This window comes from Erythrolamprus reginae, chromosome 3 (assembly GCF_031021105.1).
Source record: "Erythrolamprus reginae isolate rEryReg1 chromosome 3, rEryReg1.hap1, whole genome shotgun sequence".
NCBI classification, from domain to species: domain Eukaryota; kingdom Metazoa; phylum Chordata; class Lepidosauria; order Squamata; family Dipsadidae; genus Erythrolamprus; species Erythrolamprus reginae.
In genome coordinates this window covers 205,862,971-206,007,149 of record NC_091952.1, presented here as the reverse complement: position 1 = coordinate 206,007,149, position 144,179 = coordinate 205,862,971, and positions in this window count along the sequence as shown.

Here is a 144,179-nt window from a genome sequence, read left to right as displayed (position 1 = left end):
TTTGAGGGGCAGGCATGTGATCTTTCCTTAAATCTGGATGATTTCCTTAGGATATCTTATAAGGTGAGAGCAGCAAGTGCCTTTAAATGGTGCAAATGGATCTAATGATTGCTTCTCCTGGGTATGTTCTTTCTGGAGAGCTTAAATAACCTTTCTGCTGAAGAGTTTCACTTTATTAACAAGAGTTGGCTGCTAATAGTTATTGCATTTTAACTATTTTAATTCCTCAAGGTGCTATGGCACCCTGCCTAATTTGTAACACCAGTTTGCAGATATTTCTAAACTAAAGATTGGTATTTAGGCAGCTTTTTGCAAGCAAAGAAGCTTTTTGTATTTTTGTACTGGTAATCCTTGACTTAAAACAGTTCATTTAGTGACCATTCAAATTTAAACTCTTCAACACCATGGACAACACAGCTATTCTCCAAAAAGACTTTGACTTTGTCTCAGATTGGTCTAACACCTGGCAACTTCAAACATCAACCAACAAATGCTCTGTCGTCCACATCAACAAAAAGAATCTGAACCTCATATATAAACTGAACAAACAAAATCTCACAGACAACCCCCACTCAGTAAAAGACCTTGGAATACTAATATCAAATGACTTAAGTACCAAACCATCCATCCTTCACCACAATGTGGAATAGGCGAAAAAACTGTCGCAGACAATACCATGACCGCCAAAAATTCCTATTTGGCCCCTCTAAGGGTGACCCCAGTAGCACACTGAAAGATAGGGAGGGAGGGTGTTCGCCTACTCGTCGTTGGGGCGAAAAGGAGGCCCCGAGCCTGCACAGCCCCTTTTATATGGCTGGCAGGCTCTGCCCCCCTGACGATGTCATCGGGCCAGGCTGATGACCAGCAGGGCCAGGATCTCGTGAAATCTCATGAGATCCCAGCCTTCAAAATGGCGGCTGTGCCGGGAGCCGCGTCTCCCTGGCCCTGCCGCAAATCCGGGGCGGGGAGGTGAGTCACCGGCCGGGCATTCTTTAAAACTGCCCAGTTTTTCCACTATTTCTTATAGTATATTAAAACATTAAAGCTTATGAACATCACCAATAAATAGGATCAAGGGAGGACAGGCAGTATTTCATATGCAGCTGTATCTAAATAATCTAAATTGTCCAATGTCGTACTGTACAGAAAACTACACAAAATGGAAATGAGATATTTGCTATTTTTGTTGGTTGATCCTGCTGATTATCTTTGCAGTTGGCACAGTTGAAAGGGGAGAGCACATGAGGGAAATCATGTTGCTCTAGGATCAAGTCAGAGAAAAGATACAATTAAAAAGACAAGCATGTGGCAGCCAGAATAATTCAGAGTGTGGAAAATTAAATGCCTGTTAACAGTTCCCTGACAGGCATTAACAATAAGCATGAATTAAATAATTACAGATTTGCTATTAAAATTATTCACAGAAAATATATTATGACATCCCTAAAGTAATTTATGTTTAGGCAAATTTTCTTCTTTCCAGTTAATATTTTGTGATTCACTTTGTCATAAACACATTTCTGATTATGAGAGAGACGATGTTTACTGTTTGTCACTTTGAGTTCAGTAAGATTGCTTTTTGAAAGGTAGGCTTATAATTTCTCTCTAAGAGATATTTGTTCATGTTTGTAATTTATTCACATAGAGATGTTTTCCCCAATTCACCAAATAATCGAGTTAACACTCCATATTAAACACGGAATGGAGGCAGTAATTGATTAAGCACTGCTGTTAAATAACTAAATTGCCATAAAATATCCCTAAGTATCTCCTGCACTGAAATTAAGATTTATATTATTGTCTTTTAATCACTTGAAGGTTAATTTTAAACTTATTGTCAATGATAAACATTTCTTATTGGTAAACATTGGATAGCAAAAGATAGCTTGCTGTAACCTGCTACCTTTAATAAAAAAGCTCACTGTGTTCTCTACAACATGCTTATGAGGTTTTTTTTAACACAGACTCATTGAATATGTAAAGCACTTAACAATAATTTTCTCATTTCTTCTCACAATGTGAGAAGAATGTGGCAAAAAATAGCCCTTTTTTCATGTACGCTAGACTAAATTCCATTAACATGGAAAAAAAGTGTGTTAATACAATGGCTGTATGCACGCAGTGGCATTGCTCTCTATTCCCATGACTTTTCCATCTTGAATGAAAAAGACAATAGACATTTTTGGATAGGTATCCCTACCGGATAGAAAACACATTGGAAAAAGAAGTTCCTTTAATTCTGATTCAAAATATGGTAATAATTAACAGATAAAGCACAACATTTAGAAAATGAATGTGCAATGTCATAAAGGCCAGAAGTGTTCATTGATCATGATTAACTTACAAGTTCTTCTTTGGCCAGGGATTTCTGACATCACATTTGTCATTTGTTCTAATTTTAGAATTTTAATTAGCAGATCACCAGACTCATTAAATCCGCTTCAGCAAAAATATTATTTTTAAAAAAATAGTAGCTAGGTTAACATAATCAACACTGCCTATTTCTTAAACTGCCAAGAAGAAAACATTATACTAAACAAAGAGGAGGAAGAAAAAAAGCAGAAAAACAAGATTTGACACAATGGCAGCTTTTTATATTCTTAGAACTGTCATTTGCATTTCATTCCTTTGAATATATTTCTTTCACCAACTACATATTTAGAAACATAGAAACATAGAAGTCTGACGACAGAAAAAGACCTCATGGTCCATCTAGTCTGCCCTTATACTATTTTCTGTATTTTATCTTAGGATGGATATATGTTTATCCCAGGCATGTTTAAATTCAGTTACTGTGGATTTATCTACCACATCTGCTGGAAGTTTGTTCCAAGGATCTACTACTCTTTCAGTAAAATAATATTTTCTCATGTTGCTTTTGATCTTTCCCCCAACTAACTTCAGATTGTGTCCCCTTGTTCTTGTGTTCACTTTCCTATTAAAAACACTTCCCTCCTGGACCTTATTTAACCCTTTAATATATTTAAATGTTTCGATCATGTCCCCCCTTTTCCTTCTGTCCTCCAGACTATACAGATTGAGTTCATTAAGTCTTTCCTGATACGTTTTATGCTTAAGACCTTCCACCATTCTTGTAGCCCGTCTTTGGACCCGTTCAATTTTGTCAATATCTTTTTGTAGGTGAGGTCTCCAGAACTGAACACAGTATTCCAAATGTGGTCTCACCATCATTCTATATAGTGGGATCATAATCTCCCTCTTCCTGCTTGTTATACCTCTAGCTATGCAGCCAAGCATCCTACTTGCTTTCCCTACCGCCTGACTGCACTGTTCACCCATTTTGAGACTGTCAGAAATCACTACCCCTAAATCCTTTTCTTTTGAAGTATTTGCCAACACTGAACTGCCAATACAATACTCAGATTGAGGATTCCTTTTCCCCAAGTGCATTATTTTACATTTGGAAACATTAAACTGCAGTTTCCATTGCTTAGACCATTTATCTAGTAAAGCTAAATCATTTACCATATTACAGACGCCTCCAGGAATATCAACCCTATTGCACACTTTAGAGTCATCGGCAAATAGGCAAACCTTCCCTACCAAACCTTCCCCTATGTCACTCACAAATATATTAAAAAGAATAGGACCCAGAACAGATCCTTGTGGCACACCGCTTGTAACCTGACTCTGCTCAGAATACTCGCCATTAACAATAACTCTCTGATGTCTACGCTTCAGCCAGCTGCAAATCCATTGAACTATCCAGGGATTAAGTCCAATCTTCACTAATTTATCTATCAGCTCTTTATGTGGAACCGTATCAAAGGCTTTGCTGAAGTCCAGGTAGGCAATATCCACGGCACCACCTTCATCCAACACCTTTGTGACATAGTCAAAGAAATCAATGAGATTAGTCTGACATGATTTGCCTTCAGTAAAGCCATGCTGATTTGGGTCTAATAAGTTATTGTTTTTTAGGTGCTGATTTATCCTCTTTTTGAGTAGAGTCTCCATCATTTTAACTACAACTGATGTCAAGCTAACTGGCCTGTAGTTACCAGCTTCTTCTCTACTGCCCTTCTTGTGAATAGGCACAACACTGGCCATTCTCCAATCCTCAGGAACTTCTCCTGTTAACAAGGATTGGTTAAACAAATCAGTCAGGGGGGTAGCAATGACAGATCTGAGTTCTTTAAGAACTCTGGGGTGGATGCCATCTGGACCCATTGCCTTATTTATCTTTAATCGTTCAAGTTCTTCTAAGACATCGGCTTCTAAGATCACTGGAGCTAAATCCGTACAGCTGGAAGCAATGCTATATCCCTCTATAGTATTATTTTGTAACGTGTCTTTTGAGAAAACTGAACAGAAGTAGCTATTGAAATGGTCAGCGATCTCCTTATTCCCATTAATGCATGTATTATTCCCGGTACTAAGCTTCGTGATGCCGCAGTTTTTCTTCTTCTTATCATTAATATATCTGAAGAAGGTTTTATCCCCCTTCTTTACAGATTTGGCAATTTCTTCCTCTTTTGAGGCTTTAGCAGCATATATTATCTGTTTCGCCTCCTTCTGTCTCATTTTATATACCTCCCTATCAGCTATACTTCCAGACTCTTTATACCTCCTATAGGCAGCCTTTTTTTCATTGACTATAGCCCTTACATCATTGCTAAACCATAGCGGTTTCTTCTTCCTTTTACCTTTAGTTATTTGTCTTACATACAGTCCAGTGGCTTTTAAGATGGCCTTTTTTAATACAGTCCACTGGATGCTCGCTCCTGCCATTTTATCCCTCCCCTTTAATTCATTATCTAAATATTCTCCCATTGCATTAAAATTTGTTTTTCTGAAATCCAATACTTTGGTTGCATTATAGGATTGCTCACAATGAGTTTTTACATCAAACCACAAACATAGATGGTCACTGCAACCTAAATTTTCTCCCACCTTGACATCTGAAACCCAATTCCCATTCGTAAAAACTAAATCTAGAATATTCTCCCCTCTAGTTGGTGTCTTAACCAGCTGTGCCAGAGCTGCTCCTGTAAAGGCCTCTACTATATTCTTACTTTTGCATGTAAGGGCACTGGGGATATTCCAGTCAACATCAGGCATGTTGAAATCACCCATAACCACAATATCTCCCTTTACTGCCATTTGGGTAATTTCATCCACCATCTTGTTGTCATATTCCTCGGATTGCCCTGGAGGCCTATAGATCACCCCAATTCTAATGACAGAACCTTCTTTATTTTGCATGCAAATCCAGAGAGTCTCTAGATCTTGACACGTATTTTGAATTAGTGTTGTTTTTAGACTTTCTTTAATATAAATGGCTACTCCACCTCCCCTTCTCTCTATTCTATCCTTCCTATACAGTGTATATCCTGGTATGGATATTTCCCATTCATTAGAATCCTTAAACCATGTCTCAGTTATGGCAACCAGGTCCAAATTATCTCTAGATATTATGGCCATTAATTCACAGAGCTTGTTGCTCAAGCTTCGAGCATTTGTGCACATTACCCGAAGAACATTATTTTCGTTATTAGTTTGCCCCTTATCATCAACAACTACATCTATATTATTTGCAGCTCCCTTTTCATAAGCTTCCAAAAACTGCTTTATCCTCATTGGTCGGGGACAGAAATCACCCACATCAGTTACATCTCTGTCCCCTTTACCTAGTTTAAATGCCTGTCCAAAAAAGTTCTGAATTCCTCACCGAGCACCTGGGTACCTCTGTATGATGGATGCAAACCATCCCTCTTAAACAACTCCCTATTAGACCACCTACTGACATCATGACTTACATAGCCAAAACCTTCAGCTTTACACCACTGCCTTAACCACACATTAAACTCTCTGATACACGTTGTTTTATCCTCTTGGCCACAAACCGGTAACACCTCTGAGAAAGTCACTGAATCAGTTATTTTACCCAGCTCCACACTTAGACATTGAAAATCTCTTTTTACTACATTAACATTTCTCTGGGACAAATCATTTGTGCCAAGATGCACCACCACATCAACGTTATTACCTTTACTCACAGTCTTAACAATGTTTGTAATCCGCCTCCTGTCCCTGCTGGCAGTGGCCCCTGGGAGACACCTCAGCACCTTAACCACATCCTTGCTCTGTCCCAAATCAACACCTCTAACGGTCGAATCACCCACAAGAAAATGTGTCCTCTTTTTATTTCTACTAACTGTACTTGATGGTTTGGTGACATTTACGACAACTTCCCCTTTGAACATCCCCTCATTCTCTGCCTGAGGGACCTTGCTAATATCTCCAACATCCTTACTATTTAAATCCGCAAGAACACTATAGGAATTCGATACAGAGAGACCAAAATTGCTATGTTTTTGCTCAACTGCACGCAATCTTCCTGAACCGACAGTTGTCCACACAGCCCTCCTCCTCGGGGGGCGCTGTGGAAGTGGAGGCTGGACACATGGCTGCATTACAGCACGTGGCTGGGACAATCTTTCCACTTCTGACTGCAAGCTACAAACTAAGGACTGCAATCTAGAGATCTCGCCATCTAACCTAGATGTCCTTATGCAAAGAGGGCAGTACCCCAAGTTCCACAAGGTACTACGGAAGACAACAGCCAAACAAATGTTACACTGCACCAAGCCAGTCATCTTAACAATGTATTGAAATACAAGTACTTAGCAGGAAAATCAACAATCCCTATTGCTACCAAACTTTGCTGATTTTGGTTTATAGTTATATGATTCGCGTGCCGTTAGGCGCGCGGGCCACTACCTTCTTCTCCTTCTCTGTGATCTGAAGTGCAAATTAAAATGGCTTTTTCCTGCCTTTTATACTTCCCAGTCTAATCCTGCCCCAGCCTAATCTGATTGGTCTGTGTTTGAAAACAAACTGCTAATAAAATTGTCTGTAACAGCCAGTTATAAATGCCCCTTCTCCTTGAATTCAAAAAATGCAAATGCAAAAAGTAAACAGCACTACCTTCTTCTCCTTCTCTGTGATCTGAAGTGCAAATTAAAATGGCTTTTTCCTGCCTTTTATACTTCCCAGTCTAATCCTGCCCCAGCCTAATCTGATTGGTCTGTGTTTGAAAACAAACTGCTAATAAAATTGTCTGTAACAGCCAGTTATAAATGCCCCTTCTCCTTGAATTCAAAAAATGCAAATGCAAAAAGTAAACAGCACTACCTTCTTCTCCTTCTCTGTGATCTGAAGTGCAAATTAAAATGGCTTTTTCCTGCCTTTTATACTTCCCAGTCTAATCCTGCCCCAGCCTAATCTGATTGGTCTGTGTTTGAAAACAAACTGCTAATAAAATTGTCTGTAACAGCCAGTTATAAATGCCCCTTCTCCTTGAATTCAAAAAATGCAAATGCAAAAAGTAAACAGCACTACCTTCTTCTCCTCCTCTGTGATCTGAAGTGCAAATTAAAATGGCTTTTTCCTGCCTTTTATACTTCCCAGTCTAATCCTGCCCCAGCCTAATCTGATTGGTCTGTGTTTGAAAACAAACTGCTAATAAAATTGTCTGTAACAGCCAGTTATAAATGCCCCTTCTCCTTGAATTCAAAAAATGCAAATGCAAAAAGTAAACAGCACTACCTTCTTCTCCTTCTCTGTGATCTGAAGTGCCAACCTTTTGAAGACAACCTTTTCACTTTTATAATTCATATTAAAAGTGGTTTCTCACTGACTTTGAAAAACTGCTTATTATGATGTGATTATTATTACACTTTTTCCTTTTCTTTTTTTAACACTAATGTTAGATATTGGTATGTTTACAGAGATTTTAGACAGCAGGGATAGTTAGATTTTTAAAATAAAACAGAAAACGTCAAACCGTTAGGTAAAGCATTCAAAATGTAGTAATATTCACATTTTTGATCCATGAACTATGTCACATTAAGAAATTAATAGGAATCCACTCATTGACAAACCAGTGAAGCAAATCTTGGACAGATGGTTTCTTGTGAATGTGAAGCATTTAATTCACTGCTCATATCTTAAAAGAGATTTTCTAGCAGCCATGATGGATGAAAGTAGCTCTAGTATTATATTGTTCTGAAACTGGATAATTATCTTCATAATATATCTGCTAGAATCTTCCCCACATTCTTTGTAATGTTTAAAAGAATTTTTACTTTCAACCTACCTTTGCTCTAAAATATGGTGACAAATGAAAATATGCCCTAATTATGTCTCTATGAAAGTAAAATAATGAAATGGCCAAAATTTGTTCCTATGATAGTGCCAGTGTTGTTGCCTATTATAATTGCTTTGAACCAAAAGGGTTGAATATAAAGGTATTCATATCATGCAGAGAATCTAAATAATTTACATTAGAGTTTTTAATACATTTCAAGCCCCGTTGTCAGTTCTTGATGGAACATTTCAGACATAATAAAGCCTTGCCCGTTTTATATACCCTAATTGTATATTTGACAATTAGTGTGCCAAAAGCTCAAGACACGTTCTAAGAAGGTCAGGATTTTGACATGGAAACCGCCTTGTTGAAAAGGTCAACTGATTATTTTTGAATTTAATGGTGTGTATTGTTCGGCAGTGGAATGTACCTAGGTACCAGTGATCTAATTAAAACTAATACCAGCTTTGTAGGATCAGTTCATTTGCAAATATAGAGCTACTTTTATCCTTATGCAACTCTTTGACTTGCAGAAAAAGAAAACAAAGATGAAGAAGAGAGAAAGTGGAACAAACAAACAAACAAATATAGTTGTTTATGCTAATTTATGCAAAATATTTGAATAAATTATGCAAATTTATGTTAATAAAAATGACCCAATTTAAATCCAGCTCTGGTGTCCGTGTCGTTACTCCGTCTCTCCAGCAAGGGCAGCGCCGGACTTACCCGGCTGGCAGGCTTTGCTGGAGGGACCGGGAGACACGGTCCCTCATGGCGGCCGCCATCTTGGATCCCGGGCGAAGTCTCGCGTTGCGAGACTTCGCTCGGGAGATCAGGGCCTGATTGGCTAGGCTCCTGATTGGTCCGGGCGGGGCCTGCTTGCCCTATATAAGGGCGAGCAGGCCCGGGGCTCTCCCTTTTCGCCCGGACTGCAGAGAAGAGCAGACACCTGCCCGCCCTCCACTATTTTGCAGTGTGCTTAGGGGTCGCCCTTAGGGGGCCGAATGGGAATTTTTTGCAGTTCTGCCTCTTAGCTGAGCTGTTTTTTCGCCCATTCCACACTGAGGTGATGGATGTGCGGTTAGGGGGTGCTTGCATTAATTAGGTTAATTGGCTTACCTTTGGTCATTGGGTAGGCAGGTTAGGGGCAGAAAACTGGGGTGGTTTAGCAACCGCGCGTTCTCCCTTGGGCATCTTTGGGGATGATTGACAGGTTCTCCGCAAGCTCATGGAGGGAGTTTCTGCTTGAGCAGCTGGGGGGAACCTGTCTTTGGGTCCTGCACCTTTAATTCCCCGATTCGGGTTAGCCGGTGGGACCCCCCTCATGCACAGCATGGCAGTAAAAGGTCGCAGGTGACGGCCTGGCCCTCACCTGGACCTTGCATCGAGATACGCCCATGAGTTGCCCAGGAATGTTTGTTGGCATAACGTCATTTCCGCCCCGGAAGTAGTTGTTTGACCCTGCAGGTCCATTTCCGAGTCATAGTTGTTTATGCTAATTTATGCAAAATATTTGAATAAATTATGCAAATTTATGTTAATAAAAATGACCCAATTTAAATCCAGCTCTGGTGTCCGTGTCGTTACTCCGTCTCTCCAGCAAAGCATCAGCCAGGAACTTATCATCTCATCACTAGGAAAGCACAATAGATGACAAAATGAGTTTGGATGAAAAAATATCAATTGCTGTAATAAGACAGAAGTATTTTAATTGCTAAAACCACTCAGTGATTAGGCTAAGTGCACCACATCTTTCATCTAGCTCCATAAAACATAATTTGAAAATGATTGTTTGAACCTTCTTTTCAGCAGTGAGCGATTTAAAAAAACCCAAAAACCACCATAATTCTTGTGCTTTTAAATTATGCACATGTCAGTGAATCCAAAACAGATTCTTTTTTCAGTTATTGTGTGCTTGTGTGATCTATTTGACAAGTCAGGAATGGATTTTGCCACTTCTACAGTGACACTTGAAATAAAACCCAGCTATGCTACCTTGGCTTCATCAACTTGTTTTCCTCCTTCCAAAACACTTTGTAGAAAAAAGGCAGACAATGCAAACAGACAAATAGACCTTTTCTCTTCTTTTCCTGCTATGAAATATTGATTCATTTACTGCTCACAGTTCTTTTTTGGTTTGTTTGTTTGCTGGCCTTTTAAAAATTAATACTAGAATCAAGAGTAGACCCTGGCATGTGATCACACCTGGGATCAGACCTTTGGTCATTATAATTGCAACTTGAAGCACCCACCTGAATAGATTTTTTTGTGCTAGCCATTAAGCAAATCTATGTGGTCATTGTAGTGCAGTCAGTTGTAGTTTAAACCCATTCTTCCAAATGGACATATTTTTGTCCCCCCAAAAATTGCAAATTATGTTCATGTGACCATGGGGTAACATGCGATAAATGTGAGTTGGTTGTCTAATGCCTCAAATGCAATCATATAACCACATAGAGAGGGAAAATTACATTTTATAATTGCCAAAAATGCTTTGCATTTCATGAAGTACCCATTCTAGCCACATAATTCCAAATGGTCATTAAGCAGCTGTTCATAAGTCGAGGACCACTTATAATTTTATTTGTTTGTTTGTTTGTTTGTTTGTTTGTTTGTTTGTTTGTTCATTCATTCATTTATTTATTTATTTATTTATTTATTTATTTGGTCCAATACACAATGAAGGTTGAAGGGAATAAACATAGAGAAGGGTATAAATGAAGGGAATAAATATATATCAAAGAAAGGATAGAAGAAAAAATAGAAGAATAAAATATGTCAATGGAGAATAGAGGAAAAGATATATGAATGGAAGGAAAGATATAGGAGAGACAATTGGACAGGGGACGGAAGGCACACTAGTGCACTTATTCACACCCCTTACTGACCTCTTAGTAATCTGGAGAGATCAATTGTGGATAGTCTAAGGGAAAAATGTTGGGGATTAAGGGTTGACCACGCTTCAACAATTTGATTGCTAAAGTCATATTTTGGAGTCAAGTTTGGAGCGGTTAATATTACGTTTTAATCTGTTGTGTGCTCTTGTGTTGTTGTGGTTGAAGCTGAAGTAGTCGTTGACAGGCAGGATATTGCAGCATATGATCTTGTGGGCAATACTTAGATCATGTTTAAGGTGTCGTAGTTTTAAGCTTTCTAGACCCAGGATTGTAAGTCTAGTTTTGTAGGGTATTCTGTTTCGAGTGGAGGAGTGAAGGGCTCTTCTGGTGAAGTATCTTTGGACATTTTCGAGGGTGTTGATGTCCGAGATGTGATATGGGTTCCAAACAGATGAGCTGTATTCCAGGATGAGTCTGGCGAAAGTTTTGTAAGCTCTGGTAAGTAGTGTGAGATTGCCAGAGCAGAAACTATGTAGGATTAGATGAGCAACTCTTGAAGCTTTCTTGGTGATGTTGTTGCAGTGGGCTTTGGCACTTAGGTCTTTTGTTATTAGTACACCAAGGTCCTTAACGGAGTGGAGGTTATCTGTGATAATTTGTTTATTCACTTTGTATTTGGAGTTCAGATTCTTTTTGCCAATGTGGAGGACAGAGCATTTGCTGGTTGAGCTTTGGAGTTACCATGTGTTAGACCAATCAGAAACAGAGTCTAGATCTTTTTGGAGAGTAGTTGTGTTATAAGTGGTGTTGAAGTGTTTTACATCATCTGCGAAGAGAACACAGTTGCTTGTGATAGGATCGCAAAGGTTCATTGATATAGAGAATGAAAAACGTTGTGCTTCCTATTTTAACCACTTGTTGTCTGTTTGGAATCCAGGTGTTGGAAATCTCAGCCAAAATGGTCAGCATTGAGAAATGGATGCAGTTTTAATTCAATATTTTTGGGATAACTACTGTATTTCTGAAACAGGCGATTGTCTTATGACAGCACTTTAAACATAAAATTGGTTTCTGTAATTAAGCAAATGAACAAATCAATATATAAAGGTAATATGGATTACACTACTGAATACACTCATTCATTTTCTTTTAATTCTATTCATGATCTAGATACCCCAGGATTTCTTATCAATATCATTTTATTTTTAGTTTGTTTTAAATGAATGTTTTAATTAGCACTTTTGTTTTAATAGATTGGTATTTTATATGTCCATAATAAATACTCTTTACATACTGCTTGACCTTGTTTATGGCCAGGAATTTCTTTGTAATGTATAAATTTTTATCTTTTTCAAATTGCATTAATATTTTTGTTGTTTTGATTAATAGCAATTCTTTTTTAAATCCCTTTCTTTGCTAGAAATAGCATAATTTTTCATTAGGCTTATTTAAGTAGGACATTCAAGATTCTTGCTTTTTTATTTTATTAAAAAACAAATTACATAAAAATATATTTTTATGTCATTGTCAAGCATTTATTTCTGCCGGCTTTAAAGTATTATGCTATGAAATGGAAATTAAGTTAAAACATGAAGATGGCATGGCTTTAATTGCTTTATTGTAAGAAATGTTATGTTTTATATTTTTGCACAATAAATCCAACAAATGAAAATCCTCTTCTCTTAGACTATTATTTACATTAAAACTGAGCATGGTTAAAAATACCTGTTTGTGTATATCAGGGAGACCAGCCATAACAAGGTACTAGGGAACTAATTATAAGACTTTCATTGACACTCTTTTCAATCAAAACAAGAAACTCTGTAGATCTATGAGGATCGTTGGCTTCTTCTCTATGCCAGAAAGTTTTTGCATGGAATATAAACAACAGATCTTTTGCACTGTAATGGTATGTTCAGGAATGACCTTATGGGAAGAAAGAAAGAAATTCTGCCTAGGAACCAAACACTCAAACAAGAGAGAGAAAGTCACAGAAAAAAACTTAGAAATGGCTTGTCTTAATTGATTGGAAAGTTAAAACTGAGAAGATTCTTTTAATGTAGCTTATAATAAAGTAGAATTAATTAATCTAATTATGTTTCATGTCTCACTTACCTTGGATGTTTGTCATGTACTGGCCTATGAAAAAACTAGGTAAGCAGAAAAGAAGGGGGGAAAACCCCCAAATTAATTAGAATTAAAAAAACCTATATTTATAGAACCATTAAGCTTGTTGAGTTTTGCCGGTTGAGTTTGGTATAGTTTCTGGAGAAATTGAGTTGAACAAGCTACTACAGAAACAAATAAGTAATAAGCAAGCCGGTTGGTGTAATTAAAGAAACCAAAACTTTCAATTTTATTTTATCTTCTGTAATATGAAAATGCTGCTATGGAGTAATACATTTGGAAGGCTAGCTTGGGAATTTATTGGAGAACACATTAATCAACCCTCCCCAACACAAATTTTGTGGGACAGTGGCCACATCTAGAATTTGGTAGCATATAATTGATTGTCTCCAAAAATAGCTATGATATTGGGTGCAGTCAATCATAAGGAAGTTTATCAGCAATCAAATTGGTATAAACTTCTACCACCCTAGCCACAAGTTGACCTTGTCGTTGGTGATGGTGAGAGACTTGACTACCCAGGAATAAAGTGCTCATAGTTACTCCATTTTTTAAAATTAATATTTATGGGTTGCACGTAGAGAGAAATAGTATTCTTGGAAATAAAGATGTTCCTGAAAGTATGCACATGGATGGCCATAAGTATCATACTCAGGATACCAGCATGAATTTAGTGATAGAAAAACAAAACGATCTCCTAATGTGGCTAACTTTCATTGGTGAATGCTGGAAAACTCAGCATGATTCTCTAATAGAACAATTGTTACAACCTTCTGATAGAAAATAAAAAAGATCTCCCACAATCTTGAATGCTACCATTACAAAGTATCAATGCTGAATGAAACCTCCTGTCAAGCGATAAACAAGAACTTACGTTTTTTCCCCTCTCTGCAGCAACCTAGGAAACTCAACTGTATTTGAGAAGTTATTATATAAGATTAGTAAGTAGGCTTGGGATGATTTTATTTTTAAGGGTAAGTGGAGGCAGGGGTCTTAAAATTGTATAACTAACTAGCTAGTTAGCTAACTGACTAACTAACTAATAAATCAATGAATAAATGTTTCCATTTCATATATTTCATGAGAGAAATGAAATGTTGGTTACACTATGGCACATGCATGCACACTGATATGTATATGGGCTGCTGTAGGTTACAGGTATTGCAATCCATGTCTGTATCACCACCCTTCCACCCCCTGGAACTGCCAATTCTTTGGTAGGGTTTTCATATGTAACATTTCTAATTTTTATGCATTATTTATGTCAAATATAAAACAAAAATATATTTTCCAAATAGAAAACAAAGTGGCACGTTTTATAGTTAATTTAGTATATTGATTAGCACATAGGCCATATAAAAAAAAAGAGTTCCAAACACAAATTATTACTATTATTTCATAATATATTAGGTGCTCATTCAAATTGATTATCGGGGCATTGCTGTCAGTGTAAAAATCAAACATGTGAAAAACACCTATCTGAGTTTGCATATTGTTTTAAATATGCAGGATATCGTTTGCATTTTTAGACTATTCTTCCATGAAGTAGGATCCCAGATGTGTTGGATTAGAAATTATGAAAGAACATTAGGCTGGAAAAAGCTGCTTTGGACTGAAAAAGAATAGACAATAAACTATGTATGGTGTTACAGTTTGTGGCTATTAGTTAATTCATAGAGATCATCCAAGGACATGGAGTGAGTTGTCATCAGTATGCTGATGACACCCAGTTGTACATCTCCACCCCATGTTCACTTGGTGAAGCAGTGGAAGTGATGTGCCGGTGCCTGGAGGCTGTTGGGGTCTAGATGGGTGCCAACAGACTCAAACTTAACCCTGACATGATGGAGTGCCTGTGGGTTTAGCCTCCCAAGGACAATCCCATCTGTACGTCCATCACCCTGGGGGGGACTTATTGACCCGCCCAGAGAGAGTCCGCAACTTGGGTGTCCTCCTTGACCCACAGCTGACATTAGAACACCATCTTTTGGCTGTGGTGAGGGAGGCATTTGCCCAGGTTTGCCAGGTGCACCAGTTGCGGCCCTATTTGGACAGGGTGTCTCTGCTCACAGTCATTCATGCCCTTCTCACCTCGAGGTTCAACTCCTGAATGCTCTCTACATGGGGCTACCTCTGAAGAGTGTTTGGAAACTTGAAATCGTGCAGAATGCAGCTGCGTGAGCGGTCATGAGTCTTCCCAGATACACCGATGTCTCTTCAACACTCCATGGACTACCCTGGTTGCCGATTGGTTTCCGGACAAAATTCAATGTGTTGGTGATGACCTATAAAGCCCTACATGGCATCGGACCAGATTACTTATGTGACCACCTTCTGCCGCATGAATCCCAATGATCGGTTAGATTCCACAGAGTTGGCCTTCTCTGTGTCCTGTCGGCTAGACACTGTCATGTGGCAGGGCCCAGGGAAAGAACCTTCTCTGTGGCAGCCCCGGCCCTCTGGAATCAACTCTCTCCAGAGATTTGCACTGCCCCCACCCTCCTCGCCTTTCACAAGAGCCTCAAAACTCATTTATGTTGCCAGGCATGGGGCAATTAGAACAAGTCCCCTTCCTATGTTTATGAGATGTAATGTGTGGTTGTGAATGAATTGGCTGACTGATTTTATTATGTATGAGATTTTAGTAGTAATTTTTAATTAATTAGATTTGTTGTTGTGTTGCTTTTGCATGCTGTGAGCTGCCCTGAGTCTTCGGAGAAGGTCGGCATACAAATCTAATTAATAATAATAATAATAATAATAATAATAATAATAATAATAATTAACAACAATAATAAATAATAATAATAATAATAGTGATAATAATAATAATAACAACAACAACAACAACAACAACAAGTTTAGAATCTTTGCAAATAAGAAAATAGATAATACAGAATGCATATAAGAAAAGCGGTTGAACCCAGCTGCAATCAAATTCATACTCAGTTGGAAACATACAGTCAAGACCATAGGCCTGGTGTCAGGCTGAAGCCATCATTTGGAGTTATAGACTTTGGCCTGCCACAGTAGAATAGTATCATGGGTATTGGGAAGAGGTAGTTGCATAAGAGGGAAAGTTACTAGCCTCAACAAAATCCTTTCTTGAAGTCCAAGGTCATCCTTTCTTCTGCACCAGCGGATGTAAAGGAGGAGGTTATTGGAATCTCTGCAACCAGACTAATATTCGTGATGAACTTGTGGGTGTGGGGATGAGGAATGAACCTTAGCCTGGGTGGGGTACTGGTAGGAAGTTAGTATCTGGATGGCAACAGTGTAACCAATATGGCTCTGTTAACAAATTGAACCTTGGATGAGAGATTTGGACTGGAATCTGATTTATTTCTTAGATGCTATTTGGGATGCTGACACCTGGTTTGTAAATCTGTAAATAGTTCAAAGCAACCATGTTCAGTTTTCCTGGAGACAGAGCAGAAAGTGGGAAGGCAAACAGATTGTACTATAACTTGGGGTTTTGTTCTATTTACTTTGTGTATTTGTCTTCTGTTCAAAATTATTTTGACTGATTGATTGCACTTGTATTCTGTCTCACTAGAAAATGAATCTCTTATACAGCAATTGACAATCATTTAAACTTATTGAACTAAAATAATAATTAAAACATACTAGGCAAATGCTCCAAGTGCATTTAAATGTATTTATGCCATGTCTTTATTAGTTTGATAAATAACTCAAAGTGGCAAATACACACAATATTCCTTTCTCTTCATACTTTCTCCATAGCAACAGCCCTGTGATATAGTGATACGCTGAAAGTTACCCAGCTACTTTCTTGTGTAAGGCAGAACTACAATTCACAGTCTTGTGGCTTCTTACCTGCTGCCTTAACTACAATGCTGAAGTTGCTCTCCAACATTTAAAATTGCAACTTTAAAAATTTCTGTAAATTTAAACTATGACTATATCAATATATATATCAATCAATTATATATATATATATATATATATATATATATATATATATATATATATATATATATATATATATATATATTTGTAGATTTTCACGGGTACAGGTATGACGGTCTTGGCATATTTGGGTTTCTTCCCATGTAGCATTTGGAAATTTCTGGCCACGTTTTGACGAGGTCTCACTCGTCATCTTCAGGCTGGTGTTTCTGTCCTTGTTCTAGGATGAACACAAAATATGAACAAGCGGGATGATACCTCCCACCTACCAGACATCTAGAAACCAACCCTCATTAACAAATGTATCCCAGCCATAGAAACTGAAACCAGACTCAGAACACACATTGCAAAACAATCAAGTAGCCTGCCAGCTCCAACTACTCAGGATATCATGCCTAATCCACAATCATTAACTAATCAGCATACCTCAGCTACATCAATGACCCCAGGTGTTACCCCACTGACTCCCCAGGAAGTTTCTACACAGCCGGCAATTGCTGAGCCATCAAACCACACCCAGCCACCAGAATTTATAGAAGGAAGGCAGCTGAGGTCTCACTGTGTTCGCCCTAGAACAAGGACAGAAACACCAGCCTGAAGATGACGAGTGGGACCTCGTCGAAACGTCGCCAGAAATTTCCAAATGCTACCGTCATATATATATATATATATATATATATATATATATATATATATATATATATATATATGTAGATTGTTCTGAGTTCGGGTTTTGCCCTGTGTAATCTTTTGCATGTTTATGCGACGTTTCGGTGAAATCACATTCACCATCATCAGGCTGAAGTTTCCAAGCTTCGTGCTGTTGTAAAATGGAATGTTTGCAACTGTCATTTCTTCCTAGTATATAGTGTGGGGGTGGAGATTTGGTTTGAATGTAGCAAATAGATTGGATGATTATGTTTCAGTGATCTGATTGGTTGGTGTAATCATAATTATTAGAAGGATTGACATGGTGATTTTTATGAAGTGTTTTTTGTTTAAGGCTGGTTTCCAAATTTCAAAATTTTCCTTACCATGTGGCCAAATTACAAAGGTATCATCAACATATCCCAGCCAAAGTTTAGGTTTGTATTTGGATTGCTCTAATGCATTATTTTCGAAATATTCCATATAGAGGTTGGCGATGACCGGTGATGGAATATTTCGAAAATAATGCATTAGAGCAATCCAAATACAAACCTAAACTTTGGCTGAGATATGTTGATGATACCTTTGTAATTTGGCCACATGGTAAGGAAAAACTAGACAATTTCCTCACACATCTTAACAGCCTACACCCCAAAATACAGTTTACTATGGAAACAGAAATCAATGATCAACTTCCCTTTCTAGATGTACTGGTCTATAGTCTCTGTATAGGCTCCCCTCTACAAAATCTTGCCAAATTTTTAGCCAAATATCTTCAACCCTATACAGAGACTATCACCTCATATGTACAAAATTCATTCCACTTTATACAAATAATTAAGAAGCAAAACCTACAACCTGGTGACCTACTTGTAAGTTTTGATGTCGTGTCCCTTTTCACACAAATACCTATTAAAGAAGCCTTAACAGCTATCCAAAACAAACACAAGCCCCCCAAATATATCCTAGATCTAACCAACCACTGTCTGATTAATACATATTTCATCTATAATGAACAAAGATATAAACAGATAGAGGGAGCCCCCATGGGATCACCCCTCTCACCTGTCATCGCCAACCTCTATATGGAATATTTTGAAAATAATGCATTAGAGCAATCTAAACACAAACCTAAACTTTGGCTGAGATATGTTGATGATACTTTTGTAATTTGGCCACATGGAAGGGAAAAACTAGACAATTTCCTCACACATCTCAACAGCCTACACCCCAAAATACAATTTACTATGGAAACAGAAGTCAATGATCAACTTCCCTTTCTAGATGTACTAATCTATATAAAACCCAATGGCACCCTAGGACACACCATCTACCAAAAGAAAACCCATACCAACCGTTATCTAAATGCACACTCCCACCACCACCCCGCACAAATCACCTCAGTGGCCAAAACTCTCATCACCAGAACCAAACGCCTAGCTGACCAGGAGCACTTAAAAACTGAATTGAACAAACTCAAAGATGTATTAATTTCTAATGGATTCTAAAGGAAAACAATCACAAACCTAATCAAAAAAGAGACACCCCCAAAAAATCAAGATCAAGAACAGGACAATGGTACCACCCTTCTCCCTTATATCAAGGGCACCACTGACAAAATTAGTAAAATCCTGCACAAACATAATATTAAAACTTCATTTGCCACTAACCAAAAAATATCAAACATCCTAAGGAACCCAAAAGATAAAATCTGACTAGAACACCAAGGAATCTATGAAATCCCTTGCAAAACATGTGCAGCTACATACATTGGACAAACCAATCGAAGAGTGAGCCAACGCATTGCAGAACATGAGAATGCAGTTAAAAAAGAAGAAAAGACTTCCTCCCTTGTCCAGCACATTAAAAAAACAGGGCACGAAATTGACTTTGAAAAAACTAAATTACTTTCCAAAACAGAAAATTTATACAGAAGAATTACTAGAGAAGCTATAGAGATTGAGAAACGCCCCCTATGCATGAATAAAAGAGATGATACGTCCCGCCTACCAGAGATTTGGAAACTAGCCTTAAACAAAAAAACATATCAGAATAATCACCATATCAATCTTTCAAGTAAGTGTGATTCCACCAACCAATCAAATCACTAAAACATAGTCACCCAATCTATTTGCTACATTCAAACCAAAGCTCCACTCCCAACACTATATATAAGGAAGAAATGGCAGTTACAAACATTCCATATTTACAGCAACACGAAGCTTAAAACTTCAGCCTGATGATGGTGAATGTGATTTCACCGAAACGTCGCATAGACACTCAAAATATTACACGGGGCAAAACCCGAACTCAGAACAATCTCCATACATATACCCGTGAAAATCTACGAATATATATATATATATATATATATATATATGTATATGTATATGTATATGTATATGTATATGTATATGTATATGTATATGTATATGTATATGTATATGTATATGTATATGTATATGTATATGTATATGTATATGTATATGTATATGTATATGTATATGTATATGTATATGTATATGTATATGTATATGTATATGTATATGTATATGTATATGTATATGTATATGTATATGTATATGTATATGTATGTATATATGTATATAATTAATCTCTCTAATCTCTCTAGATAGATAGTTAGATAGATAGATAGATAGATAGATAGATAGATAGATAGATAGATAGATAGAGAGGGGCAGCATACAAATCTAATAAATTATTATTATTATTAAATTATTATTACAGTATCTATCTATCCATCTATCCATCCATCCATCCATCCATCCATCCATCCATCCATCCATCCATCCTTCGACTAAATAACTAGCCTAGCACCAGAAAGAGAAAGTATGTGCCTGGCATATAACATGGGAAGGCAATTCCGAGATGTGGGTAAATAGATATGAAGAGACTGTCACTCTATGTCAGTTTGGGAAGAAATACAGAAAAAGTTCTCTGCAAGCAACTTTAGGTACAGGTAGAAATGTGCCCGGCAAAGCAGATTTTACTGGTTGAAACAAAGGAGAACAAAGAACCTTGCCTTTTGCTTACATCTATGTGCAAAACATAAGCAATAGTAATAGAATCTCATTTTACCCACTGCCACCACACTTCAAAAATTCACCTGAATATGGCAAGATGTCATGGCAGCTCAGAAGAGGTCAGACACATACAGTGCTATTAATTCCACTGCCTGAGGCAACTACTGTTCTGCACTTTCTCTAATAGCAGGAGTGGCCCTTTCAGAAGTAGTTAGTTTCCTGAAAAATATAGACTAGAAAATCACTACACCAACTTTTGGCCATTTAAATTAAGTGGTCCATCGACTCCCCCCTTTCTCACTTTTCCTTTCTTTTTCTGTGTGAACAATCTTTCCAGCATTATTACTTCTGGGAAGACTGTGTATATTTCTTCACACATTTTTGCCAGGGAGCTAACCCATCTTACCAGCTCATTAAAATTGTTTAAGCTATTCCTTCCTTCTACTTAATGCGCTCTGTGCAGTAGAATAATGAAAAGAATAGCATATAATGGGAATAAACAAGCTTATTTGGATGTCTGGAGTATAAGTAGTGATGACCTGACATATAAAAGATAGAAACAATCAGCTTCATTTGTATTAGAATTTTCTATTTTTGTATGAATCAAAGATGGAACTTTTATCAAAAATAGCTGGATGAATCTGTTTTGGAGTTTTTAGTCATAGACCTGAAAATTGTTTGTTATAAATATTTTTAAAGACTATAATAGATTATAAATGTACTTGTAAAGAAAAAGGGCAAAACTAATTAAGACATAACAATTTGAATGTTTGTTAAATGCTTTGGGTAGGATATTTTTAATAGCAAATTTACAAGCATCTTTCCAACTTTTTATACTGCATTTGATAAGCATGTTAGCAGACTCATTCATCCCAAGCATAACTAGTAATTAGGTTGTCACTGTGATGTAGACCACAGGTGTCTACCAACTGGAAAGAGGGGGAAAAAGCATTAATTTTGATATGAGCTCACTAAATTCAAACTTGCTGAATGTTCATATAAGTAAAATGTTTTAATATTATAGTGTATAATACTAAATATTATAGTCACATTTTTATAAATGGTACAATGCAATTTACATTTAAAAATGCTTATACTATAAAAATATACCATATTATGCAAATGATGACAAATTATGGAAAAATGCTTGTGAAAATATATTCACATTTTAGGGGTATATACAGAGCCATAAAATTAATTAAATAAATAAATACACATTTTATCTCTCTGTCTTAGAAAAATTCCCCAGACCAAGAGAATAAAAGCCAAAAGTCTTTATTAACAACATAATATAAAACATAGAAAGATATAGAAAACATAGAACATATTTGACCGGCATGATCATACAGGGACCTGGAGAGGTTACAGGAAGGGTACCTGTGTGCCTCTGAAGGTAAAGTACCCAACTACAAGGATCATCTTATATAGGTTTTTTATGTCTTGTTTACACCCCTCCTTCCTGTCCATTATTTGTCCATATATGGGGTTGTCTTGCTTCCTATTTCATCATAGTTCCTTGGAACTCTCTAGCGTAATCCATCAAGTTGTTTTTCCCTTTTCCATGAATGTTTCTTGGCCTGGAAAATAGGATTTCCTAATACAGGATGTAAACATGTTTTTCTCATCTTTTACAATTCCTTCCTGGCAAGGCCCATTGTCTAAAGTTCAGAAGCTCAGTATGCTAATAAGAGGGAATGTTATATCTAGGCCTTATATGCCTAGATCAGTGTTTCCCAACCGGTGTGCCGCGGCACACTGGTGTGCCGCGAGACATGGTCAGGTGTGCCGCGAAGAAATAAGCTCAGCTTCTGGTCTCGCAACTTTTTGCGAAGAGAAAAAAGTTGTGAGACCGGAAGCTGAGCTTGCTTCTTTGCGCCTTCCAAGTTTTCCAGCAGCTGCGGTGCCCCCGCCCAGCTGGAGCTTCCCTGTCAGCAGGTGAGCTTTGGGGCTTGGTGGGAGGGCAGCGGCAGCGGGAGGGCGGCACGCAGTGGGAGGGTGATGGCGGCGGCAGCGGCAGTGGGCAGGAGCCATGCCATGGGGCGGTGGCAGGGTGGTCCCTCTCTCTCTCCCCCTCTCTTGCTTTCTCTTTCTCTCCCCCCTCTCCCTCTCTCTTTCTCCCAGTAGCCGTGGGGCGACATCAGGGTGATCAGCTGTGAGGTGGAGCTACGGAACAGAGGAACAGAGGCACCGACGGCGGTGGCTGGAAATGCTGGAATTGCGTGGCTGGCACTTGCCTGCTGGCTGGACCAGGACGGAGGCTCAAGCCCCACGTCCATGCCCAGCGCAACGCCAGAAATGTACGGCGTCTAGCCACCGCCGTCTGTGCCTCCGTTCTGGAGCTCTGCCTCACAGCTGATCACCCTGCCATCGCCCCACGGCTACTGGGAGAAAGAGAGAGGGAGAGAGGGGGGAGAGAAAGAGAAAGCAAGAGAGGGAGAGAGAGAAAGAGAAAGGAAGAGAGGGGGGAGAGAAAGAGAGAGAAAGATATAGCAAGAGAGGGAGAGAGAGAAAGAGAGGGAGAGAGGGGGAGAGAAAGAGAGAGAAAGAGATAGCAAGAGAGGTAGAGAGAGGAAGAGAGGGGGGATAGAAAGAGAGAGAAAGAGATAGCAAGAGAAGTATAGAGAGGAAGAGAGGTGGGGATAGAGAGAGAGAGAAAGAGATAGCAAGAGAGGGAGAGAGAGAGGGAGAGAGGGGGGAGAGAGAGAAAGAGATAGCAAGAGAGGGAGAGAGAGAAAGAGAGAGGGAGAGGGGGGAGAGAAAGAAGGAGGGAGAGGGGGTAGAGAAAGAGAGAAAGCAAAAGAGAGAGAGAGAAAGAGAGATAGCAAGAGAGAGGGAGAGAGAGGGGGAGAGAAAGAGAGAAAGCAAAAGAGAGAGAGAGAAAGAGAGATAGCAAGAGAGAGAAAGAGAGAGGGAGAGAGAGGGGGAAGAGAGAAAGAGAGAAAGACAGCAAGAGAGAGAAAGCAAGAGAGAGATAGAAGGAGGGGGGAAGGAGGGTGAGGGAAAGACAGAGAGAGGGAAGGAGGGCAAAAAAGAGAGGAAGAAAGGGAGAAAGAAAGAGAGATGGAGAGAGAGGGGAAAGAAAGAGGAGGGAAGGGAGAGAGAGAGAGAAAGAGGGAGAGAGAAAAATAGAGCGAAAGGGAGGAAGAGAGATATTTTTTGTCCAAACTTTTTTTTACACACACACACCCACCCCCCACCCCGCTCAATGTTCCCCAGGATTTTGTAAATGTGAATAATGTGCCGCGGCTCAAAAAAGGTTGGGAAACACTGGCCTAGATGACTCTATAGGTATTTCTTACACTGTGTTTTTTTTAATCAAAGTGTCCGTGATAGGATAACCTGAATTGGAACAATCTGAAGAAGCTAAAATTTCATTCATATTTAGTATTCAAGAATTTGCATTTTTGATAAATGATCTACATAGCCAATTCACTAAGTGAAAGATAATTTCAAATAGAATGCCCAACTAGACATGTATGGAGCTATTAAATGAGTCAAGACTTATGTTTATTAAGATCTGTAGCCAGTGATGGAATCCCATATTTTTTTACAATTGGTTTTGTGAACATGACTTGGTGGTCATGGCTTTGTGGGCGTGACTTGGTGGGCATGGCAGGGGATGGTAACTGTTAAGTCTGTATAATAAATGTTAAAACCCTGTAAAAGAAAGAATCTGTAAATACTGTCTCTAACTATGAATAAACCCTGGCCGCGTCTGATTGGCTAAGACGCACGGCCGTTTCTTTTAGGCGCGAGCCTTTAAAGTATAAATAGGGCTGTTTGACACTGACAGCTCGGATGCGTTCCTTGCTGGAGTCACTTGCAAAAGAGCTGAATAAATGGAACCATCTTGTACTTCTTGTCTGAGTCTCATCCATTTCACTGGCGACGAGAGAACGAAGAATCCACGAGTCAAGAATGAATCACCTCCAGATCGGCCGGGCTCCCGACTACTTCGACCCCGAGAAGTCGTCCTGGGACGCCTACATGGCGAAATTTGAAATCTTCCTAGAAGCGGCAGGAATGGGAGAAGCCGAAGACGACAGAAAGCGGGCGATTTTCTTAAACTATTGCGGGACTGAAATCTTTGACCTCGTCCAAACGCTCACCGACCCGCTCCCGGCTAAATCCGTTCCATGGGACGACCTCCAAGCAAGACTCGCCAACCACTTCAAACCAACGAAGCCTGCCGTAGTCTACAGACATCAATTTTCTAGGATGACCCAGCGTGAGTCAGAGACAATCAATCAATTCGCCACGCGACTTCGCACGGTACTGTCAAAGTGCAAATTTGACAGCCCAGAAGCTCGCCTCACAGACGCTCTAATTTTTGGAATGAAGAATGCGACGGTCCGAAACAAAATCCTGACAGAGGACGACCCAACGCTTCAGTCGGCTCAAACAGCCGAAGTAGCTGACGCGGCCGCAAAAGAACTAAAAGAACACGAAAAGAAGGAAATCGTCTCCAAAATCTCCGTTGCTGTTTCCCACGCCGAGACCCCAGATGACCTCAGCCCAGCTGCCACGGACGACGACACCTGTCTCCTGCTGCCTTCCGAGCAAGCCAGACAACCCAGATACCAACGTCCATCCAACCCATGCCCCGGATGCCGAGGAAATCACCCACGACAGCGCTGCCCCTTCAGGGACGCCATTTGCCGCTGCTGCAATCGACGCGGGCACATCGCCGAGGCATGCAGAGCGCCCCTTCCAGAGGAGTCCTTCTCTACACCCCGCCAACAACGATTCAACAACCAGGCACAACAACCGCGGGACAACAAATTTTCCAGAGGCTTCAATCGAAGAAACGACTCCACCGCTAACCGTGACTACGCACGAGGTAAAGCACAAACTTACGTAAATTGCGCAACTTCTAAAGGAGGGAACAAGATTATCATCTCGCTACTTTTAAATAACAAACCCTGTAACCTAGAATTAGACACAGGGTCTAAGCATTCTATCATGCCTTGGGACAAATTCAAAATGTATATGCCAAATTTTCTTAAAACTGATTTTGCTAACACAACTTTAGTAATAAGGGATTTTCAAGGTAATGTCATACCTGTTTTGGGGAAAGTAGATGTGCCTGTAAAATTTAAAAATTGTGAATATTCTCTTCCTCTAATCGTGGTTGAGGGAGCCAAACACTCCCTCCTGGGGCTAACGTGGATGTCTCCCTTGGGTATTGAAATACTGGGTCTTTGTCATATAAATGCTGAACCTGACATTCCTAACTTTATACAAGAATTCCCTGAGGTTTTCAGCCCCACTCTAGGCACCTATAATGGGGCCCCTATCTCCTTCTCCCTAGACCCCAAGGTACCCCCAGTCAGACTTAAGCCTCGCAGGGTACCCCTACCGCTTTTACCTAAATTGGACATCCAATTGGACAAACTTATTGCCCAGGGCATCTTAGTCCCTGTAGAACAAGGCCCATGGGAAACCCCCATAGTCACACCAGTTAAACCTGATGGCTCCTTAAGGGTCTGTGCAGACTACAAAGCCACTATCAATAAAGCCCTCCAACACCATCCATACCCAATCCCAGTAGTCCAGCAGTTGCTACATTCCCTGGGGGAAGGGAGAGTCTTTTCCAAAATCGACCTCGCGCAAGCGTACCAACAGCTTCCGGTCGATGAGGCCACATCCCTGGCCCAGACCATAGTGACCCACAGGGGTGCTTTCAGGTGCACCCGCCTACAATTTGGGGTCAGTACAGCCCCAGGCATTTTCCAAAGCTTCATGGAACGATTATTAGCAGGTATCAAAGGAACTACCCCCTACTTTGATGATATATTTATATCAGGAAAAAACCAAGTAGAATTAAACATGCGCATCAGAGAAGTGTTGGCTAGACTACAAGCTAAAGGGTTAAAAGTAAAACCAGACAAATGTGTGTGGGGAGCCAAAAGCATAGAATTCCTGGGCTATAGAATAGACAGTGAGGGAATACACCCCACAGCAGATAAATTAGAGGCCATAACCAAAGCACCCGAGCCAAACAATAAGACAGAACTCCAAGCATTTCTGGGCCTTCTTAATTTTTATTCTGTCTTTCTAAAACAGAAGGCAACGGCAGGAGAACCTCTACACCGACTGCTGCAGAAGGGAATTCCCTGGACCTGGGGCACAATGGAGCGCGAAGCTTTTCATAAAATAAAACAATTATTGACCTCTAAAAGCGTAGTGGTTCAATATAGCTCAACTTTGCCCATAAGGCTCACGTGTGACGCTTCGGCTTATGGGGTTGGCGGGGTATTAGCTCACATAATGCCAAACAATACAGAGGCCCCCATCGCCTTTTTTCTCTAAAACATTGTCCTTGGCCGAAAGAAATTACAGCCAATTGGACAAAGAGGCATTGGCCCTAGTCTCTAGCGTTAAGAAATTTCACTACTACCTGTGTGGGAGGAGTTTTGAACTAATAACAGATCACAAACCCCTGCTTGGTCTACTGGCTTCCAACAAACCAACTCCTCCTTTCATGTCCCCTAGATTAATAAGATGGGCTCTATTCCTGTCAGGATATCAATATCAACTAACACATAAGGGGGGAAAATCAATAAACCATGCCGACGGCCTAAGCAGATGCCCCATGCCCGAGTTAGTCACAGATCCAACCCCCTCAGAGGACGTTTTACTAATAGATCTTGAGGAAAACTGCCTGACCACTGCCAAAGAGGTAGCTGAGCACACTAGGAAGGATTCACTATTATTAAGAGTAATCAATTGTATTCAAAAAGGGTGGTTGGGAGACTCTGAGGAAACAGGACTGTCAGACTTTAAATCAAAGAGGTTGGAATTATCCTACTTGAGGGGTTGCGTGTTATGGGGTGACAGGGTGGTCATCCCCAATACCTTAAAACAGAAGGTACTAAGTATGTTGCATGCAGGCCACCCAGGCATTGTTAGAATGAAGGGTTTGGCCAGGGGATACTTGTGGTGGCCAGGTTTAGATAGAGACATTGAGCAATGGGTAGCAAACTGTGACCCTTGCCAGGAGGCACGACCCAATCCCCCGAAAACAACACCACTGGAATGGGAAAGACCCACTGGGCCATGGTCCCGCATTCACATTGATTTCGCAGGGCCTATTGGAACTCAAAACTTTTTAATTGTGGTAGACGCTTTCTCCAGATGGGTGGAAATCATAGCTATGCAAAACATTACCACTTGTGCCACCATCAAAGCATTATATCGCTTGTTTGCCACACATGGGTGCCCAGACATCCTAGTTTCAGATAACGGGCCACAATTAACTGCCAGACAATTTGAGTGTTTTCTAAGCAACTTAGGGGTCAGACACGCACTCACATCCCCTTACTCGCCATGGGTTAATGGCCTTGCAGAACGTTACGTACGTGTGGCCAAAGAAGCCTTGCGCAGGGCAGGCCCAGGGGAAATACAACACAAATTAGATCAATTCCTATTAATGCAACATATCACCCCAAATTCCATCACAAACAAAAGCCCAGCAGAGATTTTAATGGGTCGAAAAATAAGGTCCCCCCTGGACAGGTTGCATCCTCGTTATTGTACACAAAATGTAAATGATGAAACATGTATAGCACCTGAAAGAAGTATGTATCTAGGGCAACTTGTTTTTGCTAGAAATTTTGACGGGGGGTTGAATTGGCTAAAAGGGAAAATATTGCAACAAACGGCTCCAAAATCTTATGTTGTACAACTAGAAGATGGCCGCACATGGAGGCGGCACATCGATCATTTAAGGGGGCGCATAACACCAAATGAAGAGCCGGCCGCTAATGGAAATTCTTCCCCCCAAGCAGACACTCACACGCAACTCGAACTTTTGGAATTACAAAAGGACTTACCACGGCTAGATACATCCTCCAGCGACGCCGAGCCTTCCTCCTCTTCAGGGCACGGTGTGGCACCAGTTTATTCATCTCCGCAGGCCAGAGCCCCAACTTGGGCCCAGCCGCGGACAGGAGACAACAGCGAGCCAACCTCCACCATAGACATCCCAGACGGTAATGATCTGCGCAGGTCTGAGCGCACGTCACGCCGGCCCAACCGATTGGAGGACTACGTCACTTGGCTCAACTAATGAGGGAGGGGTGTTAAGTCTGTATAATAAATGTTAAAACCCTGTAAAAGAAAGAATCTGTAAATACTGTCTCTAACTATGAATAAACCCTGGCCGCGTCTGATTGGCTAAGACGCACGGCCGTTTCTTTTAGGCGCGAGCCTTTAAAGTATAAATAGGGCTGTTTGACACTGACAGCTCGGATGCGTTCCTTGCTGGAGTCACTTGCAAAAGAGCTGAATAAACGGAACCATCTTGTACTTCTTGTCTGAGTCTCATCCATTTCAGTAACCACTCCAGGGGAAGGTTACTGCAAACTATTTCCTCCTAATCAGCTGGAACTTGGGAAGAAGAGAATACGCGGCTAGTCAGATATGGTATTTACTAGTCCTTTTAACTACTCAAGATTTCCACTACCAGTTTTCCAGAATTGATCAGAACCTGCTGAAACCCACCTCTGTCTGTAGTACATAGTGGGTTGGAGAGAAAACAATACAATAAAGGAGGATCTAAAAGAATAAATATTAGATAAATCCACAAATAACTTCATAATAGCAATCAAAGCATGTTCACTAGTGGTTCTTCATTAATGTTGTGGTTAGCTCTGGCCCAGCTCCTGCCCCAAGGACTGTGGATGTGGAGGAGACATCCACATGCTGCAAGCCTGTTTTGCCCCCCCCGCTGGAATCTGCTGATGAAGGCTCTTCTGACCAAGAAGACATGAGTGACAGGAAGGAGGAGAGTGTGCCAGACAGCTCAGAAGGAGATCAATTATCTAGCTCCTCCTTGGATTCAGAACAAGAGTTAATGATACAGCCATGCATGTGGAGAGCGATGCATAGGCAACATAATAATTGAGAGATTATTATCAAAGAAAATGAGGCCACCCGTGGTTGGGTGGGGCTGTGGTAATTAGTGAGGCTGCTATAAATAGCAGCCTGTGGGTTTGGCCATTGTGGAGGATTATCTGATCGTTGTGTTTCGTGACTGCTTTACTGACTTTGACCTTTTGTGTGCTGATTTCCCCCCGCTTTGAACCTAAACCAGAGCAAAGTGTGTTTCACTTTGTGAAAGAAGAAGGACTGAATTGCCTCACAGCTGAAAGCTAAGTATCACAGAACTGATAAGGGACTTCTACAAATTACCAGTTTGTTTGGAGATGAGTGCTCTTTGCTATACCAAATGAGGGCTTAGTTTAAGTGAATTTTCATTATAAAGAACATTGTTTTGAATTTTCAAACGTGTGTGTGTCTGAAATTTGTACCTGTGAATTTTTGGGAGGAGTCTACCAGAGAGCCCGACAGAACAATTAAACTGGGTCAATCATTAAAAAGTATCAACTGGAATATCTGGATTTGACTCTGAGCCTCATTATTATTATTATTATTATTAATGATGTAGGTGATAAAATGAACTGAATAACTATTAGATTTGCAGATGATATCAAGGTGACCATAACTAAGAGTGTAGAAGATGTTAGGCAGCCTTGACCAGAAAAGCAACTGTACAGGAAATAAAGTATTATTGGTTATAATAACAAAATCTTGCAAGTCTGATTATGCTGTACCACCCCACAACTTTATACTCCAGTGAATCAAGGAAGCGTCTACTTGATCCATTTCCGAACATTAACATATTTCTTATAACTTAAAGTTATAAGAAAGCTGTTGACCTGGCTTTTCCGGCAGGCCTGGAATTAGGCTGATTGTAAGTATGTGTTTTTTATATTATTGTTATTATTGATTGTTATTATTAGATTTTAACTATTTTTATCATTGTTGTATTTATTCTGATTGTTAGCTGCTCAGAGTCCGTTTGGAGTGAGCAGAATATAAATACAATAAGTAAGTAGGTAGGTAGGTAGGTAGGTAAGTAAGTAAGTAAGTAAGTAAGTAAGTAAGTAAGTAAGTAAGTAAGTAAGTAAGTAAATAAGAAATGAACAAAAGATTGTCCTGCTGCAAACATTATTAAAACATTGTTAGCAGAGAGCTAGGAATGGCAGATAATGAAAGTAACAACAGGCTAGTGTTCCACAGGACATAGTCCCGGAAATGATCCATAGAGTTATTGTTTTCCATCCTAGGTGGATCTAATTGGACACCATATTTTATGAAAGTTTTAGAAAAATTGGAACAGGGTCAAGAAAGATGACAAAGATGACACAGAATCTGGAAGTTAATCCCTATGATGAGGCATTGAAGAAACTGAGGTGCTTAGTCTTGGAAAAAGACTGGCACTCGTTCAACAATTAAAGAAATGCCACAGAGAAGAAATGTACTATATTGTCTTCAAGTTCAAAAGATGGAATAATGGAATAAGGATTGGGAAGGAATTTGGAGAATATCTTGTCTAATCTTATCTTGTCTTCACTGGTTCAATGAAGAACCTGATACCATAATATCCTTAATGCATAGTTATAGGTTTCCTGCTTAAATAACTCCAGTGAAATAGAATCTGCCACTTCACATGGAACGTTTCATTGTGAACAGGGCTTCCTGTTAAAATGTATCCAACTGAAATCTTTTTTTTTCCAATTTAAGCCCATTGCTTCTTGTCCAGTCTCCTGGCAGAACAATTCTACCTAATCTTCTACATGACAGATCTTCAGATACTTGAAGACAGCTACAGTTTATGAAAGATTCATTGTTTGAAGAGGAAGAGATGGATGATGGCCAAACAATGATTTTATTGAGCAGCTGATTACCTGTATTTTTAAATACAGCCTCCTATAAAAGAGGCATGATCTGTTTAAGAAAGAAGTTTATGGAGCCTAAGAGAGGCTTGTAGAATAATAGATTGCTAACATTTGTTCCATTATAGCCAATGTCTTACCATTTATTTAATAATGTATAATTACGAAACCTAGGAAGATCAAACCTAGGAAGAATGAACAGCTTGGTTTTTTTTTTTACCCAGCCCTTGGTTTGGGCTATTTTTGTTTGATCATAGATTTATTTTTTGCAATTCCTTAGATGAAGTCAGGAACTAAATACATTGGATTCTTTTTATTTTTTAAATTCTTATTTTGATTTCAAATGCCCCTGAACTGGTTTACAACAATGGAATATATATACAGTACATATATATTGAAGTTTTACTGGCATTTTTAGATTACAAGCAATTACATGAAATTTATTTATTTGTTCGATTTTTGTGCCGCCCTTCTCCTTAGACTCAGGGTGGTTTACAACATGTTAGCAATAGCACTTTTTAACAGAGCCAGCATATTGCCCCCACAATCGGGGTCCTCATTTTATCCACCTCGGAAGGATGGAAGGCTGAGTCAACCTTGAGCCATTGATGAGATTTGAACTGCTGACCTACAGATCTACAGTCAACTTCAGTGGCCTGCAGTACAGCACTCTACCTGCTGTGCCACCCCGGCTCTTAAATCAGATTTCAATTGAATAAACAGTATAGAGGAATGCCGAGATGATGCATTAGCTAAACTGAAAGCAAAAATGAAAGCAAACAAAGGCTTAGTTGTGAGAAAGATACTAAAAATAACCATGCTTTGATTCTACATGGTATGAGAATGGACAGAAAGAAACCCTGGAAGGTTTCTTATCTATAACAATAAAACAGAGTTCCAGTGTGTTTCCTAATGTGGCCTACTTTCAGACTGACTCAATAGTAGGAAAAACTGAGAGTAAGAATAGTTTGATAATGGAAGAAATTACAAAGATAGATTATGTGTTTTTTTTTAGATCCAGCTTTAGTTATGATTAGTAAAAGAAAGGAATAAGCATTAGGAGAAACAAATTAATGTTAAATTATGTGAACTGAGCCCAAGGGAATTCTGTAGTGATACCTCATGGTTATCAAATTCAAGATTCTGATAGAGAAGAATATTTGTACCTCAGGGTTGAAACAAGGGGTTCTTGGCAGTCTCTGAACTTAGTTGTTTTCTTGCTGATGTTTCATTACCCAAATTACCTGACCTAACTAAATAGACCAAGATTGAAACACCCAGAATCATGGTGTTGTGGTTGGCTCTGGCCCAGCTCCTGCCCCAGGGAATGTGGAGGTGGATGCAGGGGGGACTTCAACATGTCACAGGCCTGTGTTATTGCCGAAAGAGTCAGTTCAGAGTTTAGTTTCCTCAGACGAAGAAGTTTGGAGTGACTCGACAGAGGGGGGCTTGGCACACAGCCCAGGCAGTCAATCTCCCTTATCTTCCATTGATTCGGATGAAGAAGTTTTGGATCCACGCAAGCGCAGGATTATGTGTAGAAGAGACCAAGTAAGGACATAAGGAGATAAGAGAAACCATCTGTGTTTGGTTGGGGCTCCAGTAATTAGGGATGCTGCTATAAATAGCAGCATGTGGGTTTGGCTGTTGTGGAAGAGTATCTGATCGCAGTTCGTCAGGAATCCTGTGTTGCTGGTTTCTGGACTTTGCTAATTTTTCACACCTTTGAAAACAAAGCAGAGCAACATGTGTGTGTGTCTCACTTCGTTGGAAGAAGAAGGGGTGTGAAGTTTCTTCACAGCTGCTAGCTAAGTACTTAATGACTGCTTAAGGTTAATTGTACAGACTACCCAGTTGTTTTGGGATGAGTGCTCTTTGCAATACAAAAAGAGTGCTTAGTTTATTTTGAATTTTGGGATAAAGAATATTGTTTTGAATTTTCAAACGTTTGTATGTGTCTGAAATTTGTACCCTTGAATTTTCAGGAGGCTCCTACCAGAGAGCCCGGCAGAACACATGGATATTATCAACTCAGCTTAATCACATATTTTAAGTTCAATGGAGAAATGCATCAACAATTCAAAAGAACAACCATGGAATCACTGCTTTCAAGATTTAAAACGAAGACCATAATGCAACACCTGAAATTGATAGCACTCCCATGCATACAACTGATAATGTGGATCCAGTATGTAGATGACATCTTTGTCACACACACACACACACACACACACACACACACACGAAACCATCAACAACATATTAAAGGAATGCAATTTAAAATGGAAGAATAACATAACAACATGCCATCCTTCCTGGATCCTCATCAGCAGAAACAGTGATAACAAAATAGAAACACAGGTCTATTGAAAACCCACCCACGCCAACTACTTCACTACCAAACTAATAATCCAACCTCTCAGAAGAGAAGCTGTGAAAGAATACTACTTAGATGAGTACAAACACACTATACAAATCTGAATATCAGAAAAAGGAAACTTATAATATATACATCTTCCAACAAAATGGATATCCATGCAACTTCATCAATATTCTGGCCACTCAACCCATGATAGCACAATCAACACAAATTGTGAAAAAGATAAAACAGTTGTTAATCAAAAACTTGCACTGGACGTGGGATAAGAACATGGACACCAAGAGCTGGGTTTAAATGGATCACTTTATTAAAGTTAAATAAACTTTAGCTGATTATCCACCAATAATCAGGACCTGCAGAGGCCACTAAAAAATTTGGGGTGGAAATAATTCACAAATAACCTTCCTGGGCAACTATGGGCATAGATCCTTGCTGAACAAGGTGAAAGTACCATGCCTTCACCTGATTCCTGACCATGCCCTTAAAGCATGTGGGAGGAACTCACCCTGCAATCCCCTTCAGGTAATTGGGTTAGGAGAGTCCCAAGGGCATCTCCTCTCCAATCACCCAGGTTGTGCGGGACTATAGCTCCTGGTGAGAGGGTGCCTATCATCTTTCAAAAGATGCCCTAAAGGAGAACGTGCTGTTGCTACCACTGCCCATTTCTGCCCCTAACCTGCCAACCCCAGTGACCACCAGAGGGAAAGCCAATTATCAAATTGTGACTAAATGCACCACACCCCCTAACCAGTCCATTCTCACTCCCCAGTGTGGAATAGGAGAAAAAATGGATGCAACTAAAGTGCTGAGACTGCAAAAAATTCCTATTCAGTCCCCTTAGATGACCCCTTTGATGCACACTGTAAGTTAGGGCAGGCGGGCAGGTGTCCACTTCTTCAGCAGCCAGGGGAAAAAGGAAGAATGCCGAGGTGCAGCCCTATTTATAGGGCTCGGCCAGCATGCACCCCAGCTGCGACAGACTGCACGCGAAAGTGTGAAGCTGGCAGTGGTGATTTTGCAATATCACCACTGCGCAGGCACGAGAGCACCAGGGCCGTGTTCTTCCTGGCTCCAGTGCAATTTCAGCCAGCCGTTAAATCAACCGCTGTGCATATCTCAGAACCCACCAACAAACTATTACAACCACATGTCATCACCATAACACACCTTAATACACAAACCAACTGAAGCCTTCCAGAATATCCTAAGTAAACCAAAAGACCAGCATTCCCAGAAGAAAAAAAAAACCAGGAGTCATTTACAACATACAATCTAAGGACTGCAAGAGCCACTATGTAGAAAACAGGCAAAGACTAGCAGAGCATATCTGTGAACACAAACTAGCAATCGGAAGACATGATAAAATTCCTTTAATGTCTACAACACATAGACTTACCTACAATTTCAACTGTAAAAAACTCTATAGAATCCCTGGAAGCATTGCACTCTGACAAAATAGCAATCATCAGGTGTAAACATAAACAATATCTACATACCATTCAAAAGAGACAATAAATAAGTCAAAAAAGGGAATAAAAAGTCCAGAATATCTCCTCGCGAGTAATCAACACCCAGATGAGCAGAGATGAATACCAGGTTAACAGTAGACTAATCAAGGAATTGCCAACGAGCTAACCATAAACAGGCCAGCCAAAGGATCACCAAAACTACTTCCCGCCAACACTGACAGGAAAAGCCACTAATATCTAAAATGAGACCAAACCTCACTCCCTACTAGTACTGATGATATTACCTAATTAGGGTAATGAAACATCTGCAAGGAAACAACCAAGCTCAGATAATGCCATATTCAAGTTTTTATATGTAATATAACATAATATAAATTAACAGTGGATGTCGTGAATTCAGTAAGTTATGTTAAAATGAATAAAAGTATGACCATTCAGTGGAGTTCATTAGAAACAAATTATTTATTTACTTGTACAGTACAAATAGAAATTAAAACAGAATAGACAGGAAACAAAGTACACTAGAATGACATAATCCTATAAGGATAGATCCCCCCACTTTTTTTACCCCCAGATACAATTTTTTATCTCTCTGCAAAAGTTCATCATAAAAGAAATTCATAGCATACTGGCTCAAAACTGTTCAACATGCTACGGGTTTATGTAGGATGTATTTGAATTTATATCTATTGTGTGTGTAATTGATTGATTACGTACCATCAAGTTGGTGTTGAATCTAGATAGTTTTTATCCATTACAATCATTTCTGTAACCTGGTATTTCAAGTCATCCGCACTAATGTACCTTTAACTGATCCTACCCATCTTATTGTTGGCTGTTCTCTTCCCCCCCCCTTTCTACTTCTTTCAGCATTGGAGTCTTCTGCAGAGATTTGTGTGTTTGTATGTGTGTGTGCAAGCAATGAGTACCAACAATATTCAGCTTACTGGATATGTTACTAACTTTTAGGATACTTTTGTGGATGATTTACATCCCAGATGATGAGAGTCTCTTATGCTATATATTCTATGAGCAATTAATGGTCCCTGAAGCCATAAATAGCACTGAAAATCTGGTATTGCCTTATGGGCATAATTATATTTTTTTTAAAAAATCCCAACAGTATTAAAAAGATTTATAATACTGTTTAAAGGTTATATGAAATCATAATGATATAGGAATCTACCATATTGCAGAATACAGAAATACATTTGCATCAGATTTGTAACACATTTTATAGGTTTGTGTAAGCTTGTATATTATATTTGACTTTATTTGGTTTTATTAATCTATTGTAGTTTGGCAAATGCTGTATTTGAATACATAAAAGTGCTTTTTTGTTTTTGCTGCTGTCACTGAATATTTGTTTTATTGCTTAGATCTAATTCTCAGATCTAAGATCTAATATGATGTGTATTGGAGAAAAACTCACTCTTGCAATTGATAGAATAGAATAGAATAGAATAATTTATTGGCCAAGTATGATTGGACACACAAAGAATTTGTCATTGGTTAAAATGCTCTCAGTGTACATAAAATATACAACCAGGAGGTACACCACTTAATAATTGTCATAGGGTAGAAAAAAGCAATCAGGAAACAATCAATATTAATATAAATTGTAAGGATACAAGCAACAAGTTACCATCATACAGTCATAAGTGGGAGGAGATAGGTGATAGGAATGATGAGAAGACTAATAGTAATAGTAATAGTAATGCAGCCTTATTAAATAGTTTGACAGTGGTCAGGGAATTTTTTATTTAGCAGAGTGATGGTTTTTTGGGGGAAACTATTCTTGTGTCTGGTTGTCTTGGTGGCCAGTGTTCTATGGCAGCGTTTCCCAACCGGTGTGCCGCGGCACACTAGTGTGCCGCGAGACATGGCCAGGTGTGCCGCCAAGCTCCAGCTGGGCAGGGCGCTGCCGGTACTTCCGTCCTGGGACTCCCGCTCACAGCTGTCCCCGGCTCCTGCTCGATGCCGCGGTTTTCGGCGCTCTCCTGCTGGGCCCCAAAGAAGGAAGGCAGGAAGAAGGAGAGCTCCATTCTTCGCGCCTTTTTCCCGCCTTCCTTCTTTGGGGCCCAGCAGGAGAGCGCCGAAAACCACGGCATCGAGTAGGAGCCGGTTGACAGCTGTGAGTGGGAGCCCCAGGACGGAAGTACCGGCAGCACCCCGCCCAGCTGGAGCTCCTCTGGCGTCGATGGCAAGTGTTCTTTGTGGCCCAGCGGGAGGGCACTGGCGGTGGGAGCGGGGGGGGCGGCGAGAGGGAGCGCTCTCTCTCTCTCAGCTGACTGCAAGCGGGAGCCCTGACGGTGGCGGTTGGACGTGCTGCTAGACATCATACATGCTGGCGCTGCGGGCCTGGCATATACAGTGTCCAGCAGCACGTCCAGCTGCCGCCATCAGGGCTCCCGCTTGCAGTCAGCTGAGAGAGAGAGAGAAAGAAAGAGAGACATATAAGAGAGGCAGAGAGAGAGAGAGAGAGAGAGAGACATAGCAAGAGAGGCAGAGAAAAGAGACAGAGAAAGAGAGAGAGAAAGAGAGACATAGCAAGAGAGGCAGAGAGAGAGAAAAAGAAAGAGAGACATAGCAAGAGAAAAAGAGAGACTTAGCAAGAGAGGCACAGAGAGAGAGAGAAAGAGAAAGAAAGAGAGACATAGCAAGAGAGACAGAGAGAGAGACAGAGAGAGAAAGAAAGAGAGATAGCAAGAGAGGCAAAGAGAAAGAAAGAGACATATAGCAAGACAGTGAAAGAGAGAGAGAGAGCAAGAGAGAGAGAGAAAAAAGCAAGAAAGAGATAGCAAGAGAGACAGAGAGAGAGAGAGAGCAAGGGAGAGAGAAAGACATAGAGGAAGGGAAGGAGGGAGAGAGAGAAAGAAGGGAAGGAAGGAAAAGAGAGAAAGAGGGAGAAATAGAGCGAAAGGGAGGAAGAGAGAGGGTTTTTTGTCCAAACTTTTCTTTAGCCTGCCCCCCGCCCCGCCCCCCCTTTCAGTGTTCCCCAGGATTTTGAAAATATGAATAATGTGCCGCGGCTCAAAAAAGGTTGGGAAACACTGTTCTATGGCATCGTTTTGAGAGTAGGAGCTGAAACAATTTATATTCAGGATGCGAGGGGTCAGTAAATACTTTCACAACTCTCTTTTTGACTTGTGCAGTATACATGTCCTCAATGGGAGGCAAGTTGGCAGTAATTGTTTTTTCTGCAGTTCTGTTTATCCTCTGAAGTCTGTTTCAGTCTTTTTGGGTTGCAGAACCAAACCAGACAATTATAGAGTGCAGATGACAGACTCAATAGTTTCTCTGTAGAATTGTATCACCAGCTCCTTGGGTATTTTGGGCTTCCTGAGTTAGTGCAGAAATAACATTCTTTGTTGTGCTTTTTTGATGATGTTTTTGATGATGTAGTATTTCATATTTGCAAAATAAAGAGAGAACCTGGAGAAAGGAATGGAAGGAGACTAAATGTGTGTTTTGCTGATGGCCTTTTATAACTGGTCTTTTCCTATGAAGTTAACATTTTCATATATCTTTAATGTTATAATATCTATTAAAATATTTTAGATGAGTAAAATATTACTTGGTATATATCACTTCCCTAGAATTAACTGGAAGCTACGATGTTTTGAATATTTAGACAATTTACAAATAACACAATTTGAACAAACAGACTTACTGATAGAACTCCAGAAAATGAAAACATTTAATTTTTTTGTTAACTTACAGATTTAAAATTCCAATACTTATTCCATGCTATCCTTAGTTTGTATTTCATTCAAAAAACAAAAAACAAAACAAAAATGACAGTGGCTGATTATTTCTTTTTGCACAGCTATCTAAATCTTATCATCCTTACCAAGCAATGTTGAGAAAAGGTCATGTCTGCCTTTAGATTATTTCTAAAGCATAAGCATTGTTTTTTCTAGCTAGGGAGATGGATACTTTGTTTAAGTTTAAAATGAGTTTAAATTGTTTTAGGCACTGAAGCTATAATGCTTGTATGCTTCATTTTTCAAAATGGGGGCTGAAGGAAGGTGGAAAAATTGTATGGCATAGTTAGAGGGATGTTGGGGAACCACAGAAAGAGGGAGAAAAGGAGGAGCAGTGATAGCAATGGTAGTAGGCTTTCTATTTTTGGTATAACTGACATGCTTTCATCAGGATTCAGTTTTTAAAGCAGGGTCTGAATCCAGTAGCGTCAGTCTAATGGAAGAACTCTTTCCCATTGAAAGGATTTATAGGATTTGGGTCAATGACACTATATGGTATTAGTCAACAGGCATCAAACATGCTGAAAAATACCCAGGCATTTAATGAAAACAGAACAATATGTTCCAAAAGCAGCACAAAGTGCTAATCAAGTGGGGAGATCATCAATTTCAGAAAACAGTAAAGTGGCTCTTCTAAAATGTCATTATGGATAAGGAAAGGGTTATTGTACTCAGAGGTACAGTTCTTGGACTCAGGCAATTTTAAGTTGATTTGGGTGTTTGGTTGAACTTTTCACCTACTTGCTTGTCAATTCAAGTTTGTTAAAACTCTGAAGTAGAGTCATCTTGAAACAGAGTCATCTTTGAATTTCTGGTTTATTGCAAATGCAACTGCTATTCTCAGTTGAATGTCCAGGGAAGAAATGAAGCCTTATATATTTATATATTGATTATTTAATTAGGACTATCTTTGTTAGGTTTTAATTTTCCTTCTGTCTCATCCCTTATTACAGGCCATCCACTTTTGTAATAAAAGCTATTTTTAGTCAAAATTCTACTGAAGCTCTGGTAAGTCAGTTCTTGTTTAAGAATTTATCTAACTCTGTTTCCAGTAGATGAGAATGGTGATCCACAGAAGTAACTGACTACCTGAAGTGCCACTTGTTGTTCTGGATTAGATGAATGAGAACAAAAAATCACTACTTTTATCATTTGTCTGTTATCAGTTATCATTAAGACAAGGTCTCATGATATGATAGGCATCAGAATATTTGCAAGATAATATTCCCTGCAGGAGCTGCACTGCCTCCTTCTAAAGGTATGAACTGGACAGGCTATAATTGGCAAGCTCCAACAGCACTACTATCAGCCTAAGAAAAAGAATATCTTTTAAATGAATTGAATATCTTTTAAACAAATTTATTAAGAATTGGAAAGCAAGGTTCGAAAGATGCAGTCGCTAGAATGTGCCCTGGAGTTATGTTTTTATTCTACATAGCCTCTGTCAGCTGCTCTTTTTTCCTGGATACTTTATTCCTGCAGTACTTTTCTAAATAAAATATATGTTTTGATCTAGATATGCTTTGCAAAGATATGTTGAATTATTAAGCTGAGAATGTAATTTCCTTTCATCTACTTCAGTGTCTTTGTCGCAGCCCTGTACTTTAAAGCTTCTCTATCATAAAAGCATTTACTTTCTACTTTGTTTTGACTGTAAATAAAGTCAAAGTAAAGCACCATAAAACATTTTATTTTCTTTGAGTTTCTTTTAAATTTTTATTAAAACTATGTCATTTTTTTTCAAATTTCCAAATATCTATTCTTTGATTGATGTCAATGCCTGAAAAATTTTCTTTTGAAATGCCCATTTCATTCATCCTATCTAATTTTAATTGACTGATGTTCAGCTTTTGAAATACTTTGCACAAAAATGTTGGCTTGTTATGAAAACTTACATTGAAGACAATTCTGTGGGAAAAAAATAGTATATCTTTCCCTTTTGTTAAGAGAAGATCAAGGATTCACTGAAACATTGCAAGATCTTTCCAGTTTTAATGTTATTGGTTAGTTTTCCTTCTTTCTTTTTCTTTTTAACATATTCCTGAAGTTAACTGGCTTCATAATTTTGTTTCAACAGGGAGTTGGATCAGTAAGAAATAGTAGGAGACTGAAGTTATATTTCCAATCTGGTATCTAAACAGCATAACTCACCAGTACTGTTCCCATGCTATGCTTGGGTTTGTAGTTTATATTCATAGGTTTTGGAATTGTCTACATTTTATGTTATTTCACTTTAACACTTGGCTTTGATTGTTTCTGTTCATAAAATGGAAAGTAGAACCTGCTGCCTTTTTCAGGACTGTGGTTTCTTTTGAGGTTCAATCGATTTATTACATCTATTGACTTCACTTATAGGAATCACAGGAAGCTGCTTTTGTATTGAGACAGTACTGATTCATTCGCCTTAGTATAGTCATCACTTTTAACAGTGAAAATAAACCTCAGGATTTCTGCCAAAGTTTTTCCGGCCCTAGATGGAATCAGAGATCATCTGTGTTCAAAGTATCCAATAAGTCATTTGTAGAGCATAGGTGGCATATACGAAAAGTACAAAAGCAAAATAAAATCACTCTGTATCCTTGGTTTGATACATCAAGAGACTTGTATCTGTAGAAAGTATAGAAGATGACTTTTATTCTGTAGTGGGCTTCAGCAGGCAAGATGCAGACCAGCATATCCGCAACAGCATTTATTGACACAAAACTGGAACTAAGGAACAGCAGGCAAAATGCCTATAATTTATACTCTAGGCCCACAGGGCCTCAACCAATCCTACTACTTGAAAAAGCCTGCCCTAATATGAATGTTCTAAATTTCCATCCAAAATAGTTGGAGTTAACAAGATAATCTAAAGGTTAGTTTCACTTTAGCAGGGCTTAACATAGCCATATGTATTCAATACATAACACCCCTCCCCCCTAGTATAGTTCCTTACCCTTACTCTGTTCAATATTCACAGTCTTTGAGATAGGCTGGAGGCCAATGGATCCTGGTGGTCTGCCACAATGTTACTGGCAAGTCCTGTTTAAGTGGAGTTTAAGTGTTTAAGTGGAGTATTGTCCATCTCCAATTGTCAGCTACCCAATTGATAGCTGTTTTGGTCACTCATGGGTGGCGGCGGCTCTACTGCCTCTGGTACCTCCATTTCTCTGGTGATGGACTTTTCTTTCTTTCAACAAGAGCAGGATAGGAATAGCCTGTCTTCCTTTTCCTTAGGTATCTTAGCATGTGTTGTTCTGTTCTGAACTTTTCAGGTTTAATATACAGAAATCTTGTACTTTCAATAATAATAACTTTGTCCAGTTTTGAATAATAAATACTGCTGCGGGATTTAAGATCCCAAAATTCTGATTTGCTCAAGAACTCTACTTAAGGAAAATGAATACATTTAACCTAAGCAGGAGAATAGTGCTAGGAAGTTTTGATTAATGTCTTTGACAGATTTTTTTTTACTCTGTGTGTGTGTGTGTGTGTATAGTTCCATAGAGGATCTGATAGCCAAACAGACTGTTATTACTGTTATTTTACTGCTCCTTATCTCAGAATAACTTGGACAAGATTATTGAAAACTTGGCTCAATAACAGGAGTCACAGACAAACTAAAAAAAGATTTAGTTTATTATTTGAAGGTTGCTGGAAGAATCTCCATTTTTATACTAGAGTTATTGTAACAGTTGGGGAGAAAATGCTGAAATGGAGGTTCCCTGGCTGTTTTTTTTTTCCTTGAAGAAAGAATGAAGCAATTTACAATTCATAACAATAAACAGTTTCCACAATTGATTTAATAGCTGCACATCTAAATAGATTATTGATCATTGTTTTGGGGTAGGATTTATATAATTAAGATTGAATATCCTATGGACATTTGTAATCGTATGCTAGAAAATAGGGGTTTATCATGTGGTGAATACTGTATAAATGATATTTTAAACTTTAAATAGAATTTTAAACATGGGATAACATTATTTCATTTCAATGAAATAATATCAAATAATAATGTCAAATGAACTCTGTCCTTCTCTCTCCTTCTTTCTCCCCCCCCCATTCTTCTGCCCCCACTTTTTCTCTCTTTTTTTGTAATTACATATCTCTTGTTTTAAAGATATGTTTTTGGCCATGATATGATCACCAGGCCATGTCCCTGGATTCCAGGAAACTATTTTAGTTGCATTCATTCATGGTGACTGTTTCAGATGTAGCATTTAGGAGTAATAATTTAACCCTGTCAGTTGCAAGGGAAAATTTTCCATTAAAGAAAAGGGAGTTGTGTTTTATACTCTTAGCTCCAAGAAGCCCACACAACATAAAAATAGAAACCAATATTAGACTACATAATTAAAATGCAGTAATTACAATACTAAGTGTGTCTGCAGAACCAACCACTGACCAATCTTTCAAGGATTTTAAAGTTTAAAGACTATTCCGGACAATTCTGCAAGGAACAATGAAAACAATGTCCTGAAGAAAGTCACTTTCATTGTTGTCTTCAAAAAAATGACATCGCTGTGTACAAGAACTCTTCAACTTTGAGCCTGATTTGAAGGAAAATTTCCTTTTAACAAAAAGAATAAGACAGAACATTTTTTTAAAAAAGAGGATTTTTAATGATAGAATTCTCCCTTCCTCAAGTGTGCAATTTAGATTAGTAGAAACACACATCTGTTATTACAAATCTATTATCATTTGGAAATTTGATTTAAAATTCAGCTGAGCACTATTTCCTAGGGAAGGTTAATATATTTTATAAAACCTTGTGTTGCTTTAAAAAAAAAAACCTGGAGCTGAAGCTGTTCCAGGCATTATCTGCTTGTGACTTCAAATGTGTGTAAAAATAAATATAAAGCTGTGTTTAACTGTCTCTCTCTGTGTTCCCTCTTAGCCATATATTGGTGATATAGTATATAAGCCAGTAATGGCAAACCTATATTTCCTTGGGTGCCTAAAGTGTACACATGCACATTATTGCACATGCTTGAGTGCCCGCACCCATAATTCAATGCTGCCCCAACACCCTTAAATGTGAGCATGATCCATCCCCATTCCCCCATTTCCTGACTTTGGGTGTATCCAGTAGGTCCATTTTTTGCCCTCTGGAGGCTCCAGAGCTTCTCTAGAGCCTTGAGAGGGTGAAAACACTCTCTCCTGCCCCCAGAGGCCTTCCAGAGGCCAAAAATGCCCTCCCAGAGCCTCCATGTGAGCCAAAAATAAGTTGGGCGATGTCCACATGCATGCTGGAGCTGAGCTAGGCCAACAGCTCACATGCTGGCAGGTATGGCTCCATGTACCACTGTGGCATGTGTGCCATAGGTTCGCCATCACTGATATAAGCAGTTTGGATTTTCCAATTTTACTGTATTTTACAAAAAAAAGGTGGAGAGGTCACATCTGTTTGTTTCTAGATATCAGCAATTATAAATCTGTTTTCTCAAATATGATAGGCTAGTTCCTAATGAATAGGCACATACCTGCAAATTTTGTGCCAGTAGTCCAAAATACTGTATCTGTAGTTCAGTAAAGTGCGCTGAATCTATTGGGATTCCTCAGTTCTGTTCCAGTGAAGTTAAGACAGTATGGTCCAAAGTAATTGCAGACTTTGCTTAAGTGAAGAAAGTGTCATAATTCAAGATTCACATGGTTGCCCTAGAACTGGGCAGATTTCCCTCAGTGCTAATCATAATTGTTGTGTTTCTCATGCTCATAGGGAAAAAAGCTTCTCTCCTCCATAACGCCTTAGTTTAATGCAAAGCAATAACCCAGCTGCTAACACAAATGCTGCTATAGCAAAACAAGCTAAACAAAACAAGAAAAACCCTTAGGAAAAAAGGAAATAGTTATGCATGGCTAATGGTGATTTCTACTTCTTAGAAACTGAGACCATTTATCTTATCCAGGGATAAATTAGATAATTCCCCTATTAGTCCTAATTTAGGTACTTTTTAGCAGACTGCAGAAATTGAACACACACAGAGAGAGAGAAAGAAAGAGAGAGGGACAGACAGACAGACAGACAGACAGACAGAAAGAGAGAGACAGAGAGAGAGAGAGTCAGAGTCAGAGAGAGACCTATAAAGCAAGCATAATGAATTGTTTCCTCACAATTGTATCCCCCACAATTTTATCTCCTATTTTTCAGGTATTTTTTCATGAGATATTGGGGGAGGGGGGTGTTTGTTAAAAACTATTGATAATGAAAGTTTACGTAGGGAGGGATGTATCACGTTGTGAGTGATTAATGTCCGTTTGAACACTAATCTACCGCGGAGGTGATGGACTGAGAGCCCAGTCATTTGTTTTCAAAGCAAGATTTCTTTTTATTATAAAAGTACAAAACAAATATGTCACGAGGGACAAAGTAAAAATACATCTTCACATGATGGAAGCTAGAACAGGAATGGAGAATAAAACAACAGAGTATGAAGAAGGAGGATATGAGGTATGATGATGTGGCAGGATATTACATCATAATAGGAGGATCTTAAAGAAATACACACAGTTAACTATTTAATTACTGAATGTCTCTGAATGTCTCTTGGGCTGTCAATATTCAGCGTGACAGGATGGAGGGAAAGAGAGAGAGAGGGTGTGTGTGTGTGTGTCTTAACACCATTTTGTATATGTACAAAATATGCAAGGATCACTCCAAAGTCTGTCCCCTATATAGAATCACACATACAGTAAAACACTTTGCTACAAATATCAAACGTGATCTGTATTTACCAACAACGGACAAAGAGAAATGCAGGCAAAGAAGGTTAACTGTCTCTACTAATTTCTGTGCTGAAATCTGTCCCAATTTTTTTTCTCTAGCAAAACAGTTTTTATTCTTCTTTTTTCCCCTTTGGGGTGCTTTAGAATTTATTTTGGATGACCTTATAGAAAGGGCAATAAATTCAATCCAGTAGAGCTTACAGGGTTTTTGCTTCTGCCTATCTTTGCATTGCTTTACAGCCTCCATGGCTGATCCTCCCTTTGATAAGAACAAAGATATAAAAAGGAGATGTTCCATCAAAATGGAATTCAATTCAAATGTGGGAAGATCAGGAATCAGCAGGTTTCTGAGGAGACAGTTATGCAATGAAAAACAGAGCACTTTCATATACTTTCATCTTAACTCCTTTTTAACGAAAGCAAAAGACCAACACATCAGTCGTGAAGATTTACTATTTTTACAAAGTGAACTTGAGAGGAATGGTAAAACCAACAAGAAAACAGATTCTCAGCAAAACATTGGTTTTGCCCATATCACAAAAGCTATGCATTAAAAAATCTAGCATAATATAAGTTTTCTTTTTGCCAACCTTTCTTTGTCTCTAGAATATACACATATTCTATACGGACATGCGATATTTTACATTTCAAAGAATTTGAAGGTTATTTTTTACCTGCCCTTGGATTTAAGCACACAAGGCTTATGGTTCATCTACACATCCCCACAAAACACACGTACAATCGTACACATGTGAGAGTTCTTTGTTTTTCAAGGATTGGACACACAGAGCAGATGATTGTACATATTGTTTTATTGTGGTATAGATCTTTCCTAATAGTAGGATGTTGCTCTGGATTAGCTCAATTTTCCTAAGCCTTTCAAATTGATACAGTCACATCAATACATCAAAGTCTGTAAAATAGCATGTAATCTTTGTTACCCTCAAAAAATATTTTACTACCCATGTTTCTCCCCAAATAAGACCCTGTCTTATATTTTTTTGAACCGTGAAATAAGCGCTTGGCCTTACTGCCATGCACTCAAAAGCCCGATTGGGCTTCTTATCAGGGGATGTCTTATTTTGAGGCAAACAGGATAATTAGAAATGTAGTTTCTCCGCTTCTTATTGCTGCCAAACTCCAAGCTCTCCTCCAGGCCAAACTCTTGAGTTCTGCTTGGCTGCATAGCTAGAGGTATAACAAGCAGGAAGAGGGAGATTGTGATCCCACTATATAGAGCGCTGGTGAGACCACATTTGGAATACTGTGTTCAGTTCTGGAGACCTCACCTACAAAAAGATATTGACAAAATTGAACGGGTCCAAAGACGGGCTACAAGAATGGTGGAAGGTCTTAAGCATAAAACGTATCAGGAAAGACTTAATGAACTCAATCTGTATAGTCTGGAGGACAGAAGGAAAAGGGGGGACATGATCGAAACATTTAAATATGTTAAATAAGGTTCAGGAGGGAAGTATTTTTAATAGGAAAGTGAACACAAGAACAAGGGGACACAATATGAAGTTACTTGGGGGAAAGATCAAAAGCAACATGAGAAAATATTATTTCACTGAAAGAGTAGTAGATCCTTGGAACAAACTTCCAGCAGACGTGGTTGGTAAATCCACAGTAACTGAATTTAAACATGCCTGGGATAAACATATATCCATTGTAAGATAAAATACAAAAAATAGTATAAGGGCAGACTAGATGGACCATGAGGTCTTTTTCTGCCGTCAGTCTTCTATGTTTCTATGTTTCTATGCTCTTAAGCAAGGTTGCTTTTGAGTACTCCAGCTGGGCTTCTACTCCAAGCTCTGGCCAGACAGGAATCCCACGAATATATGCTACTTACTTTAATTTATGGTTGACTGAGAGCCCTCTTGCCTGGCTGTAATAATTATTACTCTTCAAAGGTCCCACTTCTCCTTCTTATTCCCATTTTTTAATCTTCTTTTCTGAACTTTCACTTTTATGGCTAAGAGCCTGGCGGTGGTGGTATTAGGCTGCTTATGGATGTAGGGATATATCTAAAATTGGCATGGTGTGACAGCCCTAAGAGCAGCACCTTCCACCTTTGCCAAGACTGCTTACCTGTCACGCTGAGAATTGCCAGCCAACAGAGACATTCAGTAGTTAAAGAGTTAATGTGTGTTTTCCCTCTGATCACACCCCCTCATACATCACTCCCACAATTCATATCTTTCCTACATGTCACATCCGCCTGCTTACATAAGCAGGCACATTCCAATCTATTCTCCATTCTGTTCAGCCATGTTCCGGCTACTTGATAAGTGCCGCTCCTGGCACAATGTATTTCTTTTTACTTTCTAAATAAAGTTTGTTTTTACTTTGATTCCTGCCTGCCGAGGACTCATTAAAATTCCATCCATCCCAACATTACCAACTAGAAGTTAATGGCCAATGACCTCATGGCCATCCAAAACAGAGATGGCAAAACACCATTAAAAAGATATGCAAGCCACGGGCCCTGGAGATTTAGCTGACAGTGCAGAGTGACATTCAATGATCTGAAAAGTGGACCCTACATTTGTGGACATATGCTAGGAAGAAGAAGAATTTCTCTCAAGTTTGGGATTATTTTTCTTTTTGGAAAAAAAGCATGAGCTATACTGAATTTTGGGTGGGAATATGGGGACGGGAAGTGTTTCAAGTTGGCTGCAGCTGTTTATGCCAGCTTCCTTTCCTCATTACATACAAGCACTTTGTGATTCCTATTCCATCTATTAATACCTAAATCTCATTGTGCAAATCTCCCTCTATGCATTTTTCTGCGCAATTGTTAACATCTCAAAGTCTTATTCTATTTAGTACTTTTAGCTGCTTACTTTTCTAGAACAATTGATTATCAACCTGGATCAGGAATTTTAATTGCATTCAGGCATTTTTTAATTATTAAAAAAATGAATGCTGTAACAGTTTATATAGGAAAATTTGGAAATGTTTACCTATGGAAAAACATAGCAATAGTGCTATTGATGGAAGACTTTTATAGCAGACCAGAGGGAATTTGCAATGTTCAGCAGATAGTTTTGTCATCTTTGTCACTTTTCTTCTACACTCTTGCAGAGACAGAGAAACAATATGTTCAATATATTTATTATAGTCCTGTTAGATATTCATCTGCAAATCAATAATGAGTGTAAACACAGTGGTGGAATAGTCTTCATTATCCCCATTTTATATTATTGCTGTCATCCACGAAGCCTTCCGTCAAAGACATCAAAGATTGAAGATGGACTGGAAAACTTGCTTTATTTATGTGGATTCCCCATATACTTTAGAACAAAATAAAATTTGGAGCTGGACCAATTCAAGGACTATGCTTATGTGTCAAATAAAGCATTTGGCAGATTTAGGGAGCCAGATCATGTTTCCTTTTAAAAGCGGTAAAGAGTACCACCATCATAAGATACATGAAATGAAAGCTTTCTCTGGTCAAGCTACAATTTGAGTAGTGACTGAATTAACCTCTCTAAAAGTAGATTTCTTCCAGAGGATGTCTGTTGTGATTTCAGGTTTATTTCAGAAAAGAAAATATGGACAATATTAATATAAACAAAGTCAGTTCTACATTTTTGTCTAGGTCAACATTTTTTGTCTTGAAAAGGAATGAAATTAACATATCTAGATTTAATTTTTTACATTTATTTTCTGTGAATAAAATGCAGTTTATAATGACTTTCTGATTGAACTATTTAATATTAAAGCCAACATATACATTTTTAGAAAGAAGGAAATAAAATATAGTAAAACTCCTGCCTTCCTACTTCAGTATCAGCTTTCCACACTTGGTGAATCTTACAGATATTAAACCAATGACAGATAGTACCGATGGATAGTAAAATATTCAGCACCAGCTTATTATATCACAGAATTCAAGCTGCAATGGATTTTCAAACCATATAATTTTTCATTTTTATAATCTGTCACATTTGAGTCTGTTGCTATTTTATGACTTACTGAACACTTCAGGTTTTTTCCTGTCCTTTGGTATCTTTTCAAGGAAAAGATTACTGGAGTGTTTTATCACTAACCAAATCAAATTCTAAAGTTGGACTATCATTCCTTTAGCAAGTTGTTCTTCACTAGTTTCATTTATTTCAGTTTCCAAAAGCAGAAGTCACTCCAGTCAAGGTGTTCTGTGAATGAAATAGATTTTTTAAAAATCAAATATATTATCTTCCCATACAGAATAATTGCAATAAAGACCGGATCTGTACTGGGGGGATATCAAAAGTAAAAGGGAATTTATTCACATTTACTTCAGGTTCATAGTGGGTGGGAGGGGAGGGAAGCAAAGAGAAAAATGGGTTTGTTCTCCACTCTTCTCCTTTCCTCTCCTCTCCTTCCCAAAGTTGTAAATAGGATCAGTTTCAAATAATGTTTTAGGAAAACTTAACATATTATATTCCATTTCTGTTGGCATGATTACATGCACCTGTATGTGTTTACATATCTCACTATATTTCAGGTCTAATTATTGCAGCAGGCTTGTGGAATATGAACCTCTTTATATGTGTTTTGATTTGCAACTTTTCCTGTGTGCCATTATGACATTCTCATTGAAGGATACAGTTGTTAGTGTAATGTCCTCCAGAAACTAGAAATGCCTTCTGGCATTCTTATTTCCCATATGTCCTTTTTTTCCTCTGATGTACAGTTTTCCAATGCAGAATCTTAGAACCTAAATATCCAAAAGAGCCTTTTAAAATCTAAGTGCTACTAAGCCTATGTGAAGCCACCACAGTTTGTTTAGTGAGCATTTTGCACAGTGAAGGCAAAAGTATTCGATCTGAGGGGCTTCATATTGCTTTGGGATCTCCTCTCACACTTCCAGCAGTTGGAAGTAGCAGAGAAAGCCCCTTAAGTGTTGTAAAGGAAGCAACACAGCAACTTCTATTTTTTTTGAAACTGGAATCTGCCTTGCTTCACAAAGCATGTTTGAAGAGGTGCTTCACTTTAAGCATTATTGAGGCAAAGCAGTCCTTCAAAGCTTTGATTTGTTGGTTCATGGTTTTGAGTGATTTTCCTTTTAAAAAATGCACCTTTTCTGAACAAGTAGAGTGTATGAGTGGATATGTGTTTTAAACTAGAGGAAGACAGATGCTGGCTAATTTGATTCAGTGTGGTTACCCACGCCATGGAGAAATCCATTTTTGATAGTTCTTAAAACTCAGTACCTTTAAAAATATGTGATAGCATTCTTTCTATTGTGATCGCAAAATTTACTTTCTTCAGGGACATTTCAATTGATCTGCATATTCTTTGAAAAAACAATCCAAGAGGCTTTAGTGTATATTTTGAATGTCTCTTGTATCCTTAGAAAAAAATATTAGCATTCATTGATCAACGTGAATAGTCCCGTTGAGATTCAAACTCAAATAAATGCATAAGGCAAATATATACTCTATGTAACTGTTTGGTTTTACTTTTATTTGTGCATAAAATAATAAAGGAATATACATTTCTTTCTATCATACTAACATTATTTTCAATGATTTATCATTTTCTTTCAAGGGTGGCACACATTTTAAAAAGAAATATAATCAGGGCAGTTGAAAGAACACTTCTTTTCTAATCACTTTTCAAAATCCAATAAAGGAGAATATTTGTAGATCAGGGTTGAAATGCAGGTCCTTTGGTAGTCTCTGAGCTTGGTTTGTTCTTGCAGATCTTTCATTATCCAATCCAATTTAGTTTATTATAGTCACAGACCAGAGACCATTATCCAAACTAGGTAACATCAGCACTGCTATTTTTTCAAAATTGCTTGTTAGCTGCTTTTTAGCTATTAGAAACTTTGCATTGACAGATTTCACAGCACCTGATGAGCTTCCTTCAATCTTTAGTGAAATAGGTTTTATCCACTAGTTTAAGACCTTTGTTCTTTTATTTTTAGTAAACAGCAACAGGATGATTAAAATTTTAATTTGAGAAGGTTACAAACAGACTAAAGGGCCAAATAGGGGGCTGTAACCATCACAAATACTTGTTGGTTGCGAAGCACCTACATTTTGATCCCATGGGGAAGCTGTTCTAAGGGTGAGGTCCACTCATAAATAATTTCTTTTTGGTGTTATTGCATCTTTGATGACCTGCTAAAGAAATGGTTGCAAATTGAGGACTTCTATATTGTAATCTGTGGTAACCCTTAGTGGACTTTTGCTGAATTAGAAGGCTTAAAGCAGGGCTGTCAAACTCAATTTCATTATAGGGTTATTGCATCAGGACTGTGTTTGACCTTGGGGGGCATGGCCATGGTGTGTGTGGCCAGCTTGATATCTATTTTCAGCCACAACAGCCTCCTGCAGCCCTCTGCAAGTGAAAATGGAGTTCATTTGTGGGAAAGCCCCCCAAGCTCCATGTTTGCTGGCAGAAGCACCATGGATCGGTCCTTTGCTGTTTCCAGGATGCAGTGATGGGCTCCTACAAGTACAGTCAGGTACGCAGAACCGGTAGAAATCCCCCCCCCCTTTTTTTCCTTCTGGGCTCTGGGTATGTTTTTCCTATCGAAGTGAATGAAGTTGAATGTGTATAATTTTAGAAGAGCTGTGTGTGTGTGTGTGTGAGCGCGTGCACGTGTGCATACACATGCAGTTTATGTAGTAGATAATGTATATTTTTTGTGCCTGTGTGTAATAAGCATGTATACATATGGCATATATACATATAATTAAATAGAATACAGTATTAGAATACAGTATTTTGGATGTTCAGTAATAGTAAATAGATAGGGAAAGTGTATCTCTTTGAGGCGAGGAGAGGCCAGCCCCCTAACCCAAACCTTGACATGAGTGACATTCAGTTGGCCACCTTTAAGCCAGTCACAAGATCATCAAGCCACTCCCACCCGGTCACATGGATGACAAGCCACACCCACAAAATAAGTTACCTCCACAGTGTGGTAATAAAATTTTTTGCAGCCCTTCACTGCCAGGATGGCACTGTGGGCAAGATTTCAGCCCTCCCATGGGCCTTGTGTTTGACACCACTGGCTTAAAGGATTTGTTTTCAGGTAAGAGATAGGATATGGGAAGAAAAGATCCTTTGTTGTATTTTACAAAGAAGTGATGCTACTAAAATTGTTTATACTTGTGATGAAGGGGGGGGGGAGTCATTTCTTCATGTATTTATTTTCTTTCTTTTTTTGTATTTTCTGTTTTCTCCATTTCTCTTTGCCTTTCCCCCTTTCTATATTTTCTTTTGCTGTTTCCTTTTAATTTTCCCGTTTGTATTGATTTTTTTTCCTGTTGTAATTATAACCTTTAATAAAATTACTGTTAAAAAAGAGAATGCAAAGTACATCAATGTATATCAAAAAGGTTGCACATATTGTGGTTTCTGTAAAAATGGTTTTAATGAGGCCAATTTTCTCTAGATGTCTGCATTTTAGCCAGCAATAAAACCATATACAGTAGTTTGTATAGCAGCATTAATACAAGTCCAAAGACTTCAGAATATATTTTGCTCCCATTTTGTTAAAAAAATATTATTCACTGGCTTTGGCTAGAAGTCATTAATTTTAATGTGCATTTGGGTGACAATATTTAAATTGTAGATGATTCTAGAACTCTCTTTTACTCTTCTTTCTTTTTCTTCAACCCCCCCCCCCAGTCATGTTTAGCATATTTATAAGATAATTTCATAACAAGATGAAGCAGGACAGATATAGCTACGGGTAGCTTCACATGCTGTAGCTCTGCTGCAACATTGCCTAAGGCTTCTCTCATTGCACTTTAGCACCCTGTAACATGTCACACCACAGATATTAACAAGCCCCAGCACAAAATTAAACAGGACCGTACTAAAACATATGCTATTGTGCATTTACCTTTAGGACAATTTACTCTCTAATAAACACAACTAACTTTGTAAAGTGACAACATTAACCATAAACAGCTGTTATTAATATTTGGGGCAGCTGTATCATAAAATGTCTTGCCTGTGATCAACCACTAGATTTTTGTCTCAAAGGTACTGTGAGTAGATTTACCCTTCCTTCCTTCCTTCCTTCCTTCCTTCCTTCCTTCCTTCCTTCCTTCCTTCCTTCCTCCCTTCCTCCCTCCCTCCCTTCCTTTCCTCCCTCCTCCCTCCCTTCCTTCCCTCCCCCTTCCTTCCTTTCCTCCCTCCTCCCTTCCTCCCTTCCCTCCTATTAGACTAATTTCTGTAGATTTAAAATCACAGCCTTCCTATTTGTTGCGTAAGAACTCTGCCTCTCTCCTGAACCTCAATATTATCACCATCATCAATAAATATGACCAGATAAATTGGATTATGCTTCTCTTCCATTTTTATCTAATTATAAGTTGCCTGGTATATTTTAATATAACATGTGGCTTCAAACCCCAAATTCCAACACAAAGTTATTACTGCACCACCCAGGCAATAGTGAGAGGCAATAGATAAATCATGCACTTCATATGGACTACCAATGCAGTTGTGATCTGAAATGCTATAAATTGCAATTAGTACATGTTTATATTTTGCATCTGATTATTTAAGAGCCAATCTAAGAGCCAATATACATGATATTATTTGAGAGTCTAAACAAGACTCCTAAGGTTATTATATTTCTTGTTGCAATTGAATATCTTCAAAGCATTTTCCAGGATAGCAAAGCCATCTCTCTTATATGATTACCATGTCTTTAATGGAAAACTTAAAATATGAAATTGTTTGGGGAAATAGGAATTAAATATATATTCAGAAATCTGCCTTCTTCTACATTCTTTTTATGTAGTAAATTTCTTGCTGCCATATTTGAACACCTGAATCCCTTTTCTCTAGTTTTGATAGTATTATCATGCATTGTAGTTGCACCTTACCAGTCATAGTTTTTCTCTTGCTTCCATCAAGCAAAGCAAATATAATTTAAAATTTCCATTATTTATTGTCTGTCGGCCTGTCTGTCTGTCTGTCCGTCCGTCCGTCCGTACCTACCTACCTACCTACCTACCTACCTACCCTATAGGCTGCCCTTCTTCTAGTGGACTCAGGGTGGCTTACAACAATAAAATGGTTACAAAGTTAAGAGACAAAGTTAAGATATGCCCATGTTTTGTCAGCACTCCACGGCCTGCATTGGTTGCCGATTAGTTTCTGGACACAATTCAAAGTGTTGGTAATGACCTACAAAGTCCTACATGGTATTGGATCAGAATACTTACGGGACCGCCTTCTGCCGCATAAATCCCAGCAGCTGATTAGGTCCCACAGAGTTGGACTTCTCCAGGTTCCATCGATCATACAATATCATCTGGCGGGGCCTAGGGGAAGAGCCTTCTCTGTGATGGCCCTGGCCCTCTGGAATCAACTCACTCCAGAGAGCGTTAAGACCTATCTATGTCACCAGTCATGGTATAACTAGTGTATTCCCCCGTCTGACAATTGAAAGTTATGTGTGGTTATGATTATGTAGTATCGATTGTTTTTAAGGTAATGGGTTTTAGTTACAGTTTTTAATTATTAGATTTGTATCTGTGTTGTTCCATTATTGTTGTGAGCTGCCCTGAGTCTTCAGAGAGGGGTGGCATACAAGTCTAACAAATTGTTGTTGTTGTTATTATTATTATTATCATCATCATCATTATCATCATTATCATCATTATCATCATTATCATCATTATCATCATTATCATCATTATCATCATTATCATCATTATCATCATTATCATCATTATCATCATTATCATCATTATCATCATTATCATCATTATCATCATTATCATCATTATCATTATATCCTGATACATTTAATACATTTATTTACACTTATTAAACTATATGCAGATTATTATTATTATTAAAATGCATTGACTATGCATTATCTGTCTGGTCTCCCTGTCTCTCTGCCTTATATTAGAGTTGATTTTCATGTAACTGTTAATAGAAGGGGGGGGAGGGGGGAGAGGGCCAACCCCCGAGGCACCCTACAGAATGGTTATTCATATAACCATTGTGGTAAGAAAGGCAAAACTAACTACCTTGCTTAGCAATAGAAATTTTGGGCTCACTTGGGGTCATAAGTCAAGGACTACCTGTATACATATGAACACAGATCTGTTTATTGATCAGAAATGAACTTGGCAACTTGTTGAACTACACTGAACATGAAGCAACTGTGGGAATCAGTAACTGGCCTGTTTATATCTGATAGAACAAAAGGATAGAATAGAATAGAACAGAATTCTTTATTGGCTAAGTGTGATTGGACACACAATGAATTTGTCCTGGTGCATATGTTCTTAGTGTACATAAAAGAAAAGATAAGTTTGTCAAAAATCATAAGGTTCAATACTTAATGATAGTCTGGGTACAAATAAGTAATTAAATCATATTAGGATACAGTCAATATAAATTGTAAGGAATTCTTACAATTTCAACCTATATTGTAAAGGTTGGTATTACTTTGGTAGTAAAGCTATGCTCAAAACCTCCCTTCATAATTTTACCTTGTGCTTAGAGAGCCAAACTGGGAAGGAAATGGAAGAACAATAATCATTAGGCTTTTACAAGTTGTATAGCGAAAAAGCTGAGTATAAGACAAAGGAAAAGAAGGGATGTTGAACACTAAGAAGCAAACACATGGTAATCTTTGTATTTCAGAATATTATTTTAAATTATGAGAAATTTCTATTCATGTTATTTACAGTGATTCATCAGCAGAGATGCATAAACAGATGCAAAGTCAAAGAATCCTATACTTTAGAGCAATAAAAAGGCATTCCGTATAACAATTAGTCAGCAATTCTTGCCGACAAATCTTCAAGCCTAACTTTTTAAATTTGTTTTACTTGTGTACTACTGCATAAGAACCTGGCTTTGTTTACATTTGAATTAACATTTTATTGAGTTACTGGCAATGGCTTTCTTGATATTCTATTGGATGCAAAGAAGCATATGCAAGGAAAGTGAACACAAGAACAAGGGGACACAATCTGAAGTTAGTTGGGGGAAAGATCAAAAGCAACATGCGAAAATATTATTTTACTGAAAGAGTAGTAGATCCTTGGAACAAACTTCCAGCAGACATGGTTGGTAAATCCACAGTAACTGAATTTAAACATGCCTGGGATAAACATATATCCATTGTAAGATAAAATACAGGAAATAGTATAAGGGCAGACTAGATGGACTATGAGGTCTTTTTCTGCCGTCAGTCTTCTATGTTTCTATGTTTCTATCTTTCATTTCTTCTTCCATATGCTGACATAAGTTTACTGATGGAACATAAACATCCCAATTCACTCTAGAAATGAATAGAATAATTACAAATTACACTTTCATATTGGAATTATTATGCATCCAGTTTTAGCAGTTACATTACTACTAAAATATTTATCATGAGAATCCTGTGTAAATACAAACACAAAGTAAACAATCATGACACCTACTGTTTGAGAACCCACAAGGTCTGTATTCACCGAAAATCTTTTTTCCCCTGCAGGATGCCATCTGGATTGGTCACCAGAACCAGACGTTTAGTCTTCCAAGTTTTTGGACTTGCACTGAAGCCTATCCTTAGAGAACTTCTCTCACCAGAATATGTCTTCTCCCATGCTTATATATTATTTTACCAAATATAGTTCAAAATTAAGATGTAGTATATGGTGGGCAATATATTCAGAGAGAGGTTTTTTTTCCAGATTCCTAGACCACTAACAGCTTTCAAGTCCATGATTCAAAACTCAGTGAAACTAACCAAGGCACCTGATCCAGCATAGCTACTATATAAGAAACTGTACTGTTCACTAGGATGATACCATATGAAGCAATTATTTATTAATTTATTTATTTATTCGATTTTTATGCCGCCCTTCTCTTTAGACTCAGGGCGGCTTACAACATGTTAGCAATAGCACTTTTTAACAGAGCCAGCCTATTGCCCCCACAATCCGGGTCCTCATTTTACCCACCTCAGAAGGATGGAAGGCTGAGTCAACCTTGAGCCGGTGATGAGATTTGAATTGACTGTCTTCACTCCATATCAGGTATGAATCCTCCATGTACCAATTACAATTTAGATATAATAATCCTTTTTTCATATTTTTCCATAGTTTAAATAACATCTTATCTTGGATTTTTCAGCTTTGGAATAGTAAAGATGAATATCTGTTGATAGTGGCCTCGAAAAATTGTAGCTTCAACATAATTCCTATATTATCAATCTTGTGTATTGGACAATCAATCTTGAGTGTTGGATACACCCAGATAAAACTATAGGAACACTCAGTTTAATTATCATCTCTGTCCATTTGGAGACATGCTAGCTCAACATATTTAGACATTTTGTGTATCCTTTACCTTAATGACAGATTGTCTTGTAGTTGGGGACCTGGGGACACTGGGTTTTGACATCTGTCCACTACTTTCTAACATGCCATTTGGAACAATTATTCTCAGAGTAATGTATTGGGACAGACATATGTCCTTTCTGATGTCTGTATTAGATGACACTGGCAACCTTCATCTACTGTGCACCATGCCTTGTACAGAGGAATCCTCTAATAGAAATTTAGTAGGGGAGGCAGCAGAGGACCATACAATAAAGACACCAAGATTTGTATGTTTTTTTTTAAAGACTTCAAAATGGTTTTCACTTAAAAAAATTAAAAGGGTGGATATTTAAAAAAAATATAAACTTCAGAAGATTGGTGAAAGTAGATGAGGTTTTTTTAAAAAAATAGCCAATTATATTCTAAGTGTACCATAGCATTGTTCAGTATATGAAGACATGGAGTACTTAAGTCTCTAGAACCGTTAAACAAGCACCAGTCATGATTACAAATGCTTCACTCAAACAAATACAAGGATTATTTGATGGTGTGGATATATGGGGCAAAGCTGTCCTGGATGTCTAAATGATTGCCATAAATAGTAGAGAATTGTCAATACACTCAAGAGAAAACTAATGAGCTTCTGTGAAGAGGACTAGGTAATCAACAGGGATTCAGTGACTTCACATACATCAAAATAAAACACAATGTGATAGAAGGTAAAAATGGTCTTATAGTGATTTTCTCCCCTTCATCTTCATCAAAAAATAAAAAGGAAGTCTGTGCCTCCAAGAAAAATAAAGGTAACAGAATTGCAGCTGAGCATCTATAGAAAGGTAATTTTTAGCTGTGAAAATTGCTTTTCATTTCTTTGTTTGAAATAAAAACACAAGGTTCCACTAGGAAATAAACTATAGATCATCTGGTTTTAATAAACACTTCAGACTTTTTGCATGTTGTGCTTCAATTGTTACTTATGCCATTCCCACTAGCTCTGTGTGAGCTTGGTATTGGGCCACACCCACTGTGCAAAGAGGTCAACATAATACACACACACACAAACACAGATGCAATGCAATGCATACATGCACACGCAGACACACACAGACTGACAAGAATAAAAGCACAACTTTCAGCACACCCAGAAAGTAACTTCTCAAGCTATTAGAGGAGAAAGAATGGTGCCAGTTCAAAAGTATGATTTTTTTTCCCTAGAGTTTTGACAGTTTTTATGTATCATGATATTTAAAATATTTAACCAATATTTTAGGCCTATTAGGAAAGAGGGGAGAGGGGAGAGGAAGGAAGGATTTTTTGCCTGCCTGTGGTAATTCTGTTTCTGTTTAAGTAAGGAAATATTTCTGCAACAATGACAAAATAGGTCATGGGTTGTCTAGCTATATACAAAAATACCCAAAGGGAACTTGGCTGTAGACAAAGATAAATTCTGAATTGCTTTAATGCACGTGAATTGGGCTTTTGGAATTACTGTCCATGGATGAAATGCCATCTTCGTAGTATTTGAAAATTGTAAGAGTTCAGAATATCAATGAGCAAAACCCTTGTTAATTGCTTAACATTTCAGAATGGCTTTTCTAATGCAGCCGATGTGTGAATAAACATATAGGTCCTTTGCCTTTGTTTATTGACGAGTCTGACCTTTGCAAAGATAGCTGGGAATATAAATGAGTGCTGCCTCTGAAAGCTTTTCACAAAGTTAACACACTCAGAGAACAGGCTGCTAATAACAGTTCTGCCAGATGGTTTGTACCTGCAAGCTCTGCAATAATTACAAGAACATCATCATATTCCTGGTATTTCATCACCTTGAATATTTTTATTATACTTGTGAAGACATCTTTAAACATTTTCAAATGAAAGTGGGAAGATTTCATTTGGGCGAGAAACGTCAATCAGAAAATTGCAAATAGAGAGAGAGAAAAAAAGAATAACTCTGTACTAATTCTCAGTTGATTCTTTGAAAGTTAGGCTGACAAATCTATTAGTTTAACTCCAGTAGAACTCAGATGTGTCGAGCAGCCACACCTTTAGTTTCTAAATCTAGAATACTGCCTTTCATGTCTAGTAGGGATGTGCCAAAGAGCTATAATTTGCATTGATGAAGGATTTGGTGTCATGGATGGAGTGAATATTGATGCACTATGAAATTTCATTTGGCACGTTTATTAAATAAAAAGGTTTTCTATGCATACCTTGCAATCTATTCTAGTGATCCCAATAGGTCCATGCCTTCAGGAGCTGAAAATTGTAATTGCTTAGAGGGGGTCTCAGAAATCAGGCAAACCAAAGCAACATGACCAGGTGTTAATGTATTGTGGTCAAAGATCAGCATAAGGAAGGTGGGTTACCATAAAATTTAAAACATTAAAAAAACGATATAAAAAGCTAAAAAAAAACCCATGCATTTTTCAGAAACATGTGTATGTTAGTATTTTGCTTTGGAAAACAACTTCAAAATGATATCTCACTTGAATCATTGTCCAAACAAACAATAGGTTTAATATTCAGACACACTTTTCTATCATTTTAATAAACTCAGAAAAATTCATCATATCTCACATAGCTTTACCTATATAGAAATGATTTTTAACGCCCATGATAACATGTGACTTTCTTGCCATGTTGAGTGTGGATAACATAGCATTAGTACTTAGATAAATGTATCTTTTCTTTTATGGACACTGAGAACATATGCACTAATGACAAATTCCTTGTGTGCCCAATCACACTTGGCCAATAAAAAATTCTATTCTATTCTATACTGCTTCACAATGCTTTACTGCCCTCTCTAAGCAATATACAGAGTCAGCATATTTTCCCCAACAATCTGGGTCTTCATTTTACTGAGCTCAGAAGGATGGAAGGTTGAGTCAACCTTGAACTGATGACATTCACACTGCCAAACTGCTGGCAATTGATAGTCATCCGAATTAGTCTGCAGTACTGCATTCTAAATGCTGTGCCACCATGCCCCTAAAACCACAGATCAAATAACCATGCTTCCAGAACACTGAATTTCCTTACATGGATTGATTAGGCTGCTTGATTAGTTTCCACCCATTGCTTCATTGTTCTACCCTCAGGTGCTTTGGAGAATTGTTTGAGTCCCTCTTCTTTGTGACAACCACTGAGATATTGGAACATTGCTATCATGTCTCCCCTAGTCCTTTTTCTCATTAAACTAGACATACCCAATTTCTGCAATTGTTCTTCATAAGTTTTAGCCTCCAGGCCCCTAATTCTCTGTTTCTCTTCTCTGCACTTTTTCTAAAACATTCTAAAAACATTATTTGTGACCAAAACTGAATGCAGTATTCAAAGTGTGGTCTTACCAAAGCATTATAAAGTTATATTAACACTTCACACGATCTTGATTCTATCCCTCTGTTAATGCAGCTTAGAACTGTGTTGGCTTTTTTGGCAGCTGCTGCACATTGCTGGGTCCTATTTAAATAGTTGTCCATTAGGACTCCAAGTTCTCTCTCACAGTTATTAATGTTGAGCAAGGTACCAGATATAACGTACCTGTGCATTTTGTTTTTCTTGACTAAATGTAGAACCTAACTTTATTTGTCATTGAATTTCATTTTGTTACATTGCACCCAGTGTTCAAATCTGTCAAGACCCTTCTGTATCTTTAATCTATCTTCTGGTGAGTTGGCTATTCCTGCCCATTTGGTGTCATCTGCAAATTTGATGGGTTCCCCATCTAGCCCCTCATCCAAGTCATTGATGAAGATGTTGAAGAGTACTGGCCCTAAAACAGAGCCTTGGAGTACTCCACTGCATACGTCTCTCCATGTAGATGCAATTCCATTGAGCAATACTCATTGAATGCAGTTGATCAGCCAGTTTTGAATCCATCATGTGGTATTGCTGTCTAATCCACATTTTTTTTACTTTATCTAATAGTAAGTTATGAATATACTTTATCAAATGCTTTGCTGAAGTCCAAGTAAATTATATCAACAGCATTCCTCTGGTCCACTAATTTTGTCCCCTTGTCAAAAAAATCATGTGAGGCATCCAAATCATTATTTTGGTCTAACGTTTGTAAATCCAGTTTGGCACCATTTATATTTGTTCCATATCTGGTATTTGTTTAATAACATGTTTTGGACTTTATCTATCCATAGAAACAGCAATCAGAATTGACAATAGTTAATATTGGGGCTACTAATTTCTGTTTCAATTCTTCAAAAGCCTCTTGTAATATTTTCAGTGTGATCGCATTTTGTGTTATTTTGAATGCAATTAATTAATATAAATAATAGGTTTCTGTTTTTTCTGTCTGCCTAGAATTTGTAGTCTTTTCCAGTGTCCATTTTAAAAAAAATATATCACTTAAATAAATTGTTACATCTTACAAAAATCAAAACAGATCTACTTCCCATGAGAAGCTATTTGTCTTTTAGGATTAATTCCAAAATCTTATTATAAAAGTTTCAATACTACAAATTTATTTGGATCCTTAGTCAATTTGTAATTTTCTTATATCAATATCTTATTTGGCTTTTGTTATTTATTTCAAATTTTTTAAGATCTTAAGCTTGTAATTAATTTTTATTTTGTTCAGAATTGATCCTAAACTCACCCAATGACTTTCCAAAGTTGTTATTTTGAAAGCTTCTAATAGCTTTAAGATTATTAATAGGCAATTTTAGAAAGTGATTAGAAAGTGAGGTTGCTAACTTACTGTCCTTTAACCCCCCCCCCCCTTACTTAAATTTAACTCTCCCTACTTGAATAAAACATTTCATAAGTCAAGCCTGTTTATGTGAGTACATTATAATGAATACATTATTAAATATGAAATGTTTATTCCAACGATGTATTTTTCAATGACCTGTTCTGCACAACCCTAGCAGCATAAAGCCCCAATATATTTCTGTCACTGCAAATCCATCTCACTATGGCCTCTGAATGGTTCCCTTCAATATCTGATCTATTCACTACAATAATTTCAGACAGCAGTACATTTGAGTGACCCAACATAATAAAGTGTCTCAGCCAGATATATGTTTGATGCAGCTTTTTCCTCTATGCCATCTAGCATTTCTTTAACCTCAGGGATTGGCAAACCCTGAAATGTACACATTTATTTATTTATTTATTATTTGGATTTGTATGCCGCCCCTCTCCGAAGACTCGGAGATTCTCTCTTTATTTCTCCTACGTCCCATTATGGAGACCTTTAAAAATATCCCCATATCACATTATTGAAATTCAGTAGAAATTAAGCCTGATTTCTTGGTAGGAGGCTAAAATATTTATATTAAGCCACCACAAAATTTAATACACATATCTATTTTCTCTTTATTTTTTTTAAAAAAAATCAAAACAAATCCTTAAAACAAGCAGGCAAACAGAAGAAGACCATAATATGGCATATTATGGAAGAAACATAAAATCCAACAGTAATAATGTCTGTCATGTTATTTAGGATATTATGTAGAGTAGACACAAAGTTAAGTTTCATCCTTCAAAGAGAATAGCAATTTTGTACAATTTTCAAAATACTCATATGTTACTTCTAACCAGGGTGGCGCAGTAGTTAGCGGACAGCACTGCAGGCTACTTCAGTTAACTGCTAACTTCTAGCTGTCGTTCAGCAGTTCAAATCTCACCACCAGCTCGAGGTTGACTCATCCTTCCATCCTTCCAAGGTGGGTAAAATGAGGACCCAGATTGTTGGGAGCAATATGCTGATTCTGCAAACTACTTTAGGTTTGCAAGCCACCCTTATTTTATTTTATTTATTTATTTTATTTATTCATTTGTCCAATACACAATACATATGGAAGAGAATAGACATGAAGTAATATATAATACCCCGATATATAATACCCTAAATATATATACCCTAACTGCTATTGCTTAAAAGTAACTTTTATTTTGTACTTTCTATTTAAATATTATGTATTATTCATTGGAGAACGAGTGGAAATTATGTAATCCAACTGCAACTGAACAATTAGACTTGATGTACTCTGTATTATAATAAGTTCTAAGCCTTTCTCCTTGAGAAGGATCTCCACAAAATTGGTTAGCATATGGCTTACAGTGTCTGCCTAATGATTAAAACCAGCATTGCATTGATAGAAATGTTTTCTAGGAGTCAGAACAAAAGATTTAAAGACCATTTCACACTATGGTGTGTATCCTATAAATATGTGCAAACAGATGGTTCAAGGCAGCCTACACTCCTTTAAACAATTAATCAAAGCCTATGTTTTAACAGTAAACATGATTGGGAAAGCTGTACTAGAAACAAATTCTTTTTGGCCTGTAAATTTTATTTTGTTAAATAAAAATTAAGCAAATTTCACTTTCTTCTGTCCAGCCTTGACTGCAGGCATTGTTTAAGCAGTTTTATTTTTATGGAATAGGTAGGAGGTGGACCTTATCTGCTAAGCCTATATTTGCTCTTGCTCTTCCACCTCATTAATGCTATTGGATATATGAAGATTCATGTTCATAGTACTATTGTGTTACAAACCGTCCTCTGATAAATGAAAAGTGATATTCAGCCCTAAAAGATATTTTAGTTTTTTTTTAATTTTCAGGGTGCTTTACTTAATAATTATGAGATGGTTAATCTCTTTCCATCTGTCTCTTTCTTTATTTCTCAGATGTTAATACTATTATGTATTTATCCACATCTTATAGTGATGCTTGAGTTATTTGATTTGAAAATGATTCGTAGGAGAAATTATTTCATGACAATTTGTCTGATTTAACTGAAATGAAGTGCTGACTGCCAAGAAATGGACTGGAAATAACAAGTAGACAAAAGTTCATATGAATAAACAGCATGCAAATGGTATTAATTAAAGGAAACCCACCCTAACATATTATATGTAATCACCCAATTATTTGGTCAATCAACTAATATGTCCTTTTCCAGGAAGAAATTATAGGATATGGCTTGTTTCCACCATCATCAATGTAGGGCAGTGAAAGTTGTTCATAAGAAAGGTTGAGTGCCAAAGAATTGAGGCTTTTGAACTATGGTGCTGGAGAAGACTCCTGCGAGTCCCTTGGACTGCAAGGTGATCAAACCAGTCAGTCCTAGAAGAGATCAACCCTGACTGCTCTTTAGAAGATCAGATCCAGAAGATGAAACTCAAATACTTTGGCCAGCTTATGAGAAGGAAGGACTTATTGGAAAGTGCCTAATGCTGAGAAAGCTTGAGGGCAAAAGAAGAAAGGGACAACAGAGAATGAGGTGACTAGATGCCATCACTGAAACAATAGGTGTTAGCTTAATGGACTCCAGGGGATGGAAGAAAACAGGAAGGCCTGGAAAAATATTGTCCATGGGGTCACGATGGGTCAGACCAATTTTGCAACTAACGACAACTACCACCATCATGACAGATATAGAGGTCTGTCCTTTACCTGGTAGAATATTAAATAGTATTGGTGTTTTCTGCTGCTGTACTTCTTCTAGAATTATGCATTATCTTAATTAATAAATTTAAACCTTTATCCCATAGTTCAACTCTTGATTAAGATAAGTAAAATAAGTAATGTTTTTTTCCAATCCAATTGTCAGCAAAAAGTCCAGATAGAATATAAAAATTCCACATCACTATTCTAAGCTGTAGGTAAAATTCTGCTTAAGAGACATAAAGTGGTTCCTATATTCTAGAGTAAACAAAAAAAAGTTTAATATGACAGTGAGGAACTTTCTCCCTTTGGGGAAGTGTTACTGGAAGTGTTACTGAGATTTAAGGCTAAGCTGATGCAATCAGAAAAGAGGAAAGGTCTTTTTAAAAGCAAAAGCAACACAGTTATATCATTCCTACACTTGTAGCCATTGATTTTAATGCAATTTATCCCAACTACTACCTTTTACTTTTGAAATTTCACAAACAAAACAAAATGGAAATTATTTAACACTCTAGAGTTGAATGTAATATGAATAAAAATACTAAAATAATTGTAAAAGGCATTTCAAAAGTTTTCCACTAAAAATGTGAATTGTGCGGTGGGGAGGAAGAGAAGAATAGTGATTCTTTTATTGATTCCTGCAGGTACAGAGTCATATATAAAGAAGAAAATACAGCTGATTTCTTCCTAACTTCAATCTTTTTATATACTAGAAGTGATGTAAAAGAAAGGTGTCTGGCTACTTCATCACAACATACCTAGAATGACTGAAAAAATTCCCATTGCTATAGAAATAATTGCATTGTATTTAATTTATCATCCACAGTGGATAGAAACCCCTAGTCAGCAATTCAGTTAAAAACATAATCAGAGTTAAATTTGGTTAATATCTGTATAGGAGACAACCTGGAAATACTTGGTTAAACTGGATAATGTAAAATAATCCCAGAAGGCACCAATGGCAGGCCAGCATGATTCTTCTTCCAAGAAAAAGCAAAACATTGCACATGCTGTATTTATTTATGAATTGCCCCTGAAACAGGATATCATAAAGCAAATTATAACTGAGAATTTAGAACTATTTTAAGGCAGCCATTACATTTTGATCACTTTCTTTTTCATGGACACAAAGTAACTGAACATAGAGACTTATCCTTATTCCTATTATTCACCTCTTATATATGGATTAAAATTAAATATATTCCAGTATAACCATGGATAGCATTTGGGTTTCAAATCCAATTATTATCACTCCAACAGCCCTGACATCTAGTCCACCCAAGTTCAGAACAAATCAATTATATAACTGAGTCAAAGAAGTGAGTTTCCCTGTTTATTATTTGTCACTAAGTCTTGAAAATACTTGCTAAACATTGTAAGAACAAAGAGAGGGACATGAAGTATATTCTTTACTTTTCAACCACTGTATCTCTGGCACACATTTTCCTACATGTGTATAAAGAGATAAGATATTTTTCTTTTCATTCCCTTCTGAATGGTTGTGGTTGTTAAAAGAATGAGAAGAGAAAGAGAATGAGAGAAATAGGAAACAGCAGTTATACAACCTGATGATACCCGGAACCCATCAAAGGACCAGATTTAGACATACTAAACCAGTGCTTCTCAATCTTAGCAGTGAGAAGATACATGGACTTCTACTCTCAGAATTCACCCACTAACATGATGGTGAAATTCTGGGAATGAAATCCACAAATCCAAGGTTGAGGAACACCAACCTAAACTATGGAAAGTTGTAAAAGTCTGTTTGGTACAAGTTAAAAAAGAATAAGGCTGTTTAACAACTGAATATGTCAAGAATGAATCCAAGATGCATTACAAACCTGTGGTTGGGTAGAAAAAGACTTTCTTTAAACAGAAGGTACATATCTTAAGCCATTATTGCGGTTAACAATACAATATACAGTGATACCTCGTCTTACGAACCCCTCATCATATGAACTTTTTGAAATATGAACCCGGGATTCAAGATTTTTTTGCAGCTTCTTCCAAACTATTTTCACCTTATGAACCCGCCGCGGCCGCTGGGATGCCCTGCCTCTGGACTTCCATTGCCAGGCGAAGGCTCCCCTCCATGGGAAACCCCAACTCCAGACTTCCATGTTTTTGCGATGCTGCAGGGGAATCCCAGCAGGGAAATCCCAGCATCGCAAAAACGGGTGCTTTGCTGGCAATGGAAGTCCAGAGGTGGGGTTTCCCAGTGAAGGGAGCCTCAGCGAAATTGCAGCATCACAAAAACACCGAAGTCCGGAAGTGGGGTTGCCTTTGTAGTCCAAGAAACCTTCTAAGACATTTGCTGTACTCTCCCTTCTTTCTGTGGACATGGCTGCCACTTTTCTGACCATTATCTAGTTTACTCCTTGTTCTCCTGTCTTCCAAAGTTATTCTGCATACCATTATACCAGTTGAGAAATGCAAATAATTTTTTCAACAACAGATAATACAGTACTGATAAAGACTGTGTCTAGTAGTAATATGCATGCAGTGACAGGACCCCCATTTGAAATTAATTATTTGATTGTATTAATATGCTGAAAGCATGCATGATTTTCAGAGGCATGAACTGAAAGCAATTTTATGCAACTGGCTCTGGCCACCATTGTTAGGTCCTATCTATTATACAGTAATTTCGGTATACAGTAATGTCAGTCTACAGCTTTTTCATTCTCTTGAGAAGGCAGGAATTGCTCTGTTTGCATTTTCTTGCTTTATGGCACTTAAACTGAGGTAGCATTGTGTCATTATTGCGTGCTCAATGCATGGTTCTCTCTTTTTTTAGCAGAATTGTAAAGCAAACTATTCTTCTGAGACATTCAAACAGAAGTTAAATGGATGTTTATTTACTTAAATATTATAATTAATGTACATAGAGTCTCTGAAAATGTTAAGTGATTAAAATTAAGCATGTGTCATCATAAACAGGCAGGTTTATTTCTCAGTAGTTAGCAATATTAAATACTATAACATGCAAACGAAACTCTGCCTAAATGAGCCCATCTGTAACCATCTTTTAGTTTACTTCGCAAGCAATATTTTAGAGATATAATCAACGGATGCACTCTGTCAGCCAATTTGAAAGTCTTGCATTTCTAGCATAGAAATGGTTATCATTTGTCTACAACAGTATTTCCCAACCTTGGCAATTTGAAGATATTTGGACTTCAACTCCCAGAATTCCCCAGCCAGCAAATGCTTGCCTGAAAATACTGGCTTTGCTCTGGGTGAGCTAAAATGCAGTGATATACATCTACGAGATGAATCATGGATGAATTGCTGGTACAACTTTTTTAGAAATTATCTATTATTGCTCAGCCATTAAATTTCAAAAACTTGCTCTTTCTTGGATACCGCAAATATCTTTTGCCAATCACACTAATAGATTAATTGCCACCAGGTTTGAAATTCTGGGTTTGGACAATCTGGAACTGCGCCACCTGCAGTCTGATCTAAGCATAGTATACAAAATGGTCTGCTACAATGTCTTAATTGTCAACGACTTCTTCAGTTTCAACCACAAACAATCGATACAAGCTCAAGGTAAACCGCTCCAAACTCAATTGCAGAAAATAATTCAGCAACAGAGTAGTCAATGCCTGTAAGGGTCTACTTGACTCCATTGTTATTGCCTTAAACCCTCACAGCCTCAAATTGTCTATCGTGGACCTCACCCCAGTCCTAAGAGGTCCATAAAGGGGTGTGCATAAGCGCACCAGCATGCCTACCATACCTGTTTTATTGTATTCATTCATCTGAACTTGCTTCCTTTGCTTATATTTATACCTATACCTGCTATCTTGTTCATGTTGGACAAATAAATTAATTAAAATGAAATGAATAATTTAATTGCAGTAGTTGTAGGAATCTTATTGATACAGTCTTCAAAGCTAAGACAATTGAAAAATAACCTGGAAAAAAACTGGCTTTGTGAACAGAGCTTGAAAAGAGTGATTTTTGTCCTTTTTTCTTGAAAATAAATATTGAAGAGTTGCATGTCTACCCTCTAGCCTAAAGTTGATAAACAGGACTTTTGCTGGCCCTTGGGAGGTTACCAATTGTTTTATCAGTGCTGCCTATGAAAGTGATTGAAAGCAGAGCTGCTCTTGCAAGTCATGAACTCTTTATCTTGTCAAACTTATTTCGGAAAGCAGGAGCCAAATAAGGCCATAATTTAATCAGCAATCATTACAGCAAGGTTAATAAGGCAGCTGATGCCAGTGAGCAATGCCACAAATATTTAGAGTGCTATATTTCAAATGATAATCAAATGATACAGAGAAAAAAAAACCTCTGGGTATGTTCCCACTCCCTATTTCCATTGCAGTCAGAGGACAGGAAGATATTAGGGATGGTATGATAGAAATGTAAATAGTAGACTCTGAATGTCTTGAATTTAAGCAGATGGCAGCAATTTTGGTGTGTCCTTTGGTATGTCAACAAAATCTTATGACTTAGAAGGATTGGAATAGTATCTTTTAGAAACTTTATCTAAAGACAAAGTTAAATAGTAGACTCTGCAAGTCTCTCTCTCTCTCTCTGTGTGTGTTTGTGTGTGTGTGTGTGTGTGAGAGAGAGAGAGAGAGCGAGCGAGAGGGAAAGAAAAAGAGTCTTGCTTCTGTTCAATTTGTTATCATAAACTTATGTTCTAATGCTGGAAGAGCTCACTGGACATCTGAATTGATCCTTAAGGCAGAATTATTCTTCTGATGGCCACCATATACCCAGTTATAGGTATCTTGGATGAAATACTTTATGTAATATCTCTGCTGTTCAGCAGCTACAGCAAGCCATAAACACAAAGTCTAAAAACTACTAACACAATGTACAATAACATCGCTAGAAGAACTAGAATGGCATCATTGTAAGTAATGTATGGGTTTTGCTCAAATGTGGGTTTCATATGTTGCTTTGAACCCTGAAAGATGCAGCTCATTGTGTTTCAACTTGAACGATCTTCTTGAAACAATTATTTTATGTGGGATTCTAATGCCAGGAAGCTGAAAATCAATTTGGAAAACAAATGAATTCATCTTGTCATCTTTCTTATATTTTGCCAGGATCCATCACCACTTCACACAATTTTTCAGCTTTCTTTTGTAAGAGCTATACTTTGCATGCAATTTGTAAGTAAAAACCAGTAATGGTTTAGTACCGAAGTTATGCTTCCCTGTCTAACATGAAATCACTATTTCAACTGACTTACTTTAAAGAAATCACATTTTGATGACATAATTTATAGGCCTTTGGATCTTTTTTTTTTTGGTTAAGGTGATAAGAAAACATCAAAAGATTAAAACCTTCGCATCCAGTTTGCACTGTATTCTTGCCATTAGTTTAGAGTTTTAAAACATAATCATTAGACATTGCAAATGGCCTTGAATCTATCTTAAGATGGTTTTTTTCTTATTGATCCATCTCCCTATTCTACCTCAATGGGACATGTTGTTTTGATGTCAAGGATCATACGTGACACATGAGCTTAAGCAACATAGGTAAACCAACTCTGCTTCACTTCATGTATTTACATTGAAGACACACTTTACTTAATAAAGTGAAGTGGTCCTTCAGAGATCATACCTAATAGCTAATAATTTTTAACTTATAGTTTGACTGCCACAAAAAGAATTCTCATTGATATTAATGTAACATTTTAAAATCGATGTCTTCTTTTTCACTTCTGTTGTTGCTAAGATAGAACAGGAAACCTCCCTTTTTCTATGGACTATAATCCTAATAATAATTTCTCTACATGAATTTATAATTAGTTAAAAGAATACAACAAACACTAAATGCAACCTATAGTTTGGCTTTAATTGCCATTTTCTATAAACAAATAAAGGAAATAGAACAGCTTAAAATCTGAGGATAAAAACAGCTTGATATAGTATATAAAATGGATTAATGTTTATAAAACATCTTTAAGATCTAAGGGATCTGAATGTTATCTAATCAAACACATTTTGCAATGCTTTCTCATTCTAACATTTCTGAAGTTATTAGTTGATTTCAATGCTATTAATCATGGTATCCTTCGGGATTGGCTGTGGCAATTGAGAGTGGGATAGCAATAGAGTGATTTTTACTAGATAAATGGTCAAAGCAATGGAAACTGCAGTTTAATGTTTCCAAATGTAAAATAATGCAATGATAATGGGGAAAAGGAATCCTCAATCTGAATATTGTATTGGCAGTTCTGTGTTAGCAAAAACTTCAGAAGAGAAGGATTTAGGGGTAGTAATTTCTGACAGTCTCAAAATGGGTGAGCAGTGTAGTCGGGCGGTAGGAAAAGCAAGTAGGATGCTTGGCTGCATAGCTAGAGGAAGAGGGAGATTGTGATCCCGCTATGTAGAGTGCTGGTGAGACCACATTAGGAATACTGTGTTCAGTTCTGGAGACCTCACCTACAAAAATATATTGACAAAATTAAACGGGTCCAAAGACGGACTACAAGAATCGTGGAAAGTCTTAAGCATAAAACATATCAGGAAAGACTTAATGAAATCAATCTGTATAGTCTGGAAGACAGAAGGAAAAGGGGGGACATGATCGAAACATTTAAATATGTTAAAAGGTTAACTAAGGTTCAGGAGGGAAGTGTTTTTAATAGGAAAGTGAACACAAGAACAAGGGGACACAATCTGAAGTTAGTTGGGGGAAAGATCAAAAGCAACATGAGAAAATATTATTTTACTGAAAGAGTAGTAGATGCTTGGAACAAACTTCCAGCAGATGGGGCATTAAGATTATCCTACATTTTTAAAGACAATTTATTTTGGGGGGAGATCCGGTTTTCCTTTGAAGTAAAATACAATATTTATATATGGTTATTTTAATTCCTTCAATAATTAATGTTTCTCTGAATAGCATGCATAGCTATACATTGGAATTGAAACTATCCTCAACAGCAGTGTTTTTCAACTAGTGTCCCACGGAGACATAGTCAGGTGTGCCGTGGGGAAATTAAACATGGGTCCCCAAACTATGGGCATTTATCTGGCCCGCCACCAGCCGCCTCCATCTGAACATAAACATTTCCCTTATAATCCCTGCAGCTATCAGCTACAGGAAAAGTGGAGGCACAGGGAACGCTCACTGACCAATCACCTTCTAGGATTCATCCTGACCACTAGTGATGAACCAATAGCAGGCCGCCTCTCATCCACAACCAGGAAGGTCCCTGCTCGGCCTGCTGTGCACTTGTCATTGTGTGGCCCCGGTGAGTAGTTGAAGCTGCAAGTCCTCCCCATGGTCCCGATTTCTAATTCTGGTCAGGACTGGAGGTAAATGTTGCCACCACTAGATGAAGCTTCAGCCTTAGCTGGTTATGTCTACCCTAATGGTGTATATAGATATTTAGAAACTATATTATTAACTATATGTATAATATGTACTGTGTTAGAGTGTCATTTTGGTTGGTGATGCACCCTGGATTTTGTAAATGTAAAAAATGTGCTGCAGCTCAAAAAAGGTTGAAAATCACTGCTCCACAGTGTTACCAAATAGTGTCAGTAAATGTGAAAAAAGAACGAATTAGAAGCATTAAAAAAGGGTTGGCATTAAATTATTTGCCAATTTTCTACTGGATATTAACAATGCAATATGGGAATGCTCTGTGGTCTGCAGGTGGGTTCTGGGGTCATATATAGATTACAAATTGCCTACACTTGCCCTATGTCTTCATATTACATTGGCCCCACTAAATTTCCATACATTTTAGATTTTAAAGAAAGGTTAATCTTATTAATCTGAATGCAGATACAGCTTTCTTTGTGCCCCAGGACTTTGATAAACTAGGGTCAGATATTATGTTGAGAGCTGTGCTCAATTCAAATGCCCTCTTGTATTCATAAAAATTCTAAAAAACAAAGATTACTTTTTTTAAAAAAAGATTGTGTTTAAAAAAAATAGAAAAAATTGGAAATGATGTCTGTAGTACAAATGCTTAGACATTTATGTTGCCTTCTCCCATGCAGTAATAGACACATCAGGATTTCTTGCTGGGCTTAAAAAACTGTTTTAGATTAGAGCCACTGCTAGAAATATGAATTAATATTTTCTCACAAAAATCCAGGTCTCTAATGTAACATTATTTGAATAGTTCACCTATCTCCTTTGACAAATCTTATGTCCAAAAAGGTCTACTATATTTAAATTCCTCCTTGGGCTCAAATAAATCAGAAGATGTTTCTTGCTTAGGACCAACCCCTGATTTACTGTATTTATACAGTAATATCCAATTTATATTGGTAATATTCCCATTAAATATTCAATTACTGGAAAAAAAATCCCTTCCTTCCTTCCTTCCTCCCTCCCTCCCTCCCTCCCTTCCTGTTGGTAATCAAGCAAATAATTTTGGAAGAACTGTTGAAAAGCAATAATAATTTGTCAGATATTGACAAAATTGAACGGGTCCAAAGACGGGCTACAAGAATGGTGGAAGGTCTTAAGTATAAAACGTATCAGGAAAGACTTAATGAACTCAATCTGTATAGTCTGGAGGACAGAAGGAAAAGGGGGGACATGATCGAAACATTTAAATATATTAAAGGGTTAAATAAGGTCCAGGAGGGAAGTGTTTTTAATAGGAAAGTGAACACAAGAACAAGGGGACACAATCTGAGGTTAGTTGGGGGAAAGATCAAAAGCAACATGAGAAAATATTATTTTACTGAAAGAGTAGTAGATCCTTGGAACAAACTTCCAGCAGACGTGGTAGATAAATCCACAGTAACTGAATTTAAACATGCCTGGGATAAACATATATCCATCCTAAGATAAAATACAGAAAATAGTATAAGGGCAGACTAGATGGACCATGGGGTCTTTTTCTGCCGTCAGACTTCTATGTTTCTATGTTTCTAGTGACCCCCTCCCCTCCCCTCTTCAGCTTGAAGGCAGAATTAAATTGGCTTTTGCTGCCTAGAAGCTAGACGCTAGAGCCTTTCTTATATTTTAGCAAGCAACAGGCGGGCACATTTTTAAAAACATGGTGCCAGGATTTACACTTTGGTACAAGCTGTTTATTGATATCTTAAAAGAGAGAGGGTGGTGGAATGAGAGCTACCATCATAATTGCAGTATATCACTCTAGGATGTTTTTAAAAAACAGTTTCATGTTTCTATTGTCTTAAGAAGTGTCCTTATACTTTTGAAGCCATTTCAGCTCTGACATGTCAGTGTTTTTGTAAACAGGCAGATGGAACAACAAAGATTTTTTGTAAAATCTAATAGAGACTGACAAGTTGCATCTCTGGATAAATCAGAAGATTAAAAATTACAATGCAATCCTTTACTTATCTACTTAAGGCCCTCTGAATTTAGTGGGTTATACACACACACACACACACACACACACACACACAATATGTAGTTTTAGCTCTGCGTCAGATTTTGCACATTCTCAAATGTAAGCATTTACTACAGGAGTGTCATGCAGGGAGGACATATATATATATGTCACATGTTGGTTTTTTTGCTGAATTTGAAAATTAAGGGAGACTAGGATAGATCTATTTCAGCCTTATTTTGGCCTCATCAGCTAGCCATACCCACTGGGACTTGAACCTGCAACCTTTGCCTTGTAGGCATAGAGACATGTCAGGTAAGGCAGACAGGCAAACATTCCACCAATCAGCTAAAAGGAGTATCTTGAATTTTAAAGCCATAAATCTAAGAGTTATGGCATTCAAGCACAGGCTGCCATTTATTTCCTAGATCATATGCACCTCCACTGAAATATATTGCAAATTCTGTATCTCTTGGGCTAAAGATAGACTTCTTCAGTTCATTATGTATAACTGGGCCAGCAGTCAAGTTTAAACACTATTATCATGTATGCTTTGGCCAGCAGCACAACTGAAATTTGCACAATAATCAGTTAGAGGACTACAGATTTCTATAAGAGGAAGTTTACCATGGGGGGAGACAAATTGGGTGTTTCAGCAGTGATCCGTTCAGATTAAGGGAGTTGCTCATCCAATAAATAGGCACTGCCCTGGGAATAGAACTAAAATATCACTGAGAGCCAATTTACTCTATGATTAAAATGCTGGCCTAGGCTAAAGTGACCAGATTTTAAGATTGTGAAAGAGAAACACCATTGGGGGGGGGGGGGGGGGGCGCCTAAAAAAATTCACAAAACTTTTTTTTGCAAAAATACCCTTTTTTCTCTCTCTGTCTCTACCTCCCTCTTTTTTACTCTCTTCATCCCTTGCTCTCTCTTTTCTCTCTCTCTTTCTCTCTCTTCCTTCCTCCTTGTCTCTTTCTTTCTCTCTCCCTCCTTCCCTCCCTCTTGGTCTCTTTATTTCTTTCTTCCTTCCTCTTCTTTTCTCCCTCTCTCTTCTTTCCTCCCTTTCTCCCTTTCTCTCTCCCCCTCTCTCTTTTTCTCTCTCTACTATTGCTCTCTCTCTCTTGCTATCTTGCTCTTTCTCTATCTTCCTTCTTCTCCTTTATTCTCTCTTTTCCTTCCTCCTTTTCCCTCTCCTCCGCTCTCTTTCTCTCTCTCTCCCATTCTCTCTCTCTCTCTTTCTCTCTCTCTTCCTTCCTCTTCTTTTCTCCCTCTCCCTTCCTTCCTTTCTCTCCTCTTTCCCCCACTTTCTTTTTTCTCTTTCACTCTCTCTTGGTCTCTCTCTCTGTCTCTTTCTCTGTCTCACTCTCTCTTTCTATCTCTCTCTTTCTCTCTCTCTCTTTCTCTCCCTTCCTCTCTTTCTCTCTCTCTCTTCTTTTTTCCATTTCTCTCTTTCTCTCTATCATTCTCTCTTTTTCTCTCTCACACTTTCTCTTTCTCTCTCTCTCTTTCTCTCTCTCTCTCTTGCTCTCTCTCTCTTTCTCTCTCATACACCATGTACAGGGGTTGAAGTAGGAGCAAGAGGACGCCGGCAGCAGCGGCACCAGGCAGTAGCTGTGGGGCGGCAGCAGTGCGGTCAGCTGCGAGTGGGAGCTCCAGGGCGGAGGCATTGACGGTGGTGGCTGGATGTGTTACTAGACACCATACATGCTGGCACTGTGCTGGGCATGGGTGCGGGGCTGGCACTGGCCCACTGGCTGGGCCAGGATGGAGGTGCCAGCCCAGCACCCATGGCTAGTGCAGTGCCGGCATGTATGGCATCCAGCAACAGGTCCAACCACCACCGTTGGTGCCTCTGCCCTGGAGCTCCTGCTCGCAGCCGGCCGTCCCACCGTCGCCCCGTGATGCTGCCTGGTGATGCTGTTGCCGGCGCCCTCCTGCCACCTGCCACCACTGGGCCCCAAAGCTCACCTGCTGCCACTGCCAGGGAAGCTCCAGCAGGGTGGGGCGCTGCAGCTGCGGGAGAGGCTGCCTCCTTAGCTGAAGAGCGGAAGCTCAGCGCCTGCCAGGAAGGGCTGTGCATGTGTTTGCTCCAAACTTTTTGCAAACTTTGTCAGGTTTTGGGATGGGGGGCTGGGGGAACCAGCTCCAAAATCGGGACATTTTTGAACCGCCACAGGACATGGGAAAAATCATTTAAAAGCGGGATTGTCCCACTGAAGGTGGGACGTCTGGTCACTTTAACCTAGACAGCAGTCCCATTTTAGGTATGCAAAACCAGCCATGTGAGTTTGGGCCATTCTCTTTCATCCCATCCCACATTATTTTTGTGTGGAAACATAGGAGGAAGAGGATAAATTTGTTGCCTTGATTTTTTTTATAAACAATAATAAAGGCAAGATAAAAATTAGTCAAACAAATAAAGGGTTAAGCAGGAAAGAACAGAAGGGGTATGCTAACTAAAATATACATAACTTTATTGCTTTGTATGCAAAAGGAATTAAGTTTTACTAACTACCCCAACATATGGACACACAGCAAGAGAGACCCCTTTGTTTTGTTCAGTCTGTATTTTGTAATTGAATATATTTGATTCACATCTCCTGATTGGAATGTATTTATTTCTTACTGTTTTAAATTTTGCCATACCAGTTTTTCTTTTCCTTCTCAGAGCTGCATTGTTTATTAACAGCATACTGTTTGGTCAAATGTGTAACAAATGCACATTTATACACAGAATACTTTCTTTGATTTTAAAATGCTGGCTAATATAGAAACAATTTACAAAGGATGTACTAAACAATGGACTAAACACATGTGAAAATGATATGGACTGAAAACAGGCTAATCTTTTCCCTTTTAACACACATATCCACAGCCACACAGATACCCAAGTAATGAAGAAAGCTCAGCAAGCAATCCTTTCTTTTCAAACTAGACTGCGGGGCAGATTTCTCTGACAAATGTCAACCAGCTTCCCAGGCTCCTTGTTATCTGAAATTTTTATACATTAGATGCAGCTTCCTAGTGGGTATGAGTGATAAAATCTATTTGTTGTGTGGATTCTTTTCATGGCTTTCATATTTCTTTTTAACTCCCTTGCATTCTGCTAAACCTTCCAATCCAATCCCTCCTCCCTGTATATTATTCTTTATTGTTTCCTCTTGTTGAATCAGTCAAACAATCTTAACAGAATTCCTTTCAGAAAAAGGATGACTCAGGAATAAAGCAGGTCAATGTTTGCATGGAATGACCCTTAAGACTGTAGCAGTCTTAAGAGAAGGAGAAATTCATTTAGACCAGTTCTCTATGCATTTGCAGTGGCCCGCTTGTCTTAAATTTCACATACTGATGTAAACATGTGCCCAATTTCATTCTAGTTTAGATTTGAAAGGATTAGCATGGGGCTCATGCCGGTCTGTCTGAAACTCAGTCACAGAATTCAGAAGATAATTAGAACTGCAAAAAAAAAAAAAAAAATGCTACCAACCTGCCTTCCATTGAGAATCATGAATATGTATTGTGCATTATATCATTTATTTGTTTTACCTTTAAATGCCCAGATGTCTCCCTATCCGAAGTGGGAGGAGAAGAGATTCTAATTTCCAAGCGATATCAGTTTTCTGACTCTTATTCCCAGAAGCTAAATTAAATCTTATTTGCTAATATTGTTGTGGCCTAGATTAGACAAAAACTTTTCACACTATCAATGCCAATTATGAAAAAGCAATGGCATTACATCGAAGCCTTAGAAGTTATTGTGATTCACGTTTTACAAAACCCTCCTTCAGAAAAAAAACCTGCTTTACAATTGCTGCAACATTTTGCCAAATACACTATATCACAAAAGAATATATCTAAGCTGGGTGGAGGCAGAAAACAAAGAACAATCGATTGATTTAAGGATCCTTTGAATTCTGTAAAATGCATATAAGCAAACAAAGTAATATTCTGCAGTGATTTTGTTTTGTTACATCAATATTCCTAAATGATAGAAATATTCAGTGTAATTAATGGGCCCATTTCAGTCCTCTCTTGATTATCCATACGTATTCCTTTATAAGAGTACTGTAGATATCAGAAGATATTTTACAATTCAAATCAGAATTTGCCTATTATTGTAAGTAAAGCCAGGTAAGATTGCTACATTGTTAAGCAAACAAAGAATTTGTAAATCTTTTTTGTGGAGCTTTAATAAGCTTTATGTCAACAAAAGAAAGGACTGTGGGTTTTAAATCCTTTTGCTATTCTTTTGATTTAATATAATTTAACATGCATTATTAGCAACTATTATTATACTTTTAGCGAAAACTAACTGTAGCAAGTGCTGTATTTGTGCAAGGGTGGGAAGAGGGAAGAGAGAAGAAAAACGTATGTGAGGTAGCTGTGAGAAGAAATGTAAAATTAATTATTTCCAGGAATGGTTGATATTGTTATGAATAAATTTAAGCTAAATTATTATGCATGTAGTGCTTCTGCAGAAGTTAAATGTATGGCAGAAAAATAAGTAAATCAAGCCATTGCTTGATTTGTTAGACACTGAAGTGAAAGATGCTTATAATCTGCTAATTGCTTCTATTCTACAACTAGAAATGTGGTTTTTTTAGAAGGTTGAGTATCTGCATGGAGTATGACCTGGTGGAACAAAGTCAGACATTTATCTTGATTTCACTCTTACAAATAGATTCCTGCAAGCCCACAGGCTGAGAATGTGGAAGTGGATGGGTTCTGCAGAATGGCACCACAGTCTATAATTACCAAGGATTATGGCTAAGGCAGGAATTGGTTTGTTTATGTTTATGAGCCAGAGGCAAGGTGAAGTACCAGTTATTCTTTTATTTGGATTTCTGGATTTGATATTGATGCTTTTATTGTATAAATCACTTTGAATAATACATGGGTCCTCATTTAATGACCACAACTGGGACTGGCAACTTCGATGCTGTTGTGGTTGCCTCTGGCCCAGCTCCTGCCCTAGGGAATGTGGAGGTGGATGCAGGGGAAACTTCAACATGTCATAGGCCTGTGTTATTGCCGACAGAGTCAGTTCAGAGTTTAGTTTCCTCGGACGAAGAAGAAGGTGGGAGTGACTTGGAAGAGGGGGGTTTGGCACACAGCCCAGGCAGTCAATCTCCATTATCTTCCATTGATTCTGATGAAGACGTCTTGGACCCACACAAGCGCAGAATTATGCGTAGAAGAGACCAAATAAGGACATATTACAGGAGATAAGAGAGGCCACCTGTGTTTGGGTGGGGCTCCAGTAATTAGGGCTGCTGCTATAAATATCAGCATGTGTGTTTGGCCATTGTGGAAGAGTATCTGATCGCAGTTCTTCAGGAATCCTGTGTTGCTGGTTTCTGGACTTTGTTTGTTGATTTTTCACGACTTTGAAACCAAAGCAGAGCAACGTATGTGTGTGTGTGTGTATCTCACTTCATTGGAAGAAGAAGGGGTGTGAAGTTTCTTCACAGCTGCTAGCTAAGTACTTAATGACTGTTTAAAGGAAATTGTACAGACTACCCGGTTGTTTTGCGACGAGTGCTCTTTGCAATACAAAAAGAGTGCTTAGTTTCTTTTGAATTTTGTGATAGAGAACATTGTTTTGAATTTTCAAACGTGTGTGTGTCTGAAATTTGTACCCCTGAATTTTCGGGAGGCTCCTACCAGAGAGCCCGGCAGAACAGATGCTAAGCAGAAAATGACACGGTGTGACAGTGCTTCTCCTTTTCTTCACTTCCCAGCCTTTTGGAATGCTGATCTCAATGCTGGGATGGTTAGCAAGCAAAGAATTAATGTTTGTATTAACATTCACTGGAGAGGAAGGGATTAGAAGACAGCACAAAATGTGGAATGCACATCCGAGTCTGCGGAGAGGGGCGGCATACAAATCTAATAAATAAATAAATAAAATAAATAAATGTGCTAGCACTGGCTTTTCGAGTAGTGCTCCTGGGGTTCCCATGGTGAACTTATGACTGAGGGATAAAACTTAGAAGATACAGGTCTAGCCAGTAAGAAAAATGTAAAGTATCTCTTTTGGTTAAGGGAAAGAAATACGAAATTTATAGACCTTCTGTTCAACTTTTCTACATTTATGGGATTTAAATAAAATATAAAGCAAGCCAAATTAATGACAACAGATACAACAACAAACCTAACAAATGACAATAGACTGAAGGACCATAGCCAAATTATTCTACGATAGACACATTATGCTCTTTTCAGAAGACTGATAAGTGAGTAAAAGAAAAGAGATGTGGATAATCAGCAGCAAGATAAATAAACTCAGTTACTGTGGAAATGAGGGCACCATTGGAAAAGCTGAAGGACCTTGATCTGTCTGTATCTGTCTCCTTTTCTGTCTTCCTCTTCCTCTTCCTCTTCCTCTTCCTCTTCTTCTTCTTCTTCTTCTCCTCTTTCTCCTCCTCCTTTCCCCTCCCTCCCTCTCTCTTATCTGTCTAACTGTGCTTAATAGGTTTAAGGTTTTGGAAAACTGGTGTATCGTATGTTGAATTCCAATATTACACGAAGCACAAGGTATACAAGAAAAGGTGGGATAAATTGTTTCCATGGAGACAAAAGCTTTGTTTCCTTAGTAGGGAAGCCAACTGGGTTCCAGGTATTTCTGCACCAGTTTCTCCCATGTTCTCTAAGAGTTGCCAGGAACTGGAATTTGTGTAATTTCCTAAATTCAGTTCCGTTTACACAGACACAGACACAGACACAGACACAGACACAGACACAGACACAGACACAGACACAGACACAGACACAGACACAGACACAGACAGACAGACAGACAGACACACACACACACACACACACTTGACATGAAGATCTGAATCTGTTTCCTGTAAAAGCCAAGAGCACAAGGAAAACTTTCAAAGGCTCTTATTTTGCTTATATAGAGAAGATAAAGAATGGGATAAAATAGTAAACACAATCTAGGAAGTCATACTGGTTTTATTGATAAAAGTCACATACAACTTACCTTTTTAGGGTGTTATGAGTTGATGAGAACCTTGAAAAGAAAGTAATGTAAAAATATATAACAAGTTAGAAAGGTCAACTCTAAAGGAAATAAGGATGGACAGAACACTTCTGCTGCCATTTAGAATACATAGAAATTACCAATTTATCAACAAAATTTGCTTTCTTGTATGGTTTGAGCATGCCATTTTGATCAAGGAACATTTTAGTAAAATGTTTACAAAAGCTTCCCCTTAAGGAAGGGTGCATCAATCATGAAATAATTATGGTGAATATATCTAGAATACAGCTGCCATGCTAACAATTAATCGCTTAAACTTTGAGTCAGAGATCATCTCTCTGTTTCATATTGTTCTGGTTTCTGGTAGAAATTTAGCAATTACAAATAACTCTTATTAAATGTATTATATCATGAATAAAGAAACTCCATTTATTTCTCTGCTCTTCTGGAATTCAAACACATTTCATACAGGCACTTAGTCCGCTATCTCCCTTAACTGCATTTCTCACATTCCTTCTCCACTTAACAAGATTTATTTTCCTAACAGCATGATTTCTAAAACAGCAGCCCTGACTGTTAATCAACACAGAATACTTTTGCTTACTTGAGAGCAGCAAGAAAAACATCAATTTTTCTCTTCGGCCACGTTGAAACTCCATCCTTCTTCCCCACTGACCCCCTGACATGCCAAATACATCACTACAGTATTTAACCCATTCCTCTCCTTAATATCTTCTTCCAGACACCTGTTCTCTATGTTTTTGGGCCCTTCTAAATTTAGGGTTAACCCAGCGAATGTCTGATTCTCCCTCACTAGATCCTGAACTCATAGCCCCATCCTGTGGCTGGCCTCCCACCTGTTCTACTACCTGTAACCCTGCCCCCACACTAATTCATAAACACTATCTGAATCTGAGTCCTCAATATCTTCATCATCCTCCAACTGACCAGGAGTATGTACAACACATATGAAAGGCAATTTCAAATGTTCTTGGTCAATATACTATTTTATACTATTATAAAAATAATGGATAAAAGTTAGGGAAAGCTGACAAACAGGAAAAGCCATAATGTTGTCTTCCCCCCCTCCCAAATGCCAGTCAAAATGTTATCTATGAGAGTGTAATGAGGTTGCATTCAGGTATTCCTTTATTCCATCAAATTTGAATAATTTTTAAAGCTATAAAACAAAATACACATAATTTCCCCTAGCAGACATTATATTACATCATTCTGGTAAAGTATCTTTTTTGCTTGGAATTTTCTTGAATATGCTTTCTAAAGTTCCCTATTCCCAAAAGCTACATATTTTAGGATGCTCTTTAACTAAGAAACATTAGTTGTATATTATATTATATTATATTATATTATATTATATTATATTATATTATATTATAGTATAGTATAGTATAGTATAGTATAGTATTGTATTGTATTATATTATATTATATTATATTATATTATATTATTATATAGTATATATAATATATATTCCAACATGAAATTGACATTTCTCTTTATTTGACACATTGCCTGAAAAGAAAATCTGTAATGGAGTTTGATTCTGTCCCCAAACTGGATGATTTTTGTGTCAAGAATAAACAATATTCTAGGTGATATGTAAGGTAAAAAGAAGATTGTGAATATATAAAACAGTGATAATGCTGAGTCACAATGACTCAGGTTACAACCTTATTGGGCCAGAGCATTATAAGAAGAAAAGCACCTTTGCAGTGGGTGTGGTTTTGTACTTGTGGTAAGATAGTTAAATCAGAGTTAGTATAATAGCTACTTGTAAGTAGGATTTGTTCCTTCATGTACATAGTTAAAGTGAAGTATATTCTGTAAACAGAAGAAGAAGAAAGATTTTTTTTGAATACACTGAAGAGTAAAATTACTTAAACCTGTTCGTGCTGAACTGTCTTCATTATTTATCTAGAATACCTTGGTTCCTGAGTTCCTGGCCGAGCATTCTGGCATCTATCCATTTCCTACTCACTTGCTTTCAAATACAAATTTTCTAGACATTTTGGAAATAAGAAAGCAGTATGTAGTTGATTTGGCTGGGAAGAGATATCTGGAATGGCCAGATCTCCTAAAAAAAGAGGAGATTGAGGTTCCTAAATGGGCATATAACTCTACAAATACTACTGGTGCCAAATGTTGTGTGGTGAAACAGATATCCATTCCCAAATGGTAATAGATTAAAAGATTATGATATTGATATTGATGCTAATCAGAGTGCAAACATTAATGCATCAATTCTTCTAGTTAATATTCATTGCTCGTATTGTTTTCATTTCATAAAATAAATGGCATATTGCTGAAATTATTTAGGACAAAAGTGATGGGCACCTGATCATATTCATGTAGTTAAAAACTGTTTTCTCTATAATCCAGGAGATTGCCGTGCTAAAAGAATATGCTTTGTTCTGGGTGTTTTAAGTTTGCATTGCAAGATAATGGCTTCAAAGCCTGGATTAAAGAAGACAGCAAAATGCCAGTATTGTCATTGAGTGGGAATTATGAGTCCTTTCAGGCTCAAAATAGGCTTAGCAGCAGTTAAACAGCATAATATTTTGCTTGAGCTGACAACAACAATATAACTGACAATATAGCAGAAGACTATCTCCTCTGAGTCTGACTATAAATTAACAAATCACAAGAAGTCTATTTTCCACGGGGCTATAATCCTACTTCCCAACTGCAATGTGGCTGGAAAAAGAAATACTGCAATATAAAAAGTTATACTTGCTCATGTGCATATTAAAGACCAGATAACCAATTACAGTTTTATATAATTCTAATATCAAGATGTCTAAAAGTGGTTATACAATAATGTGACATACCCACCTGATATATAATCACATAATTGGAAGTCATCTCATGGATCATCATGGTGAACCTTTTTCTTGGGGTGCCAAAATAGTGTGGGTGTATGCTTTTGTGCATGCACAAGTGCCCACACCCATAATTCAATGCCTGGGAAGGGCAAAAGCAGCTTCCCCCACTCCATGGAGGCCCTCTGGAGGCTGGAAATGGCCTGTTTCCCAACTTCTGGTGGGCCCAGTAGGCTTGTGTTTTGCCCTCCCTTGGCTCCAAAGGCTTCCCTGGAACCCGGGAAGGGTAAAAATGGCCACTCCGGAGGCTTTCTGGAAGCCAAAAACACCCTCCCACAGCCTCTGTGTGAGCCAAAAATCAACTGGCTGGCACATACATGCACGTTGGCATGAGCTAGGGCATTGGCTCATGTGCCAGCAGATATGGCTCCGTGTGCTACCAGTAGCACACGTGCGCTTGGTTCACCATCACTTATCTAGTGTAATTCTGGAAGTGCAAATGTGTGAACTAATTCCCAGAATTACCAGCCATGTGGTTGGAAAATTCTGGGAATTGAAGTCCACACATCTTCAAGCTGCCATTGTTGATAAATACTGCACTAGAACATCTCTGACAGATTACCATCCAGTTTCTCTTTGAAGGCCTTCTGTGAAGGAGAGTTTATCATTTCATGTGACAGCCATGGACTGACAGCTCATACCTTCACATGAAATATAGTCAGACATAGAAAGTCAGTCTGACTTGCTTGTCATTCAACATACATGAACACACATCTTGTTTTTAGGTGACATATATTGTACTTCATAGTCTGTAATATTTTAGATTTACACTTGCATTGGTAATTAATGCACTACCTTAGCAGTGTATATCAAATTTTCTGTGTTATTTTATCTTTGTTGCATAGTATGTTACCTCATCTTTTTTTATTTTACTTTAGTATTTTATTTTGAAGAACAGTTATTGACCAAATAAACTACTGGATAGAGATATAAATGATGAAAGATGTTGATAGAGATGATGAAGAGCTATAGCTACAGATATATAGATAAACTGAGTTTGGTCTAGTGGTTAAAAAAGTAGGCTAGAAACCAAGAGCCTTTGAGTTTTAGACCCACTTGATGCATGAAAGCCAGCTGGGTGACTTTAAATCAGTGTCTCAACCCAAACCAGGGGTGGGCTACTGCCTGGACGGGGGGGAGGGGGACACAGTGGCATAGCAAAAATGGAGCTCCACCCCAGAGCACTCAATTTGCACTGAAAGATGTTAAAGAAAATGCAGGGCATCCTGCATAAGCCATGCCCACAGTGTGGTAGTAAAAATTTGGTAGCCCTTCACTGCTCCAAACCCATGACATCAGGCTTCAACACAAAGTTGGTCGGTTCATTGTGATCAATGAAATAAATGGATCCTAATGCTGAAAGGAATTAGGATTTATTTCCCAGTTTTGATAGTATAGCACAGCAGACGTGGTTGGTAAATCCACAGTAACTGAATTTAAACATGCCTGGGATAAACACATATCCATGCTAAGATAAAAATACAGGAAATAATATAAGGGCAGACTAGATGGATCATGTCTTTTTCTGCCATCAGTCTTCTACCTTTGAAAAGTGTTCGGAAACTTCAGATCGTGCAGAATGCAGCTGTGAGAGCAATCAAGGGCTTCTCTAAGTATGCCCATATTACTCCAACACTCCGCAGTCTGCATTGGTTGCCGATCAGTTTCCGGTCACAATTCAAAGTGTTGGTTATGACCTATAAAGCCCTTCATGGCACCGGACCAGAATATCTCAGGGACTGCCTTCTGCCGCATGAATCCCAGCGACCGGTTAGGTCCCACAGAGTGGGCCTTCTCCGGGTTCCGTTGACTAAACAATGTCGTCTGGCGGGACCCAGGGGAAGAGCCTTCTCTGTGGTTGCTCCGACCCTCTGGAACCAGCTCCCCCCTGAGATTAGGATTGCCCCCACCCTCCTTGCCTTTCGTAAACTCCTTAAAACTCACCTCTGCCGTCAGGCATGGGGGAATTGAAACATCTCCCCCTTGCGCATGTTGCTTTGGTGTATGATTGATTGTGTGCTTGTTTATATATATTGGGGTTGCTTTTATGAATTTTTTCATCTAAAACTGTAATTAGATTGGTAAATATTAGATTTGTCACTATACTATTTTTGCCATTGTTGTGAGCTGTCCCGAGTCTGCGGAGAGGGGTGGCATATAAATCCAATAAATCTAATCTAATCTAATCTATGTTTCTATGTATTGCTATGGAAGGGGATATGAAAGCTACAAAGGAAGGACTGAGAGGTTTGCATATAAAAGTTGTCAGCTGCCTAGTTCTTATTTTTGTAATATCAGAATACTATCCCTTAGGGCAGTGATGGCAAACCTTTTTTCCCTCGGGTGCCAAAAGAGTGTGGGTGTGCACTATTGCACATGCACGAATGCCCACACCCATAATTCAATGCCTGGGGAGGGCGAAAATAGCTTCCCCTGCCCCCCAGAGACCCTATAGAGGCCAGAAATGGCCTGTTTCCCAACTTCAGGTGGGCTCAGTAGGTTCATGTTTTGCCCTCCCCAGGCTCTCCAAAGGCTTCCCTGGAACCAGGGGAGGGTAAAAATGCCCTCCCACACCCCCCTGGAGGCTCTCTAGAAGCCAAAATGCCCAGAACTTCTGTGTGAGCCAAAAATCAACTGGCCGGCACACACATGCACATTGGAGCTGAGCTAGGGCAACAGCTTGCGTGCCAGCAGATATGGCTCTGCATGCCACCTGTGGTACCTGTGCCATAGGTTCGCCATCACAGCCTTAGGGGTTTGTTTAGTTTAGTTTAGTTCAGTGTTTAATTTAGTTAGTTTGGTTTAAGTATCTTAAGATGTGTGGTACACTGCACTTGAAAGCCAAAAGGTGCCCTGAAACAAATAGGAATATTTGTACTTATTTATTTTGTCAAGCATATATAAGTTTACAGAAAAAGTATAAACATGATGGTGAATACATAAATGTATAAACTTGATTCTGAATACATGAGATGGTTACGAATACATGGGGACATTAGGACAGGAATGGTAGGCACGATGGTGTGCTTATGCATGCACCTTAGGAATGGAGGTCAAGAGTAAATAGCCTAAGGTTAAAGTTTTGGGGGTTTGAGGAAAAGAACTATAGAGTTAGGTAATATATTCCAGGCATTGACCACTTTGTTGCTGAAGTCTTATTTTCTGCAATCAAGTTGGAGTGGTTTACTTTAAGTTTGTGTTCTGTCTGGGTCACTCCGGAAGCTATGACCAACCCGAAAAGATAAGCCAGACACACCGATAAAATTCAAATACAGTTTATAATGTTCAAGAGAAACGAAGCTAACAGAAAATGTCCTTACAAAGCAGGAAAACACTGGAACTCCAAATATATACACGAAGGCAATTGTCCATGCATCAATATAAGATTCTTGCTGCCAAGACGAGGCTGTAGATAACAGACATACACCTCCCAAGGGTCTTCAAGACTGCTGGGCCACAAGCCAGGAACAGAGACGCCAAGAAACAATGCAGGTTACAGCAACTCCAAACTGATAACACTCCACATGGCTTCAAGAGCTTGCCTGCCTTATAAACCCTCCCCTGCTAATGAGGACCACATCCAAGCCCTGGTGTTCCTTATTCAATGCTGATAGTATTTCTTCAATTGATCCTTCCTTTGATCTAAACATCTCTGTCACATGTTAATGACAGCTTGTACTTCGTCACCTAACGACTCCAAAGACTCCAAGCTACTGGCTGGGGAGAGCCCCTCCCCGGGGCTCCCATGCTGTTCTTCCTCGTCACATTCCTGACTGTACTCTCCCTTGTCCGACTGCCCAGCCCTCTCTTCTTCACTGTCAGCCTCCTCCGGGCATGGAGCCAGCAGAGACGCAGCTGGTCTTTGATCTACCTCAGGCTGAACCACAACAAGTTTGTATGCTATACAAACTTAAATGTTTTATATGCGCTAGTTAAAAGTACAATATTACCAGAGAAGAAGTTATGCAAGATTAGGTTAACCATTCTTAATGCCTTTATGGCAATGCCACTACAGTGGGCTCTGGCACTAAGATCATTAGATATGGGGTCCTTTACTGAGTGAGGATATTTCACAAGATCATGATCATCTAGCTTGTATTTTATGTTCTGATTAATTTTGCCAATGTGTAAGACTGAGCATTTATTGATTGAGATTTGAGGTTGCCACTTGTTTGACTATTCTGACATATAGTCAAGGTATTTTTGAAGGGTAGCAACATTTTCAGTAGTGTTGAATAGTTTTATATCATAAGTGAAGAGAATGCAGTTGCCTTTAATGTGATCCCAAAGTCATTTATGTAAAGTATAAAGAGGGTTAGCCCTAAAATGCTGCCTTGGGAGACACCACTGTTAACAGGTACAGAATTTGATAGAACATTCCCTATTTTGATCACTTGTTGCCTGTTTGACAGGAATGTGGTTATTCATTTATGCAAGGGTCCAGAAATGCCATAAGATTTTAGTTTTAGAAGTAGTTTGTTGTGTATCACTGCAGAAGTCTATGTAAATTGTATCTATTGCTTTCTCCTGATTGAAATATCAAATGGAATATCTCAAAGCACCTATCTGCAACTCTTTAAACACGGGTGTAGAACTTGGATGCTTCACATGCTTTCTACTCCCAACCCTGGTTTAGTGAAGGGGGGGGGGAAGTAGTGCTATGTCACATGATAACAATATGATGTTGCGAGTGTGACACCTATGCTTTAAAGCATCTATATCTTTGACACTGGTGCTTTAAAGAATTGCATACAATTGTTCTCTGTGTGGTCCTGTGCTCTCTAAGGCCCCTTTTTTGCTTACAAATCCTATGTGTTACAGGCCCTATCAGAATACAGCTATAGCAGCACAAACCATTGCAGCCTTTTAAAAAGCACATTAGAATGAAACTGCCTGTCTTGTTGTCCCTTGGTATCCCTTCAAATTCTGGAGTCCTCTGTTTCTGAACAGGAAAAAGATTTAACAGAAGTAAAAAGGACAGTGTTTTCTTTTATGTGACATTTTATTGGAAAGGTCCCTGCTGAAAACTATAGGAAATTGCATCCTTGGATCCTTCGTACATGCTCTTTTTATTTCTAAAAGGATTTCAGTACAACTAGAATTCTTTGATGGCATCATTTTTTGACAAGCTGTGCTGTGCTTCCCCTGTAGAAGGTCTGAAGCAGCCAGACTGTTTTTTTATTAGTCCAAGTGCTACCAGGAAACAAACTTTATATTGAACATCAGGGATTGGTTTTTATGTTTTTTGTTTGCACCCAACCTTCTTCTTTCTTTCCGAATGTGTTCCACTTCAGTTGGAGTGATTTCTACTCAAAATTAATGGAAATGCCAGTTACGTTATTCATATTATTATTTCTTCTGATTGCTATGAGAAAAGTTTAATCAAAGAGTAGAGACAATGGCAGTTTTAACGATGGGAAATCGGCCAGAATATGTGCCTGCTTTGCTTTGCTGATAACTAAATGCAGCCAGAAAAATGTATTTTCAATCCTGTGTTATCCAAAGGTGAATTAGGAAGGATAGACAACTGACTATCACCGGTAGACAATTCTGTATTGACCATGTTAATGCCATTGCTATGCATCAACCACCCTGTTGCACACCCATGGACTCTGGAGACATCAATCAATACATGATGTCAGGTGAATCAATACTCAGTCTAATCCAGTTCATATGTCACATATTCTTCACAAGGTAAGACAAACAGAAACCACACAAATTCTCTTATTAGAAGCTAATGAGGAGAAAATACGAACCCAAGTCCAGCCAAACCCAAGGGGTCAGGTTTGACTTTCTCTATCTGTCCCTCCCTCCCAAAAAAGGTTTGCATGAAAAATGATATGTATGTTTATGAATTTTCCTGATTATACCTGTTTTGTATCCATCATTTGACTTAATATGGACATTTTATGTATTTAAACTTGCAAGTGAACATACTGCATGTTTGCCATACAAACAGCACTTGTAACAAGCACATATTTTTATGACATTTTCTCATGCACGAAATATTGTACCCATTTTCTTTGATTGACAAACCACATTGCACATGCCTTTGGAAATATGACTTTGCTATAGTTGCTGAAAAGTGTGGAATTTAAAATTGCAGAACCTCATTTTAATAGAATATGCAAGAAAAGGTAAAGGCAAGTAAGAGAAGTATCTATTTAATTATTCCCCCTCTTCCTCACCTCTTCACCCCGAATAATTTCCTGGATGACAATTTATTCAATGCATTCTTAAAAAGATGGAGTAACAATGTTACTTATGAAAGTCAGTTATAAAAAATAACAGCTGTGAGAAATACAATTTTGCTCTGCAGTAATATTTCATTTCATAGATACTTAGCTCTATTACAATCCAGTTAACACATTATCATAAATTTATCATTATTATTTCTATTAACAATGTTGCCTTTTTAATGTTAACATAAGATAGGTAAACTAATGTGAGTGCACTCCATTTTTCACTTTTCTTTTATACAATCCAATCTTGGCAGGTAATGAAATTTAGAAGCCTGATAATTTCAGATCATTTGGACCAAGACCCAAAATACACAGATGCCAGAAGCCATTGAAATCAATGGAAAAACCAGGTGAAACACCAGATTAGATAATTGAAGCAAAGCTGAAATGAAACAAATGCAATTAAAATGAAAGTAACATTAAATGGTTGTGGCTTTGGCCACACAAACTAAAATGGAAATGAAAATGGACCCACTGTATACTATAAACACACACACACACACACACACACTCTGAAAAACATGTCATGTCCAAGGCAGAAAATTGCAGCAGCCAATTCATTTCATTGTTCAATGAGAAGAAAGAGACCTAAAGATAAATTTGCAAGTTAGTCATTCCTCCCCACTTTGTCCCCTGTTTCAACACTTTCTGCAGGAGAATGAACAGTTTTTTCCCTTCAAATTCTATGCACTGGATATAAGTTAAAGAATTAGTTTTCAACTAATAAAGCAGGAAACATTTATTTTATTTTATTTATTTATTTGTCAAACATGTATAGGATAGTAGTAGTTTGTATAAACATAACCTAAGTAAAAATTAACAATGAAAGAGGACAGTAGGACAAGGTGCGCTTATGCACATCCTTTAGAGACCTCGTAGAAATGAGGACTATAGACAGTCTAAGGTTAAAGTATTTGGGGTTGGGGAAGAAACCACAGAATCAGGTAGTGCATTCCAAACATTGATCACCCTATTGTTGAAGTTGTATTTTCTGCAGTCGAGTTTGGAGCGGTTTACACTTAGTTTGAATCTATTACGTGCTCGTGTATTGCTGCAGTTGAAAATGAAGTAGTCATTAACAGGAAGGGCATTTTGCTATATGATTTTATGAACTACATTTAAATAAGATCTGAGGTGACGTAATTGTAAATTGTCTAATCCCAGTATTTAAAGTCTGGTGGTATAAGGTATTTTGTTGTGAGCGGAGGAGTGAAGGACACTTCTTGGGAAATACTGTATTTCTTGACTCTCCCAATTGTATTAATTCTACCCTATCCTATCCTATATGATGATGATGATGATGATGATGATGATGAAGAAGATTAAGATTAAGATTAAGATTAAGATTAAGATTAAGATTAAGATTAAGATTAAGATTAAGATTAAGATTAAGATTAAGATTAAGATTAAGATTAAGATTAAGATTAAGATTAAGATTAAGATTAAGATTAAGATTAAGATTAAGATTAAGATTAAGATTAAGATTAAGATTAAGATTAAGATTTGTATGCCGCCCCTCTCCAAAGACTCAGGGCGACTCACAACACAAAACATTACAAATCCAATGATTAAAACAATTTAAAACCCTTAATATAAAAAACAACCATACATCTCATACAAACCATACATAAAATGGAAGCAGGCCAGGGGAATCAATTTCCCCATGCCTGATGACAGAGGTGGGTTTTAAACAGTTTATGAAAGGCAAGGAGGGTGGGGGCAATCCTGATCTCCAGGGGGAGTTGATTCCAGAAGGTCAGGGCCTCCACAGAGAAGGCTCTTCCCCTGGGTCCTGCCAGACAACATTGTTTCATCGACGGGACCTGGAGAAGGCCAACTCTGTGGAACCTAATCGGTCGCTGGGATTCATGTGGCAGAAGGCGGTCCTGGAGATATTCTGGTCCGATGCCATGAAGGGCTTTATAGGTCATAACCAACACTTTGAATTGTGACCGGAAACTGATCGGCAACCAATGCAGACTGCGGAGTGTTGGTGTGACATGGGCACACCTGAGGAAGCCCATGATAGCTCTCACAGCTGCATTCTATTTGCACTATAATCCATAAAAGGGATTTTTTTTTAAAAAAAATGAACCATTATTTCTCATTTCCCCACTGAATTCAAGATTAGAAGTGCCTTCATATGCTGTTCTTCAAATGTGGTAAATTCCATCCTCTGACAGTAATGCCCTGTGGAATCTATAGAGGACAAGCAGGACAAACATTTTGAAGAATTAATGGAAACAAACTTGATATCAGGACACAAAATAAAGACAAAGTAATATCTAAGCGTCTCCACCTCCCAGGACACCCCATTATACATTTCAAAGTAGCAAACTGAGTGATAGGCTCTGAATTCACATACAGACAAAGATTTCAGACCATCTCAAACGGTTTCAATAAACACAGTGGGTTTTTAATACATTACAAGCCTTTATCAGAGTACAGAAAAACGTATGATCACAATAATAGTTCTTTAATCTGCAACACCTTCCCACTGCAGCTGTGATTAAAGGGTTCTGTTTAAAAATAAAGGTTTATCACACTGCTTTTTTATTGTTGCACACTGAAAAGTAATCAAGTTCTTGAAAGGCTTTCACGTAGGAAACAAATTGAAGCATTTCAAACATTTTACTATGTGGTGAAGCAATGATAGAGAACATTAATACTGGGTTTGTTGACAGCATGCACATAACATGCTTTTGGCTCTCTCTGGAGTAACACATTGTGCTTCCATAAAATAGTCCAATAATGTTTTGGGGGGAAGAAAATAAAAATGGTTGTCTGATGTTCCAGATAGAAAATAAGCACATTAAATAAACTAGAGTAAGGGGGTGATTATCACACTATAACCATTTATAATTGAATCTAGTTACTTGTCCAGCTTGCTAAATGGTTCTGAAACTAGAAACTGAAAACACAAACATGAGGAAGAGGATGAGGAGGAAGGGGAAAGGGAAAAGGAAAGATGCAACAAATAAGTAATATGTAGAAATAATTCAAATAATTATAATTTTATTTAAATAGCTCATAAAATGTGGTGCCAATCAGCCCTAAGAAGTCTTATCCTAGGTGATTAAAGTAGAAAAATATTTGACATTAAATTATATTTTTTAAGAAAGCCAAGTTTAAGATAAGCTGTATATCTTTTTCTTGGTGTATTTCCTGATAGTCAACTTGAAAAACATGCCACAATCAACAACTATGATTTTGTGAAGAAAAATTTTCAATCCAAAATTAACTCTAATTGTGAGTTCCTCTTTCTGCTATAAAAGGCCTTGTTGGAGTCAAGCAAAGAAAGTATTTATCTATTTATTGGAATTGTATCCACATTTAATATTTTTATAAATAATTCAAGGTGGAAAACATACACAATACTCTTCCCTTCTTCCATTTTATCCACAACAACAACCTTATTAAGCAGGTTGGGCTGAGAGCAAAGGTGGGCTACGAGCTGGAATGCTAAATTGCACTTGCTGCCGCAGCTCGTAAGTTCTTGTGGGGCCAAAGCGATTTTGCTACTGCACCTGTGTCGACAGCAAAATTGCACACAGAGCCGCAGGTGCGCCTGTGTTTTGGCATGTGTGGAAGCAAAAAAACCTTGCAGAAATATGGGCACACCTACAGCTCTGTGCCCGATTTTGCTTCCTCCACAGGTGCAGCAGCAAAATTGCGCTGGCCCCACAAGAACTTACGAGCCACGGCGGCAAGCACAATTTAGTGTTCTGGCTCGTAGCCCACTGCTGACTGAGAGAGTGACTGGTCCCAGGCCACCCAGCTAACTTTCATACATAGTGTTAAATCACTGCACCGGAAGGCCATTCAGCGTCGTCTGGTATAAGGTTGACGGCAGGGGTAGAGCGCTTGATTTCGGCGACTGATGTTTTGGAGATTTCAGAAGCTTTAGCGGCTTTCAGGACGTCCTGTAGAGTGGCATCTTCGTCGACAAGGTATTTCTTTTGAAGAGTGATGTTGTTTAAGCCGAAAATTAGTTGGTCAATCAATTGTTCCTCGGGATCCTTGAATCTACACTTAGCCAGGATGGATCGGAGGTGAGTAACGAAATCATTGGTTGACTTGCCTTCAAATTGGTGCATTTGTGCAAATTGGTGGCGGTAGACTCGAACAGGAGTTGTTGGCTGAAAGTGAGCAGCAAGCTTGGCTTGAAGTGTTGACCAAGCGACGGTTTCTAAAGTATCTGGGTCAACGAGAGTGAAGGCTAAGCTGTAAATTGCTGGTCCACAATAGCTTAGGAAAATAGCTTGTTTCCTGTCGTCATCTGCATCTTGCAGGTTGCTTGCTTGTAGGAAGATTCTAAATTTGGACATGTATGATGTCCAGGATTCTGAGTCTGAATTGAAGAAAGGTGGTGGTGGAGCCATGACCGAACTCATGGTTGCTTGGCGGGAGTTCGACCTCCTCGTCACCACTGTTAAATCACTGCACCAGAGACTTCTGTTTGTTCATAATTTGTTTATTCACAACACACAACGAGCAAGCGTTCTCCTGAAAAGCAACTCCCAACAAGGGCAATGGCTAACCCGTTGCCCTATTTATACCTTTGCTTATACACGGGCTTTTTAACTGACAACCGTTTAACTTTGGCGGCAACTTACATTTAGCCGCGTCTTAACCAATCAGTGAATTTCTTCAATTATTTAAACAAACATAACACATAGGGTAGGACTAGAATTCAGTCTCCTGTTTTCTAGCTAGGTACCTTAATTACTAGATCAACCTGCGTCTCTGTTTCTCTCTTTTGAAATTTAAAATCATAATAATGGGTTAAGAAAAGAATCTTAATGTTGGAAGAAAACACAGTGGTTCAAGACCAACTCTATCCATCTATCTGTTGAAACAAGCAAGCTCAGCTAAAGTTCATTGGATTGCAAGTCTAAAATTTGAAACAGCTTGATTAAAAATTAAACAGGTTTCTCCAGGAGTGAGTTGCCTGGTCATAACAATTAAGGTGGATAAAACAGATGTTTTCTAAACTAAAGGATTGTTTTATTCCGTTGCCATTTTAATCTGTGTTGCTTTTTAAACGGATATATGTTTTCTGGTTAAATAGATGTGTTATATACACATTTAACATACATTTACAAATATTTCTCTCTAAAAATTGTATTGCCATATTTGGAGAATGAACAATTTATAGAAAAAGGCCACAATAATCAGGGAAATGTGAATTTTCTTAGCATAAATGCAAATGTAACAAAATTGTTTCATATTTATAACAAATAAACAGAATATATTTTTTCGGCTAAATGACTTTGTAGAGCTGCTTTACTTATTTTGTCCTGGTTATGACATGCCCCTTTTTGTCGAGGCCCCATGGACTGGAATAACGCACATTATAATTAATTACAGGCGTAAATCATGAACCTGCACAGATTTCACCTCATCCTGCAAAAATATACTAAACAGGTTGCACACGTAAGCATGATAGCTTTGAGACTAAGTAAATATCAAAGGAAATAAAAGAGGCGTATGAAATCTGGGGAAAGGGCAATATCAAATTACTGAAGAAAATCCAAATTAAGCTCCTTCATACCATCCACCTCATTGCATTAGAATCCAAATTAAAATGTAATTTAGATGGAGCCCAAATTAAAAAAGCTCACTTAATTCCCTCAATTTGCAGAACAATTCCATGTCATTAGGCAACTAATTTCTACCTGTCAAATACAGAATGAAAGGGGTTCCTCTCAGGAGGAAACTTTGAGGTAATTAGACACGAAGATTCTAGGAAGATGCCTATGTTCTGATTGTTAGCTTGGTTTAAGCCAAGAATAAATGAAAACCAAATGTTAGCTTCAAGTATTCCATAGAAAGTTCAAGTATGCTTAGATGTTTCAAAATTAAGTAACAACATGGCCTGCTATTTTTATTTAGAAATCAAAAAATTTATCTAAGTGAAATTCCAGTACACAAACCTCTTTTGTTAATCTGTCATTCTAATAAATTCTAAGAATCAGAAGAGATTTTGATTACATTTAGAAGATATGAGCCAAGAGAGTACAAGTAATGAAGCCCACCATGGTTATAATAAACATAGAACAATAGAACTCTATAGGCAACACAGAATAGCTTCTTTCACAGTTCCCTTTAATTAGCTCTTCAATCTATCTATTACTCCTTTCCCAAGAGCATGCACTACATTTTATAAAGAGGAAGAGACCGATTTACTAATCTACAACGAAATCAACGAAATCCCTTGTCCTTTATTTTCTAAAAGACCACCATTTCAGAAGCAGAGGACTCCTATTTATTATTCACATTTTACATCGACATGCAAATGTAGATATATAGCCTAAGGGGCATGGATTGATGTTTCTGTTTCCTATCTGTTCTGAATTAGTTACAGCACAGTTGGCAACGGAAAGTAAAATAAAAAGAAGTTGTTTACAAATATCCAGAAACTGATTAGATTGCAAAGTCTTGTGAAAAGTGGCATTATTTCCAGAATCTCACAAAATGCCCTATGAAAATCCAAGATTTGAATATCTCACAAGTTGTCAATAATTCAAACAGTTTCAGTTTTAAATGTTTTGAGGTATAATGCTCATTTTGAATGTGGAATGTGGAAGAGCTGCTAGCTGTTTCATCAGATGTTTTTATGTTATAACTTTATCTCATATTCTAAATGATCTCATCATAAGTACCCATAACAGGGGATTTGATAGAGAGATAAACCAAGTTCTGTTTGCTTACCACAGACTTCAACAACAGTGATCTATATTGTACTGCCTTCAGGCACTAGCCTTTTGGAATAAAATATATGTGATCAATCTGCTGCTATTTCCCAGAATCTCCAATAATACTGATGGAATTTCTTCTGGCCTTAGTGATTCTTCAAGAACCACAAGATGATGAAGTAGGCAAAACTAGAATCTAAATTCTGAAATGTTGAAAAAAAATCCAGTGAGATCATAGTGAAGAATAGTGCTATTAATTGCTATAACTAACTTTTATAGAAGAATGTGAACTTTCTGAAGATCCAGGAGAACTAATTTAGAAGGACAGTGATCTGGTCCAAAACCCCTGGGTTTTAAAGCTTGAGTGTTTCTCATAGGCCTATGTAGGAACAATAAAGCAACATTAAAACTCTAAAATACAGCTGCCTTGTGAGAATAGTTGTTGGAAAAAATGTAGGATATGCCTTCAAGACATTTTCAGGGTAAGATAATTGGAAGGAATTTGAAGTGCAACCAAATCTCTGAAAACATTTTTGTTTTTATAAATATCAAATATAGACTTATTGTTAAATTTGGATTTTGATGCAATCAATGTATCTTTTGTTGAGTTCAATGGTGTTTAAGGTAAGTTTGTTTAATTGTAGTGGGCACCTACAGCCCTTTAGATTTTGCTGAACTGTACTGTAACTTCCATAAAATAAAGTCTACAAGGGCAAAGTTTAATAACTTGGTATACTTGGTATACGAAAGTTTAATAACTTGGTATACTAATAACAAAAGATTTAAGTGCCAAAGCCCACTGCAACAATATAGCCAAGAAGGCTTCAAGAGTTGTAAACCTAATCCTACATAGCTTCTGCTCTGGCAATCTCACACTACTTACCAGAACTTACAAAACTTTTGCCAGACCCATCCTCCAATACAGCTCAGCTGTTTGGAACCCATATCGCATCTCAGACATTAACACCCTTGAAAATGTCCAAAGATACTTCACCAGAAGAGCCCTTCACTCCTCCACTCGAAATAGAATACCCTACGAGACTAGACTTTCAATCCTGGGCCTAGAAAGTTTAGAACTAAGACGCCTTAAACAAGATCTAAGTATTGCCCACAAGATCATATGCTGCAACGTCCTGCCTGTCGGCGACTACTTCAGCTTCAACCACAACACAAGAGCACACAACAGATTTAAACTTAATATTAACCGCTCCAAACTTGACTGTAAAAAATATAACTTCAGTAACCGAGTTGTTGAAGCGTGGAACTCATTACCGGACTCCATAGTGTCATCCCCAAACCCCCAACACTTTACCCTTCGATTATCTACGTTTGACCTATCCAGATTCCTAAGAGGTCAGTAAGGGGCGAATACAAGTGCACTAGAGTGCCTTCCGTCCTTTGTCCTATTGCTCTCCTATATCTCCTATACCTTTCTTCTATTCCTATATCTCTTCTTCTATTTTTTCATTGATATGTTCTATTACTATATCTTATTTTCTATTATTTCTTAGATATATTTTACTATGAGTATCTCCTCTATAACCTTCATCGTGTATTTTACTATATGTATATAGATATATACCCACTAAAACCCTCATTGTGTATTGGACAAAATAAATAAATAAATACAAAATAAATAAATAAATATTTGAAATGATTGTGCAGTAGCATTTGTATTAGGCATGAGGTCTAATGCATACCATTGCTTGGCCCTACTCTAATAGTCTTAACTTACTGTATAGCTAGGATGGAAGAAAAGAAAGACTCACATTATAACAAAAGGTAATCTTTTTTATTAAAGTTACAAGAAATCATTTTTAGATAATTATGGACTCAACCATTCATACTTTCTCAGTTAAAAGAAGTACTGGAAATGAAGAAAGGAATGTAATTAAGAAAAGGAGATTAAAACTGTTACATGATTACTAGTGAGTAATACCATGTATAATGGGATTTACTTTTGACTAGACATATAAAAGATTTCACTTGTAATGATAACAGTACTGCTGGATTATTGCAAAAAGCAGGTGGATGAAGGTACAATGTAATTGAGTCTCAGATGAGAATATACAGAATGGAATGTGCACCTCCATTATACAGCAGCACAGATACTTCTGCCACACAAATAGCCAGTAAAATCTTTCCTCATCAAAAACTGCAGATACCAATATAAGAGAATATTTGTAGATCATAGTTAAAATATACAGTCCTTGCACTGATGTACTAGTCAGCACTGATGATATAACCTAGTTTGGTCATAACATGCCTGCAAGAGGGCATCAAGGACGCCAGGGGACTGGGCTGAGAGTGATTGGCCCAAGATCACCTAGTTGATTTTCATGGATAAGATAGGACTTACAGTCTCCCACTTTCTAGTCTGGTTCATTAACTAGTAGACCAAAACTATATATTCTATAGGACAAAACACCACATTTCTTCTATAATTACAGACAATACATGTGTTCAGTTCCTATATTCTGACTTGCAATTGTTAATATTACTGTAGTATACAATATATCTATCCATAATGTTTAGTTGTTCACCTTAATGCATATACCAAATAGGACATACAGTCACAAACTTAATTCTAGGCAGCTTCTTCTCTAGAAGAACCGATCTACTAACCAGAGCATACAAAACATTTATCAGGCTAATTCTTGAATACAGCTCACCTGTATGGAATCCACACTGCATAATAGACATTAATACAATTGAAGGAGTCCAGAAATACTTCACAAGAAGAGTCCTCCACTCCTCCTCACGCAACAAATTACCTTACTCCTCCAGACTTCAATTATTATGTTTAGAAAATTCACAGCTACGCCGCCTCCAAACTGATTTAACTGTTGTTCATAAAATCAAACATCACAATGTACTCCCTGTTAGTGACTACTTCACCTTTAACAACAACGACAACACAAGAGCATGCAATAGATACAAGCTAAATGTAAATCGCTCCAAACTAGACTGCAGAAAATACAATTTCAGCAATAGAGTGGTCAACGCCTGGAATTCGCTACCGGACTCTGTTGTTTCTTACCCTAATCCCAAAATCTTCAACCTTACATTATCTACAATAATGTAAGAGGTCTGTAAGGGGAGTGCATAAGTGCACTTTTGTGCCTACCGTTCCTGTCCAAATGTCTTTTTTAATCTTTTCTATCTCTACTTTATACTTATTTTATGTTAAACATACTACAATACAATACTATATTTGTATGACAAATAAAATAAATAAATAAATAAATAGAGAGTAATTACATGAATTTACATTTTCATATTCATTCATTCATTCTGGGGAAAAATAGTATTTATAGTCCTTCCATCTCCAGATTTCTCCTGAAAAAATAACCCTAAGAGACAATTTCAACTGAGAGCTGGGATTATATTTCTATAGCTAATATGCCCTTGACCTCCAGATATTAATACAGTAGAGGCAGGTTACAACTTCTGTCATGTTTATGGCTTATTCCTTGAACTTCAACAAGGGGTGGATTCCTATTTACCTCACTGCCAGTTTGCTTCCTCTCACGCTGCATGGGCCTGCTTCAGGCGCACGTGCATGCGCAGTGCCAAAAAAAATTTGGAAAAAAAATAAAACCAAAAAATGCCAAAAACATGATGGCGACCACATGCATAGTGCCAGAAACTCAGCTTCTGCACATGCCCAGAAGAAAAAATAAATTAAAAAGGAAGATAGCGCCACCCATAACTGAACTGGGTTGGTGACATCATCATGATATCACCAGTGGGTTGCTACCAGTTCATCCGAGCTGTCCAAATCAGAAAGAACCCACCCCTGATTTCAACATTTGTCTGTAATCATGTGTAATCATGAAATTGTAAAAAAGTAAATCAACATTATGCATTGATATAAATTTAAAACTCACTACCTTCATTCCTTGCTATTAATCAACAGCCTTCTACATTCTAATCAGCTATTCACAAGCTAAACATCCCTTTATTGTGTATTTAGCAGCATCCTTTGTAGCACCCAAGCTTGAATTGTGTTGTAGGGACATTTTTGTCTCTCTGCTCAGCCCTGCCATAGAAACATAGAAACATAGAAGTCTGACGACAGAAAAAGACCTCATGGTCCATCTAGTCTGCCCTTATACTATTTTCTGTATTTTATCTTAGGATGGATATATGTTTATCCCAGGCATGTTTAAATTCAGTTACTGTGGATTTATCTACCACGTCTGCTGGAAGTTTGTTCCAAGGATCTACTACTCTTTCAGTAAAATAATATTTTCTCCTGTTGCTTTTGATCTTTCCCCCAACTAACTTCAGATTGTGTCCCCTTGTTCTTGTGTTCACTTTCCTATTAAAAACACTTCCCTCCTGGACCTTATTTAACCCTTTAATATATATAAACCTTTCCACCAAGTTAAAACTTTGCCATTTGAAAAGCACAATTGGTCCAACAGGTGCAAAAAATACCGTGTACAATTCAATCACAGAATATACTGTAGAAATCTTAATCCTAAACCAATTATTCAGAAATTTGATTTAAAAAAATACTCTAGCTTTGTAGGCCTTCTTTACTATTTTCCTTTGTAATTCATTTGAGATAGTATGTTACTTTTTCAAGTATCTTTTCTCTTAATTGCAGGCATTATGTGCATATAATCTCCACCTTCCCTGCAATTACTAAACAATATTCACTTACTTTTTCCTTTGTGAATACAGATCTATTCTTGCCCATGAAATATATAAGTACCTAGGGTGATGACAACATCTGAAGAAAATGATCACCTGTTAAAGTATTCAGAAGGAATAGTTAGAAGTTTGCTCATATTATTTATATTGACAAACTTTTTCTTGATCTGAGAATAGCTCATGTACATTTATCATCAACAGCCACAGACTGAATAAACATCCATTTATCCTTCCTGTTTTTCCCCCCCTTCCTTGACAGGAAAATAATAGGGTGGAACTTTTGGATCTTTGCAGAATTTGTGAGAGTAGTATTATTACACACGATAAGAATTGCATTTAAAGTACAGGTATAAATGGGAACATGCTTATAAATAGTAAGCTCAGCAATTTCTTAAAGTCAACAACTGCAAAAAAAAAAGGTCAGGAAATGTATTTCTTTACTTCTCTGATTTCATCAGCGATACCATTTTTAATCTTGATATTCAGAATTTACTAGAACTGATTTCCATAAGCATATAAGTGCATTTCTAGATTTAAATTTTGAATGATGTCTCTACAGAAAGTTTGAAAATGTTTCTGTATGAGTCTTTTCTTCTTAAGTGTAATAGATCTTTACTAGTGATTTCAATCTTCTGGGTAATTATTTATGGTTGAAAAATCCTCATAATGACGCATAGGTGAAGTTTGTGGCATATGTAAAGGAAATTTCCAAATAACCCATCCATAACTGAATGTATTTCTTTAAATAAAAGTAATCATGCCAAATAAAATACAATAAAATCATAACATAATTTATTTCATATCAGATGCTTTAAAAAATAAAATGAATTTTCCTGTTCTTTGGAAGAGTTTACATAATCAAAGACTACAATAAATCAATTTCCCTCGTCTTTTTAAAGAATATATTAATTTTGTTTTTCTCTTAAATTAAAGATTAGAGTAGGATTCTATTTTAATTGTATACCATTTACAAACTCTTCCTTTATTGCTTTCCAGAATAGCATTTTCATCTATATCTAAGGCACGTTTATTGCATTCTACCATAGATAAAGGCATTTTGTAGACCTAAGTGATAGTGTAAGAATATGAAATAGCACAATACAGGGAATAGGATATTTTTGAATGCTAGCAAACAGATATAAATAAACAGGAACAGGAGTTTAGTTCAAATCACTTCAAGTTTATTACATGCTACCTCTACAGAAATATCTGATCTATTAATGGTCAAGGCAAACTGATGTTAGATACAAGTCGATGGAATTCAAGGGAGACTAAACTTAGATCTCTTGTAGGAACACTGCAACTCCTAACTGTTGATGAATTTTACCCTCAGGGCTCATTCTGGTCATCTCCTACAAACATGGTCTGTGAGGTTACTACAACACTGAGTTAATCTTCTGTTTCTCTCTGCATTTATTGCTACCACGGTTTGTTGAAAATTCTGAAGGAAATAACTCCAACAAATCATTGCTTACCATCACCATCCAACTTGAATTGGAAAAATTTCCATCGCTAAGTGGTGCAGTCAATGACCACATGCTTTATGAATGCATTGTTTAATAATGAAAATTTGGGTGTCAATTACCATCATTAAGTGAAGACTTACCTATAGTTTGCCTGACCATGATGCAATAATTTGGCTTCTCTTTGTAGTGGATAACTACAAGGTAAAGGTGAAGAAGAACAAAAGTATTGCCAAAAAATTCTTTATGGTTCTTTTTAAAGCAATGTTATCTTCAACAAGTTTATTATATGTAAAGACAAATTCCTACAATTGCCCAGTTAGCATGAAAAGCTGGAGTCCACATATCTCAAAGTTGCCAATGTTTAGATAATGCTGTTCTTGTCATGCTCCAGCATATAACTTTAACATAGTGTCGTTGCTGTCTAACCCAACTAGTGGCTGTTGTGGTTCAGCCTGGGACCCCTCCGGGAATGGCTGATTTGCTGTCGGTGTCCAGCTCAGAGGCTGAGGACCAGGAGGGGCAGACTGATGACGAAGCTGAATCCCAGGCTGAAGATGAAGGACAGCCAGAGTTCCACCAGGGGGAGCTCTCCCCAGCAAGCAGCCTGGATTCCCTGGGGGAAGATGCTAGTGACTTCATAGATATGCGACAGAGGAGAGCTAACGAGAGAAGAACGCAATTGGCTAGATATTTCCAGCATTAGAGGTCACAGCTGGGTTTGGGTGTGGTGCTCTTGGGAAAGGATAAAAGGCGGCCCCACCCTTCCTGGCTTGTGGAGTTTTATCTTGGAGATTCGTGAGACCTGTCTGTGAACTTTGGTGGCTACAATCCTGGTTTGTGCCTTGGACTCTTGAAACCTTGGGGGGGTGTGCCAGCAAGAAGCTTTTGGAATTGACTGGACATCAGGACCCTGTTGTAAAGTATTGTAACCTGTCTGCTGTGAAGACAGGTTTTCCTTTGTGCTTATTTTTTCCTGCTATAAATTACTTTTGGATTTTACCAGAGTGTCTGGCTGTTTTTTCAGTGGGTGTGGAGGTCTGGGAAAACCCAGACAGAACAGTGGCCAGAGAGATAAATACCAAGTAGAGTGATACCTCGTCTTATGAACTTAATTGGTTCTGGGATGAGGTTTGTAAGGTGAAAAGTTTGTAAGATGAAACAATGTTTCCCATAGGAATCAATAGAAAATCAATTAATGCATGCAAGGCCAAAACATACCCCTTTTGCCAGCCGAAGCACCCGTTTTTGCGCTTCTGGGATTCCCCTGAGGCTCCCCTCCATGGAAACCCATGTAGCACAAAAACGGGTGCTTCACTGGCAACAGAAGTCTGGAGGTGGGGTTTCCCAGTGAGGGGAGCCTCAGCGAAATTGCAGCATTGCAAAAACACAGAAGTCCTCGAAACCCCACCTCCGGATTTCCGTTGCCAGCGAAGCACCCATTTTTGCACTGCTGGGATTCCCCTGCAGCATCGCAAAAACACGGAAGTCAGGAGGTGGTGTTTCCCATGGAGGGGAGCCTCTGGGAAATCCCAGCAGCGCAAAAATAGGTGCTTTGCTGGCAACAGAAGTTCAGAAGCGGGGCATCCCAGTGGCGGTGGTTTGGGTTTGTAAGGTGAAAATAGTTTGGAAGAAGAGGTAAAAAAATCCTAAACCCCAGGTTTGTATCTCGAAAAGATTGTATGACGAGGGGTTTGTAAGATGAGGTATTACTGTATATTGTTTGAAAGTGACTCCACTTCATTACCCAATGTTTGGAGAAGGCAAAAGCACAAAGAAGATTCCATCTTAATCTGTGGCATCCCACACAGAATTGGTTAGATTGAAATTGCTTGTATTAATTGTTATGATCAGCATCATCAGTATCTTGTATTTGGTTCTTATTATAAGTATCCCTATTTTTCCCCAGTATATCCTGTTATTTCAATAAAGTATTCATATCTACACACATGGTCAGTTTCATTGGAGGATATGTGGGTTTAGCTGCATGTCAAGCTCCACAGAGACTAACATTTAATGGGGACAGAGCAGTTCTAAAGTAAGATATTTTGGTTAGAAGTCATTTGCTTTCTTTTTTTCTGCAAGTAAATTAAAACACATTTCAAGAAAAGTCGCTGTCTTCCCTACTTTTTCTCACTTAACAATGCACATCTCAACATGTGTAATATTATTATAATCTGTCCTAAAAACTAAAATGCCTCCTTGCAAAGAAAAAAGAAAAAAATGAAAAGCCCCAAAGAATTTTAAAATATCAATATTATCAGCATCTGCTATTCTTCTTCTTGTATAATTCACTGTATTTTGCAATGGCATCTTTTCAAATGTTCATGTTTTGATTAAGTTCAGAATGTGGAAGAAAGTATTTCAATTTACACAAATTTCTTTTTCTTTTCTTCCTATCAGCTTAATATTGAATTTTTTTTAAAAAATGATTTTCTTATATTTGTTCAGACCAAAATTTAATCATGCCAAAATTAATAATCTAAAATGATCCAGCAATTATGTTAAAGACGGCAGTCATGCACATCCGGTGATAAGGATGCCAGGGATTAAGCTACACATAAATTCGCTCATACAGGAAAAGGTCAGTGGCTGAGATTACCGAAATTTGATTAGATATAGGACCTCATTCTTAAAATCAATGTTTCCTTGACTTTGGCATTTCTGCTCTGAGTCAGACACTCTCCTGGGGCCTTGGCTTTAATCACAGCATGTAGCAATGTAACATCTCTTACAGAGCACAAAGATAGCTAGAAATTAGAAAGGATTTACAGGTCAAAGCAGAGTAACTTCAGCAATTGGTACAAGTGAAATAGACTGCAAACCTGAAGGGGAAGTTGGTAGCTGCAATTGTGAAGACAAAGCAGCTATCAGGATTGTTAAAAGCCATGGAAAATCTAAAAGAAAAGCTAGTGATTTTTACAGCTCTCAAATTGTTTTCGAGAACACTCTAATCAAAATGGCTAACTCTCCCCGTCTCCCTCCCTGGTCTCTGCATGGACTTTGGACATGGCTACAAAGTGATAACAAAAATGGAACTTAAGATAATAATTTAGTGCTACATTTTTTTAAAAGATCCAAAGTACTTTCCCAGAATGTGAAACTAATAGATAAGGGAAACTAATAAAAGTTCCTTAACAACTTAATTTTGTCTCTCTGTTGGTTTGAGCTGAACATCTGCTTTAAAAGATGTTTAGTTTATTCATTCTCCTCATCAATTAAGTCCAACTCCTGCTCCTTCCTCCTGCCTGTCCCATCTCAGCATTTCAGTTGACAAAGGGGGAAAAAAAGCTAAATACAGGATTCCAAAAATGCTGAAAATGGTTTTCCTTTCTCTGCTTTGTGGATTAAACAGATTTAAAGTTTTAAAATCTGCTGCATGGTGGACAAAAATCTTTTGATTAATTGGTGCCAGATTTTTTAAAAATATTACTGAGTTAACAAGATAATTTTAATTGTTAAAGTGGTAACATTATTACTTGGTGTTTAAAATGTACTAAGAAATAGCATCCATTATAAGCAGTGCTTGTGGACTATCTGGAAAACAGGAAACAGTTATATATTGTGTGTCAAATATGTATTTGGTGTTGATTTCCTTTGATCTATAGACATCCACCAGAGGCAGGAAAAGTCAAAATAACAGCCCCAAAGGGTTGAAGCCTCATCACTTTTTGTTTATGCAATGCATGTGGAAAACATGTGATAAAGGTGTGGGGATTTAGTTGTGATTGCTATTTTGCCATGATAACATTTGCGGATACCTCTCGTGGGTTTCCAAATAATTTTATTTCAGTATTATTTATCTTGCTTTGGATTCGTTCAGGTTTACTTGAGAACAAAGTGGAGATTGCTAAATTTTTCATTCACTGGTATTAGTCTGTATGTTCAGACCTTCTCTTTACTAATAATTTATGCATCCAAAGATGTTGCTGCATCTAATATAGCTCTGTTTTTCATCATTCTTAACACCCATCTCCTCCACTTATGACTGTATAACTGTAACTTGTTGGTAATGACCTATAAAGCCCTATATGGCATTGGAGCAGAATACCTCTGGAACCGTCTTCTGCCTCACGAATCCCAGGGGCCAATAAGGTCCCACAGAGTTGGCCTTCTCCAGGTCCCGTCGACTAAACAATGTCATCTGGCGGGCCCCAAGGTAAGAGCCTTCTCTGTGGTGGCCTCAGCCCTCTGGAATAAACTCCCCCCCAGAGATAAAAACTGCTCCCACCCTCCTTGTCTTTTGTAAATTGCTTAAGACCCACCTGTATCTCTAGGCATGGGGGGAATTGAGATACCTCCCCCAGGCTTATATAGTTTTATGTATGGTATGCTTGTGTTGTATGGTTTTAAATGACAGTTTTTAAAGATGTTTTTTTTAATATTAGATTTGTTACATTGTTACATTGTTGTTATTATTGTTGTGAGCCGTCCCGAGTCTGCAGAGAGGGGTGGCATACAAATCTAATAAATTATTATTATTATTATTATTATTATTATTATTATTATTATTGTTGTTGTTGTTGTTTGTATCCTTATGATTTATATTTATATTAAATCATAAGATAAGATGCAGGAAATAGTATAAGGGAGGACTAGATGGACCATGAGGTCTTTTTCTGCCATCAATCTTCTATGTTTCTTAATATTGATTGTTTCCTGATTGCTTATTTGAACCCTATGACAGTACCCTATGAGGTAGTGCGATTTCACTACCTGCCCAGGTGCAGTAGCAGAATTGCACTGGACTCTGCTAGCACTCAGAGCTATGGGGTGAGCACACGTCACCGTTCCACCTTAGCAGCCCACCCCTGGTTCTTCCTATTTCACTCTGAAGACTCCTTCTCTTTTCCTACCCTGATTCCACTTTGGCTGCTAAGGAGCTTCTGATTTCAATTCGTGACTTAATCTCCTTATTTTATTTTGGCCATTCTAACTATTAATACTAAGCCTCCAGATTCCTAAAATCTGAATTATTTCCCTGCTTCTCGGGGGAGACAAATTTGCATCAGTTTTATTCATTTTCCTAACTTCATTGCAATTTTCAGTGGAGAAGGATGAGATTGAGAATAGGAAATTTAAAATACAAATACTGTTCCTCGGAGATAAATTCTAAGGTATACTCAGCACAGAAAGTCATGTAGTCAACCTAGGATACTCAGAGAAGAGGCATATTGCAAACAAATTTTATGGCCAGTGTGCTTGTAGAAGGGAACCAACCACTCAACATTAGGAAGGTAGATTTTGAGGCACAAGTACTGCATTCAGTGATGGCACAAGGACACAAGAAAGGCAAAGGCACCATGACCTCTCCTTTAATTATGACGAAGAATCGCTAGTCTTTTCATTCTGTTCTTTATAAATACTCTTATGGGCCATGATTCTTCTTCTTTTAACAGCTGCTAGGATAGCATATGCCCAGAAATGGAAAATAGACAAAACACCAGAAGAAAATATAGTAATTAAAAAAATACTGGACTGTGCAGAAATGGACAGGATGTCCAAAAAATTAGAGGGAAAAGAAGACTCAGATTATTATAAAATATGGGGGAAGTTCTACAATTGGCTAAATGAAAGAACAATAGAGAAATAATTAAAATTCAAGCAAAGCAACACGTCAAATAAAAGAATTAATACTAAGTGAAAAAGGAAAATTCTGATCGAACACTCGAAAAAGAAGTGGGGAAGCTTTCGTTTCCCAAATGTTGTATGTATATGTTTTGTTTATGTCTTTTCTTTTCTGTTATATTTGAAAAAAAAGGCCACTCTAAATTATCTAAATCTTTTTCTGCATCAAGAAAGATCAGAACCATTTTCAGACTTTTAATTGTTTTATTTATCTCATCAATAACATTCAAAATAAATATGTCATGGTTTCTATTATTTGGAATACTAGTTAACAAATTGCTTATGTGGTAGGAACCTTTTTGATTTTATCTCAAATGTATGTTGCCTATTCCTTATACAATTAATTTATTGCCTTTTTTTCAAATAATTTCTGTTTGGTAAAATTCAGCTTTTTGTATGTTTTGTTCACACTCACTATATAATGATTCTGTATTTATCTCATGTTAAAACTGTATGTTGAGTTTATTTTTGAATTCTAATCATTTAAGATCATTCAATAATGTATTGTTATGTTTTTTTAAACATTATTCTTTCTCCGGGTCCCGTCAACAAAACAATGTCGTTTGGCGGGGCCCAGGGGAAAAGCCTTCTCTGTGGTGGCCCCGGCCCTCTGGAACCAACTTCCCCCAGAGATTAGAATTTCCCCCACCCTCCTCGCCTTTCGTAAGCTCCTTAAAACCCACCTCTGCCGTCACGCATGGGGGAACTGAGATATTCTTTCCCCCTAGGCCTTTATAATTTATGCATGGTATGTTTGTTTGTATGGATGTTTGGGTTTTACAATAAGGGTTTTTTAGTTGTTTTAGTATTGGATTTACATGCTGTTTTTTATTACTGTTGTTAGCCACCCCGAGTCTACGGAGAGGGGCGGCATACAAATCCAATAAGTAAGTAAGTAAGTAAGTAAGTAAGTAAGTAAGTAAGTAAGTAAGTAAGTAAGTAAGTAAGTAAGTAAGTAAATAAATAAATGAATAAATAAATAAATATTTCATGTGAGAGAAATAATTTAATCTCTTATAAATGTTTTACTACCATCCCGTACTGTAACTAAGGAGAGATCAGAGATTTAGTTTATTGAGAAAAAGCTGCCTAATTCCTGGTAACATTTCAGTTTGACATACTATTATAATGATGTTACTTTATTGTATCTCTATCCTTTTGATCTGGAAGTCCTGTATTCAATCTTACAATTATTAGATTATGATCTGTATAAGCAAGAGTTGCCATCTCCATGTCTATAAAACTGATTAACAGTTTTAAACTGATTAACAGTTTTAAACTGATTAACAGTTTTAACTGATTAGAAATCTAATCCATATATATCCTTCAAGCTTTATAAATGGAAAAATGTATGTGTACTCTCTCTCTATTTCTAGTTCTCTGCATCCAGGAAGATAACTATAATGGAATGTGTGAATGGCCTCGGGGAAAAGGGAAAGAGATGTTGTCTAGGAGAAAATTAGTCAAGAGTGGTTTAATGTTCAGATAAAGAAACTTAGGAAGGACCTGTCCTGATGGATCAAACAGTTAAAAGTGGCAGCAGGAGATTTTTGAGTTCAAACTTGCAAGATTCTGTTCATGTAGACTTACAATAAAGTAGAATCTAGTCATCTTATCTTGTTTTCCTTTTGGTTCATCTGGGAGGACTGATGATATCAGTAACATATACGTTAAAATATTTTAAATATTTGTTGCTGCTTCTATTAGATAAAATAATTTTGCCATGCGTGGGAAAAATGTATATTCAGATTTCTAAGGATTAGGATATCTCCCTCAAGAAGTGATTAAAAATATATTATCATGCAAGTTTATCTTGTGATCATTTGGAACATAAATTGAACTAACTTATTTTTCCAGATTCAGTCTGAAACTGTAGTACTGTAGTATGAATCTTTGTTCATCATCCTGAATTTGTTGCTGTAGAATCCATGGTAATATTTTTTTACATTTCCCCCTTCTATCAAAAGCCACAGAGTTTAAATTAATGATTATATTTCAACTGTTTTATATGATCATTTTAATATGTGTCTTGTGAAACATATATGTATTTCCCCGATATTTTGATCTGATTCATTTTAACAATTCATAATTAACTTGTGAAAGGTTACCAGCTTATTAGTCCAGTTATTGAACTTTTATCTGTTTTCAGTCTTCATTCTTCTGTGCTATTATGGATAAGGATTCAAGATATCTCTTAGCTTGTTCAACAGAATACACAAAAGTTTTGCCTGCATCCGCAAAGTTAATAAAGTTAATAAAATAGCCCATCTGTCTCTAAACTTTTATCAGAAAGAACTGTTATAAAAATCTCAGGTTTCTTCTCTTTCTAAGTGTAACTGGCAAAATCTCAGTTATAATATCGAAAAATTTCACTTATTTTTATTGTCAGTGTTACCTTTTTCTTAACATATGGGAATTAACAACCACATACTATGGCAATTTTCTCCGTCAAATTGCTCAAGACTTTATTTTGTAAATTTCCTGAATTTCCAAATCATATCAGCTATGCTGAGTCAGAATCAGTCTTAATAAATGTTCAATTTCTGTTAACAGATTGTTTTATACCAAAATCCTCAGGCATGGCTTTAATTAAACAACTTTTAAATGGTTTTGCACCATTCGTTTTTACTAGTCCTATTTTAGCTTCCAAATTATTCAATTCCCTTTGTGGAGATTTATAAACTAAAGATCAGATGTTCTATCTATAATTATTTAATAACTTTATCCTGGAGGTCTTGTTGAGTCATTAATTTGTCATATTGATCATAAATATCAGATTTAGAGAATAGATATTTTTTCCAGATTTTGATATACTGAATGCATTAATTTCAATTGCAATAACACTGTGGCTATCCAGAGATACAAACGAAATGTAATCCGCTCTAATCTTGATATGACTCCTGGAATAAAGGAGTAAATGTTTGCAACACTTATTTCATCCTGTTGTTAGTTTCTCTAAGCTTTTACCTTAACTTTTACCTTAAAATGTCTACTGTGGACCTTAAACATTTCTTAAGGGGGGGGGGGTGCATAAATGCACCAGTGTGCCTACTATCCCTGTCCTCCCCTACCCCTTTGTATGTACTTATATTATGTGTTTCTATTTTTTCATGTGTTCTGTTTCCTTGCACTTGTTGACATTATGTGGTTCTGATTCAGAGCCTATTTTCTGAACCAACATTGGGTCACTGTCTGTCATACGTAACATGTATTAGTACTGTGAGATAAGTTAGTCATAGGGGACAGGGGATATATAATTCATTTATTTGATGAAACACAGGTTACTTTCTTATGAAATATTTCATATAATTTGATATACATAGCATTTCTAATTATATTGATTCTATGCAACAAGTTGAATGCCATAAGCCTTACAAGTCAGAGGGACATTAATAATAATAATAATAATAATAATAATAATAATAATAATAATAATAATTTATTAGATTTGTATGCCGCTCCTCTCCGAGGACTTGGAGCAGCTCACAACAAACAATACAATATACAAATCCAATATTAAAAACAATATTTAAAACCTTTATTAAGAACAATCATGCAATCCGAACAAATCATACATAAAGCAGGGTATATCAATTTCCCCATGCCTGGTGACATAGGTGGGTTTTCAAGAGTTTACAAAAGGCAAGGAGGATGGGGGCAGTCCTAATCTCCAGTGGGAGTTGATTCCAGAAGGTCGGGACCGCCACAGAGAAGGCTCTTCTCCTGGGTCATGCCAGACGACATTGTTTTGTCGATGGAACCCAGAGAAGGCCAACTCTGTGGGACCTAATCAGTCTCTGGGATTTGTACAGCAGAAGGCAGTCCACATATTCACAATAAATACCTATCCTCTATATAAACATTTAACTATAGCATTCATTCATTTAAAAATGCATAAAGATGAATGAAAGGTAGGGGAAAAACATTGTAATTCATAGACAGAAATAAATCCTTGCAAATGAATGTGATTTATTCCATATCCCCAAATCCAAATGCTGCAGAGAAGTGCACTGTTCTTGCTTCAGTAATTTTAAATGAGCTGTGGGTTTGCATGACACATTAAACCCTACTGCAGCTGGGCATATACTGACCTGTAAAGGAGAGAAGGTACAATGGGAGGTTTTGTGCTTGGTTAAACAAGGTATCTGAACTAATGGCTGGTGTATACTTAAGCAAACATTAGTTTTCCAGAAAAATGATGTTAAATACCCCTGAAAGAGTGTTTTGTTGCTTCATTTTTGTGGTTTTTTACCCTTTGTGGAAAGGCACGTCTTTTAGAAAGCAAAGAAGTTGAAGCCAGGGTGGATTAGTAGGGTGGTCCTAATTTAAATAGGCCACTGTGGGTTTGTCGCTTTATGCTGAAACAGCAAACAACTAAATATGTGAAAGTGCTGAGTGACACAAAGATGGTCCTATGCCACCTTGTTTTCCAGATTGTCATTTATTATACTTATTTATTCACTTATCACAAGGGCTTCTATACCACTCAGCTCAAACAGCTCTTAGCAGCTCATAATAATAAAATAAAAAGGGGTTAAAATGATCTAGATTGCGTCAGAATAAACCTATATATAAAAGTGACCTCTTCAAAGGACAGGCAGTAGAAATACATCACATATATTGAAGTAGAACAGAAATATAACATTTTTCTGCATTTTTAGAGAAGTTAATCTGGCGATCTATATCTGAGTCTTTTGGCATACTATAAGGGTAGATTATTCATTTCTTTTACAGCTAGTTGCATCAATAAGCTCAATTTATAATTACAGATTCCATTTGCAATTCCTCCATGGAATAGCGGCGCCGGACTTACCCGGCAGCAGGCTTTGCTGGAGGGACCGGGAGACACCGGACCCTCATGGCGGCCGCCATCTTGAATCCCGAGCAAAGTCTCGCGAGGCGAGACTTCGCTCAGGAGTTTGGGCCTGACTGGCCCGGCTGCTGATTGGTCCGGGCGGGGCCTGCTCGTCCTATATAAGGGCGAGCAGGCCCGGGGCTCTGCCTTTTCGCCCGGACAGCAAGCCACGAGCGGACACCCGCCCGCCCTCCCTATTTTGCAGTGTGCTTAGGGGTCGCCCTTAGGGGGACGAATGGGAATTTTTTGCAGTTCTGCCTCTTAGCCGGGCTGTTTTTTCACCCATTCCACACTGAGGAGATGGATGTGCGGTTAGGGGGTGCTTGCATTTATTAGGTTAATTGGCTTACCTTTGGTCATTTGGGTAGGCAGGTTAGGGGCGGAAAACTGGGGTGGTTTAGCAACCGCGCGTTCTCCCTTGGGCATCTTTGGGGATGATTGACAGGTTCTCCGCAAGCTCATGGAGGGAGTGTCTGCCTGAGCAGCTGGAGGGAACCTGTCTTTGGGTCCTGCACCTTTAATTCCCGGATTCGGGTTAGCCGGTGGGACCCCCCTCATGCAAAGCATGGCAGGGTCGCAGGTGATGGACTGGTCCCTCACCTGGACTTGCATCGAGATACGCCCATGAGTTGCCCAGGAAGTTTTTTGTCATAACGTCATTTCCGCCCCAGAAGTATTTGTTTGACCCTGCAGGTCCATTTCCGGGTCATAGTTGATTATGCTAATATATGCAAATTTAATGAATAAATTATGCAAATTTATGTTAATAAAAATGACCCAGTTTAAATCCAGCTCTTGTGTCCATGTCGTTACTCCGTCTCTCCAGCAAAAAGATTGTAACATATTCCAAACCAGACAATGTTTGCGGTTAAAGTGAGGAAGAAGAGAAGGAAAAAGAAATACAGTATACTGCATGTGACAAAAATACAGTACAGTAGTCCCTCGCTATATCGCGCTTCACCTACTGCGGCTTCCACTTCATCGCGGGTTTTAATGAGAAAAATCATTCACGGATTTTCGCTGGTTCGCGGGTTTCTGAGGAAGTCGATCGGCAGGTTTTTCAAAAAAAAAATATCTAAAATTGTAAATACTGTATTTAAATACTGTATCTAAAATAAATACTGCATGGGAAGGGTTTATAAACACTTAAAACAATGAAAACTTACCAAACAATTACAATATAAATACTTAAATAAGTACTATCAGTCAATAAATTCCCCATCGCGGATTTCACCTATCGCAGCCGGGTCTGGAACGTAACACCAGCGATAGGTGAGGGACTACTGTATAAGCATTCTAACATTGGGTTCATATTCAGAGTTAGCACATTGTCACCAATTTTGCATGGTAATTCACTGACATAGATGAGTATGTACACAAATAAACAAATACAGTACTATTTTAATAATTTATTCATATTTCAAGATATTTAACCTTTTGTATACTGTTTCTCTTAAAATATTATTTTTCATTCTCATTAATCTATGCTACAATTTCCCAAACTATCAAAGTTTCCCAGGATGTTTAGAACTTTCTTTGATTATCCTATGTAATAACTTCCATTCTTTTATAACCCATTTAACAGAAAGAGTCTACGGAGAGGAGCGGCATACAAATCTAATTAATAATAATAATAATAATAATAATAATAATAATAATAATAATAATAATAGGTTTTTTTTTTCAAAACAGCAATTAAGCCTCATTACAGTTGAGAAGGTATCTTTTGAATAAAGACTACTCTTCTCACTTGCTCCAACAAGCAAAACTAATATATTAGTAACAACCTCTAGGTTGGGAGCTAGCCTCTTCCTTACAATTGTGTATCTATTTCATTCTGATGTCAGAACTTTATGAGATTATCCTTGTTTTTTCTCTCGATCTTATCAGTTCAATAAAAAATGATTAAAACCCCAGTGCTTTCTCTGTATATTTCTGATGATCTTTGATTCTTTCTCTTTATTACCATAGCAGCATCAGCACCCATGTTTCATAATAGTCAGTGAAGCATTAGCTGCAGAATATCCCTAAAAATGAGAATATGTGTCATCTGTTCTCACTAAAATTAAATCTTTACAAGAATAACTACCTACTATAGCAAGTTAACTTTCCTTCAGAGAGTGGGATGCAATCTAAGGTGCTCAACATTCTACAAAATAGTCCAGATAAAACAGAAGTTTCTCCAATTCCTTTAGGGAACAGTAAGCTCAACAGACTCAATACTTCATATATCTAGACATGCAATTTATATTACATAAGCTAATGTTTTTAGCTGAATAAAAAAAATACTGTAGAATAAAAAAATACTGTAGAACTCTAAAAAGACCTCATGAAATATTTGAGATAGCTAGGTGTGTTATTGTTTATAATAATAATAATAATAATAATAATAATAATAATAATAATAATAATAATATTATTCATAGTGCCCTTTTAACAAAGGGCATAAGAGCATGTTAGCAATAGCACTTTTTAACAGATCCAGCATATTGTCCCACAATCTGGGTCCTCATTTTACCCACCTCGGAAGGATGGGAGGCTGAGTCAACCTTGAGCCGGTGATGAGATTTGAACTGCTGACCTACAGATCTACATTCGGCTTTAGTGGCCTGCAGTACTGCACTCTACCTACTGCACCACCTTGTCTCTGTTGTTGCTGATAGACAAACATAAAGTTTCATCTTAGGGACTTTCAGAAAATCTTGAACTGTTTCTCATTGGTCAAAATCAACTAATAAATCACAAGAATAAATATATTTTGATAAATAAATATTGGTTATGTAATTCAAATAAAATCTTATATGGAAAGTTAGAATCAATTCCAAGTTTGTGTCTGTTTAATTTTTCAAATCAAAAGTTTAGACTTTTAAATTTCTAAATATTCAGAGTACTGTTTATTTCAATAGAAATATTGGGGATGGGTCAGTACAGCTTAATTAATTACTGTATATTTATTTATATTCTATTAGCAAATAAACATTCATGGGTGATAGTCAACATTTAGAAGGTAGTCTATGGAAAAGGACATCTTATATATACATAATTGAAAGGGCAGAGGGAAAATGAGAGATCAGGATTGCAGAGAAAATTACAGAGATAATGAGCATATACAAACTGTAGAAGTTCTTGTTTTAGAAGAGTAACTAACATGGATCTGTCTGATATTTTAGTTAATTACTTTATAAATTATGTTGTGGTTATTCAAGTAGAATAGTTTTAGGTTTCACTAATACCGTAGTATCAATTTAGTATCTAGGCTTGCCCTCTAGGTTTATGTTAAAGAATTCATTCTGCTTCAGAAATGGGAAATCTATGGCCTTTCAGATATTTCTGAACACTCAGTACTCCTATTCAACTTGATCAATGGTGAGGAATCTATATAAGCATAATTTCCCCATCAGTAGCTTAATAAGATCATGGCTCTTCTCTGTGTAAATAGGAACATAATTATTACACCAAAAATAAGATATTTTAGTATGAAGAGAAGTTAAGGTTTTCCTGCAAATATCCAACACAATCCAGTGGCACAAGCAATCATTAATATATAGCAAAAGAAAATTTATGAACCTCCATTTCTTAGAGAAAACGTTTAATAGAACTGGTATTTTATTTATTTTGTTCTATCGTAACACAGTACAGTGGTACCTCATCTTAAGAACGCCTCTTCTAACGAACTTTTCAAGATACGAACCCGGTGTTTAAGATTTTTTTGCCTCTTCTTCCGAACTATTTTCACCTTACAAAACCAAGCAGCTGCTGCTGGGATGAAGGGGTTTCTTTTTTTCCCCTTTTTTGAAGAAAGAAAAGGGAGGGGTGGCTTGGAGGAGGAAAGATTTTGCAGAGAACAAGGTGCTTGCAAAGGCACTGAAAGGGTGTCTTTTGAAGAAAGAAAAGGGAGGGACGGCTTGGAGGAGGAAAGATTTTGCAGAGAACAGCTTGGTTGTAGAGGCACTGAAACGGTGTCTTTTGAAGAAAGAAAAGGGAGGGGCGCCCCCTTGCCTTTCTTCCTTCCCACTCACCCTTTAGCCTAGCCTTGCTTCTTCCACCTGCCCCCTTTAGCTGCTCCTCCCTGCCCTCTGTTCGCCTCCCTTCTAAAGTTTGGGATTTTCCTGAAGGATTTGCACGCATTATTTGCTTTTACATTGATTCCTATGGGAAACATTGTTTCATCTTATGAACTTTTCACCTTACGAACCTCCTCCTGGAACCAATTAAGTTCGTATGATGAGGTACCACTGTATCTCCTAATTTTACATGGCAACTGTATATTTTGATAAGATAGTATATATGAAATATTTAAGATAATCCTTTCTGTGAAATTAAATTTAGCTTTTACTTTAGTGGAAGCTAAATTTAACATATTTTTGCAATAGTTGCTTTCAAAATCATGAGTTGCCTTTATCAGTATAACAATGGGGCTAGTTGCATAAAGATCTAACTGCTGAATCTCACTGTTAATTGGTAATCGAATACTTATGATTAAAAATTTAATCCTTAAAAGTAATTACCATTTCATCTGAAACATTATCTTATCCTCTCACTTCACAAACTCTTTGGAAATAATATAAAACATCCATACTAGTTTTCTGATGAAATGATTCATAGTTCTCAAGTGAATAAGTAATTAATGGTACTACACGTATGGATAGACGTAAGTATTAATGCAAACTAGGGAAGTCTTTTGAGACTAGGAAGGGTAAAACACAAGCCTACTTGATGGGCCCATCAGAAGTTGGGAAATAGGCCATTTCCAGCCTCCAGAGGACTTCCAGGAGGTGGGGGAAGCTGTTTTTGCCCTCCCCAGGCATTGGGTGTGGGCACTCATACATGTACGATAGCACATGCGCACACTCTTTCAGCACCCGAGGAGAAAAAGATTCACCATCACTGATATAGGGTTTCCTGCCTGAGCAAGAGGTTGGACTAGAAGACCTTCTATTCTATTCTATTCTATTCTATTCTATTCTATTCTGAAATGTCTTCTTCATCTCAATCTTCCACAAAAATATATATCTCACCTCTAAAATTACGCAGCCTCTCATTATTCCTCTTTGAGGCTATAGATCCTTGTCTTAATATCAGAACTTGCAAAAACAGATCGAAGTGAAAGAGAAACAGAAGATTCAAGAACCAATTCTAAATAATGAGTGCACGCCTTTTTCATAATCTGCCCTTTCTGTTCTTCTCCTTGTTTATTTCTTTCTTGAATTCCACTTATCATAGCAACAACTTCATTGATTCATTGACTCATTCTCTCTTTTCTTTTTTATAAATATAATTAGTCCAAGTTTCTGAAGTCTTACTTTTTTTTTGTTTCAAGTTTTCTTCCATTTCCCATAATCCCTTTTTGCCTCTTGCTATTTCATCTTAACTTTTAGCAACTTTGACTTTAAGATTTAGCTAGTTTGACTGCTGCTTATTAATCTTTAGAACTTAAGGTTTAAATAGCCTTACCGCTGCTTATTAACTTTTTGAACTGACGATTTAATTAGCAACTGGTTGTCTCAGTAAGACTTCTCTATTTATAATTCATTAAATTAATTATTAAGTTCAAGAAACTATTCAAGAAGATGTTTATATGTGATTTTTCTCAACAATAGAAAGTCTAGAACTCTTGATGAAAATGTTTGAATTCATTATGGAAGGATAGTAAAATGATAAACATATAGACATCCATGGATGGATGAATAACAAAGCATGTGTCACAATTATATCATATAAATGCTGTAAATTGTGTACTTAAATTAGATGTTAGAATTCAAGGATATAACACACGAATGCATGTATTTATTGTTATTCTGGAATCATTGTAGTTGTAAATGTATGCTGTTGGATAGATAGTAAATGTACAAATAATGGTTGACTAGGTTATGCAAATATTTGGCTTGGGTAGCTAGAAATAAAATATTATGCACCTTTAGATATTTACAAGGGTAAATTCTGGGCTTTAATTCTGGCCATCAAGTTTTCATCTAGAAAGCAAATACAATTAGTATTGAGATTCATAGTCATTATAGTAAAAAGTGTTATAACTCTGTTTAAATTTAAATAATTATTATAAAATTTGCATCAATTTATCTAACATTTAGAGATTTTTCTTTAGGAAAATGAACATTACATATATAGAATCTTCTCATTTTATCTGTGAAGGAAAGTAATGATTTCCTTAAGTTAAAGTTAAAGTTAACCCAGTCATTGTTGACTAGGGAAATGTGTCTCCTTGGGTCTAGATTCTAGTCCAACACTCCAATTAAGGTATTACATTGCCTGTTAATAAAAACATTTTAAAACACCAAGAGAATCAGATATAATAGAGACGATGCTCTACAACAGAGCTTTCAACTCACGGCCCTCGGGCCAGTGGCCACGCCCATGACCAATTAAGCGAAAGGGGGAAATGCATGATAAGTCATGTGACTTATGCTTTACAATAATCTCTACAAACATATGGCTACATTTGGAGGCCATTGACAAGTGGAGGAAAAGAATACCCTTACTGTTTAATTTTATTGGCATCCATCACAAAAATCACAGTTAAAAGCGATATAAAAATATACTTAGGGCTACGTGTATATAGAAATTACTTTTTCTACTTTTGTTTTTTAGTTGCAAGAATGTACTAAAGCCTAGGAAAGATCTTTGGCATGTAACTGATTAAGGTCTTATCAATTTCAGGCAGCAGGGCAATCTGGCTGCATGATAATAATCAATTAATTAAGGTCACAGAGCCGAGCTTGTGAACTTGTGGTTTACACTTATTAAGAAAGTGCTGCTGGGGAAAAAAAGCTGCCCAGGAAGAGATACGGTACTTGAAAATTCAGATTGTATTTTATTTTAAGGATATGTCTGCCAGAGGAAGGACCAAAAGCCAAAAAGGAGGTCATGTCCTCCTTAAGGTGTCTGATAACCCAGGTACAAGATAACAAAAATTTCTAATGTTTAAAAAGAAAGCCATGTGAGGATGTCTCTCATGATGTTTTTTCTTGGGAATTTAACTGGACAGGTTAAGAGGTAGTCAAGAAGGCCACAGACACCAGAGGTAGGTTCCTAACGGTGCTCCCTGGTGCGTTGTTTTGGTAGTTGCCTGCCAATTGCATAATTTGTGCACAACGGCTGTGGTACCTCTTTGCCAGTCTACGGGTAGCACTATCTCCCCACCCCCTAATTTTTGGTGCATGATTTGCTCTCTAAGCATGTGCAGAAAGAAGATTGTTCCTCTGCGTATGTGCGGGAACAAAATCACGTGAGGAGACATGCTTGCATGCATGAGCATTGTCAGCACACATGTACAACATCGCAATGTGCATGCAGTGGATCAGTAGGAAGGAAAGAGGAACCTGCCCCTGACAGACACTACATTCTAATATCTACTTATCTACATACATTTTGCCACACAAAATTTATCCCTGTAAATTTTGGGAAATGTTTACCTGCTCTGAAAGGGAAAAAGAGTCTTATTAGGCTTTTTGAAAACTTTTAAAAAGTTAGCACAGAATTAGGTTTCATTAATGTTATATCTGTGCTTTGAATTTAAAACCTAGGGAACACAGAATACTCATTTATTCAGGTCACAGAACAAAAACCTCATCTTAATCTTTTCTATTTCATTAGAGAATAACATACCATCATAAAGTATGCAGCTTCTATGGGAATAATGGTTATATTTACATAATTGATGCCTGTTTGACAAAGAATCCTTTTTATTATGTCTATATGTATTGCTTGCTATTGCAGGTAGCTCTCCTAAATTAAATAATGCTGGTTGTTGAGGGAATACTATGTTACAATGGGGGCGCAAGCATGTTTCTAGAACATAATTAATATCTTATTTAGAAATAAATCCTACCTCTCTGTTTAGGTATGGAAAGATCGGACAACCATGTGTCCAGGATGACATAAGGTCTTCTGCCATAGGCAAGAAGTGATACTAGAAGATCTCTAAGGTCCCTTCTAGATCTCTACTCTTCCATTCAGCATTTTCATACTACTGCATTTTAATGGTTGCTTATATCCCTGGCAATCCACATAGAGGTAATGCAATACATCTGTCTCCTGTTCCCAAGTGCCCCAAATTAAGTTGTTTTAAAAAGTGTTTTAAAAGACCAACGTTTCCCAAGCTCACACAGACTTTATTCACTTAAAGTGTTAAACCATAAGCTATCACTTACAAATTACAAAAACTGAGTTGAATAGTAGAACAGGATAAAACCCAAAGTGCTGCAATATGGTTTAGTGTGCTACACAACCAAGTTATGACTAATAGCCATTGGAAAGGAAGTTTTATTACAATTTAAATGAAGAAGGAGGAATTCAATTTTTTTCTTCTCTTGAACTACAGTCCTGATGAAAAAGATCTTCCACTTCACTTTGTGCCTATTATTACATTTTTAAGGTTATTTTTTTCTGGAGTACTTAAATCAGACACCTGTCCAACTCAAGATTTCTACTAGTAGAATGAATTTGAGAGGGAAAAAAACTTTTGAAGTTACCTTTCATAACATTTAATAAAAGTTTATGAGAATAGAAAGGTAAGGGTAGAGAAAAAAAGAGAAAGACTACAGTAATGGAACTATTTCTTTGGTAGCTCAGGATCTGACAACTCGTTGTTTTCAGTTAACTTATAAATGTAATACAAACAATTCAAAATAATACATTAAAATTTCAGTAATTTTAGCTAAGAAGTAATGTAAATAGAAAAACCAGAATAAAGGGGGAAAGCAATATATTAATGATGAATATGGAGCCAATTCAAAATCTGAGAACTGACAAATTTCAATTAGCCAACATTTCAAGTTTCCTCTATAGATGCCCTTCAAAAAAAAAATTAAAAAATTACAATTTGCAACTGCCAAGGCATCATATATCAAAAGTTCCTTGTTACCAAATTTGACAGATATAATTTAACCATTGATTAACAACTTCAAACTTTAGCTTCCTAATAAGATAAGTTCCCTAAAACTTGGGATGTTGCTATACAACAGAATACTCTAACTCTACAGTAAATGTCAAGTTGCTTGTATATCATCCAAATTTATTTTTAGTAGAAATGGCTGATTATATTGTATTGTTGGCTTAGTGTCTACAAAATCTTATCTAGTTTGCATATTACATGCTCAAAAAATTTTCTGTTTTCTAATGAACTCAAAATGAATGTGAGTTTATGGAGTTTTTTTTAGTTTATTATTTTAAGGATAACTGTCATTCATGGAGAGGTAGGTAAAATAATGTCAATGAATGGGCAGGAAATTACCTTCTAACACCATAGGTCAGACATCAAGTTACCAGCTGAAACATAACCATGTTCATCTTCTTTAGATCGGGCATACGTGTTGCACATGCTTATCCCAACCCTTCCTTTCTAGTAAAGATTTTTTTAAAAATTGTGCTTGTTGCAATCTGAATATTATAATGTTGCTTCCTGAGCCTCTGATTAAAGGTTACAACGCTGTCAGAATCTAGGAGTTCTTTGATTCTGGAAATCCATTTATCTATAAGGAATAGATTAAATAAATTTAGGTGGAAATCTGTGTTAGAATGCCTTATTTGAAAGTCAGTGTTTATGTCTACAGTACTTTATGATCTTTGATATATATTGCCTTTGATACATATTTTCTTTATGCAAGCTAAGTGACTGTATGTCTTAAAAAACAACCCAATGCTATACACTCAGAGAATCAACTTTTCTTATGTATTTTGAAGATCTTAAAGATATTGAGATGAAACTAGAACCTTTCCTTTTGATATTGATAGACAGACAGCTGGAAAAATGTCGTGTAATTTTGTTTTATATATGATAATTACCGTTTGATTATTCCTATGCCCCAAAGTGGAATGACTCAGCACTATTCACAATAGAAAAATGATTGGTGAAGATGATGGAACTTGTAGAAACGGCCAAAGAAATTTCCTTGATGGAGAAAAGATACTACATATTAAGTTTATTGCTGATTGGAATCCCATTATAGGCTTTTTGCATGAAAACAGCAAAAAAATGAACTTTTGATTTGGCTTTGATGATTAGAAAAAAATAGATAATAGATAAGAAGCTTTTCTTTTTAACCCATAGAACAAAAGGTACTTTGTTATTTATTTATTTATTTGTTTATTTGTCTGTCTGTCTGTCTGTCTGTCTGTCTGTCTATCTATCTATCTATCTATCTATCTATCTATCTATCTATCTATCTATCTATCTATCTATCTATCTATCTATTTGATTTTTATGCCGCACTTCTCCTTCTCCTTATTTGCGTTCGCTGCAAAGAAAATTGGAAGCTACTTTTTTCTATTTCTTTTCTTTTTTCTTTTTCTTTTTGCACTTTTTGTCTTTTCTTTTATTCCTTCCCTTCCCTTCCTTTCGCATTAGTTCTTGTTAGTTACAATAGGATCTCTCTGTTGCCTTTGATATTCTTTAGACCGTTTATGTGTTTATGTTTATGGTTTATGTATGGTCTGTTAGGTTGTGTGATTGTTTTTCTTTTTATTATAAGGGTTTTAAATTGTTTTTAACATTAGATTTGTACATGGTGTATTGTTGTTGTGAGCCACTCTGAGTCCTCAGAGAGGGGCGGCATACAAATCTAATAAATTATTAATTATTATTATTATTATTAAACAGAGATTTGCCTTAAAGGGGATAATGTTAATCTTTTTCTTGATATTGGCAAATTCCATCTGTTTTTGTTCTGCAGCACTTTGGAAATATCCAGTGTCAGAGAATTCCATCATACCCATATTAAACAGTCACCACTCTTCTCACTTCACTATAGATCTATATTACTCCTGTCACTATCTGTAAATCTATGGATTTGATTACCTTGATTATATGCCCCTGGAAATAGACTATGAAGTTAACTATGGGAATCCCTGACAGTTTATATGATATATAAATGTAATTTATTATTTTTATTTATTTATTTATTAATCAGATTTGTATGCCGCCCCTCTCTGCAGACTCGGGGCGGCTCACAGCAATAATAATACAATGTAAACAAATCTAATATTTAAGTTAATTTAAAACTCCAATTTAAAAACCAATCATACATACTAACATACCATGCATAAATTTTATAAGCCTAGGGGGAGGAAAAATCTCAATTCCCCCATGCCTGATGACAGAGCTGGGTTTTAAGGAGATTACGAAAGGCAAGGAGGGTGGGGGCAACTCTGATATATGGGGGCAGTTGGTTCCAAAGGGTCGGGGCCGCCACAGAGAAGGCTCTTCCCCTGGGTCCCGCCAAACAACATTGTTTAGTTGACGGGACCTGGAGAAGGCCAACTCTGTGGGACCTAACTGGTCGCTGGGATTCGTGCGGCAGAAGGCGGTCCCGGAGATATTCTGGTCCGGTGCCATGAAGGGCTTTATAGGTCATAACCAACACTTTGAATTGTGACCGGAAACTGATCGGCAACCAATGCAGACTGCTGAGTGTTGGTGTGACATGGGCATATTTAGGAAAGCCCATGATAGCTCTCGCAGCTGCATACATACATACATACATAATTGCAGGGTGTATGGGATGCTCTGGGAGGGGTAGCACCTCTGGTGTGGGGGCATGTTGTGTCTTTTTATAGCAGCTCATTTTATGGCAACTTTTAGGGCAGCTCGCTCACCTTTGGTCCTCACCTTTTACTTAGCTCTCACCTCCATACTAACCTACCTAAGCCTCATACTCTGGAGAGTCCAAAATATGATACCATAGTCTTTTGAGACTGAAGGATGCCCATGCAATGTGCATAATTGCATTATTGTATTCGCTCCGCATAAAGTATGATGTGCTGCAGATTAGATGTTCACTTCAGCACATCATACTTTATGTGGCGCAAATACAATAATGCATTTTTAAAAAAAACATTGCATGGAATTCATACTACAGAGTACTATATACTCTGTACCCAGAGTACCCAAACAAGGGTACAACATGTGTATCTTTGTTGGGGCTTGAATAACTTGGAGTGGAGGAGTAAATATTTAACTTATTTTTATTTGGCAACTACTGGAGATCAAATATACCTTAAGCTTTGCAGAGAGTGAATATACCCATTTCTTCTCTTAAATTCCTCCTACCTCTCTCCATCTACTGTATATGTAAGCTATAAATACACATGTATTTACACTATAAACTATAAATATACATGCATCTTACGTATTTCACCCACTGAAGATCTTGAGAGACTGTCTGTGATTCTTACACTTTCATGTATTACTCATTGTATTCTAGAAAAAGGAAAAGCATAATCGCCTGCCTCATATTACAAGCCTAGAAGGTATCTATATAATTTATTTCATTTTTTAATCTATAGAATTATTTCACATTTTTATCATCCTTTTACTTTGCACTTGCTGCTAAGGTACATATGCTATGTGGGGGATTGGGGGCTCTTTTTTTTTGCATTCTAGGATTAAAGGGAAGAGATCGGGTAAGTCATCTGCCTGGAAGATAAGCAGTGGTAGCTGTAACAACAAAGCAGCTATATCAGAGCTGGAAGCAGGACTACAGGGCACTTCCAACCTTTAACTCTGCTACTGCAATATTGCTTGACACATACATCACACGGAGGTTACTTAGACAGAGGTTATCTGGGACCAAGTTTTGCACTTTAAAGTGCTTTCTCCCATGAAATATTCAGGGACTGAATTCAATGCTTGGCTCGTCAAATTGCACTGAAGGCTTATTCCTCCAGGAAACATTTGTGCCTTTTTGTGGTCCCTCTGGGTCAATATAAAGAGGTGGCATGGCCTGGAGAAAAGGGAACACTGCAAAAGGTGAACAGAAAATATTCAGTAATTACCCATTAAGACCACCACTGTAAACTCTGAGCTTTCTAATTATGTATTCCATATTCTAAAGAGAAGGAAGGCAGAAAAGATGGCAAATGTCCAACAATTATGAATTAATCTCATGGGCAGAGTATTATTGCAATTATAACATCTTAACTAATGTTTGAAAATTCTCCTAAGTCATGAGAAATTCATTATCATAATCAATCTCTGATTCTACATTTTGTAAGGAATGCTTCTTTTTTCCCAGAGGTTATGGAAGACCTGGCTCCTATATGCATTGATGAATGACAAAAGTTATTAAAAACGACATAGTGCAATTCTTATTAAAACCACAATGTATTCATATTCACTAAAACTAGTGAACAAATTTATTCTCTATTCCAATGTTTTTGAATCTCTGCAACCTTAAGATGTGTGGACTTCAACTATTGGAATTACCTTGGCCAATATGTTGACTAGAGGATTTTGGGAGTTGAAGTCTACATATCTTGAACTTGCAAAGGTATACAAATGCTGCTGTATTCTATTCTCAATTCTTTTCCAATGTGGAGGCAGAGAAATGCTGGATTTCAGCTTCCATCATCCATACTTATATTTGAGAGCTGCCAAGATTGATGAAGACTGATTTCTATCAGTAGTAAGGAAATAGTTTTGTATTAGGAACACTTTCCCCTACTTATTCCCAAGTCATATAAGTCGTGCAACAGGGGAAAAAAACCTAGTTGCTGAAATATATAATACATATGCTTCAGTAATCTGCTGCTGATTTCAGAATTTATAATGAAAATTAAATTGGGCCCAATGGTATAGCTACCAAGAGAAACAATATGACTTTAGCCTGTGGAGCATTCTTATATGCAGAGGAAATTTAGAAAGTTCAGGCCCCGGCAACAAGTGGAAGATGTAACATTGACCCTAATTCTGAACCAAAGTCTCAAATATATCCATTTCAGGTACTGCCTGCTGAAAATTTAAAAACAAAAACATGTAATGAAAGGAGATAATATATTTCTCACTGCAGGAATGTGAGTCGCCCCGAGTCTTCGGAGAGGGGCGGCATACAAATCTAATTAATAATAATAATAATAATAATAATAATAATAATAATAATAATAATTATTATTATTATTATTATTATTATTATTATTATTATTATTATTATGTCAATACAACACAGCAATGCTGGATTTCATATTTCATCACCAGTCGGGCACTTCCCAAGCACCTAGGGCTGCGTAATGTAGCGGCAAATTATGTTTGCCGATCCCAGTAAAGCAGCCTTTTGCAATTGACAGATGGAGATTTTGTCAATTCCGATGGTTTTCAAATATCCGCTGAGATTCTTTGGCACTGCGCCCAGCGTGCCAAGTACCACTGGGATCACTTTCACTGGCTTATGCCAGAGTCGTTGCAGCTCGATTTTTAGATCTTCGTATTTCATTAATTTCTCTAGCTGCTTCTCCTCAATTCTGTTGTCCCCTGGGATTGCGATGTTGATGATCCATACTTTCTTTTTCTCCACAATCAGGATGTCTGGTATGTTATGCTTCAGAATTCGGTCAGTCTAAAGTCGGAAGTCCCATAGTAGTTTTGCTTGCTCATTTTCTACGACTTTTTCGGGCTTATGATCCCATCAGTTCTTTGCCACTGGTAAATGGTAGTTCCAGCACAAGTTCCAGTGGATCATCTGTGCCACAGCATCATGTCTATGCTTGTAGTCAGTCTGTGTGATCTTTTTGCAGCAGCTGAGTATGTGATCAATTTTTTCATCTGTTTCTTTACAGAGTCTGCACTTTGGATCATCTGTTGATTTTTCAATTCTGGCTTTGACAGCATTTGTTCTAATGCCCTATTCTTGTGCCACCAGTATTAGTCCTTCTGTCTCCTTTTTGAGTGTTCCACTTGTAAGCCATGACCAGGTCTTTTCTTTATCCACTTTGCCTTCAATCTTCTCCAAGAACTGGCCATGCAATGCTTTGTTCCGCCAACTGTCCATACGACAGGTCCTTAGTTTGCTTCACCTTGAGAAAATTTATCACTATCTAGAATATAAATGTTCTTTGTGCAAGTGGCATTACAGATTCCTAGTATTGCCTAAGTATCCATTCTCTAGATACCTCTAGATAATTTTGCACCCTCACTTTTCTGTTTTTCCTTCCAAAGAAGGAAATAAATAAGTCCTTTAGTACTAGAGTAAGGTTGAATAACAAGGATGCTGACTTTTCAACTCAACTTCTGTCCTGGTTTGGCTTGTACTGAGAACTAAAATATAAAAGCTTCATTGGGAATCATGATATTTCGGCAGGAAGCTGACATGCCCATTATGCTATTCTTGCAAAGTACTTTAAGAAATAAAAGCTGAATTTGTTTCCCCCCCCACAATACTAAGTATCTAATATAGTTGTAATTTATACAGTATATATGCTCTCTATATTTAAACAACTGAGACACAGTTGTAATTGAAGCACTTATTCCTTAAAACATACACTCTTGCAAGCAAAACAAAATTACAAATACTACACTATACTTCACACATGAGTGGTGTTCACTTTGTTTCTTGAAGTTCCAAGTAGCAGAATACTAAAGTTTTGAGTATTTAGTCTTGAAATAAAGCACCATCTTCTTTCAAGTATTCTGTCTGTTCCAAATGCTAGAATTGAGATACTAAGTATAGCAATAGGGATCAAATATATCCTGTTACTATTGATTTAAACTAGCTAAAGTGAAATGGGAATCAAGTGAAGAATATGGCCAAACAGAAGACTGCTTTTTGGTGAGTACTTAGCTTACATGTTACCATATTTAAAGAATATATTTTTATTAAGAGGAAAATAGAGATTTCGTTGAAATTTGGAGTTGCCAGATGTTTGACCATTCAGACACAAAGTCAAGGTCTTTTTGGAGAGTAGCTGTGTTATCGGGGGTGTTGAAAAGTTTGACATCGTTGGCTAACAGAACACAGTTGCTTGTAATGTGATCACAAAGATCATTTATATAGGGTTGGCCCAAATACGCTGCCTTGGGATACGCCATTCTTAAGAGAACAGAATTAGATATGGAACTCTCTATTCTGACAATTTGTTGTCTGTTTAAAAGGAACACAGTTATCCAACTATGGAGGGATCCTAAGATCCTGTAGGATTTGAGTTTTAGAAGTAGTTTGTCATGAACCACTGAATCAAAGGCTTTAGAGAAGTCAATGTAAATTGCATCTATAGATTTGTCCTGATCGAGATGTGTAGTTCATATGTTTTTGCAGTGAAGGAGTTGCAGGTTGCAGGATAATTTTTTTCTGAAACTAAATTGTTTGTTATAGAGTAGGTTGTTAGTTTGTAGATGGAGAGTAATTGATTGGTTTATGATTGATTCCATGACTTTGCATATGACCCAGCATAATGAGATTGGTCTGTAGTTTTTGACTATTCTGCAATCCCCTTTTTGAAGCTGGGGATGACCATTGCTTATGACCATAGCTTTGGTAATGAGCTGGTCCTGAATGATTTTTCAGATTATGCTTAGTGGTTCAGTTATGGCTGTGGAGAATGTTTTTAGGAAATGTGCACGTAGACCATCAAGCCCAATTGATACTGAAGGTTTAAGGTCGCGTAGTACTTTTCCAATGTTGTCTTCTGTGAAGTCTATTTGAGTTAAGTCATTGTGGGTGTTTGAGGTGCGATTAGTGAATTTTGGAGATGAGCCGTTGCTGTTTACAAAGACTGAGCCAAAGAATGTGAAGCATTCTGTCTTTATTTGGTGGCACATACTTTTGTAGTGGCTTTTGAAGTTGGCTATGTGATCTTTTTTGTTTTTCCACCAGAGCTTTTGCTGAGCTTTAAAATAATACGGACTCTGTGCAAAGTTTTATTGTTTCCTTATTAATGTATTAGTGTTGTCAGGTCTCTTGACATGGAACTTTAAAATACATTTCCAGATACAGATTCGACCGGAAGCATTGCAGCTAGATAGTCTGGAAATAGTAGGGAGGACTACAACAAAAGGGCACTTTTCCTAAGTCTCCTTAAATTTAATAGACCTGGAGTATGCCTACTATGTCAGATTTTGTAGGACAGGCAAACACAACCTTGATGTGGCCCTCAATGAAATCAAGTTTGACACCCCTACCTTAAAGCAATTTTTCTGCAAACTATCTTGCAATGAGTAGGCAGCATAAAACCACAATTTCACTTTCTTATGTGATCTTGTATGCATGTGTATGTGTGTTGAGGAATGGGGAGAAACAAGGGTTTTGTTCTGTGTTCTCATTCTTTCAGAAAAATTGGAAGCATTCTGACTTCAGTTTGATCACAAGTCAGCCGACTGTAAACATCTCAATAGAATATTTTAATTTGAGAGTTTGAGTTTTGGGTATATATCTAGTTATTAAGTCTCCTACAATGCACACAAAATAATGTCTATCCTGATTTACAAAGCTTGCTGCTTCAGGTTTGTGACAACATGTCATATATGCTTCCGGTTTTACCTACTGTTTTCCATTTATAACTTTCCTGAAATGGTTCAATGTTTCCTGCAGAGAAGTCATGATACCGAGTACCAATGATTTCAGCTAAAGGCAGACCTTGCATCAAGTTTATTGAAAGTAGCAAATATAATCTGAATACTAATACTGTTAAAAGTTTTCTCACAAATGGGAATGCATTTTATTGATCTTTATCCTTGGTATCAAGTATTTTCGAAATGAAAATTAATTCATGTGAGCAATCTGAGTAATTTATTAATCTTTGTGCATTAGAATATTGATCTAAATATTCATGCAGAAGGAAAGTTAAAGAAATACAAATACAGCTAAATATTGAATATATTGCTTTTTGCAATAATCTGGTGAAATTTATAATCTTTTTTAGCAGTAAGATTATTTGAAAATGGGTTGTAAATTCTATTTTATTCTCATTTATATAATGCATAAAATAGTTTTTGGCGTAACACAATTAATTACCTGACACAATGAAGAATTTTAAATTAAAAGATTTAGACCATGATTTTAAACACATTAGCTTAGAAGTAAATTCCATTGCTAGATTTCAACAGAGAAATGTTATTATGAATGGCTTTTAAGTAGCAGTGATTTTAAATATAATTTGCATTTAAAATAGGAAATAGAAGGAATCAAACATAGTACATTATCCAAGCGCCAGGGGCAAAAAAACCCGGAAAACAGAAATAGAAAAAAGATCAGTGCATGTCAGTGCTGGATATTGTATCCAGAACTGTTTACCAGTATATGCTGTCAGTTCTCTTCTTTTGATATGCTATTCTCAGAAAGATACACATTTAAACAGAACTTTGCTTCAAAAACACCTTGCCATTTTAAAAGTAAACAAGCTTACTACTACTGATTGAATAATCTCAAGTATCATGACATGAGACTGTGCATGATGGTACCTGGGAAATTTTAGTACATGTATGAAAACAGATTTTTCTTATTTTTACTAGAATATTTTTTTTAAAAAATAATAAGACAGAACCCTCCTTAGATAATGTAGAACAGAATGTCCTCTTCTGTGTTAAGATGTTCGAAGTCTCCCCCCCCTTTAAATGTTCTCATGGATCAGACCCCCAGAGTTTGAGTTTGCAGAGGAAAGCGTGGAGGTGAATATAGAATAGAATAGAATTCTTTATTGGCCAAGTGTTATTGGACACACAAGTAATTTGTCTTGGTGCATATGCTCTCAGTGTACATAAAAGAAAAAGATACATTTGTCAAGAATCATGAGGTACAACATTTAATTATTGTCACAGGGGTCCAATAAGCAATCAGGAAACAATCAATATTAATAAAAATCTGAAGGATATAAGCAACAAATTACAGTCGTACAGTCCTAAATGGGAGGAAAAGGGTGACAGGAATGATGAGAAAAAACTAGTAGAAATAGAAGTGAAGACTTAGTAAAAAGTTTGAGAGTGTTGAGGGAATTATTTGTTTAGTAGAGTGATGGCGTACAGGGAAAAACTGTTCTTGTGTCTAGTTGTTTTGGTATGCAGTGCTCTGTAGTGACTTTTTGAGGGTAGAAGTTGAAACAATTTGTGTCCAGGATGTGAGGGGTCAGGATTGGGCTCAGAAAATGCTAGCTTGATGGAGCAGCCTCATCTGAGTTGATGGATGAGCAATAGCTACAGCAAGTTGGACTGGCGGCTCCAGGCAAAGACGAGGAAGAGTTCCCACCTGTTAGCAATGAGGAGGAAGTGGATATAATTTCTATAATATCTAACGTCACCTGAGGGTAGCATTTACTCAAAGTGGACATTCCTTCATATTGGCAGTGTGATTATATGGATATTTATTTGAAAATGAGTGAGATTTATTATCAGAGAATAATTCTACAAATGTGCATCATACCCTAACAATCTTTAAACTGCCATAGCCAGTCATGGGTATTTTTATGCAAATGGATTAATTCTAGTTGACCTACTTTCTGTCTTCAGTAATCACCCATAAAATATTGATTCTGATATTATTCATTGTATTCTGCAATTCTCCTGTGCCCTTTTCTAATGTGGAAATAAAGCTGATTTCAGCTCTTCAATTCTTCATAGAAACATAGAAACATAGAAGACTGACGGCAGAAAAAGACCTCATGGTCCATCTAGTCTGCCCTTATACTATTTCCTGTATTTTATCTTACAATGGATATATGTTTATCCCAGGAATGTTTAAATTCAGTTACTGTGGATTTACCAACCACGTCTGCTGGACGTTTGTTCCAAGGATCTACTACTCTTTCAGTAAAATAATATTTTCTCATGTTGCTTTTGATCTTTCCCCCAACTAACTTCAGATTGTGTCCCCTTGTTCTTGTGTTCACTTTCCTATTAAAAACAGGAACCTTATTTAACCCTTTAACATATTTAAATGTTTCGATCATGTCCCCCCAGACTATACAGATTGAGTTCATTAAGTCTTTCCTGATACGTTTTATGCTTAAGATCTTCCACCATTCTTGTAGCCCGTCTTTCGACCTGTTCAATTTTGTCAATATCTTTTTGTAGGTGAGGTCTCCAGAACTGAACACAGTATTCCAAATGTGGTCTCACCAGCGCTCTATATAGCGGGATCACAATCTCCCTCTTCCTGCTTCAACCATGTATTGTACATGAATATAGTCAGAAACTGTAAAACTACCATAATAAAAATCACCATAATTCCCTAATAAGATATTAATAACGTGTAGTGCATTAAGAGACCAAATAATGTGTAGCAGGACTATATTGTCAACCTTCAAGAAAAAGTGGCATTATGGAGAAAAATAGCTCAAATGTTGTTATATTACGGGTGGTTGGGATACACCGGCAGAAGAATTTCCAGTATAATAAATGTTTTCACATGTAAAACATAGCTCATCTATACTTGCTGGCTTCAACTTTAGCTCTTGAGTTTATTAGCCAGAAACACAGTCAGTTATCCACTAGGTTAAAGCTAGTGAACCCATCTATTAGATTATTTAAGGAGTTTAAAAATGGTAAAAAATAGGCTACAGAACAAAGCTTTGTGTCAGAACAAAGTTGCCATAATTTTAGGTAAATGTCCTAATGAAGATGATATACAGATGGGAAGTTGAACAACTATCTTTGTGGTGTGACCAGAACAATCTAGAACTGAACACACTCAAAACCGTAGAAATGGTGGTAGATTTTAAGAGAAACCCTTCCACCCTTCCACCTTTCACAATACTAGACAACACAGTATCAACAGTAGAGATCTTCAAATTTCTAGGTTCTATCATATCTCAAGACCTAAAATGGTCACCTAACATCAAAAACATCATAAAAAAAGCACAACAAAGAATGTTCTTTCTGCGCCAGCTCAGGAAGCTCAAACTGCCCAAGGAGCTGCTGATACAGTTCTACAGAGGAATCATTGAGTCTGTCATCTGCACCTCTATAACTGTCTGGTTTGGTGCTGCAACCCAACAGGACCGACACAGACTTCAGAGGATAATCAGAACTGCAGAAAAAACGATTGCTGCCAACCTGCCTTCCGTTGAGGACCTGTATACTGCACGAGTCAAAAAGAGGGCAGGGAAAATATTTACTGACCCCTCACATCCTGGACACAAATTGTTTCAACTCCTACCCTCAAAACGTCGCTACAGAGCACTGCACACCAAGACAACTAGACACAAGAACAGTTTTTTTCCGAACGCCATCACTCTACTAAACAAATAATTCCCTCAACACTGTCAGACTTTCTACTAAATCTGCACTTCTATTCTACTAGTTTTTCTCATCATTCCTTTCACCCATTTCCTCCCATGTTGACTGTATGACTGTAACTTGTTGCTTATATCCTAAGATTTTTATTAATATTGCTTCTTCATTGCTTATTTGACCCCTATGACAATCATTAAGTGTTGTACCACATGATTCTTGACAAATGTATACTGTATTTTATTTTATGTATGCTGAGAGCATATGCACCAAGACAAATTCCTTGTGTGTCCAATCACACTTGGCCAATAAAAATTCTATTCTATTCTATTAAAATTTTTCCAAACAGGAAATTCAAAAATAGCAAATTGCATGTATTAGGGGCCTATTTCTGATGTATGGTATATTAAAAAAACACAGTTTCATTGGCAGTTTAGTCAGTATGGCATTTCTTCTTTGTGGTGCTAAAGGGTATTTTAATAATGTGTTTATCTACAGTTAACAACCATAATTAGCTTAAGTTATGGAAAGCCCCAAACGAATGAAGAACAGTTTGGAGTTGTTTTGAGGAACATTTTGTACTATTGCTGATTTATTAAATATTTTCAGTAGGAAACATGATTTGCATCATTTGGAAGTTACATGAACCTTTAGTAATTATGGCCCAAGGTATTACCCCTGAGTAATTCCCAGAGTGCTTCTTGATATACCATGCATTAATCATCTTTTGTGACTATTATGAATGCAAAAGCAGTTAAGACTATCTGTCATGAAAATATGTTATTGCAAGGTGGGGGAGGGAGGTATTTCCCCTCCCTTACTCATGTTATAAGAAGCAATAATTTTTATAACAAGGAAAAACAGAGCATTGTGTAATAATGTCTGAAATCATTAAAAAGCAGGCAAACAAATAATGCGGTGTTAAGCCTACATGGCATAAACTTTGCATATTAATTTATGAGAGATAGCAAGAAGGTTGACAAAGAACAAACATACAATGCAAATAAGGAACATTCCCAGAATTGCTAAGGTAATATTTTCCCCATTTTATCTAGGCTTTTATAGAAGGTTTGCTGCCGTCTTCAGTTCTTAAGATTCATAGGGTGTGAATGGGTTAAGATCATAAGATGTTAACTGACAAGAGGAAGAAAATAAGTAAGATGATAGAGCTTTTCAAAGCAAACATTCTTTGGAATATTTTTACACTGGAGGTATATTTAGTTTCCATTCTACCTGTATTTTACGAAAAAAGTGAAAATTGTATTATTCAAGCTAGGTTTCACCTCTTAGCAATTCTTGACACTTTATCACATGCTATTCTGTTTTATGTTTTTTTTAAATTCTCTCTTTTATTCCACTATTACTTGTCTAGGGACCATTGTTGAAAATAAAACAAGCAAGAGTTATCAGATTTGAGAATATATTGTATATGTATGTTACACTTATCCTAGAAAATTCTGGATATTTTCTCAACTGATAATGATGGCAATAGAGTGGATTTAGGTACATTTCAGTATAAAAAATCTCATAAGGATTGCAGTAGAGTAAGACATAGGCTAACATATATTTCACTTTGAAGTAATTGAAAGAAGGATTTGATAAACAAGTATTAAAAGAGTTCATTGCTCTTTTCTAATTATTTTCTAAAATTTCAATTAAGGGTAGAATTCTTCACATGAATTTTTTTTTAAAAAAAATTAGGCCTATATTTCCTTTGTTATAACTCTTTTTCCAATGGCTTGTTATTCACAGTACTTAATTAGCCATTTTTATAAGAGCCTTTATTCAAGATCACTAAATACCAGTTTTGTCAATAAAGGGAAAGAACTATTGACTTGCTTGAGAGTTTCCTAATTAGCTCTGCACAAGGCAAACCTAGGAACTAAAAGATCAGGGGCGGTTGTTCTTACAAGGACTTAGTAAATTTCTGTATATTTTCATTTAAAAAGAAATGAAAATAATTTCATAAGATCTCAACTGACAGGAGGAAGAAAGTAAGCATTGAAAGATCAACAAATCTTTCAGTACTGGTGTACTGATTTCGATGCTAACATTGTGGAAGAGAAGGACAGTAATCCTCCAAGCGTTGCTGAACCATCTTCATATTACAAGTAGGCACATGGACATCAATGAAATGTTTGATGGGAAACAATCCGGCTGTTTGCTTAATGTTTGCCAGCATTCAAGACTAGGATCACATGTAAAGTTCCAATTAAATTGATTTATTGCTCATGACTATGCACCAGAATCTATTCAACTAATTAGGTAGCACTATTTTGTCACTGGTAATGGTTATCAGACTTCAAGAGAGGTTGGATCTCATACATTTGGAGATTCCAGGTTGCTTCCTTTTTTGACTCTTTCACCAGGCTCTTTTTCCTATAGTGTTTCATGCAAAGGAGCTCATCCATTGGCACGAGGTCAGGAATGTTAATATGTGGATGGTACCCATTTATATATCTGAACCCCAAGCTGATTAGAGGTGTAAAAGTAGTAGTATTATTCTGCCTGGGGGTTATTAGAATGGGGAAAAATAAACTCAGGCTTAATTCTTAGAGTGTATGGTAATTCTAGAGATATTCCACATTTAGTTATTGAACGGGGGTCATACTGCCTTATGCAGAACTGGACCACATGTGGGAGTCTACTTGGACTCATACCCCTTCTAAAACAGAAAGTAATAGCTGTGGCCAAATGAATTTTTTTGTTTTCTTGCAATTAAATCTGGAGTTCAATTTGCAACCATTGTTCAACTAGGAGGCCTTTGTTACAGTTACACATACCTTAATCATGTCTTTTTAAATTACCACAATTTGTTTTCTATCATCTGTATCTGTCTGTGCTTCCCCCCCCTCTATCTATCTATCTATCTATCTATCTATCTATCTATCTATCTATCTATCTATCTATCTATCTATCTATCTATCTATCATCTATCTATCTATCTAGTTCTCAGCCATCCAGATAGAATTGTCTGGAGGTTGAATCATGGCAACTGTTTGTTTGAAACATTTTGCTGCTTATACAAGTAGTTTCTTCAGGACTGAAGAAACTATTTGGGTAAGCAGCAAAGCGTTTCAAACAACTTCCAAATAACTCTATTACAATGCCATTGTTAAAACTCATTTTGCAATTCAGGGTGCCTTTTGTCAATTTAAAAATCTTACATAGTTTACCAGGATTTGCATGGGACTGGCTTCTCCCAGAACTGTCTACCTACCCATTAAGCTTAATAAGGGTAGACCTTTCTAAGAGATGGCCAATTTTAAAGACTTGTGGACGAGGCTGAAGCCATTTATGTTCTAACATCTGTAGTTATGAAAACCTTTGAAAGGCTAGTGATGTCTCACTTGAAAACTATCATGGATCCACTGTTAGACCCCTGCAATTTGCATACCGAGCAAATAGATCGACAGATGATGCTGTTAATATGGCTGTGAACTCTGTTAATATGGCTGTGAACTCTGCGTAGGCATCAAGAAGGGCATACAACCAGTAAATGCTCAGCTTCATTAAGTTGCCCTGACTCCACCCTGATAAGCAGGGTAATAAAAAGGAAAAAAAGTTTGTTAAATTTTGGTTTTAAATATTTTATGTTCAGTTTTTATTTTAAATGTTATTAGTTGTCTTGAGTGCTCACAGAGCAGAATGATAGGAAATCATCATTATTAAAAGACTGCAGTGGTTGGAATGCAATACTGTAGGTTGACTCCGCTTACTGCCAGGAGTTCAATTCTGAACAGTCGATTCATCCTTCCATCCTTCCAAGGTTGGTAAAATGGGAAGCCAGACTGTTGGGGGCAATATGCTGACATTTGTAAACCACCCAGAAAGTGCTTAAAGCACTATGGAATAGTATATAAGTCTAAGTGCTACTGCTATTAAAAATGGTCTAAGTGCACTTTTGAATTTTATTGATGCTTTCATGTTTACATTTCATCATCCTTTATACTTGTTTTAAAGACATTAATCAAATCAAATACTTTTATTATAACCATTATAAATAATTATTGCATTGAACCAACTGTTTCTGGTGTCCAAAGCTTATATGATAATGAATATGTTAAATCTGAAATGACTGAAGCTCATCACTTTTGTGTTGCTGACCTTGCTTTCTCTGAAATGCCTCACTCTTTTATATATGCTGAAGGAAAATCTACAGTAAGAATTTATTTAGGCAGAATGTGATGAACAAACTCTAGTCTTTACATATAGTTAATTTTTGTGGAATAGTATCTTTTTTTTAAGGGGATCATGTTCATTCTTTGGAAGAATGCAAGAACAAGCAACATGGAAAGCACACAAAGCTGTATCCTTCTCTGTACCATACAATCACAAGAATGGGGAAATATACAAATATCACATAATTGTAATAAAATTACATTCAGTCAGTGTAATTTCATTACAACTTGAACAATGTTCATTCAGTGAGCAAATATATATAGTATAGAGCAGTGTTTCTCAACCTCAGCAATTCTCTCAGGCAACATGAAAATCCTATATGAAAATTGCGAAAATTAAGAAAGATTGGTTTAGAGTGCTTAGAAGATAAAACCAAACAGAGAACTATAGTTTGTGTATAATCCCATAATAACAAGTGATAATAAGGAATTCCTAACACATTGGATTCATGTTAGAAAAAAATACTAGCATATCCAAAATTCCATAGATGTTCATGCACAGAACTCTAATTTTGTAAAACATCCTCCTATCTATCCCAGAGCAATGTGCCATGTTTTATGACTTCTAAACACTGGTTTCTTCCTCCTGTTACTGCAGCACTCCAATAGGAGGCAAGCTAAGACAAGAAAAACTGCAAGGCCATTTCCAAGTTGAGATATTAGTGGAATTCCACCAATTTATAATTATAAGCCCCATGTGATGTACACTTTTCACTTTGATCCTTTATCTTCTATTTACCCTAGTGCTGCCTTGTAAAATCCTTTCATCTTTTGTCATGAGTTTAATCTGCAATTCAGAAAAGGAATGCTTAAGAAAAAAAACTCCCTAAAACAAAAGAGCTTTTACTAGTAAACAGCACAACATTAATGAGCATTTAAATGTTTCAGAGCAACAAAGACATGAGATATTACTCCAAAACACTTGCTTTTCACCTCCCCAGAGGCAATTTCATTTACCAGATCAACAGTTCTACAATTTGCTGTTTTCCTCTTATCCTGCTCTAATTTTCTTCTTAGGTAAAGAAAAATGAAAAGCAGACTGCATCATAATATGATTCACCTATAAACAATATCAGGCTGTGCAGTTTTTAAAATATGTTGGTGTCCGGACACTTAAATATAACAATTTCTTCTCATTTAATGGATGTTGTCTACATATAAGGAAACAGAATATCTCTAAGCAATCTCTAGTACTGTTTAATCTTTAAGTAAAATTTGTAGCGATTATTAGCATTGGTAGACTCTGTTTAAGAAGCATTTATCTCAACTATCATATTGTACATCATAAAAGCATACTAGACATCAAGACGTTTTCAGGAGAATAAAAGATGAAGAGTTAAGAAATTACATTAATGGAAATTAAACATTATATAAAAATGTATTTGTATGAAGGGAGGTTCAGTACACTCATCTTAATATGATATTCCAGAACAGTTAATCCTTAGAATTATTAAAATTTGGTGAAGGGGATTTGAAGGAAATGTTGAGATGAAACAAGAAATTGATGCTATCTTGGGGCTGGTTGCTGGGGGAATTCCAGGAAGATGACTAATGTGCAAAGTATTTAATTATATTAAAAGTTGCAATTAATTTAATAAATGGTTTTAAAGTTGTTATGATTATGTGGTTTATTATGGTTGTGAACTAATGCAGAGTTGGGCTTTAAGATGTGTGGCTATACAAATCCTTTAAACTAACCAAGAAACAAATTAAACTGTACCCTGGTATGTAAGCCTCTATTTAAATGTAAGGAAACATGCTCGGTTTAGTGAGTCTAGAATTTGTATAGACATGTTAGAAATATCATTCTGGATGTCACCGCAGCATAATAGGTAATGATGAATGATATCTACCATGATGAACCAAAAAGCCAGCCCATTGGTTCAGCTGCATTATTTTTAGCAAGCAACTAAATGGAGAAACTAACCATCGAGTTAACAACGAGACATAACAACAAATGGTTTTTTTTATTTTTAAAAAATTAAATCAGGTCATGAATGTGAAAAATGAAACCCACTAACTGCTTTTTGAATAGTTACTGTCAGTTAATGGGACACTAGCTCATGTTATGAATTGATTTTTTTGTGCCATCCCAGTAACAAATTCTCCCATAGTACTCCATCTTGGATTCACATATATTTGTATCTTAGGTTAACAATATTTCATTGGCATCCTTCAGTTTCTAAAGACTATGTTATCATGCTCTGGAAAGAGTTCCTAAAATGCCATATTCAAAGCTGGAGAAACTTCTCCAGAGCATGAGGCCTGAGTATGGAGGATAGGCTGTTACCCAAGGAGCAGATGCCCCATCTCCACATCTTCGAAATAATCCAATGGAATGGCAAAGCAAATACAATTGGTTCCAGCTACATCACAGGAGTTATCAGAACATGGCTGTACATAGTCATTAACTGCTTCTGGGACTCTGGCTCTGGATTTTGCCTCAAGATTTATTCCTGAAGACTTTTTCAATTATGGATATAGCCAGTAATGGCAGCCAAAATTTTTACTGCCACTCTCCCTTCTCTTAGAACTCTGGTTTCCAACGTGGGGCCATGCCCCACAGGGGGGCAAATTAATTTTTAATGGGAGCAATTGGAAACTTGTTTAAACTTATTTAATGGTCATTTAGGGTTACTCCGCATGAGTAGTTCACTTTTTGAATAATAAGAATTGTATGTCATGGGGGGGTGAGGCCTCAGGATTTTAGAGATGCTTAGGCGGGGCATGGCCAAAAATGGTTGGTAACTTAGAAGATGGTTTTGCCACTTTATCTACTGTTGGGACATAGAGTCCACTTCTGCCTTCAAAACTGTTGACCATCTTCTCCTGTAACCCTGGAAAAGGTCCCTTACAAGATGCTACCATTTTGTTGGGCCAGCTGTACCAAAGTTTTTTAATAAGGTATTACTCTTTCAACACAAGGGTAAAACAGATGATGATCCTTCAAGTATTCATGTAAATTTGGACAATGTGTCCTCCCACAATCTGGATCAGAAATAGGGTGGGGGCGAAGGGAGCCCAACTGCCTGCTGCTGGAAAAAAGCAGGACCAATATGTTAACAATATGTGAACATGATTAAATGGATTATACTAGCAGTGAAATTCAGAAGGTTCGGGAGAATCAGTAGCAGAAATTTAGAGTAGTTTGGAGAACCGACAAATAACACCTCTAGCTGGCCCTGTGGTGAGATAGGAATGCCACCAAAGCACACCCACAAAACCGGTAAGGGGGGGGAATTGAATTTCACCCCTGGATTATATACTAAACCATGCAATTTATTATTGGTTTCTGCTTTTTAAAGTTTTTTTAAAATATGGAAGAGGGAACATTAAATTAATAGATTATAAAGCCATAAAGCCCAGTCCTGATTTTTAATTCTTTTTTTTTAAAAAAAAGATTTATGATGACATTAAGAAGTCCACTTCCTATTTCTTACTTCCTGGAAATCAGTTTTGCTCTGGGCTCCTTCTCCTCCTCCTCCTCCTCCTCCTCCTCCTCCTCCTCCTCCTCTATCTCTCTTATTCTATTGTTCAGCTTAATAGATTCAATTAGTACAGTATAAATGCAGGGTTTTTTTGTAGAAGAGGTAACTTCTTTGAATAATGAATAATGATACATACATTTTATGACTGTAAGTGCTTCACTAAATCAGAATATTATATTGTGTTAGAAAACTGATCCTGATTTTTCAATGACCAATCCTAATTATGAAGACTAATTACCATACTGGAACAATTTAAACCACAAATAGACAACCTTAGACAAAACTGGGGGAAAAAATGGAACAAAGGTTTCCGATTGCCATTCCCAAAGCCCCTTTTCCATCTGAAGAAATGAAACTGCTGACAGAAGAGAAATATTATAATATGTAGAACATATTCATATGCAGATCCAACAGATAAAAGTCCATCAGAAATCTTTAAAAAAAACTTTCAAAAGTTGTTTCGAACCCTGAAAGAGTTTAATTTTGTTTTTACTTCTAAAGCATAAATTTAATGAAACAACAGTAAAAGCTATGAATTTGAAGCTAGAAAATATCTCATGATGAAGGGCAATGCTCAATAACACAAGTTTGAAGTTAATGAGAAAACTTGTGGAAGCTTACAGCTAAACAAGTTTGCTGAATACTGATATTATATTAAAAGTATTAATAAAAACCTAACTACATGAAATAAATTTTAATTACCTTATATACCATTACTCTTAGTGACAACATAGAGGATAATCTGCCCCCCAATTTAGCCTTCAATACCTTCCAGTGATTGATGTGGACCAATCATTTCTGCAATCAAGCTCTACTCATTTTGCTGCAGGTTATTTTCTTTTCACTTTTTTCAATATTATGAACTTATCAAGGTATCTGGGTTTTCTTCTAATGTCTACAAAACACAGTAATTTAGCTTGATCATTTCTGCTTAAGCTATAAACTCTGGATTGATTGTTTTTGAGCTGTTTGTTTTATTGCCGGTCCATGGTATTCTCATTAGTTTTCTTGGATACCAGTGTTCAAAATGTCAAACTTCTTTCTTTACAATTGATATACAACTCAGATGTGCAAGTTTGAATAATTGAAATTAATATGTGGTTCCTTTCTTTTGATTAATAAAATGACCAATTATCCAAAAGCGATTGGTGATGTAATTCCTTTTAAATCAAAATTACATAATGACAAGAAAAATTATGGAATACAAAAACAAAATACAATATTGGATCAAATTTTGTTAGGACAAGGAAATAAATCAATTTTTACTAAATCATGGGATGAAAGAAGTAGTAAGTTTAAGTTTTATTAGTTTTGTATGCTGCCCCTCTCCGAAGACTCGGGGG